Raw genomic sequence first — 144,179 nt, 5'->3', positions numbered from 1 at the left:
TGTAGATATTTCCATATTTATAGAGATAGCGGTGTAGATATATCAATGTTCATAGAGATAGCAGTGAGGATATTTCCATGTTTATACAGATAGCGTTGTAGATATTTCCATGTTTATACAGATAGCAGTGTAGATATTTCCACTTTTATAGAGATAGCGGTTTAGATATTTCATATTTATACAGAGAGCAGTGCAGATATTTCCATGTTTATACAGATTGCGGTGTAGATATTTCCATGTTTATACAGATAGCGGTGTAGATATTTCCACTTTTATACAGATGGCGGTGCAGATATTTCCATCTTTCTACAAATGGCAGTGTAGATATTTCCATGTTTATAGAGATGGCGGTGTAGATATTTCCATGTTTATATAGATGGCAGTGTAGATATTTTCTTCTTTATGTAGATGGCGTTGTAGATACCTCCATGTTTAAAGAGATGGCGGTGTGTATATTTCCATGTTGATGGAGATAGCGGTGTAGATATTTCCATGTTTATAGAGATAGCGGTGTAGTTATTTCCATGTTTATAGAGATAGCGGTGTAGATATTTCCATGTTTCTACAGATGACTGTGTAGATATTTCCATGTTTGTACAGATGGCAGTGTCGATATTTCCATGTTTATAGAGATAGAAGTGTAGATATTTTCATGTTTATACATATTGCGGTGGAGATTTGTCCATGTTTATACAGATAGCAATGGAGATATTTCCACGTTAATACACATAGTGGTGTAGATATTTCCATGTTTATACAGATAGCGTTGTAGATATTTCCATGTTTATACAGATGGCTGTGCCGATATTTCCATGTTTATACAGAGTTCTCTGTAGATATTTCCATTTTTATATAGATGACAGTGCAGATATTTCCAGGTTTATACAGATGGCTGTGTAGATATTTCCATGTTTATACAGATGGCTGTGTAGATATTTCCATGTTTATACAGATGACTTTGTAGGTATTTCCATGTTTATACAGATGGCGGTGTAGATATTTCCATGTTTATAGAGATAGCTGTGTAGATATTTCCATGTTTACACAGATAGCGGTTTAGATATTTCCATATTTATACAGATCGCGGTGTAGATATTTCCATGTTTATACAGATCGCGGTGTAGATATTTCCATGTCTTTACAGATAGCGGTGTAGATATTTCCATGTTTATACAGATGACGGTGTAGATATTTCCATGTTTATAGAGATGGCGGTGTAGATATTTCCATGTTTATAGAGATAGCGGTGTAGACATATCAATGTGCATAGAGATAGCAGTGAGGATATTTCCATGTTTATACAGATAGCAGTGTAGATATTTCCACTTTTATAGAGATAGCGGTTTAGATATTTCATATTTATACAGAGAGCGGTGTAGATATTTCCATGTTTATACAGATTGCGGTGTAGATATTTCCATGTTTATACAGATATCGGTGTAGGTATTTCCACGTTTATACAGATGGCGGTGTAGATATTTCCATCTTTCTACAAATGGCAGTGTAGATATTTCCATGTTTATAGAGATGGCGGTGTAGATATCTCCATGTTTATATAGATGGCAGTGTAGATATTTTCTTGTTTATGTAGATGGCGTTGTAGATACCTCCATGTTTAAAGAGATGGCGGTGTGTATATTTCCATGTTGATGGAGATAGCGGTGTAGATATTTCCAAGTTTTTAGAGATAGCGGTGTAGTTATTTCCATGTTTATAGAGATAGTGGTGTAGATATTTACATGTTTCTACAGATGACTGTGTAGATATTTCCATGTTTGTACAGATGGCAGTGTAGATATTTCCATGTTTATAGAGATAGCGGTGTAGTTATTTCCATGTTTATAGAGATAGCGGTGTAGATATTTCCATGTTTCTACAGATGACTGTGTAGATATTTCCATGTTTGTACAGATGGCAGTGTCAATATTTCCATGTTTATAGAGATAGAAGTGTAGATATTTTCATGTTTATACATATTGCGGTGGAGATTTGTCCATGTTTATACAGATAGCAATGGAGATATTTCCACGTTAATACACATAATGGTGTAGATATTTCCATGTTTATACAGATAGCGTTGTAGATATTTCCATGTTTATACAGATGGCTGTGCCGATATTTCCATGTTTATACAGAGTTCTCTGTAGATATTTCCATGTTTATATAGATGACAGTGCAGATATTTCCAGGTTTATACAGATGGCTGTGTAGATATTTCCATGTTTATACAGATGGCTGTGTAGATATTTCCATGTTTATACAGATGACTTTGTAGGTATTTCCATGTTTATACAGATGGCGGTGTAGATATTTCCATGTTTATAGAGATAGCTGTGTAGATATTTCCATGTTTACACAGATAGCGGTTTAGATATTTCCATGTTTATACAGATCGCGGTGTAGATATTTCCATGTTTATACAGATCGCGGTGTAGATATTTCCATGTCTTTACAGATAGCGGTGTAGATATTTCCATGTTTATACAGATGACGGTGTAGATATTTCCATGTTAAAAGAGATGGCGGTGTAGATAATTCCATGTTTATAGAGATAGCGGTGTAGATATATCAATGTGCATAGAGATAGCAGTTAGGATATTTCCATGTTTATAGAGATAGCAGTGTAGATATTTCCACTTTTATAGAGATAGCGGTTTAGATATTTCATATTTATACAGAGAGCGGTGTAGATATTTCCATGTTTATACAGATTGCGGTGTAGATATTTCCATGTTTATACAGATAGCGGTGTAGGTATTTCCACGTTTATACAGATGGCGGTGTAGATATTTCCATCTTTCTACAAATGGCAGTGTAGATATTTCCATGTTTATAGAGATGGCGGTGTAGATATTTCCATGTTTATAGAGATAGCGGTGTAGATATATCAATGTTCATAGAGATATCAGTGAGGATATTTCCATGTTTATACAGATAGCGTTGTAGATATTTCCATGTTTATACAGATAGCAGTGTAGATATTTCCACTTTTATAGAGATAGCGGTTTAGATATTTCATATTTATACAGAGAGCGGTGTAGATATTTCCATGTTTATACAGATTGCGGTGTAGATATTTCCATGTTTATACAGATAGCGGTGTAGGTATTTCCACGTTTATACAGATGGCGGTGTAGATATTTCCATCTTTCTACAAATGGCAGTGTAGATATTTCCATGTTTATAGAGATGGCGGTGTAGATATTTCCATGTTTATGTAGATGGCAGTGTAGATATTTTCTTGTTTATGTAGATGGCGTTGTAGATACCTCCATGTTTAAAGAGATGGCGGTGTGTATATTTCCATGTTGATGGAGATAGCTGTGTAGATATTTCCATGTTTATAGAGATAGCGGTGTAGTTATTTCCATGTTTATAGAGATAGCGGTGTAGATATTTCCATGTTTCTACAGATGACTGTGTAGATATTTCCATGTTTGTACAGATGGCAGTGTAGGTATTTCCATGTTTATAGAGATAGAAGTGTAGATATTTTCTTGTTTATACATATTGCGGTGGAGATTTGTCCATGTTTATACAGATAGCAATGGAGATATTTCCACGTTAATACACATAGCGGTGTAGTTATTTCCATGTTTATAGAGATAGCGGTGTAGATATTTCCATGTTTGTACAGATGGCAGTGTTGATATTTCCATCTATACACAGATGGCCGTGTAGATATTTCCAAGTTTATACAGATGGCAGCACAGATATTTCCATGGATATGCAGATGGTGGTGTAGATATTTCCATATATATACAGATGGCTGTGTGGATATTTCCATGTTTATACAGATGGCGGTGTAGATATTTCCATGTTTATACAGATAATTTTGAAAGTATTTCCATGTTTATAGAGATGGTGGTGTACATATTTCCATGTTTATAGAGATAGCGGTGTAGGTATTTCCATGTTTATGCATATAGCGGTGTAGATATTTCTTTGTTTACAGAGATAGCGGAGTAGATATTTCCATCTTTGCACAGATTGCGGTGTAGATATTGCGAACTTTACACAGATAGCGGTGTAGATATTTCCAAGTTTACACAGATAGCTGTGTAGATATTTCCATGTTTACAGAGATAGCATTGTGGATATTTCCATGTTTATACAGATAGCGGTGTAGTTATTTCCATGTTGATACAGATAGCGGTGTAGATATTTCCAGGTTTATAGAGATAGCGGTGAAGGTATTTCCACGTTTATACAGAAAGCGATGTAGATATTTCCACGTTTATACAGATAGCGTTGAAGATATTTCCACATTTATACAGATAGCGGTTTAGATATTTCCACGTTTATACAGATAGTTGTGTAGATATTTCCACGTTTTACAGACAGCTGTGTAGATATTTCCATGTTTACACAGATAGCGTTGTAGATATTTCATTGTTTATACAGATAGTGGTTTAGGTATTTCCATGTTGATACAGATACAGGTGTAGGTATTTCCATTTTTGTACAGATAGCGGTGGAGATATTTCCTTGTTCATACAGATAGCGGTGGAGATAATTCTATGTTTATACAGATAGCGGTGTAGATATTTCGTTGTTTACACAGATAGTGGTATAGATATTTCCATCTTTATAGAGACAGCAGTGAAGATATTTCCATGTTCATACAAATGTCTGTGTAGATATTTCCATGTATATACATATAGTGGTGCAGATATTTCCATGTTTATAGAGATGGTGGTGTAGATATTTCCATGTTTATGCAGATGACTGGGTAGGTATTTGCATGTTTATACAGATGGCGGCAAAGATATTTCCATGTTTATAGAGATAACGGTGTAGATATTTCCATGTTTATGAAGATAGTGGTTAAGATATTTCCAAGTTTATAAAGAATGCGGTGTAGATATTTCCGTATTTATACGGATAGCGGTGAAGATATTTCCATGTTTATACAAATGGCGTTGTTGATATTTCCATGTTTATACAGATGGCGGTGTAGATATTTCCTTGTTTATAAAGATAGCGGTGTACATATTTCCATGTTTATACAGATATCGGTGTAGATATTTCCACGTTTATACAGAGAGCTGTGTAGATATTTCCACGTTTTTCAGATAGTGGTGTAGATATTTCCATCTTTATACAGATAGCGGTGCAGATATTTCCATGTTTACACAGATAGCCGTGTAGGTATTTCGATGTTTACACAGCTAGAGTTGCAGATATTTCCATGTTTAAAAAGATAGCGGTGCAGATATTTCCATGTTTATACAGATAGCGGTGTCAGTATTTCCATGTTTATACAGATAGCGGTGTAGATATTTCCATGTTTATAGAGATGACTCTCTAGATATTTCCATGTTTATACAGATTTCCGTGTAGATATTTGCATGTTTATACAGATGGTGGTGTAGATAATTCCATGTTTATTCAGATAGCTTTGTTGGTATTTCCATGTTTATACAGATAGCGGTGTAGATATTTTCATGTTTATACAGCTTGCAGTGCAGATATTTCCATCTTTATACAGATGGCAGTGAAGATATTTCCATCTTTATACAGATAGTGGTGTATATATTTCCATGTTTAAGCAGATGCCGTTGTAGATACAGCCATGTTTCTGAAGATGGCGGTGTAGATATTTACATGTTTACAAAGATGGCGGTGTAGATATTTCCATGTTTACAGAGATTTCGGTGTAGATATTTCCAAGTTTATAGTGTAAGTGGTGTAGGTATTTCCATGTTTATAGAGATAGCGGTGTAGTCATTTCCATATTTATACATGAAGTGGTGTAGGTATTTCCATGTTTATACAGATGGCGCTGTAGATATTTCCATGTTTCTAAAAATGGCGGTGTACGTATTTCCTTGTTTATACAGTTAAAGGTGTAGATATTTCCATGTTTATATAGATAGCGGTGTAGATATTTCCATGTTTACAGAGATAGCGGTGTAGATATTTCCATATTTGCACAGATTGCCGTGTAGATATTTCCATTTTTAAACACATAGCTGTGTAGATTTTTCCAAGTTTACACAGATTGCTGTGTAGATATTTCCATGGTTACACAGATAGCGTTGTAGATATTTCCATGTTTATACAGATAGCGGTGTCGATCTTTCCATGTTTATACAGATAGCGGTGTAGATATTTCCATGTTTATACAGATAGCGGTGTAAAAATTTCCATGTTTATACAGATAGCGGTGTAGATATTTCCATGTTTATACAGACAGCGGTGTAGATATTTACATGTTTATAGAGACTGCGGTGTAGGTATTTCCATCTTTGCACAGATTGCTGTGTAGATATTTCCATTTTTACACAGAAATCTGTGTAGATATTTCCAAGTTTACACAGATAGCGGTGTAGATATTTCCATGTTTATAGAGATAGCAGTGTAGATATTTCCATGTTTATACAGATGGCTCGGTTGATATTTCCATGTGTATACACATGGCGGTGTAGATATTACCATGTTTATACAGATGGCGCTGTAGATATTTCCATGTTTATACAGATGGCAGTGTAGATATTCCCATGTTTATACAGATAGCGGTGTAGATATTTCCATGTTTACAGAGATAGCGGTGTAGATATTTCAATCTTTGCACAGATTGCGCTGTAGGTATTGCCAAAATACACAGATAGCGGTGTAGATATTTCCAAGTTTACACAGATAGCTGTGGAGATATTTCCATGTTTACAGAGATAGCATTGTAGATATTTCCATGTTTATACAGATTGCGGTGTAGTTATTTCCATGTTGATACAGATAGCTCTGTAGATATTTCCATGTGTACAGAGATAGCATTGTAGATATTTCCATGTTTATAAAGATAGCGGTGTAGTTATTTACATGTTGATACAGATAGCGGTGTAGATATTTTCAGGGTTATACAGAGAGTGGTGAAGGTATTTCCACGTTTATAAAGATAGAAATGTAGATATTTCCACGTTTATACAGATAGCGTTGTAGGTATTTCCACATTTATACAGATAGCGGTTTAGATATTTCATCGTTTATACAGATAGCGGTGTAGATATTTTCACGTTTTACAGATAGCTTTATAGATATTTCCCTGTTTACATAGATAGCGTTTTAAATATTTCCATGTTTACATAGATAGCGTTGTAGTTATTTCCATGCTTACACAGATTGCGGTGTAGATATTTCCAAGTTTACACAGATAGATGTGTAGATAGTTTCATCTTTATAGTGCAAGTTGTGTAGGTATTTCCATGTTTAAAGAGATAGCGGTGTAAATATTTCCATGTTTATAGAGATCGTGGTGTAACTATTTTCATGTTTATTGAGATAGCGTTGTAGATATTTCCATGTTGATACAGATAGCGGTGTTGCTATTTCCATGTTTATAGAGATAGCGCTGTAGATATTTCCATGGTTCTACAGCTTGCGGTGTAGATATTTCCATCTTTATACAGATGGCAGTGTAGATATTTCCATGTTTATACAGATAGCGGTGTAGATATTTCCATGTCTATAGAGATAGCGGTGTAGGTATTTCCATATTTATACAGATTGCGGTGTAGATATTTCGATCTTTATGCAGATGGTGGTGTAGGTATTTCCATGTTTATACAGATAGCAGTGAAGATATTTCCATGTTTATACAGATAGTTGTGTAGATATTTCCATGTTTATACAGACGGCGGTGTAGATACATCCATGTTTCTGAAGACGGCGGTGTAGATATTTTCATGTTTATACAGATGGCGGTGTAGATATTTCCATGTATTTAGAGATTGCAGTGTAGATATTTCCATGTTTATAGAGAAAGCGGTGTAGGTATTTCCATATTTAAACAGATAACGGTGTAGATGTTTCCATGTTTCTACAGATGGCGGTGGAGATATTTCCTTGTTTATACAGACAGTGGTGTAGATATTTCCATGTTTATACAGGTAGCGGTGTAGATATTTCCATTTTTACAGAGATAGCGGTGTAGTTCTTTCCATCTTTGCACAGTTTGCCGTGTAGATATTTCCATGTTTACGCAGATATCTGTGTAGATATTTCCAAGTTTACACAGATAGCTGTGTAGATATTTCCATGTTTACACACATAGCGTTGTGGATATTTCCATGTTTATACAGACTGCTGTGTAGATATGTCCATGTTTATACAGATAGCGGTGTAGGTATTTTAATGTTTATACAGATAGCGGTGGAGATATTTCCCTGTTTATAGAGACAGCGGTATATATATTTCCATGTTTATACAGATAGCGGTGTAGATATTTCCATGTTTACAGAGATATCAGTGTAGATATTTCAATCTTTGCACAGATTGCTGTGTAGATATTTCCAATTTTACAAAGATAGCTGTGTAGATATTTCCAAGTTTACACAGATAGCTGTGTAGATATTTCCATGTTTACACAGATAGCGTTGTAGTTATTTACAAGTTTATAGAGATAGCGGTGTAGATATTTCCATGTTTATACAGATAGCAGTGGAGATATTTCCCTGTTTATACAGATAGTGATGTAGACATTTCCATGTTTATAGAGATAGCGGTGTAGATATTTCCATGTTTATATAGATGGCTCTTTAGATATTTCCATGAGTGTACAGATGGCGGTGTAGATATTTCCATGTTTATACAGATGGCGATGTAGATATTTCCATGTTTATACAGATGGCAGTGTAGATATTTCCATGTTTATACAGATAGTGGAGTAGATATTTCCATGTTTACAGAGATAGCGGTGTAGATATTTCCAACTTTGCACAGATTGCGCTGTAGTTATTGACAAATTTACTCAGATAGCGGTTTAGATATTTTCAAGATTCCACAGATAGCTGTGTAGATATTTCCATCTTTACAGAGATACCATTGTAGATATTTCCAAGTTTATACAGATTGCGGTGTAGTGATTTCCATGTTGATACAGATAGCGGTGTAGATATTTCCACGTTTATGCAGGTAGCGGTGTAGAAATTCCCATGTTTATACAGATCGCTTTGTAGACATTTCCATCTTTCTACAGATGTCTGTTTAGATATTTCCATGTTTATGCAGATGGCTGTGTAGATATTTCCATGTTTATAGAGATGGCTCTGTAGTTATTTCTATGTTTATAGAGATAACGGTGTAAATATTTCCATGTTTACAGAGATGGTGGAGTAAATATTTTCATGTTTATACATATAGCGGTGTAGATATTTCCATGTTTACATAGCTCGCGGTGTAGATATTTCCATCTTTATACAGATGGCAGTGTAGATATTTCCATGTTTATAGAGATAGCGGTGTAGATATTTCCATGTTTATAGATATCGTGGTGTAAGTATTTTCATGTTTATAGAGATAGCGGTGTAGATATTTCCATGTTTATACAGATAGCGGTGTTGGTATTTCCATGTTTATACAGATAGCGTTGTAGATATTTCCATGTGTATACAGCTCGTGGTGTAGATATTTCCATCTTTATACAGATGGCAGTGTAGATATTTCCATGTTTATACAGATAGCGGTGTAGATATTTCCATGTCTATAGAGATATCGGTGTAGCTATTTCCATATTTATACAGATTGCGGTGTAGATATTTCCATCTTTATACAGATGGCGGTGTAGATATTTCCATGTTTATACAGATAGCAGTGAAGATATTTCCAAGTTTATACAGATAGTGGTGTAGATATTTCCATGTTTTTACAGATGGCGGTGTAGATTCATCCATGTTTCTGAAAATGGCGGTGTAGATGTTTTCATGTTTATAGAGATGGCGGTGTAGATATTTCCATGTTTATACAGATGACTGTGTATCTATTTCCATCTTTATACAGATGGCGGTGAAGTTATTTCCATGTTTATACTGATAGCGGTGTAGATATTTCCAACTTTATACAGATAGTGGTGTAGATATTTCCATGTTTCTACAGCTCGCGGTGTAGATATTTCCATCTTCATAGAGATGGCAGTGTAGATATTTCCTTGTTTATACACATAGCGGTTTAGTTATTTCCATGTGCATACAGATGGCAGTGTAGATATTTCCATGTTTAAGCAGATGGTGGTGTCGATATTTCCATGTTTATAGAGATGACTGTGTAGATATTTCCATGTATATAGAGATGGCTGTGTAGATATTTCCATGTTTATACAGATATCAGTGTAGATATTTCCATGTTTATACAGATAGCGGTGTAGATATTACCATGTTTACACAGATAGCGGTGTAGTTATTTCCATCTTTGAACTGATTGCGGTGTGGATATTTCCATGTTTATTCAGATAGCGTTGTAGATATTTCCATGTTTACACAGATAGCTCTGTAGGCATTTCCATGTTTACACAGATAGCATTATAGTTATTTCCATGTTTATAGAGAGAGTGGTTTAGGTATTTCCATGTTTATACAGATAGCTGTGTTGTTATTTCCATGTTTATGCAGATAGCGGTGTAGATTGTTCCATGTTTATGGAGATGGCGGTGTAGATATTTTCATGTATATAGAGATGGTGGTGTAGATATTTCCATTTTTATAGAGATGACTGTGTAGATATTTCCATGTTTATACAGATGGCGGTGTAGATATTTCCATGTTAATACAGATAGCGGTGGAGATATTTCCTTGTTTATAGAGATCGTGTTGTAGATGTTTCTATGTTTATACAGAGAGCCGTGTAGATATTTCCATGTTTATACAGGTAGCGGTGTTCATATTTCCATGTTTATACAGATCGTGGTGTACATATTTCCATTTTCCTCAGATGGCAGTTTAGATATTTCCATGTTTATACAGATGGCGCTGTAGATATTTCCATGTTCATTCGGAAGGCGATATAGATATTTCCATGTTTACAGAGATGGCGGTGTTGATATTTCTATGTTTAGAGAGATAGCGGTGTAAATATTTCCATGTGTATAGAGATGGAGGTGTAGGTATTTCCATGTTTATAATGACAGTTGTGTAGATATTTCCATGTTTCTTCAGATAGTGGTGTAGGTATTTCCATGTTTATACAGATGTCGGGGTAGATAGTTCCATGTATATGGAGATGGCCATGTAGATATTTCCATGTTTATACAGATAGCGGTGTAGACATTTCCATGTGTATAGAGATAGTGGTGTAGATATTCCCATGTTTATACAGATAGCGGAGTAGATATTTCCATGTTTATACAGAGAGTGGTGTAGATATTTCCATGTTTATACAGATAGCTGTGTAGGTATATCCATGTTTATACAGATTGTGGTGTAGATATTTCCATGTTTATACAGATAGCGGTGTAGGTATTTCCATGTTTATAAAGGGAGTGGTGTAGATATTTCCATGTTTGCAGAGATAGAGGTGTAGATATTTCCATATTTGCAAAGATTGCAGTGTAGATATTTCCATCTTCACACAGATTGCGGTGTACATATTTCCATGTTTAAACAGACAGCTGTGTACATATTTCCTTGTTTACACAGATAGTGTTGTAGATATTTGCATGTTTATACAGATGGTGGTGTAGATAATTCCATGTTTATTCAGATAGCTTTGTTGGTATTTCCATGTTTATACAGATAGCGGTGTAGATATTTTCATGTTTATACAGCTTGCAGTGCAGATATTTCCATCTTTATACAGATGGCAGTGAAGATATTTCCATCTTTATACAGATAGTGGTGTATATATTTCCATGTTTAAGCAGATGCCGTTGTAGATACAGCCATGTTTCTGAAGATGGCGGTGTAGATATTTACATGTTTACAAAGATGGCGGTGTAGATATTTCCATGTTTACAGAGATTTCGGTGTAGATATTTCCAAGTTTATAGTGTAAGTGGTGTAGGTATTTCCATGTTTATAGAGATAGCGGTGTAGTCATTTCCATATTTATACACGAAGTGGTGTAGGTATTTCCATGTTTATACAGATGGCGCTGTAGATATTTCCATGTTTCTAAAAATGGCGGTGTACGTATTTCCTTGTTTATACAGTTAAAGGTGTAGATATTTCCATGTTTATATAGATAGCGGTGTAGATATTTCCATGTTTACAGAGATAGCGGTGTAGATATTTCCATATTTGCACAGATTGCCGTGTAGATATTTCCATTTTTAAACACATAGCTGTGTAGATTTTTCCAAGTTTACACAGATTGCTGTGTAGATATTTCCATGGTTACACAGATAGCGTTGTAGATATTTCCATGTTTATACAGATAGCGGTGTCGATCTTTCCATGTTTATACAGATAGCGGTGTAGATATTTCCATGTTTATACAGATAGCGGTGTAAAAATTTCCATGTTTATACAGATAGCGGTGTAGATATTTCCATGTTTATACAGACAGCGGTGTAGATATTTACATGTTTATAGAGACTGCGGTGTAGGTATTTCCATCTTTGCACAGATTGCTGTGTAGATATTTCCATTTTTACACAGAAATCTGTGTAGATATTTCCAAGTTTACACAGATAGCGGTGTAGATATTTCCATGTTTATAGAGATAGCAGTGTAGATATTTCCATGTTTATACAGATGGCTCGGTTGATATTTCCATGTGTATACACATGGCGGTGTAGATATTACCATGTTTATACAGATGGCGCTGTAGATATTTCCATGTTTATACAGATGGCAGTGTAGATATTCCCATGTTTATACAGATAGCGGTGTAGATATTTCCATGTTTACAGAGATAGCGGTGTAGATATTTCAATCTTTGCACAGATTGCGCTGTAGGTATTGCCAAAATACACAGATAGCGGTGTAGATATTTCCAAGTTTACACAGATAGCTGTGGAGATATTTCCATGTTTACAGAGATAGCATTGTAGATATTTCCATGTTTATACAGATTGCGGTGTAGTTATTTCCATGTTGATACAGATAGCTCTGTAGATATTTCCATGTGTACAGAGATAGCATTGTAGATATTTCCATGTTTATAAAGATAGCGGTGTAGTTATTTACATGTTGATACAGATAGCGGTGTAGATATTTTCAGGGTTATACAGAGAGTGGTGAAGGTATTTCCACGTTTATAAAGATAGAAATGTAGATATTTCCACGTTTATACAGATAGCGTTGTAGGTATTTCCACATTTATACAGATAGCGGTTTAGATATTTCATCGTTTATACAGATAGCGGTGTAGATATTTTCACGTTTTACAGATAGCTTTATAGATATTTCCCTGTTTACATAGATAGCGTTTTAAATATTTCCATGTTTACATAGATAGCGTTGTAGTTATTTCCATGCTTACACAGATTGCGGTGTAGATATTTCCAAGTTTACACAGATAGATGTGTAGATAGTTTCATCTTTATAGTGCAAGTTGTGTAGGTATTTCCATGTTTAAAGAGATAGCGGTGTAAATATTTCCATGTTTATAGAGATCGTGGTGTAACTATTTTCATGTTTATTGAGATAGCGTTGTAGATATTTCCATGTTGATACAGATAGCGGTGTTGCTATTTCCATGTTTATAGAGATAGCGCTGTAGATATTTCCATGGTTCTACAGCTTGCGGTGTAGATATTTCCATCTTTATACAGATGGCAGTGTAGATATTTCCATGTTTATACAGATAGCGGTGTAGATATTTCCATGTCTATAGAGATAGCGGTGTAGGTATTTCCATATTTATACAGATTGCGGTGTAGATATTTCGATCTTTATGCAGATGGTGGTGTAGGTATTTCCATGTTTATACAGATAGCAGTGAAGATATTTCCATGTTTATACAGATAGTTGTGTAGATATTTCCATGTTTATACAGACGGCGGTGTAGATACATCCATGTTTCTGAAGACGGCGGTGTAGATATTTTCATGTTTATACAGATGGCGGTGTAGATATTTCCATGTATTTAGAGATTGCAGTGTAGATATTTCCATGTTTATAGAGAAAGCGGTGTAGGTATTTCCATATTTAAACAGATAACGGTGTAGATGTTTCCATGTTTCTACAGATGGCGGTGGAGATATTTCCTTGTTTATACAGACAGTGGTGTAGATATTTCCATGTTTATACAGGTAGCGGTGTAGATATTTCCATTTTTACAGAGATAGCGGTGTAGTTCTTTCCATCTTTGCACAGTTTGCCGTGTAGATATTTCCATGTTTACGCAGATATCTGTGTAGATATTTCCAAGTTTACACAGATAGCTGTGTAGATATTTCCATGTTTACACACATAGCATTGTGGATATTTCCATGTTTATACAGACTGCTGTGTAGATATGTCCATGTTTATACAGATAGCGTTGTAGGTATTTTAATGTTTATACAGATAGCGGTGGAGATATTTCCCTGTTTATAGAGACAGCGGTATATATATTTCCATGTTTATACAGATAGCGGTGTAGATATTTCCATGTTTACAGAGATATCAGTGTAGATATTTCAATCTTTGCACAGATTGCTGTGTAGATATTTCCAATTTTACAAAGATAGCTGTGTAGATATTTCCAAGTTTACACAGATAGCTGTGTAGATATTTCCATGTTTACACAGATAGCGTTGTAGTTATTTACAAGTTTATAGAGATAGCGGTGTAGATATTTCCATGTTTATACAGATAGCAGTGGAGATATTTCCCTGTTTATACAGATAGTGATGTAGACATTTCCATGTTTATAGAGATAGCGGTGTAGATATTTCCATGTTTATATAGATGGCTCTTTAGATATTTCCATGAGTGTACAGATGGCGGTGTAGATATTTCCATGTTTATACAGATGGCGATGTAGATATTTCCATGTTTATACAGATGGCAGTGTAGATATTTCCATGTTTATACAGATAGTGGAGTAGATATTTCCATGTTTACAGAGATAGCGGTGTAGATATTTCCAACTTTGCACAGATTGCGCTGTAGTTATTGACAAATTTACTCAGATAGCGGTTTAGATATTTTCAAGATTCCACAGATAGCTGTGTAGATATTTCCATCTTTACAGAGATACCATTGTAGATATTTCCAAGTTTATACAGATTGCGGTGTAGTGATTTCCATGTTGATACAGATAGCGGTGTAGATATTTCCACGTTTATGCAGGTAGCGGTGTAGAAATTCCCATGTTTATACAGATCGCTTTGTAGACATTTCCATCTTTCTACAGATGTCTGTTTAGATATTTCCATGTTTATGCAGATGGCTGTGTAGATATTTCCATGTTTATAGAGATGGCTCTGTAGTTATTTCTATGTTTATAGAGATAACGGTGTAAATATTTCCATGTTTACAGAGATGGTGGAGTAAATATTTTCATGTTTATACATATAGCGGTGTAGATATTTCCATGTTTACGTAGCTCGCGGTGTAGATATTTCCATCTTTATACAGATGGCAGTGTAGATATTTCCATGTTTATAGAGATAGCGGTGTAGATATTTCCATGTTTATAGATATCGTGGTGTAAGTATTTTCATGTTTATAGAGATAGCGGTGTAGATATTTCCATGTTTATACAGATAGCGGTGTTGGTATTTCCATGTTTATACAGATAGCGTTGTAGATATTTCCATGTGTATACAGCTCGTGGTGTAGATATTTCCATCTTTATACAGATGGCAGTGTAGATATTTCCATGTTTATACAGATAGCGGTGTAGATATTTCCATGTCTATAGAGATATCGGTGTAGCTATTTCCATATTTATACAGATTGCGGTGTAGATATTTCCATCTTTATACAGATGGCGGTGTAGATATTTCCATGTTTATACAGATAGCGGTGTAGATATTTCCATGTCTATAGAGATATCGGTGTAGCTATTTCCATATTTATACAGATTGCGGTGTAGATATTTCCATCTTTATACAGATGGCGGTGTAGATATTTCCATGTTTATACAGATAGCAGTGAAGATATTTCCAAGTTTATACAGATAGTGGTGTAGATATTTCCATGTTTTTACAGATGGCGGTGTAGATTCATCCATGTTTCTGAAAATGGCGGTGTAGATGTTTTCATGTTTATAGAGATGGCGGTGTAGATATTTCCATGTTTATACAGATGACTGTGTATCTATTTCCATCTTTATACAGATGGCGGTGAAGTTATTTCCATGTTTATACTGATAGCGGTGTAGATATTTCCAACTTTATACAGATAGTGGTGTAGATATTTCCATGTTTCTACAGCTCGCGGTGTAGATATTTCCATCTTCATAGAGATGGCAGTGTAGATATTTCCTTGTTTATACACATAGCGGTTTAGTTATTTCCATGTGCATACAGATGGCAGTGTAGATATTTCCATGTTTAAGCAGATGGTGGTGTCGATATTTCCATGTTTATAGAGATGACTGTGTAGATATTTCCATGTATATAGAGATGGCTGTGTAGATATTTCCATGTTTATACAGATATCAGTGTAGATATTTCCATGTTTATACAGATAGCGGTGTAGATATTACCATGTTTACACAGATAGCGGTGTAGTTATTTCCATCTTTGAACTGATTGCGGTGTGGATATTTCCATGTTTATTCAGATAGCGTTGTAGATATTTCCATGTTTACACAGATAGCTCTGTAGGCATTTCCATGTTTACACAGATAGCATTATAGTTATTTCCATGTTTATAGAGAGAGTGGTTTAGGTATTTCCATGTTTATACAGATAGCTGTGTTGTTATTTCCATGTTTATGCAGATAGCGGTGTAGATTGTTCCATGTTTATGGAGATGGCGGTGTAGATATTTTCATGTATATAGAGATGGTGGTGTAGATATTTCCATTTTTATAGAGATGACTGTGTAGATATTTCCATGTTTATACAGATGGCGGTGTAGATATTTCCATGTTAATACAGATAGCGGTGGAGATATTTCCTTGTTTATAGAGATCGTGTTGTAGATGTTTCTATGTTTATACAGAGAGCCGTGTAGATATTTCCATGTTTATACAGGTAGCGGTGTTCATATTTCCATGTTTATACAGATCGTGGTGTACATATTTCCATTTTCCTCAGATGGCAGTTTAGATATTTCCATGTTTATACAGATGGCGCTGTAGATATTTCCATGTTCATTCGGAAGGCGATATAGATATTTCCATGTTTACAGAGATGGCGGTGTTGATATTTCTATGTTTAGAGAGATAGCGGTGTAAATATTTCCATGTGTATAGAGATGGAGGTGTAGGTATTTCCATGTTTATAATGACAGTTGTGTAGATATTTCCATGTTTCTTCAGATAGTGGTGTAGGTATTTCCATGTTTATACAGATGTCGGGGTAGATAGTTCCATGTATATGGAGATGGCCATGTAGATATTTCCATGTTTATACAGATAGCGGTGTAGACATTTCCATGTGTATACAGATAGTGGTGTAGATATTCCCATGTTTATACAGATAGCGGAGTAGATATTTCCATGTTTATACAGAGAGTGGTGTAGATATTTCCATGTTTATACAGATAGCTGTGTAGGTATATCCATGTTTATACAGATTGTGGTGTAGATATTTCCATGTTTATACAGATAGCGGTGTAGGTATTTCCATGTTTATAAAGGGAGTGGTGTAGATATTTCCATGTTTGCAGAGATAGAGGTGTAGATATTTCCATATTTGCAAAGATTGCAGTGTAGATATTTCCATCTTCACACAGATTGCGGTGTACATATTTCCATGTTTAAACAGACAGCTGTGTACATATTTCCTTGTTTACACAGATAGTGTTGTAGATATTTGCATGTTTATACAGATTGTGGTGTAGATATTTACATGTATATAAAGATAACAGTGAAGATATTTCCATGTTTATACAGATAGCGGTGGAGATATTTCCATGTTTATACAGATAGAGCTGTAGATATTTGCATGTTTATACAGATAGCGGTGTAGATATTTCCATGTTTTTACAGATAGCGGTGTAGATATTACCATGTTTATACAGATAGCGGTGTAGATATTTCTATGTTTATAGAGAGAGCGGTGGAGATATTTCCATGTTTATACAGATAGCGGTGGAGATATTTCGATGTTTATAGAGATGGTGGTGTAGTTATTTTCAAGTATATGCAGATAGCGGTATATGCAGATAGCGGTGTAGATATTACCATGTTTATACAGATAGCGGTGTAGATATTTCTATGTTTACACAGATAGCGGTGGAGATATTTCCATTTGTGTACATATGGTGGTGCAGATATTTCCATGTTTCTACAGATGACTGTGTAGATATTTCCATATTTTTACAAATGGCGGTGTAGATATTTCCATGTTTACACAGATAGCGGTTTAGCTATTTTCATGTTTATTCAGATAGTCATGTAGATATTTCCATGTTTCTAGAGATGGCTGTGTACATATTTCCATGTTTATACAGATGGCAGTGTAGATATTTCCGTGTTTATACAGATAGTGGTGTGGATATTTCTATGTTTATACAGATGACTGTGAAGATATTTCCATGTTTATACAGATGGTGGGGCAGACATTTCCATATTTATAGAAATAGCCATGTAGATATTTCCATGTTTATACAGATAGCGGTGTAGGCATTTCCATGTTTATAGAAATAGCGGTGTAGATATTTCCACATTTATACAGATAGCGGTGTAGATATTTCCATGTTTATACAGATAGTGGTGTAGATGTTTCCATGTTTATACAGATAGCGGTGTAGATATATCCATGTTTATACAGATCATGGTGTAGATATTTCCATGTTTAGACAGACAGCGGTGTAGATATTCCCATGTTTATATAGATAGCGGAGTAGATATTTCCATATTTACAGAGATAGATGTGTAGATATTTCCATATTTCCACAGATTGCGGTGTAGATATTTCCGCCTTTATACAGATAGCGGTGAAGATATTTCCATGTTTATACAGATAACGTTGTAGATATTTCCATCTTTATACAGATGACTGTGAAGATATTTCCATGTGTATACAGATGGCAGTGTAGATATTTCCATGTTTATGCAGATAGTGGTGTGGTTATTTCCATGTTTATAGAGGTAGCGTTGTAGATATTTCCATGTTTATAGAGATGGCTGTGTAGATATTTCCATGTTTATACAGATGGCAGTGTAGATATTTCCACGTTTATACAGATAGTGGTGTACATGTTTCCACGTTTATACAGATGACTCTGTAGCTATTTCCATGTATATACAGACGGCAGTGTACATATTTCCATGTTTATAGAGATAGAGGTGTAGTTATTTCCGTGTTTATACAGATGGCAGTGTAGATATTTTCATGTTTATACAGAAGGCGGTGTACACATTTCCATGTTTATAGAGATAGCGGAGTAGATATTTCCATGTTTATACAGATAGTGGTGTAGATATTTCCCTGTTTATACAGATTGTATTGTAGATATTTCCATGTTTACAGAGATAGAGTTGTAGATATTTCCATGTTTGCAAAGATTGCGGTGTAGGTATTTCCATCCTCACACAGATTGCGGTGTTGGTATTTCCATGTTTACACAGACAGCTGTGTAGATATTTCCTTGTTTACAGAGTTACTGTTGTATGTATATCCATGTTTATAGAGATTGCAGTGTAGATATTTCCATGTTTATAAAGATAGCAGTGTAGATATTTCCATCTTTATACAGATAGTGGTGGAGATATTTCCATGTTTATACAGGTAGCGCTGTAGATATTTGCATGTTTATACAGATAGCGGTGTAAATATTTCCATGTTTTTACAGATAGCGGTGCAGATATTTCCATGTTTATACAGATAGCGGTGTAGATATTTCCAAGTTTATACAGAGAGCGGTGGAGATATTTCCATGTTTATACAGATAGCAGTGGGGATATTTCAATGTTTATAGAGATGGTGGTGTAGATATTTTCAAGTATATGCAGATAGCGGTGTAGATATTTCCATGTTTATAGAGATAATGGTGTAGATATTTCCAAGTTTACAGGTAGCGGTGTAGATATTTCCGTGTTTACAGAGATAGCTGTGTAGATACTTCCATATTTATAGAGATAGCGGTGTAGATATTTGTATGTTTATTGAGATGGCGTTGTAGCTATTTCCATGTTTATAAAGAGAGTGGTGTAGATATTTCCATGTTTATAGAGATAGCGGTGTAGATATTTCCATATTTATACAGATAACCGAGGAGTTATTTCCATGTTTATACCGATAGTGGTGTAGATATTTCCATGTTTATACAGATAGCGGTGTCGGTATTTCCATGCTTATACAGAGAGTGGTGTAGATATTTCCATGTTTACAGAGATAGAGGTGTAGATATTTCCATATTTGCACAGATTGCGATGTAGATATTTCCATCTTCACACAGATTTCGGTGTACATATTTCCATGTTTACACAGACAGCGGTGTAGATATTTCCATGTTTACACAGATAGTGTTGTAGATATTTCCATGTTTATAGAGATTGCGGTGTAGATATTTCCATGTTTATACAGATAGCGATGTAGATATTTCCATGTTTATACAGATAGCGGTAGAGATATTTCCATGTTTATACAGAGAGTGGAGGAGATATTTCCATGTTTATACAGATAGCGGTGGAGATATTTCCATGTTTCTAGATATGGTGGTGTAGATATTTCCAAGTTTATGCAGGTAGCGGTGTAGCTATTTCCATGTTCATAGAGATAGCGGTGTAGATATGTCCATGTTTATACAGGTAGCGGTGTAGATATTTCCATGTTTACAGAGATATCGGTGTAGATATTTCCATATTTATACAGATAGCGTTTTAGATATTTTCATGTTTATTCAGATGGTCGTGTAAATATTTTCATGTTTATACAGATAGCGATGTGGCTATTACCATGTTTATACAGATGGCAGTGTAGATATATCCATGTTTATACAGATAGTGGGGTAGATATTTCCATGTTTATAAAGATAGCGGTGAAGACATTTCCAAGTTTATACAGATAGCGGTTTAGATATTTCCATGTTCATAGAGATAGCGATGGAGATATTTCCATGTTTGTACAGATAACGATGTAGATATTTCCATGTCTATGCAGATAGCGGTGTAAATATTTCCGTGTTTATGCAGATAACGGTGTAGATATTTCCATGTTTATAGAGATAGCCATGTAGATATTTCCATGTTTATACAGATAACGGTGTAGACATTTCTATGTTTATAGGGATAGCGGTGTGGATATTTCCATATTTATACAGATAGCGGTGTAGATATTTCCATGTTTATACGGATAGCGGTGTAGATATTTCCATGTTTATACAGATAGCGGTGTAATAATTTCCATGTTTATACAGATGACTGTGTACATATTTCCATGTTTATACTGATGGCGGTGTAGATATTTCCATGTTTATAGAGATAGCGCTGTAGATATATCCATGTTTATACAGTTAGCTGTATAGATATTTCCATGTTTATAGAGGTAGCGGTGTAGATATTTCCATATTTATACAGATAGCCGTGTAGATATTTCCATGTTTATTCAGATGGCGGTGTAGATATTTCCATATTTATACAGATAGCGGTGTGGCTATTTCCATGTTTATACAGATGGCAGTGTAGATATTTCCACGTTTCTACAGATAGCGGTGTAGATATTTCCATGTTTATACAGATAGCAGTGTAGTTATTTCCATGTTTATACAGATTGCATTGTAGATATTTCCATGTCTATACGAACAGCGGTGTAGATATTTCCATCTTTATACACATAGCGGTGTAGATATTTCCATGTTTATACAGATAGCGGTGGAGATATTTCCATGTGTATACAGATGGCGATGTAGATATTTCCATGTTTCTACAGATGACTGTGTAGATATTTCCATATTTTTACAGATGGCGTTGTAGATATTTCCAGGTTTATACAGATAGCAGTTTAGAAATTTCCATGTGTATTCAGATAGCAATGTAGATATTTCCATGTTTATAGAGATGGCTGTGTAGATATTTCCATGTTTATACAGATGGCAGTGTAGATATTTCCGTGTTTATACAGATAATGGTGTGGATATTTCTATGTTTAAACAGATGACTGTGTAGGTATTTCCATGTTTATACAGATGGCGGTGTAGATATTTCAATCTTTATAGAAATAGCCATGTAGATATTTCCATGTTTATACAGATAGCGGTGTAGACATTTCCATGTTTATAGAGATAGCGGTATAAATATTTCCATATTTATACAGATAGCGGTGTAGATATCTCCATGTTTATACAGATAGCGGTGTGGATGTTTCCATGTTTATACAGATAGCGGTGTAGTTATTTCCATGTTTATACAGATGACTGTGTACATATTTCCATGTTTACACAGAAGGCGGTGTAGATATATCCATGTTTATAGAGATAGCGTTGTAGATATATCCATGTGTACACAGATAGCAGTGTAGATATTTCCATGTTTGCACAGATTGCAGTGTAGATGTTTCCATGTCTATTCAAATAGCGGTGTATATATTTCCATGTTTATCCAGATAGCTGTGTAGATAATTCCATGTTTATACAGATAGCGGTGGAGATATTTCCATGTGTATGCAGATGGCGGTGTAGATATTTCCATGTTTCTACAGATGACTGTGTAGATATTTCCACATTTTTACAGATGACGGTGTAGATATTTCCATGTTTATACAGATAGCGGTTTAGCTATTTCCATGTTAATTCAGATAGCCATGTAGATATTTCCATGTTTATAGAGAAGGCTGTGTAGATATTTCCATTTTTATACTGATGGCAGTGTAGATATTTCCGTGTTTATACAGATAGTGGTGTGGATATTTCTATGTTTATACAGATGACTGTGAAGGTATTTCCATGTTTATACAGATGGCGGTGTAGATATTTCCATATTTATAGAAATAGCCATGTAGATATTTCCATGTTTATACAGATAGCGGTGTAGACATTTCCATGTTTATAGAGATAGCGATGTAGATATTTCCATATTTATACAGATAGCGGTGTAGATATTTCCATGTTTATACAGATAGCGTTGTAGATGTTTCCATGTTTATACAGATAGCGGTGTAGATATATGCACGTTTATACAGATCATGGTGTAGATATTTCCACGTTTATACAGACAGCGGTGTAGATTTTTCCATGTTTATATAGATAGCGGAGTAGATTTTTCCATATTTACAGAGATAGATGTGTAGATATTGCCATATTTCCACAGATTGCAGTGTAGATATTTCCACCTTTATACAGATAGCAGTGTAGATATTTCCATGTTTATACAGATAACGGTGTAGATATTTCCATCTTTATACAGATGACTGTGTAGATATTACCGTGTATACAAATGGCAGTGTTGATTTTTCCATGTTTATGCAGATAGCGGTGTGGCTATTTCCATGTTTAAAGAGGTAGCGTTGTAGATATTTCCATGTTTATAGAGATTGCTGTGTAGATATTTCCATGTTTATACAGATGGCAGTGTAGATATTTCCACATTTATACAGATAGTGGTGTTGATATTTCCATGTTTATACAGATGACTGTGTAGCTATTTCTATGTATATACAGATGGCAGTGTAGATATTTCCATGTTTACAGAGATAGCGGTGTAGTTATTTCCGTGTTTATACAGATGGCAGTGTAGATATTTTCATGTTTATAGAAAAGGTGGTGTAGACATTTCCATGTTTATAGAGATAGTGGTGTAGATATTTCCATATTTATACAGATAGCGGAGTAGATATTTCCATGTTTGTACAGATTGTGGTGTAGATATTTCCATGTTTACAGAGATAGAGGTGTAGATATTTCCATATTTGCACAGATTGCGGTGTAGATATTTCCATTGTCACACAGATTGAGGTGTACATATTTCCATGTTTAAACAGACAGCTGTGTAGATATTTCCTTGTTTACAAAGATAGTGTTGTAGGTATTTCCATGTTTATAGAGATTGCGGTGTAGATATTTCCATGTTTATAAAGATAGCAGTGTAGATATTTCCATGTTTATACAGATAGCGGTGGAGATATTTCCATGTTTATACTGATAGCGCTGTAGATATTTGCATGTTTATACAGATAGCGGTGTAGATATTTCCATGTTTATACAGATAGCGGTGTAGATATTTCCATGTTTATACAGATAGCGGTGTAGATATTTCCATGTTTATACAGAGAGCGGTGGAGATATTTCCATGTTTATACAGATAGCGTTGGAGATATTTCAATGTTTATAGAGATGGTGGTGTAGATATCTTCAAGTATATGCAGATAGCGGTGTAGATATTTCCATGTTTATAGAGATAGTGGTGTAGATATTTCCATGTTTATATAGGTAGCGGTGCAGTTATTTCCGTGTTTACAGAGATAGCGGTGTAGATACTTCCAAACTTATAGAGATAGCGGTGTAGATATTTGTATGTTTATTCAGATGGCGGTGTAGATATTTCCATGTTTATAGAGAGAGCGGTGTAGACATTTCCATGTTTATAGAGATAGCGGTGTAGATATTTCCATATTTATACAGATAGCGGTTTAGATATTTGTATGTTTATTCAGATGGTGGTGTAGATATTTTCATGCTTATACAGATAGCGGTGTGGCTATTACCATGTTTATACAGATGGCAGTGTACATACATCCATGTTTATACAGATAGTGGAGTAGATATTTACATGTTTATAAAGATAGCGGTGAAGATATTTCCAAGTTCATACAGATAGCGGTGGAGATATTTCCATGTTCATAGAGAGAGCGATGGAGATATTTCCATGTTTGTACAGATAACGATGTAGAAATTTCCATGTGTATGCAGATAGCGGTGTAGATATTTCCGTGTTTATAGAGATAGCCATGTAGATATTTCCATGTTTATACAGATAGCGGTGTAGACATTTCCATGTTTATAGGGATAGCGGTGTGGATATTTCCATATTTATACAGATAGCGGTGTAGATATTTCCATGTTTATACGGATAGCGGTGTAGATATTTCCATGTTTATACAGATAGCGGTGTAGATATTTCCATGTTTATACAGATGACTGTGTACATATTTCCATGTTTATACAGATGGCGGTGTAGATATTTCCATGTTTATACAGATGGCGGTGTAGATATTTCCATGTTTATAGAGATAGCGGTGTAGATATATCCATGTTTATACAGATAGCTTTGTAGATATTTCCATGTTTAGAAAGGTAGCGGTGTAGATATTTCCATATTTATACAGATAGCCGTGCAGATATTTCCATGTTTATTCAGATGGCAGTGAAGATATTTCCATATTTATACAGATAGCAGTGTGGCTATTTCCATCTTTATACAGATGGCAGTGTAGATATTTCCATGTTTATACAGATAGCGGTGTAGATATTTCCATGTTTATACAGAGAGCAGTGTAGATATTTCCATGTTTATACAGATAGCGGTGGAGATATTTCCATGTGTATACAGATGGCGGTGTAGATATTTCCATGTTTCTACAGATGACTGTGTAGATATTTCCATATTTTTAGGGAAGGCGTTGTAGATATTTCCAGGTTTATACAGATAGCGGTTTAGCTCCTTCCATGTTTATTCAGATAGCAATGTAGATATTTCCATGTTTATAGAGATGGCTGTGTAGATATTTCCATGTTCATACAGATGGCAGTGTAGATATTTCCGTGTTTATATAGATAATTGTGTGGATATTTCTATGTTTAAACAGATGACTGTGTAGTTATTTCCATGTTTATACAGATGGCGGTGTAGATATTTCCATATTTATAGAAATAGCCATGTAGATATTTCCATGTTTATACAGATAGCGGTGTAGATATTTCCATGTTTATAGAGATAGCGGTGTAGATATTTCCATATTTATACAGATAGCAGTGTAGATATTTCCATGTTTATACAGATAGCAGTGTAGATGTTTCCATATTTATACAGATAGCGGTGTAGATATATCCATGTTTATACAGATCGTGGTGTAGATATTTCCATGTTTATACAGACAGAGGTGTAGATATTTCCATGTTTATATAGATATCAGAGTAGATATTTCCATATTTACAGAGATAGATGTGTAGTTGTTTCCATATTTCCACAGATTTCGGTGTAGATATTTCCACCTTTATACAGACAGTAGTGTAGATGTTTACATGTTTACACAAATAACGGTGTAGATATTTCCATCTTTATACAGATGACTTTGTAGATATTTCCATGTGTATACAGATGGCAGTGTAGATAATTCCATGTTTCTGCAGATAGCGGTGTGGCTATTTCCATGTTTATAGAGATAGCGTTGAAGATATTTCCATGTTTATAGAGATGGCTTTGTAGATATTTCCATGTTTATACACATGGCAGTGTAGATATTTCCACGTTTATACAGATAGAGGTGTAGATATTTCTATGTTTATACAGATGACTGTGTAGGTATTTCCATGTATATACAGATGGCAGTGTACATATTTCCATGTTTATAGAGATAGCAGTGTAGTTATTTCCATGTTTATACAGATGGCAGTGTAGGCATTTCAATGTTTATGCAGAAGATGGTGTAGATATTTCCATGTTTTTAGAGATAGCCATGTAGATATTTCCATGTTTATACAGATAACAGTGACGTCATTTCCATGTTTATAGAGATAGCGTTGAAGATATTTCCATATTTATACATATAGCGGTGCAGATATTTCCATGTTTATACAGATAGTGGTGTAGATATTTCCATGTTTATACAGATTGCGGTGCAGATATTTCCATGTTTATACGGATTGTGGTGTGGATATTTCCATGTTTATAGAGATAGCGGTGCAGTTATTTCCATGTTTATACAGATAGTGGTGTAGATATTTCCATGTTTACAGAGATAGAGGTGTAGATATTTCCATACTTGCACAGATTGCGGTGTAGATATTTCCATCCTCACACAGATCGCGGTGTACATATTTCCATGTTTACACAGACAGCTGTGTAGATATTTCCATGTTTGCACAGATAGTGTTGAAGATATTTCCATGTTATAGTGATTGCGGTGTAGATATTTCCATGTTTATAAAGATAGCGGTGTAGATATTTCCAAGTTTATACACATAGCGGTGGAGATATTTCCATTTTTATACAGATAGCGCTGTAGATATTTGGATGTATATACAGATAGCGTTGGAGATATTTCCAAGTTGATAAATATAGCGGTGTAGATATATCCATGTTTATACAGATAGCGGTGTAGATATTTCCATGTTTATACAGAGAGCGGTGGAGATATTTCCATGTTTATAGAGATGGTGGAGTAGATATTTCCAAGTTTATGCAGATAGCGGTGTAGATATTCCATGTTTATACAGATAGCGGTGTAGATGTTTCCATGTTTATACAGATAGCGTTGTAGATATATCCATGTTTATACAGATCGTGGTGTATATATTTCCATGTTTATACAGATAGCGTTGTAGATATTTCCATGTTTATACAGATAGCGGTGTAGATATTTCCATATTTACAGAGATAGAGGTGTAGATATTTCCATATTTGCACAGATTGCGGTGTACATATTTCCACGTTTATGCAGATAGCGTTGTAGATATTTCCATGTTTATACAGATAGCGGTGTAGATATTTCCATGTTTATACAGATAGCGGTGTAGATATTTCCATGTTTATTCAGATAGCGGTGTAGATATATCCATGTTTATACAGATTGGGGTGTAGATATTTCCATGTTTATAAAGATAGCGGTGTAGATATTTTTTTGTTTACACAGATAGTGGTGGAAATATTTCCATGTTTATACAGATAGTGATGTAAATATTTCCATGTTTATATAGATGACAGTGTAGATATTTCCAGATTTATACAGTTGACTGTGTAGATATTTCCATGTTAATACAGATGGCGGTGTAGGTATTTCCATGTTGTAGAGATGGCGGTGTAGATATTTCCATGTTTATAGAGATAGCGGTGTAAATATTTCCATATTTATACATATAGTGTTGTAGATATTTCCATGTTTTTACAGATAGCGGTGTAGGTATTTCCATCTTTATTCAGAGAGTGCTGTAAATATTTCCATGTTTATACACATCACTGTGTAGACATTTCCATGTTTATACAGATAACGTTGTAGATATTTCCATCTTTATACAAACGGTGGTGTAGATATTTCCATCTTCCTACACATGACTGTGTAGTTATTTCCATGTTTATACAGATGGCGGTGTAGGTATTTCCATATTTATACAGATAGCTGTGTAGATATTTCCAGGTTTATAGAGATGGCGGCGTAGATTTTTCCATGGATATGCACATGGCGGTGTAGATATTTCCATGTTTATGCAGATAGCGGTGTAGATATTTCCATGTTTACACAGATGGTGGTGTAGATATTTCCGCGTTTATACACATGGCAGAGTAGATACTTCCATCTTTATGGAGATGGCAGTGTAGATATTTTCATCTTTATAGAGATAGCAGTGTAGATATTTCCATCTTTCTACAGATGGCAGTGTAGATATTTCCATGTTTATACAGATGGAGTTGTAGATATTTCCATATTTATACAGATGTCTGTGTAGATATTTCCATGTGTATACAGATGGTATTGTAGGTATTTCCACGTTTATACATATGGTGGTGTAGATATTTCCATGTTTATTCAAATTACTGTGTAGATATTTCCATGTTTTTACAGATGGTAGTGTAGATATTTCAATGTTTATAGAGATGGCGCTGTAGATATTTCCATGTTTATACAGATAATGGTGGAGATATTTCCATGTTTATACAGACAGCAGTGGAGATATTTCCAAGTTTATACACATAGCGGTGTACATATTTCCATGTTTATAGAGACAGCGGTGTAGGTGTTTCCATGTTTATACAGATAGCGGTGCAGATATTTCTATGTTTATACAGATGCTTATGCAGATATTTTCATATATATATAGAGGGCTGTGTAGATATTTCCATGTTTATACAGATGGCAGTGTAGATATATCAATGTTCCTCCACATGACTGTGTAGGTATTTCCATGTTTATACAGATGGCTTTGTAGATATTTCCATGTTTGTAGAGATTGCGGTGCAGATATTTCCATGTTTATACAGATAGCGGTGTAAATATTTCCATGTTTGTACAGATCGTGGTGTAGATATTTCCATGTTTATACAGATACCGGTGTAGATATTTCCTTGTTAATACAGACTGCAGTGTAGATATTTCTATGTTTATACAGATAGCGGTGTAGATATTTCCATGTTTGTACAGATGGCAGTGTTGATATTTCCATCTATACACAGATTGCCGTGTAGATATTTCCCTCTTTATAGAGATGGCGTTGTAGGTGTTTTCATGGATATGCAGATGACGGTGTGGATATTTCCATCTTTATAGAGATAGCAGTGTAGGTATTTCCATGTTTATATACATAGCGGTGTAAATATTTCCGTGTTTATATAGATGACGTTGCAGATATTTCCATGTTTATACCGATAGCGGTGTTGGTATTTCCACGTTTATAAAGGTAGCGATGTAGATATTTCCATGTTTATAAAGCTCGCGGTGCAGATATTTATATCTTTATACAGATGGCATTGTAGATATTTCCTTATTCACACAGATGACGGTGTAGATGTTTCCATGTTTATACAGATGGCGGAGTAGATAGTTCCATGTTTATGGAGATGGCAGAGTAGATATTTCCATGTTTATAGAGATGGCGGTGTAGATATTTCCATGTTTATTGAGATAGCATTGTAGATATTTACAAGTTTATACTGATGGCTATGTAGATATTTCTATGTGTATACAGATGGCATTGTAGATATTTCCATGTTTATACAGATGACTGTATAGGTATTTCCATGTTTTTACAGAAGGCATTGCAAATATTTCCATGTTTATAGAGATAGCGATGTAGATATTTCCATGTTTGTACAGATGGTGGTGTTGATATATCCATCTATGCACAGAGGGCCGTGTAGATATTTCCATGTTTATACAGATGGCGGCATAGATATTTCCATGGATATGCAGATGGCGGTGTAGATATTTCCATGTTTGTACAGATACCGGTGTAGATATTTCCATGTTTATACAGACCGCAGTATACGTATTTCGATGTTTATAGAGATAGTAGTGTAGATATTTCCATGTTTGTATAGATGGCGTTGTTGATGTTTCCATCTATACACAGATTGCCGTGTAGATATTTCCATGTGTATACAGACGGCATTGTAGATATTTCCATGTTTATACAGATAGCAGTGTAGATATTTCCATGTGTATACAGATAGCGGTGGAGATATTTCCATGTTTATAGACACAACAGTATAGATATTTCCATGTTTATACAGATAGCGGTGTAGATATTTCCATGTTTACAGAGATAGCAGTGTAGATATTTCTATCTTTGCACAGATTGCTGTGTAGATATTTCCATTTTTACACAGATAGCTGTGTTGATATTTCCAAGTTTACACAGATAGCTGTGTAGATATTTCCATGTTTACACAGACAGCGTTGTAAATATTTCCATGTTTATATAGATAGCGGTGTAGAGATTCCCATGTTTATACAGATAGCGGTGTAGATATTTCCATGTTTATACAGATAGCGGTGGAGATATTTCCCTGTTTATACAGATAGCGATGTAGATATTTCCATGTTTTTACAGATAGCGTTGTAGATATTTTATTGTTTATAGAGATAGCGTTGTACATATTTCCATGTTCATACAGATGGCTGGGTAGATATTTCCATGTTTGTACAGATAGTAGTGAAGATATTTCCATGTTTATACAGATAGTGGTGTAGATATTTCCATGTTTATACAGATGGCAGTGAAGATATTCCCATGTTTATGCAGATAGTGGTGTAGATATTTCCATGTTTATACAGATGGCGGTGTAGATACATCCATGTTTCTGAAGATTGCGGTGTAGTTATTTTCATGTTTATACAGATGGCGGTGTAGATATTTCCATGTATATAGAGATTGCAGTTTAGATATTTCCATGTTTATAGAGAAAGCGGTGTAGGTATTTCCATGTTTATAGACATAGCGGTGTAGATATTTCCATATTTATACAGATAGCGGTGTAGGTACTTCCATGTTTATACAGATAGCGGTGTAGATATTTCCAAGTTTATACAGCTTGGGGTGTAGATATGTCTATGTTTATAGAGATAGCGGTGTAGATATTTTCATATTTATACTGATAGCGGTGGAGATATTTCCAAGTTTATAGAGACTGCGGTATAGATATTTCCATGTTTATACAGATAGCGTTGTAGATATTTCCATGTTTACAGAGATAGCGATGTAGATATTTCCATCTTTACACAGATTGCTGTGTAGATATTTCCACTTTTACACAGATAGCTGTGTAGATATTTCCAAGTTTACACAGATAGCTGTGTAGATATTTCGATGCTTACAGAGATAGGGATGTAGATATTTCCATGTTTATACAGATAGCGGTGTAGATATTTCCATGTTTATACCGATAGCAGTGTAGATATTTCCATGTTTATACAGAAGGCGGTGAAGATATTTCCATGTTTATACAGATCACGGTGTAGATATTTCCTTGTTTATACAAACAGCAGTGTAGTTATTTCCATGTTTATACAAATAGCGGTGTAGATATTTCCATGTATATACAGATGGCTTTGCAGATATTTCCATGTTTATACAGATGACTTTGTAGTTATTTCCATGTTTATACAGATGGCGGTGTAGATATTTCCATGTTTATAGAGATAGCTGTGTAGATATTTCCATGTTTATACAGATCGCGGTGTAGATATTTCCATGTTTACACAGATCGCGGTGTAGATATTTCCATGTTTATACACATCGCGGTGTATATATTACCATGTTTATAGAGATAGCGGTGTAGATATTTCCATGTTTATGCAGATCGTGGTGAAGATATTTCCATGTTAATATAGATGGCGTTGTAGATATTTCCATGTTTATACCGATAGTGGTGAAGATATTTCCATATTTTCACAGATGGTGGTGTATATATTTCCGTGTTTATACACATGGCGGAGAAGATACTTCCATCTTTATGGAGATGGCAGTGTAGATATTTTCATGTTTATAGAGATGGCGGTGTAGATATTTCCCTATTTATAGAGATAGCGGTGTTGATATTTCCATCTTTCTACAGAAGGCAGTGTAGATATTTCCATGTTTACACAGACGGCGATGTAGATATTTCCATATTTATACAGATGTCTGTGTAGATATTTAAATGTGTATACAGATGGTATTGTAGGTAATTCCATGTTTATACAGATGGTGGTGTAGATATTTCCATGTTTATTCAGATGACTGTGTAGATATTTCCATGTTTTTACAGATGGCAGTGAAGATATTTCAATGTTTATAGAGATGGCGCTGTAGATATTTCCATGTTTATACAGATCGCGGTGTAGATATTTCCATGTTTATACAGATAGCGGTGTAGACATTTCCATGTTTTTACAGATATCGGTGTAGATATTTCCATGTTTACACAGATTGCAGTGTAGATATTTACATCTTTCTACAGACGGCATTGTAGATATTTCGATGTTTATACAGATGGCGGTGTAGATATTTCCATGTTTACATAGATGGTGGTGTAGATATTTCCATGTTTATACAGATAGCGGTGAAGATATTTCCATGTTTATACAGATCGTGCTGAAGATATTTCCATGTTTATACAGATCGCTGTGTAGATATTTCCATGTTTATACAGATCGCGGTGTATATATTTCCATGTTCATACAGATAGCGGTGTAGTTATTTCCATGTTTATATAGATAGCGGTGTAGATATTTCCATGTATATACACATGGCTGTGTAGATATTTCCATGTTTATACAGATGGCGGTGTAGATATTTCCAAGTTTATACAGATAATTTTGTAAGTATTTCCATGTTTACACAGATGGCAGTGTAGCTATTTCGATGTTTATAGAGATAGCAGTGGAGATATTTCCATGTTGATTCAGATAGCAGTGTAGATATTTCCATGTTTATACTGATCGTGGTGTAGATATTTCCATGTTTATAGAGATGGCTGTGCAGATATTTCCATGTTCATAGACATCGCGGTGTTGATTTTTCCATGTTTATAGAGATGGCGGTGAAGATATTTGCATGTTTATACAGATCACGGTGTAGATATTTCCTTGTTTATACAAATAGCAGTGTAGTTATTTCCATGTTTATACAAATAGCGGTGTAGATAGTTCCATGTATATACAGATGCCTGTGTAGATATTTCCATGTTTATACAGATGGCTTTGTAGATATTTCCATGTTTATACAGATGACTTTGTAGGTTTTTCCATGTTTATACAGATGGCGGTGTAGATATTTCCATGTTTATAGAGATAGCTGTGTAGATATTTCCATGTTTTTACACATATCGGTGTAGATATTTCCATGTTTACACAGATTGCGGTGTAGATATTTCCATCTTTCTACAGATGGCATTGTAGATATTTCCATGTTTATACAGATGGCGGTGTGGATATTTCCATGTTTATATATATGGTGGTGTAGATATTACCATGTTTATACAGATAGCGGTGTAGTTATTTCCATGTTTATACAGATCGTGGTGAAGATATTTCCATGTTTATACAGACCGCGGTGTAGATATTTCCATGTTTATACAGATCATGGTGTAGATATTTCCATGTTTATACAGATACCGGTGTAGATATTTACATGTTTATACAGATGGCTGTGTACATATTTCCATGTGTATACAGACAGCATTGTAGATATTTCCATGTTTATACAGATGACTGTATAGGTATTTCCATGTTTTTACAGATGGCGGTGCAGATATTTCCATGTTTATAGAGATAGCGGTGTAGATATTTCCATGTTTGTACAGATGGCGGTGTTGATATTTCCATCTATACACAGATGGCCGTGTAGATATTTCCATGTTTATAGAGATGGCGGTGTAGATATTTCCATGGACATGCAGATGGCGGTGGAGATATTTCCATGTTTATACAGATAGCGGTGTAGATATTTCCATGTTTACACGGATGGTGGTGTAGATATTTCCGTGTTTATACACTTGGCGGAGTAGATACTTCCATCTTTATGGAGATGGCAGTGTAGATATTTTCATGTTTATAGAGATGGCGGTGTAGATATTTCCATATTTATAGAGATAGCGGTGTTGATATTTCCATCTTTCTACAGATGGCAGTGTAGATATTTCCATGTTTACACAGACGGCAGTGTAGATATTTCCATATTTATACAGATGTCTGTGTAGATATTTCCATGTGTATACAGATGGTTTTGTAGGTATTTCCATGTTTATACAGATGGTGGTGTAGATATTTCCATGTTTATTCAGATGACTGTGTAGATATTTCCATGTTTTTACAGATGGCAGTGTAGATATTTCAATGTTTATAGAGATGGCGCTGTAGATATTTCCATGTTTATACAGATAGCGGTGTAGATATTTCCATGTTTTTACAGATATCGGTGTAGATATTTCCATGTTTACACCGATTGCGGTGTAGGTATTTACATCTTTCTACAGATGGCGTTGTAGATATTTCCATGTTTATACAGATGGTTTTGTAGATATTTCCATGTTTATACAGATGACTTTGTAGGTTTTTCCATGTTTATACAGATGGCGGTGTAGATATTTCCATGTTTATAGAGATAGCTGTGTAGATATTTCCATGTTTTTACACATATCGGTGTAGATATTTCCATGTTTACACAGATTGCGGTGTAGATATTTCCATCTTTCTACAGATGGCATTGTAGATATTTCCATGTTTATACAGATGGCGGTGTGGATATTTCCATGTTTATATATATGGTGGTGTAGATATTACCATGTTTATACAGATAGCGGTGTAGTTATTTCCATGTTTATACAGATCGTGGTGAAGATATTTCCATGTTTATACAGACCGCGGTGTAGATATTTCCATGTTTATACAGATCATGGTGTAGATATTTCCATGTTTATACAGATACCGGTGTAGATATTTACATGTTTATACAGATGGCTGTGTACATATTTCCATGTGTATACAGACAGCATTGTAGATATTTCCATGTTTATACAGATGACTGTATAGGTATTTCCATGTTTTTACAGATGGCGGTGCAGATATTTCCATGTTTATAGAGATAGCGGTGTAGATATTTCCATGTTTGTACAGATGGCGGTGTTGATATTTCCATCTATACACAGATGGCCGTGTAGATATTTCCATGTTTATAGAGATGGCGGTGTAGATATTTCCATGGACATGCAGATGGCGGTGGAGATATTTCCATGTTTATACAGATAGCGGTGTAGATATTTCCATGTTTACACGGATGGTGGTGTAGATATTTCCGTGTTTATACACATGGCGGAGTAGATACTTCCATCTTTATGGAGATGGCAGTGTAGATATTTTCATGTTTATAGAGATGGCGGTGTAGATATTTCCATATTTATAGAGATAGCGGTGTTGATATTTCCATCTTTCTACAGATGGCAGTGTAGATATTTCCATGTTTACACAGACGGCAGTGTAGATATTTCCATATTTATACAGATGTCTGTGTAGATATTTCCATGTGTATACAGATGGTTTTGTAGGTATTTCCATGTTTATACAGATGGTGGTGTAGATATTTCCATGTTTATTCAGATGACTGTGTAGATATTTCCATGTTTTTACAGATGGCAGTGTAGATATTTCAATGTTTATAGAGATGGCGCTGTAGATATTTCCATGTTTATACAGATAGCGGTGTAGATATTTCCATGTTTTTACAGATATCGGTGTAGATATTTCCATGTTTACACCGATTGCGGTGTAGGTATTTACATCTTTCTACAGATGGCGTTGTAGATATTTCCATGTTTATACAGATGGCGGTGTAGATATTTCCATGTTCATATAGATGGTGGTGTAGAGATTACCATGTTTATACAGTTAGCGGTGTAGATATTTCCATGTTTATACAGATCGTGCTGAAGATATTTCCATCTTTATACAGATCGCTGTATAGATATTTCCATGTTTATACAGATCGCGGTGTAGATATTTCCATGTTTATACTGATAGCAGTGTAGATATTTCCATGTTTATAGAGATAGCGGTGTAGGTATTTCCATGTTTATAGACATAGCGGTGTAGATATTTCCATGTTTACACAGACGGCGGTGTAGATATTTCCATATTTATACAGATGTCTGTGTAGATATTTCCATGTGTATACAGATGGTATTGTAGGTATTTCCATGTTTATACAAATGGTGGTGTAGAAATTTCCATGTTTATTCAGATGACTTTGTAGATATTTCCATGTTTATACAGATCGCGGTGTAGATATTTCCATGTTTATACAGATATCGGTGTAGATATTTCCATGTTTATACAGAACCCGGTGTAGATATTTCCATGTTTATACAGATAGCGGTGCAGATATTTCCATGTTTGTACAGATGGCGGTGTTGATATTTCCATCTATACACAGATGACCGTGTTGATATTTCCATGTTTATACAGATGGCGGCACAGATATTTCCATGGATATGTAGATGGCGGTGTAGATATTTCCATGTTTATAAAGATGACGGTGTAGATATTTCCATGTTTATAGAGATGGCTGTGTAGATATTTCCATGTTTATACAGATGACTTTGTAGTTATTTCCATGTTTATACAGATGGCGGTGTAGATATTTCCATGTTTATAGAGATAGCTGTGTAGATATTTCCATGTTTATACAGATCGCGGTGTAGGTATTTCCATGTTTATACAGATGACGGTGTAGATATTTCCATGTTTATAGAGATGGCGGTGTAGATATATGAATGTTCATAGAGATAGCAGTGAGGATATTTCCATGTTTATACAGATAGCAGTGTAGATATTTCCACTTTTATAGAGATAGCGGTTTAGATATTTCATATTTATACAGAGAGCGGTGTAGATATTTCCATGTTTCTACAGATGACTGTGTAGATATTTCCATGTTTGTACAGATGGCAGTGTAGATATTTCCATGTTTATAGAGATAGAAGTGTAGATATTTTCATGTTCATACATATTGCGGTGGAGATTTGTCCATGTTTATACAGATAGCAATGGAGATATTTCCACGTTAATACACATAGCGGTGTAGATATTTCCATGTTTATACAGATAGCGTTGTAGATATTTCCATGTTTATACAGATGGCTGTGCCGATATTTCCATGTTTATACAGAGTTCTCTGTAGATATTTCCATGTTTATATAGATGACAGTGCAGATATTTCCAGGTTTATACAGATGGTTGTGTAGATATTTCCATGTTTATACAGATGGCTTTGTAGATATTTCCATGTTTATACAGATGACTTTGTAGGTATTTACATATTTATACAGATGGCGGTGTAGATATTTCCATGTTTATAGAGATAGCTGTGTAGATATTTCCATGTTTACACAGAGAGCGGTTTAGATATTTCCGTGTTTATACAGATCGCGGTGTAGATGTTTCCATGTTTTTACAGATAGCGGTGTAGATATTTCCATGTTTATACAGATGACGGTGTAGATATTTCCATGTTTATAGAGATGGAGGTGTAGATATTTCCATGTTTATAGAGATAGCGGTGTAGATATATCAATGTTCATAGAGATAGCAGTGAGGATATTTCCGTGTTTATACAGATAGCAGTGTAGATATTTCCACTTTTATAGACATAGCGGTTTAGATATTTCATATTTATACAGAGAGCGGTGTAGATATTTCCATGTTTATACAGATTGCGGTGTAGATATTTCCATGTTTATACAGATAGCGGTGTAGATATTTCCACGTTTATACACATGGCGATGTAGATATTTCCATCTTTCTACAAATGGCAGTGTAGATATTTCCATGTTTATAGAGATGGCGTTGTAGATATTTCCATGTTTATATAGATGGCAGTGTAGATATTTTCTTGTTTATGTACATGGCGTTGTAGATACCTCCATGTTTAAAGAGATGGCGGTGTGTATATTTCCATGTTGATGGAGATAGCGGTGTAGATATTTCCATGTTTATAGAGATAGCGGTGTAGTTATTTCCATGTTTATAGAGATAGCGGTGTAGATATTTCCATGTTTATACAGATGGCGGTGTAGATATTTCCATCTTTCTACAAATGGCAGTGTAGATATTTCCACGTTTATAGAGATGGCAGTGTAGATATTTCCATGTTTATAGAGATAGAAGTGTAGATATTTTCATGTTTATACAGATTGCGGTGGAGATTTGTCCATGTTTATACAGATAGCAATGGAGATATTTCCACGTTAATACACATAGCGGTGTAGATATTTCCATGTTTATACAGATAGCATTGTAGATATTTCCATGTTTATACAGATGGCTGTGCCGATATTTCCATGTTTATACAGAGTTCTCTGTAGATATTTCCATGTTTATATAGATGACAGTGCAGATATTTCCAGGTTTATACAGATGGCTGCGTAGATATATCCATGTTTATACAGATGGCTGTGTAGATATTTCCATGTTTATACAGATGACTTTGTAGGTATTTCCATGTTTATACAGATGGCGGTGTAGATATTTCCATGTTTATAGAGATAGCTGTGTAGATATTTCCATGTTTACAGAGATAGCGGTTTAGATATTTCCATGTTTATACAGATCGCGGTGTAGATATTTCCATGTTTATACAGATCGCGGTGTAGATATTTCCATGTTTATACCGATAGCGGTGTAGATATTTCCATGTTTATAAAGATGACGGTGTAGATATTTCCATGTTTATAGAGATGGCTGTGTAGATATTTCCATGTTTATACAGATGACTTTGTAGGTATTTCCATGTTTATACAGATGGCGGTGTAGATATTTCCATGTTTATAGAGATAGCTGTGTAGATATTTCCATGTTTATACAGATCGCGGTGTAGGTATTTCCATGTTTATACAGATGACGGTGTAGATATTTCCATGTTTATAGAGATGGCGGTGTAGATATATGAATGTTCATAGAGATAGCAGTGAGGATATTTCCATGTTTATACAGATAGCAGTGTAGATATTTCCACTTTTATAGAGATAGCGGTTTAGATATTTCATATTTATACAGAGAGCGGTGTAGATATTTCCATGTTTATACAGATTGCGGTGTAGATATTTCCATGTTTATACAGATAGCGGTGTAGATATTTCCACGTTTATACAGATGGCTGTGTAGATATTTCCATCTTTCTACAAATGGCAGTGTAGATATTTCCATGTTTATAGAGATGGCGGTGTAGATATTTCCATGTTTATATAGATGGCAGTGTAGATATTTTCTTGTTTATGTAGATGGCATTGTAGATACCTCCATGTTTAAAGATATGGCGGTGTGTATATTTCCATGTTGATGGAGATAGCGGTGTAGATATTTCCATGTTTATACAGATAGCGGTGTAGTTATTTCCATGTTTATAGAGATAGCGGTGTAGATATTTCCATGTTTCTACAGATGACTGTGTAGATATTTCCATGTTTGTACAGATGGCAGTGAAGATATTTCCATTTTTATAGATATAGAAGTGTAGATATTTTCGTGTTTATACATATTGCGCTGGAGATTTGTCCATGTTTATACAGATAGCAATGGAGATATTTCCACGTTAATACAAATAGCGGTGTAGATATTTCCATGTTTATACAGATAGCGTTGTAGATATTTCCATGTTTGTACAGATGGCTGTGCCGATATTTCCATGTTTATACAGAGTTCTCTGTAGATATTTCCATGTTTATATAGATGACAGTGCAGATATTTCCAGGTTTATACAGATGGCTGTGTAGATATTTCCATGTTTATACATATGGCTGTGCAGATATTTCCATGTTTATACAGATGACTTTGTAGGTATTTCCATGTTTATACAGATGGCGTTTTAGATATTTCCATGTTTATAGAGATAGCTGTGTAGATATTTCCATGTTTACATAGATAGCGGTTTAGATATTTCCATGTTTATACAGATCGCGGTGTAGATATTTCCATGTTTATACAGATTGCGGTGTAGCTATTTCCATGTTTATACAGATAGCGGTGTAGATATTTCCACGTTTATACAGATGGCGGTGTAGATATTTCCATCTTTCTACAAATGGCAGTGTAGATATTTCCATGTTTATAGAGATGGCGGTGTAGATATTTCCATGTTTATATAGATGGCAGTGTAGATATTTTCTTGTTTATGTAGATGGCGTTGTAGATACCTCCATGTTTAAAGAGATGGCGATGTGTATATTTCCATGTTGATGGAGATGGCGGTGTAGATATTTCCATGTTTATACAGATGGCTGTGTAGATATTTCCATGTGTGTACAGATGGCAGTGTAGATATTTCCATGTTTATACAGATAGCGGTGTAAAAATTTCCATGTTTATACAGATAGCGCTGTAGTTATTTCCATATTTATACAGATAGCTGTGTAGATATTTCCATGTTTATACAGGTAGCAGTGTAGAAATTCCCATGTTTACAGATCGCTTTGTAGATATTTTCATCTTTCTACAGATGTCTGTGTAGATATTTCCAAGTTTATACAGATGTCTGTATAGATATTTCCATGTTTATGCAGATGGCGGTGTAGATATTTCCATGTTTATAGAGATGGCGGTGTAGTTACTTCTATGTTTATAGAGATAGCGGTGTAAATATTTCCATGTTTATAGAGATGGTGGTGTAAGTATTTTCATGTTCATAGAGATTGCGGTGTAGATATTTCCATGTTTATACAGACAGCGGTGTTGCTACTTCCATGTTTATACAGATAGTGGTGTAGATATTTCCATGTTTATACAGCTCGCGGTGTAGATATTTCGATCTTTATACAGATGGGAGAGGAAGTATTTCCATGTTTATACAGATAGCGGTGTAGATATTTCCAGGTCTATAGAGATAGCGGTGTAGTTATTTCCATATTTATACAGATTGCGGTGTAGATATTTCCATCTTTATACAGATGGCGGTGTAGATATTTCCATGTTTATACAGATAGCGGTGTAGATATTTCCAGGTCTATAGAGATAGCGGTGTAGTTATTTCCATATTTATACAGATGGCGGTGTAGATTCATCCATGTTTCTGAAGATGGCGGTGTAGATATTTTCATGTTTATAGAGATGGTGGTGTAGATATTTCCATGTATATAGAGATTGCAGTGTAGATATTTCCATGTTTATAGAGAAAGTGGTGGAGGTATTTCCATGTTTATAGAGATAGTGGTGTAGATATTTCCATATTTATACAGATAGCGGTGTAGTTATTTCCATGTTTATACAGATTGTGGTGTAGATATTTCCATGTTTCTACAGATGGCGGTGTAGATATTTCCTAGATTATAGAGACAGCGGTATAGTTATTTCCATGTTTATACAGGTAGCGATGTAGATATTTCCATGTTTACAGAAATAGCGGTGTACTTATTTCCATCTTTGCTCAGATTACCGTGTATATATTTCAATGTTTACGAAGATTGCTGTGTAGATATTTCCAAGTTTACACAGATAGTTGTGTAGATATTTCCATGTTTACACACATAACGTTGTAGATATTTCCATGTTTATACAGATTGCGGTGTAGATATATCCATGTTTATACAGAAAGCAGTGTAGACATTTTCATGTTTATACAGATAGCGGTGGAGATATTTCCATGTTTATAGAGACTGCGGTATAGATATTTCCATGTTTATAGAGATAGCGGTGTATATATATCAATGTTCATAGAGATAGCAGTGAGGATATTTCCATGTTTATACAGATAGCGTTGTAGATATTTCCATGTTTATACAGATGGCTGTGCCGATATTTCCATGTTTATACAGAGTTCTCTGTAGATATTTCCATGTTTATATAGATGACAGTGCAGATATTTCCAGGTTTATACAGATGACATTGCAGATATTTCCAGGTTTATACAGATGGCTGTGTAGATATTTCCATGTTTATACAGATGGCTGTGTAGATATTTCCATGTTTATACAGATGACTTTGTAGGTATTTCCATGTTTATACAGATGGCGGTGTAGATATTTCCATGTTTATAGAGATAGCTGTGTAGATATTTCCATGTTTACACAGATAGCGGTTTAGATATTACCATGTATATACAGATCGCGGTGTAGATATTTCCATGTTTATACAGATCGCGGTGTAGATATTTCCATGTTTATACAGATAGCGGTGTAGATATTTCCATGTTTATACAGATGACGGTGTAGATATTACCATGTTTATAGAGATGGCGGTGTAGTTATCCCCATGTTTATAGAGATAGCGGTGTAGATATATCAATGTTCATAGAGATAGCAGTGAGGATATTTCCATGTTTATACAGATAGCAGTGTATATATTTCCACTTTTATAGAGATAGCGGTTTAGATATTTCATATTAGTACAGAGAGCGGTGTAGATATTTCCATGTTTATACAGATTGCGGTGTAGATATTTCCATGTTTATACAGATAGCGGTGTAGATATTTCCACGTTTATACAGATGGCGGTGTAGATATTTCCATCTTTCTACAAATGGCAGTGTAGATATTTCCATGTTTATAGAGATGGCGGTGTAGATATTTCCATGTTTATATAGATGGCAGTGTAGATATGTTCTTGTTTATGTAGATGGCGTTGTAGATACCTCCATGTTTAAGGAGATGGCGGTGTGTATATTTCCATGTTGATGGAGATAGCGGTGTAGATATTGCCATGTTTTCAGAGATAGCGGTGTAGTTATTTCCATGTTTATAGAGATAGCGGTGTAGATGTTCCCGTTTCTTCAGATGACTGTGTAGATATTTCCATGTTTGTACAGATGGCAGTGTAGATATTTCCATGTTTATAGAGATAGAAGTGTAGATATTTTCATGTTTATACATATTGCCGTGGAGATTTGTCCATGTTTATACAGATAGCAATGGAGATATTTCCACGTTAATACACATAGCGGTGTAGATATTTCCATGTTTATACAGATAGCGGTGTTGGTATTTCCATGTTTATACAGATAGCGTTGTAGATATTTCCATGTGTATACAGCTCGTGGTGTAGATATTTCCATCTTTATACAGATGGCAGTGTAGATATTTCCATGTTTATACAGATAGCGGTGTAGATATTTCCATGTCTATAGAGATATCGGTGTAGCTATTTCCATATTTATACAGATTGCGGTGTAGATATTTCCATCTTTATACAGATGGCGGTGTAGATATTTCCATGTTTATACAGATAGCAGTGAAGATATTTCCAAGTTTATACAGATAGTGGTGTAGATATTTCCATGTTTTTACAGATGGCGGTGTAGATTCATCCATGTTTCTGAAAATGGCGGTGTAGATGTTTTCATGTTTATAGAGATGGCGGTGTAGATATTTCCATGTTTATACAGATGACTGTGTATCTATTTCCATCTTTATACAGATGGCGGTGAAGTTATTTCCATGTTTATACTGATAGCGGTGTAGATATTTCCAACTTTATACAGATAGTGGTGTAGATATTTCCATGTTTCTACAGCTCGCGGTGTAGATATTTCCATCTTCATAGAGATGGCAGTGTAGATATTTCCTTGTTTATACACATAGCGGTTTAGTTATTTCCATGTGCATACAGATGGCAGTGTAGATATTTCCATGTTTAAGCAGATGGTGGTGTCGATATTTCCATGTTTATAGAGATGACTGTGTAGATATTTCCATGTATATAGAGATGGCTGTGTAGATATTTCCATGTTTATACAGATATCAGTGTAGATATTTCCATGTTTATACAGATAGCGGTGTAGATATTACCATGTTTACACAGATAGCGGTGTAGTTATTTCCATCTTTGAACTGATTGCGGTGTGGATATTTCCATGTTTATTCAGATAGCGTTGTAGATATTTCCATGTTTACACAGATAGCTCTGTAGGCATTTCCATGTTTACACAGATAGCATTATAGTTATTTCCATGTTTATAGAGAGAGTGGTTTAGGTATTTCCATGTTTATACAGATAGCTGTGTTGTTATTTCCATGTTTATGCAGATAGCGGTGTAGATTGTTCCATGTTTATGGAGATGGCGGTGTAGATATTTTCATGTATATAGAGATGGTGGTGTAGATATTTCCATTTTTATAGAGATGACTGTGTAGATATTTCCATGTTTATACAGATGGCGGTGTAGATATTTCCATGTTAATACAGATAGCGGTGGAGATATTTCCTTGTTTATAGAGATCGTGTTGTAGATGTTTCTATGTTTATACAGAGAGCCGTGTAGATATTTCCATGTTTATACAGGTAGCGGTGTTCATATTTCCATGTTTATACAGATCGTGGTGTACATATTTCCATTTTCCTCAGATGGCAGTTTAGATATTTCCATGTTTATACAGATGGCGCTGTAGATATTTCCATGTTCATTCGGAAGGCGATATAGATATTTCCATGTTTACAGAGATGGCGGTGTTGATATTTCTATGTTTAGAGAGATAGCGGTGTAAATATTTCCATGTGTATAGAGATGGAGGTGTAGGTATTTCCATGTTTATAATGACAGTTGTGTAGATATTTCCATGTTTCTTCAGATAGTGGTGTAGGTATTTCCATGTTTATACAGATGTCGGGGTAGATAGTTCCATGTATATGGAGATGGCCATGTAGATATTTCCATGTTTATACAGATAGCGGTGTAGACATTTCCATGTGTATAGAGATAGTGGTGTAGATATTCCCATGTTTATACAGATAGCGGAGTAGATATTTCCATGTTTATACAGAGAGTGGTGTAGATATTTCCATGTTTATACAGATAGCTGTGTAGGTATATCCATGTTTATACAGATTGTGGTGTAGATATTTCCATGTTTATACAGATAGCGGTGTAGGTATTTCCATGTTTATAAAGGGAGTGGTGTAGATATTTCCATGTTTGCAGAGATAGAGGTGTAGATATTTCCATATTTGCAAAGATTGCAGTGTAGATATTTCCATCTTCACACAGATTGCGGTGTACATATTTCCATGTTTAAACAGACAGCTGTGTACATATTTCCTTGTTTACACAGATAGTGTTGTAGATATTTGCATGTTTATACAGATGGTGGTGTAGATAATTCCATGTTTATTCAGATAGCTTTGTTGGTATTTCCATGTTTATACAGATAGCGGTGTAGATATTTTCATGTTTATACAGCTTGCAGTGCAGATATTTCCATCTTTATACAGATGGCAGTGAAGATATTTCCATCTTTATACAGATAGTGGTGTATATATTTCCATGTTTAAGCAGATGCCGTTGTAGATACAGCCATGTTTCTGAAGATGGCGGTGTAGATATTTACATGTTTACAAAGATGGCGGTGTAGATATTTCCATGTTTACAGAGATTTCGGTGTAGATATTTCCAAGTTTATAGTGTAAGTGGTGTAGGTATTTCCATGTTTATAGAGATAGCGGTGTAGTCATTTCCATATTTATACACGAAGTGGTGTAGGTATTTCCATGTTTATACAGATGGCGCTGTAGATATTTCCATGTTTCTAAAAATGGCGGTGTACGTATTTCCTTGTTTATACAGTTAAAGGTGTAGATATTTCCATGTTTATATAGATAGCGGTGTAGATATTTCCATGTTTACAGAGATAGCGGTGTAGATATTTCCATATTTGCACAGATTGCCGTGTAGATATTTCCATTTTTAAACACATAGCTGTGTAGATTTTTCCAAGTTTACACAGATTGCTGTGTAGATATTTCCATGGTTACACAGATAGCGTTGTAGATATTTCCATGTTTATACAGATAGCGGTGTCGATCTTTCCATGTTTATACAGATAGCGGTGTAGATATTTCCATGTTTATACAGATAGCGGTGTAAAAATTTCCATGTTTATACAGATAGCGGTGTAGATATTTCCATGTTTATACAGACAGCGGTGTAGATATTTACATGTTTATAGAGACTGCGGTGTAGGTATTTCCATCTTTGCACAGATTGCTGTGTAGATATTTCCATTTTTACACAGAAATCTGTGTAGATATTTCCAAGTTTACACAGATAGCGGTGTAGATATTTCCATGTTTATAGAGATAGCAGTGTAGATATTTCCATGTTTATACAGATGGCTCGGTTGATATTTCCATGTGTATACACATGGCGGTGTAGATATTACCATGTTTATACAGATGGCGCTGTAGATATTTCCATGTTTATACAGATGGCAGTGTAGATATTCCCATGTTTATACAGATAGCGGTGTAGATATTTCCATGTTTACAGAGATAGCGGTGTAGATATTTCAATCTTTGCACAGATTGCGCTGTAGGTATTGCCAAAATACACAGATAGCGGTGTAGATATTTCCAAGTTTACACAGATAGCTGTGGAGATATTTCCATGTTTACAGAGATAGCATTGTAGATATTTCCATGTTTATACAGATTGCGGTGTAGTTATTTCCATGTTGATACAGATAGCTCTGTAGATATTTCCATGTGTACAGAGATAGCATTGTAGATATTTCCATGTTTATAAAGATAGCGGTGTAGTTATTTACATGTTGATACAGATAGCGGTGTAGATATTTTCAGGGTTATACAGAGAGTGGTGAAGGTATTTCCACGTTTATAAAGATAGAAATGTAGATATTTCCACGTTTATACAGATAGCGTTGTAGGTATTTCCACATTTATACAGATAGCGGTTTAGATATTTCATCGTTTATACAGATAGCGGTGTAGATATTTTCACGTTTTACAGATAGCTTTATAGATATTTCCCTGTTTACATAGATAGCGTTTTAAATATTTCCATGTTTACATAGATAGCGTTGTAGTTATTTCCATGCTTACACAGATTGCGGTGTAGATATTTCCAAGTTTACACAGATAGATGTGTAGATAGTTTCATCTTTATAGTGCAAGTTGTGTAGGTATTTCCATGTTTAAAGAGATAGCGGTGTAAATATTTCCATGTTTATAGAGATCGTGGTGTAACTATTTTCATGTTTATTGAGATAGCGTTGTAGATATTTCCATGTTGATACAGATAGCGGTGTTGCTATTTCCATGTTTATAGAGATAGCGCTGTAGATATTTCCATGGTTCTACAGCTTGCGGTGTAGATATTTCCATCTTTATACAGATGGCAGTGTAGATATTTCCATGTTTATACAGATAGCGGTGTAGATATTTCCATGTCTATAGAGATAGCGGTGTAGGTATTTCCATATTTATACAGATTGCGGTGTAGATATTTCGATCTTTATGCAGATGGTGGTGTAGGTATTTCCATGTTTATACAGATAGCAGTGAAGATATTTCCATGTTTATACAGATAGTTGTGTAGATATTTCCATGTTTATACAGACGGCGGTGTAGATACATCCATGTTTCTGAAGACGGCGGTGTAGATATTTTCATGTTTATACAGATGGCGGTGTAGATATTTCCATGTATTTAGAGATTGCAGTGTAGATATTTCCATGTTTATAGAGAAAGCGGTGTAGGTATTTCCATATTTAAACAGATAACGGTGTAGATGTTTCCATGTTTCTACAGATGGCGGTGGAGATATTTCCTTGTTTATACAGACAGTGGTGTAGATATTTCCATGTTTATACAGGTAGCGGTGTAGATATTTCCATTTTTACAGAGATAGCGGTGTAGTTCTTTCCATCTTTGCACAGTTTGCCGTGTAGATATTTCCATGTTTACGCAGATATCTGTGTAGATATTTCCAAGTTTACACAGATAGCTGTGTAGATATTTCCATGTTTACACACATAGCATTGTGGATATTTCCATGTTTATACAGACTGCTGTGTAGATATGTCCATGTTTATACAGATAGCGTTGTAGGTATTTTAATGTTTATACAGATAGCGGTGGAGATATTTCCCTGTTTATAGAGACAGCGGTATATATATTTCCATGTTTATACAGATAGCGGTGTAGATATTTCCATGTTTACAGAGATATCAGTGTAGATATTTCAATCTTTGCACAGATTGCTGTGTAGATATTTCCAATTTTACAAAGATAGCTGTGTAGATATTTCCAAGTTTACACAGATAGCTGTGTAGATATTTCCATGTTTACACAGATAGCGTTGTAGTTATTTACAAGTTTATAGAGATAGCGGTGTAGATATTTCCATGTTTATACAGATAGCAGTGGAGATATTTCCCTGTTTATACAGATAGTGATGTAGACATTTCCATGTTTATAGAGATAGCGGTGTAGATATTTCCATGTTTATATAGATGGCTCTTTAGATATTTCCATGAGTGTACAGATGGCGGTGTAGATATTTCCATGTTTATACAGATGGCGATGTAGATATTTCCATGTTTATACAGATGGCAGTGTAGATATTTCCATGTTTATACAGATAGTGGAGTAGATATTTCCATGTTTACAGAGATAGCGGTGTAGATATTTCCAACTTTGCACAGATTGCGCTGTAGTTATTGACAAATTTACTCAGATAGCGGTTTAGATATTTTCAAGATTCCACAGATAGCTGTGTAGATATTTCCATCTTTACAGAGATACCATTGTAGATATTTCCAAGTTTATACAGATTGCGGTGTAGTGATTTCCATGTTGATACAGATAGCGGTGTAGATATTTCCACGTTTATGCAGGTAGCGGTGTAGAAATTCCCATGTTTATACAGATCGCTTTGTAGACATTTCCATCTTTCTACAGATGTCTGTTTAGATATTTCCATGTTTATGCAGATGGCTGTGTAGATATTTCCATGTTTATAGAGATGGCTCTGTAGTTATTTCTATGTTTATAGAGATAACGGTGTAAATATTTCCATGTTTACAGAGATGGTGGAGTAAATATTTTCATGTTTATACATATAGCGGTGTAGATATTTCCATGTTTACGTAGCTCGCGGTGTAGATATTTCCATCTTTATACAGATGGCAGTGTAGATATTTCCATGTTTATAGAGATAGCGGTGTAGATATTTCCATGTTTATAGATATCGTGGTGTAAGTATTTTCATGTTTATAGAGATAGCGGTGTAGATATTTCCATGTTTATACAGATAGCGGTGTTGGTATTTCCATGTTTATACAGATAGCGTTGTAGATATTTCCATGTGTATACAGCTCGTGGTGTAGATATTTCCATCTTTATACAGATGGCAGTGTAGATATTTCCATGTTTATACAGATAGCGGTGTAGATATTTCCATGTCTATAGAGATATCGGTGTAGCTATTTCCATATTTATACAGATTGCGGTGTAGATATTTCCATCTTTATACAGATGGCGGTGTAGATATTTCCATGTTTATACAGATAGCGGTGTAGATATTTCCATGTCTATAGAGATATCGGTGTAGCTATTTCCATATTTATACAGATTGCGGTGTAGATATTTCCATCTTTATACAGATGGCGGTGTAGATATTTCCATGTTTATACAGATAGCAGTGAAGATATTTCCAAGTTTATACAGATAGTGGTGTAGATATTTCCATGTTTTTACAGATGGCGGTGTAGATTCATCCATGTTTCTGAAAATGGCGGTGTAGATGTTTTCATGTTTATAGAGATGGCGGTGTAGATATTTCCATGTTTATACAGATGACTGTGTATCTATTTCCATCTTTATACAGATGGCGGTGAAGTTATTTCCATGTTTATACTGATAGCGGTGTAGATATTTCCAACTTTATACAGATAGTGGTGTAGATATTTCCATGTTTCTACAGCTCGCGGTGTAGATATTTCCATCTTCATAGAGATGGCAGTGTAGATATTTCCTTGTTTATACACATAGCGGTTTAGTTATTTCCATGTGCATACAGATGGCAGTGTAGATATTTCCATGTTTAAGCAGATGGTGGTGTCGATATTTCCATGTTTATAGAGATGACTGTGTAGATATTTCCATGTATATAGAGATGGCTGTGTAGATATTTCCATGTTTATACAGATATCAGTGTAGATATTTCCATGTTTATACAGATAGCGGTGTAGATATTACCATGTTTACACAGATAGCGGTGTAGTTATTTCCATCTTTGAACTGATTGCGGTGTGGATATTTCCATGTTTATTCAGATAGCGTTGTAGATATTTCCATGTTTACACAGATAGCTCTGTAGGCATTTCCATGTTTACACAGATAGCATTATAGTTATTTCCATGTTTATAGAGAGAGTGGTTTAGGTATTTCCATGTTTATACAGATAGCTGTGTTGTTATTTCCATGTTTATGCAGATAGCGGTGTAGATTGTTCCATGTTTATGGAGATGGCGGTGTAGATATTTTCATGTATATAGAGATGGTGGTGTAGATATTTCCATTTTTATAGAGATGACTGTGTAGATATTTCCATGTTTATACAGATGGCGGTGTAGATATTTCCATGTTAATACAGATAGCGGTGGAGATATTTCCTTGTTTATAGAGATCGTGTTGTAGATGTTTCTATGTTTATACAGAGAGCCGTGTAGATATTTCCATGTTTATACAGGTAGCGGTGTTCATATTTCCATGTTTATACAGATCGTGGTGTACATATTTCCATTTTCCTCAGATGGCAGTTTAGATATTTCCATGTTTATACAGATGGCGCTGTAGATATTTCCATGTTCATTCGGAAGGCGATATAGATATTTCCATGTTTACAGAGATGGCGGTGTTGATATTTCTATGTTTAGAGAGATAGCGGTGTAAATATTTCCATGTGTATAGAGATGGAGGTGTAGGTATTTCCATGTTTATAATGACAGTTGTGTAGATATTTCCATGTTTCTTCAGATAGTGGTGTAGGTATTTCCATGTTTATACAGATGTCGGGGTAGATAGTTCCATGTATATGGAGATGGCCATGTAGATATTTCCATGTTTATACAGATAGCGGTGTAGACATTTCCATGTGTATACAGATAGTGGTGTAGATATTCCCATGTTTATACAGATAGCGGAGTAGATATTTCCATGTTTATACAGAGAGTGGTGTAGATATTTCCATGTTTATACAGATAGCTGTGTAGGTATATCCATGTTTATACAGATTGTGGTGTAGATATTTCCATGTTTATACAGATAGCGGTGTAGGTATTTCCATGTTTATAAAGGGAGTGGTGTAGATATTTCCATGTTTGCAGAGATAGAGGTGTAGATATTTCCATATTTGCAAAGATTGCAGTGTAGATATTTCCATCTTCACACAGATTGCGGTGTACATATTTCCATGTTTAAACAGACAGCTGTGTACATATTTCCTTGTTTACACAGATAGTGTTGTAGATATTTGCATGTTTATACAGATTGTGGTGTAGATATTTACATGTATATAAAGATAACAGTGAAGATATTTCCATGTTTATACAGATAGCGGTGGAGATATTTCCATGTTTATACAGATAGAGCTGTAGATATTTGCATGTTTATACAGATAGCGGTGTAGATATTTCCATGTTTTTACAGATAGCGGTGTAGATATTACCATGTTTATACAGATAGCGGTGTAGATATTTCTATGTTTATAGAGAGAGCGGTGGAGATATTTCCATGTTTATACAGATAGCGGTGGAGATATTTCGATGTTTATAGAGATGGTGGTGTAGTTATTTTCAAGTATATGCAGATAGCGGTATATGCAGATAGCGGTGTAGATATTACCATGTTTATACAGATAGCGGTGTAGATATTTCTATGTTTACACAGATAGCGGTGGAGATATTTCCATTTGTGTACATATGGTGGTGCAGATATTTCCATGTTTCTACAGATGACTGTGTAGATATTTCCATATTTTTACAAATGGCGGTGTAGATATTTCCATGTTTACACAGATAGCGGTTTAGCTATTTTCATGTTTATTCAGATAGTCATGTAGATATTTCCATGTTTCTAGAGATGGCTGTGTACATATTTCCATGTTTATACAGATGGCAGTGTAGATATTTCCGTGTTTATACAGATAGTGGTGTGGATATTTCTATGTTTATACAGATGACTGTGAAGATATTTCCATGTTTATACAGATGGTGGGGCAGACATTTCCATATTTATAGAAATAGCCATGTAGATATTTCCATGTTTATACAGATAGCGGTGTAGGCATTTCCATGTTTATAGAAATAGCGGTGTAGATATTTCCACATTTATACAGATAGCGGTGTAGATATTTCCATGTTTATACAGATAGTGGTGTAGATGTTTCCATGTTTATACAGATAGCGGTGTAGATATATCCATGTTTATACAGATCATGGTGTAGATATTTCCATGTTTAGACAGACAGCGGTGTAGATATTCCCATGTTTATATAGATAGCGGAGTAGATATTTCCATATTTACAGAGATAGATGTGTAGATATTTCCATATTTCCACAGATTGCGGTGTAGATATTTCCGCCTTTATACAGATAGCGGTGAAGATATTTCCATGTTTATACAGATAACGTTGTAGATATTTCCATCTTTATACAGATGACTGTGAAGATATTTCCATGTGTATACAGATGGCAGTGTAGATATTTCCATGTTTATGCAGATAGTGGTGTGGTTATTTCCATGTTTATAGAGGTAGCGTTGTAGATATTTCCATGTTTATAGAGATGGCTGTGTAGATATTTCCATGTTTATACAGATGGCAGTGTAGATATTTCCACGTTTATACAGATAGTGGTGTACATGTTTCCACGTTTATACAGATGACTCTGTAGCTATTTCCATGTATATACAGACGGCAGTGTACATATTTCCATGTTTATAGAGATAGAGGTGTAGTTATTTCCGTGTTTATACAGATGGCAGTGTAGATATTTTCATGTTTATACAGAAGGCGGTGTACACATTTCCATGTTTATAGAGATAGCGGAGTAGATATTTCCATGTTTATACAGATAGTGGTGTAGATATTTCCCTGTTTATACAGATTGTATTGTAGATATTTCCATGTTTACAGAGATAGAGTTGTAGATATTTCCATGTTTGCAAAGATTGCGGTGTAGGTATTTCCATCCTCACACAGATTGCGGTGTTGGTATTTCCATGTTTACACAGACAGCTGTGTAGATATTTCCTTGTTTACAGAGTTACTGTTGTATGTATATCCATGTTTATAGAGATTGCAGTGTAGATATTTCCATGTTTATAAAGATAGCAGTGTAGATATTTCCATCTTTATACAGATAGTGGTGGAGATATTTCCATGTTTATACAGGTAGCGCTGTAGATATTTGCATGTTTATACAGATAGCGGTGTAAATATTTCCATGTTTTTACAGATAGCGGTGCAGATATTTCCATGTTTATACAGATAGCGGTGTAGATATTTCCAAGTTTATACAGAGAGCGGTGGAGATATTTCCATGTTTATACAGATAGCAGTGGGGATATTTCAATGTTTATAGAGATGGTGGTGTAGATATTTTCAAGTATATGCAGATAGCGGTGTAGATATTTCCATGTTTATAGAGATAATGGTGTAGATATTTCCAAGTTTACAGGTAGCGGTGTAGATATTTCCGTGTTTACAGAGATAGCTGTGTAGATACTTCCATATTTATAGAGATAGCGGTGTAGATATTTGTATGTTTATTGAGATGGCGTTGTAGCTATTTCCATGTTTATAAAGAGAGTGGTGTAGATATTTCCATGTTTATAGAGATAGCGGTGTAGATATTTCCATATTTATACAGATAACCGAGGAGTTATTTCCATGTTTATACCGATAGTGGTGTAGATATTTCCATGTTTATACAGATAGCGGTGTCGGTATTTCCATGCTTATACAGAGAGTGGTGTAGATATTTCCATGTTTACAGAGATAGAGGTGTAGATATTTCCATATTTGCACAGATTGCGATGTAGATATTTCCATCTTCACACAGATTTCGGTGTACATATTTCCATGTTTACACAGACAGCGGTGTAGATATTTCCATGTTTACACAGATAGTGTTGTAGATATTTCCATGTTTATAGAGATTGCGGTGTAGATATTTCCATGTTTATACAGATAGCGATGTAGATATTTCCATGTTTATACAGATAGCGGTAGAGATATTTCCATGTTTATACAGAGAGTGGAGGAGATATTTCCATGTTTATACAGATAGCGGTGGAGATATTTCCATGTTTCTAGATATGGTGGTGTAGATATTTCCAAGTTTATGCAGGTAGCGGTGTAGCTATTTCCATGTTCATAGAGATAGCGGTGTAGATATGTCCATGTTTATACAGGTAGCGGTGTAGATATTTCCATGTTTACAGAGATATCGGTGTAGATATTTCCATATTTATACAGATAGCGTTTTAGATATTTTCATGTTTATTCAGATGGTCGTGTAAATATTTTCATGTTTATACAGATAGCGATGTGGCTATTACCATGTTTATACAGATGGCAGTGTAGATATATCCATGTTTATACAGATAGTGGGGTAGATATTTCCATGTTTATAAAGATAGCGGTGAAGACATTTCCAAGTTTATACAGATAGCGGTTTAGATATTTCCATGTTCATAGAGATAGCGATGGAGATATTTCCATGTTTGTACAGATAACGATGTAGATATTTCCATGTCTATGCAGATAGCGGTGTAAATATTTCCGTGTTTATGCAGATAACGGTGTAGATATTTCCATGTTTATAGAGATAGCCATGTAGATATTTCCATGTTTATACAGATAACGGTGTAGACATTTCTATGTTTATAGGGATAGCGGTGTGGATATTTCCATATTTATACAGATAGCGGTGTAGATATTTCCATGTTTATACGGATAGCGGTGTAGATATTTCCATGTTTATACAGATAGCGGTGTAATAATTTCCATGTTTATACAGATGACTGTGTACATATTTCCATGTTTATACTGATGGCGGTGTAGATATTTCCATGTTTATAGAGATAGCGCTGTAGATATATCCATGTTTATACAGTTAGCTGTATAGATATTTCCATGTTTATAGAGGTAGCGGTGTAGATATTTCCATATTTATACAGATAGCCGTGTAGATATTTCCATGTTTATTCAGATGGCGGTGTAGATATTTCCATATTTATACAGATAGCGGTGTGGCTATTTCCATGTTTATACAGATGGCAGTGTAGATATTTCCACGTTTCTACAGATAGCGGTGTAGATATTTCCATGTTTATACAGATAGCAGTGTAGTTATTTCCATGTTTATACAGATTGCATTGTAGATATTTCCATGTCTATACGAACAGCGGTGTAGATATTTCCATCTTTATACACATAGCGGTGTAGATATTTCCATGTTTATACAGATAGCGGTGGAGATATTTCCATGTGTATACAGATGGCGATGTAGATATTTCCATGTTTCTACAGATGACTGTGTAGATATTTCCATATTTTTACAGATGGCGTTGTAGATATTTCCAGGTTTATACAGATAGCAGTTTAGAAATTTCCATGTGTATTCAGATAGCAATGTAGATATTTCCATGTTTATAGAGATGGCTGTGTAGATATTTCCATGTTTATACAGATGGCAGTGTAGATATTTCCGTGTTTATACAGATAATGGTGTGGATATTTCTATGTTTAAACAGATGACTGTGTAGGTATTTCCATGTTTATACAGATGGCGGTGTAGATATTTCAATCTTTATAGAAATAGCCATGTAGATATTTCCATGTTTATACAGATAGCGGTGTAGACATTTCCATGTTTATAGAGATAGCGGTATAAATATTTCCATATTTATACAGATAGCGGTGTAGATATCTCCATGTTTATACAGATAGCGGTGTGGATGTTTCCATGTTTATACAGATAGCGGTGTAGTTATTTCCATGTTTATACAGATGACTGTGTACATATTTCCATGTTTACACAGAAGGCGGTGTAGATATATCCATGTTTATAGAGATAGCGTTGTAGATATATCCATGTGTACACAGATAGCAGTGTAGATATTTCCATGTTTGCACAGATTGCAGTGTAGATGTTTCCATGTCTATTCAAATAGCGGTGTATATATTTCCATGTTTATCCAGATAGCTGTGTAGATAATTCCATGTTTATACAGATAGCGGTGGAGATATTTCCATGTGTATGCAGATGGCGGTGTAGATATTTCCATGTTTCTACAGATGACTGTGTAGATATTTCCACATTTTTACAGATGACGGTGTAGATATTTCCATGTTTATACAGATAGCGGTTTAGCTATTTCCATGTTAATTCAGATAGCCATGTAGATATTTCCATGTTTATAGAGAAGGCTGTGTAGATATTTCCATTTTTATACTGATGGCAGTGTAGATATTTCCGTGTTTATACAGATAGTGGTGTGGATATTTCTATGTTTATACAGATGACTGTGAAGGTATTTCCATGTTTATACAGATGGCGGTGTAGATATTTCCATATTTATAGAAATAGCCATGTAGATATTTCCATGTTTATACAGATAGCGGTGTAGACATTTCCATGTTTATAGAGATAGCGATGTAGATATTTCCATATTTATACAGATAGCGGTGTAGATATTTCCATGTTTATACAGATAGCGTTGTAGATGTTTCCATGTTTATACAGATAGCGGTGTAGATATATGCACGTTTATACAGATCATGGTGTAGATATTTCCACGTTTATACAGACAGCGGTGTAGATTTTTCCATGTTTATATAGATAGCGGAGTAGATTTTTCCATATTTACAGAGATAGATGTGTAGATATTGCCATATTTCCACAGATTGCAGTGTAGATATTTCCACCTTTATACAGATAGCAGTGTAGATATTTCCATGTTTATACAGATAACGGTGTAGATATTTCCATCTTTATACAGATGACTGTGTAGATATTACCGTGTATACAAATGGCAGTGTTGATTTTTCCATGTTTATGCAGATAGCGGTGTGGCTATTTCCATGTTTAAAGAGGTAGCGTTGTAGATATTTCCATGTTTATAGAGATTGCTGTGTAGATATTTCCATGTTTATACAGATGGCAGTGTAGATATTTCCACATTTATACAGATAGTGGTGTTGATATTTCCATGTTTATACAGATGACTGTGTAGCTATTTCTATGTATATACAGATGGCAGTGTAGATATTTCCATGTTTACAGAGATAGCGGTGTAGTTATTTCCGTGTTTATACAGATGGCAGTGTAGATATTTTCATGTTTATAGAAAAGGTGGTGTAGACATTTCCATGTTTATAGAGATAGTGGTGTAGATATTTCCATATTTATACAGATAGCGGAGTAGATATTTCCATGTTTGTACAGATTGTGGTGTAGATATTTCCATGTTTACAGAGATAGAGGTGTAGATATTTCCATATTTGCACAGATTGCGGTGTAGATATTTCCATTGTCACACAGATTGAGGTGTACATATTTCCATGTTTAAACAGACAGCTGTGTAGATATTTCCTTGTTTACAAAGATAGTGTTGTAGGTATTTCCATGTTTATAGAGATTGCGGTGTAGATATTTCCATGTTTATAAAGATAGCAGTGTAGATATTTCCATGTTTATACAGATAGCGGTGGAGATATTTCCATGTTTATACTGATAGCGCTGTAGATATTTGCATGTTTATACAGATAGCGGTGTAGATATTTCCATGTTTATACAGATAGCGGTGTAGATATTTCCATGTTTATACAGATAGCGGTGTAGATATTTCCATGTTTATACAGAGAGCGGTGGAGATATTTCCATGTTTATACAGATAGCGTTGGAGATATTTCAATGTTTATAGAGATGGTGGTGTAGATATCTTCAAGTATATGCAGATAGCGGTGTAGATATTTCCATGTTTATAGAGATAGTGGTGTAGATATTTCCATGTTTATATAGGTAGCGGTGCAGTTATTTCCGTGTTTACAGAGATAGCGGTGTAGATACTTCCAAACTTATAGAGATAGCGGTGTAGATATTTGTATGTTTATTCAGATGGCGGTGTAGATATTTCCATGTTTATAGAGAGAGCGGTGTAGACATTTCCATGTTTATAGAGATAGCGGTGTAGATATTTCCATATTTATACAGATAGCGGTTTAGATATTTGTATGTTTATTCAGATGGTGGTGTAGATATTTTCATGCTTATACAGATAGCGGTGTGGCTATTACCATGTTTATACAGATGGCAGTGTACATACATCCATGTTTATACAGATAGTGGAGTAGATATTTACATGTTTATAAAGATAGCGGTGAAGATATTTCCAAGTTCATACAGATAGCGGTGGAGATATTTCCATGTTCATAGAGAGAGCGATGGAGATATTTCCATGTTTGTACAGATAACGATGTAGAAATTTCCATGTGTATGCAGATAGCGGTGTAGATATTTCCGTGTTTATAGAGATAGCCATGTAGATATTTCCATGTTTATACAGATAGCGGTGTAGACATTTCCATGTTTATAGGGATAGCGGTGTGGATATTTCCATATTTATACAGATAGCGGTGTAGATATTTCCATGTTTATACGGATAGCGGTGTAGATATTTCCATGTTTATACAGATAGCGGTGTAGATATTTCCATGTTTATACAGATGACTGTGTACATATTTCCATGTTTATACAGATGGCGGTGTAGATATTTCCATGTTTATACAGATGGCGGTGTAGATATTTCCATGTTTATAGAGATAGCGGTGTAGATATATCCATGTTTATACAGATAGCTTTGTAGATATTTCCATGTTTAGAAAGGTAGCGGTGTAGATATTTCCATATTTATACAGATAGCCGTGCAGATATTTCCATGTTTATTCAGATGGCAGTGAAGATATTTCCATATTTATACAGATAGCAGTGTGGCTATTTCCATCTTTATACAGATGGCAGTGTAGATATTTCCATGTTTATACAGATAGCGGTGTAGATATTTCCATGTTTATACAGAGAGCAGTGTAGATATTTCCATGTTTATACAGATAGCGGTGGAGATATTTCCATGTGTATACAGATGGCGGTGTAGATATTTCCATGTTTCTACAGATGACTGTGTAGATATTTCCATATTTTTAGGGAAGGCGTTGTAGATATTTCCAGGTTTATACAGATAGCGGTTTAGCTCCTTCCATGTTTATTCAGATAGCAATGTAGATATTTCCATGTTTATAGAGATGGCTGTGTAGATATTTCCATGTTCATACAGATGGCAGTGTAGATATTTCCGTGTTTATATAGATAATTGTGTGGATATTTCTATGTTTAAACAGATGACTGTGTAGTTATTTCCATGTTTATACAGATGGCGGTGTAGATATTTCCATATTTATAGAAATAGCCATGTAGATATTTCCATGTTTATACAGATAGCGGTGTAGATATTTCCATGTTTATAGAGATAGCGGTGTAGATATTTCCATATTTATACAGATAGCAGTGTAGATATTTCCATGTTTATACAGATAGCAGTGTAGATGTTTCCATATTTATACAGATAGCGGTGTAGATATATCCATGTTTATACAGATCGTGGTGTAGATATTTCCATGTTTATACAGACAGAGGTGTAGATATTTCCATGTTTATATAGATATCAGAGTAGATATTTCCATATTTACAGAGATAGATGTGTAGTTGTTTCCATATTTCCACAGATTTCGGTGTAGATATTTCCACCTTTATACAGACAGTAGTGTAGATGTTTACATGTTTACACAAATAACGGTGTAGATATTTCCATCTTTATACAGATGACTTTGTAGATATTTCCATGTGTATACAGATGGCAGTGTAGATAATTCCATGTTTCTGCAGATAGCGGTGTGGCTATTTCCATGTTTATAGAGATAGCGTTGAAGATATTTCCATGTTTATAGAGATGGCTTTGTAGATATTTCCATGTTTATACACATGGCAGTGTAGATATTTCCACGTTTATACAGATAGAGGTGTAGATATTTCTATGTTTATACAGATGACTGTGTAGGTATTTCCATGTATATACAGATGGCAGTGTACATATTTCCATGTTTATAGAGATAGCAGTGTAGTTATTTCCATGTTTATACAGATGGCAGTGTAGGCATTTCAATGTTTATGCAGAAGATGGTGTAGATATTTCCATGTTTTTAGAGATAGCCATGTAGATATTTCCATGTTTATACAGATAACAGTGACGTCATTTCCATGTTTATAGAGATAGCGTTGAAGATATTTCCATATTTATACATATAGCGGTGCAGATATTTCCATGTTTATACAGATAGTGGTGTAGATATTTCCATGTTTATACAGATTGCGGTGCAGATATTTCCATGTTTATACGGATTGTGGTGTGGATATTTCCATGTTTATAGAGATAGCGGTGCAGTTATTTCCATGTTTATACAGATAGTGGTGTAGATATTTCCATGTTTACAGAGATAGAGGTGTAGATATTTCCATACTTGCACAGATTGCGGTGTAGATATTTCCATCCTCACACAGATCGCGGTGTACATATTTCCATGTTTACACAGACAGCTGTGTAGATATTTCCATGTTTGCACAGATAGTGTTGAAGATATTTCCATGTTATAGTGATTGCGGTGTAGATATTTCCATGTTTATAAAGATAGCGGTGTAGATATTTCCAAGTTTATACACATAGCGGTGGAGATATTTCCATTTTTATACAGATAGCGCTGTAGATATTTGGATGTATATACAGATAGCGTTGGAGATATTTCCAAGTTGATAAATATAGCGGTGTAGATATATCCATGTTTATACAGATAGCGGTGTAGATATTTCCATGTTTATACAGAGAGCGGTGGAGATATTTCCATGTTTATAGAGATGGTGGAGTAGATATTTCCAAGTTTATGCAGATAGCGGTGTAGATATTCCATGTTTATACAGATAGCGGTGTAGATGTTTCCATGTTTATACAGATAGCGTTGTAGATATATCCATGTTTATACAGATCGTGGTGTATATATTTCCATGTTTATACAGATAGCGTTGTAGATATTTCCATGTTTATACAGATAGCGGTGTAGATATTTCCATATTTACAGAGATAGAGGTGTAGATATTTCCATATTTGCACAGATTGCGGTGTACATATTTCCACGTTTATGCAGATAGCGTTGTAGATATTTCCATGTTTATACAGATAGCGGTGTAGATATTTCCATGTTTATACAGATAGCGGTGTAGATATTTCCATGTTTATTCAGATAGCGGTGTAGATATATCCATGTTTATACAGATTGGGGTGTAGATATTTCCATGTTTATAAAGATAGCGGTGTAGATATTTTTTTGTTTACACAGATAGTGGTGGAAATATTTCCATGTTTATACAGATAGTGATGTAAATATTTCCATGTTTATATAGATGACAGTGTAGATATTTCCAGATTTATACAGTTGACTGTGTAGATATTTCCATGTTAATACAGATGGCGGTGTAGGTATTTCCATGTTGTAGAGATGGCGGTGTAGATATTTCCATGTTTATAGAGATAGCGGTGTAAATATTTCCATATTTATACATATAGTGTTGTAGATATTTCCATGTTTTTACAGATAGCGGTGTAGGTATTTCCATCTTTATTCAGAGAGTGCTGTAAATATTTCCATGTTTATACACATCACTGTGTAGACATTTCCATGTTTATACAGATAACGTTGTAGATATTTCCATCTTTATACAAACGGTGGTGTAGATATTTCCATCTTCCTACACATGACTGTGTAGTTATTTCCATGTTTATACAGATGGCGGTGTAGGTATTTCCATATTTATACAGATAGCTGTGTAGATATTTCCAGGTTTATAGAGATGGCGGCGTAGATTTTTCCATGGATATGCACATGGCGGTGTAGATATTTCCATGTTTATGCAGATAGCGGTGTAGATATTTCCATGTTTACACAGATGGTGGTGTAGATATTTCCGCGTTTATACACATGGCAGAGTAGATACTTCCATCTTTATGGAGATGGCAGTGTAGATATTTTCATCTTTATAGAGATAGCAGTGTAGATATTTCCATCTTTCTACAGATGGCAGTGTAGATATTTCCATGTTTATACAGATGGAGTTGTAGATATTTCCATATTTATACAGATGTCTGTGTAGATATTTCCATGTGTATACAGATGGTATTGTAGGTATTTCCACGTTTATACATATGGTGGTGTAGATATTTCCATGTTTATTCAAATTACTGTGTAGATATTTCCATGTTTTTACAGATGGTAGTGTAGATATTTCAATGTTTATAGAGATGGCGCTGTAGATATTTCCATGTTTATACAGATAATGGTGGAGATATTTCCATGTTTATACAGACAGCAGTGGAGATATTTCCAAGTTTATACACATAGCGGTGTACATATTTCCATGTTTATAGAGACAGCGGTGTAGGTGTTTCCATGTTTATACAGATAGCGGTGCAGATATTTCTATGTTTATACAGATGCTTATGCAGATATTTTCATATATATATAGAGGGCTGTGTAGATATTTCCATGTTTATACAGATGGCAGTGTAGATATATCAATGTTCCTCCACATGACTGTGTAGGTATTTCCATGTTTATACAGATGGCTTTGTAGATATTTCCATGTTTGTAGAGATTGCGGTGCAGATATTTCCATGTTTATACAGATAGCGGTGTAAATATTTCCATGTTTGTACAGATCGTGGTGTAGATATTTCCATGTTTATACAGATACCGGTGTAGATATTTCCTTGTTAATACAGACTGCAGTGTAGATATTTCTATGTTTATACAGATAGCGGTGTAGATATTTCCATGTTTGTACAGATGGCAGTGTTGATATTTCCATCTATACACAGATTGCCGTGTAGATATTTCCCTCTTTATAGAGATGGCGTTGTAGGTGTTTTCATGGATATGCAGATGACGGTGTGGATATTTCCATCTTTATAGAGATAGCAGTGTAGGTATTTCCATGTTTATATACATAGCGGTGTAAATATTTCCGTGTTTATATAGATGACGTTGCAGATATTTCCATGTTTATACCGATAGCGGTGTTGGTATTTCCACGTTTATAAAGGTAGCGATGTAGATATTTCCATGTTTATAAAGCTCGCGGTGCAGATATTTATATCTTTATACAGATGGCATTGTAGATATTTCCTTATTCACACAGATGACGGTGTAGATGTTTCCATGTTTATACAGATGGCGGAGTAGATAGTTCCATGTTTATGGAGATGGCAGAGTAGATATTTCCATGTTTATAGAGATGGCGGTGTAGATATTTCCATGTTTATTGAGATAGCATTGTAGATATTTACAAGTTTATACTGATGGCTATGTAGATATTTCTATGTGTATACAGATGGCATTGTAGATATTTCCATGTTTATACAGATGACTGTATAGGTATTTCCATGTTTTTACAGAAGGCATTGCAAATATTTCCATGTTTATAGAGATAGCGATGTAGATATTTCCATGTTTGTACAGATGGTGGTGTTGATATATCCATCTATGCACAGAGGGCCGTGTAGATATTTCCATGTTTATACAGATGGCGGCATAGATATTTCCATGGATATGCAGATGGCGGTGTAGATATTTCCATGTTTGTACAGATACCGGTGTAGATATTTCCATGTTTATACAGACCGCAGTATACGTATTTCGATGTTTATAGAGATAGTAGTGTAGATATTTCCATGTTTGTATAGATGGCGTTGTTGATGTTTCCATCTATACACAGATTGCCGTGTAGATATTTCCATGTGTATACAGACGGCATTGTAGATATTTCCATGTTTATACAGATAGCAGTGTAGATATTTCCATGTGTATACAGATAGCGGTGGAGATATTTCCATGTTTATAGACACAACAGTATAGATATTTCCATGTTTATACAGATAGCGGTGTAGATATTTCCATGTTTACAGAGATAGCAGTGTAGATATTTCTATCTTTGCACAGATTGCTGTGTAGATATTTCCATTTTTACACAGATAGCTGTGTTGATATTTCCAAGTTTACACAGATAGCTGTGTAGATATTTCCATGTTTACACAGACAGCGTTGTAAATATTTCCATGTTTATATAGATAGCGGTGTAGAGATTCCCATGTTTATACAGATAGCGGTGTAGATATTTCCATGTTTATACAGATAGCGGTGGAGATATTTCCCTGTTTATACAGATAGCGATGTAGATATTTCCATGTTTTTACAGATAGCGTTGTAGATATTTTATTGTTTATAGAGATAGCGTTGTACATATTTCCATGTTCATACAGATGGCTGGGTAGATATTTCCATGTTTGTACAGATAGTAGTGAAGATATTTCCATGTTTATACAGATAGTGGTGTAGATATTTCCATGTTTATACAGATGGCAGTGAAGATATTCCCATGTTTATGCAGATAGTGGTGTAGATATTTCCATGTTTATACAGATGGCGGTGTAGATACATCCATGTTTCTGAAGATTGCGGTGTAGTTATTTTCATGTTTATACAGATGGCGGTGTAGATATTTCCATGTATATAGAGATTGCAGTTTAGATATTTCCATGTTTATAGAGAAAGCGGTGTAGGTATTTCCATGTTTATAGACATAGCGGTGTAGATATTTCCATATTTATACAGATAGCGGTGTAGGTACTTCCATGTTTATACAGATAGCGGTGTAGATATTTCCAAGTTTATACAGCTTGGGGTGTAGATATGTCTATGTTTATAGAGATAGCGGTGTAGATATTTTCATATTTATACTGATAGCGGTGGAGATATTTCCAAGTTTATAGAGACTGCGGTATAGATATTTCCATGTTTATACAGATAGCGTTGTAGATATTTCCATGTTTACAGAGATAGCGATGTAGATATTTCCATCTTTACACAGATTGCTGTGTAGATATTTCCACTTTTACACAGATAGCTGTGTAGATATTTCCAAGTTTACACAGATAGCTGTGTAGATATTTCGATGCTTACAGAGATAGGGATGTAGATATTTCCATGTTTATACAGATAGCGGTGTAGATATTTCCATGTTTATACCGATAGCAGTGTAGATATTTCCATGTTTATACAGAAGGCGGTGAAGATATTTCCATGTTTATACAGATCACGGTGTAGATATTTCCTTGTTTATACAAACAGCAGTGTAGTTATTTCCATGTTTATACAAATAGCGGTGTAGATATTTCCATGTATATACAGATGGCTTTGCAGATATTTCCATGTTTATACAGATGACTTTGTAGTTATTTCCATGTTTATACAGATGGCGGTGTAGATATTTCCATGTTTATAGAGATAGCTGTGTAGATATTTCCATGTTTATACAGATCGCGGTGTAGATATTTCCATGTTTACACAGATCGCGGTGTAGATATTTCCATGTTTATACACATCGCGGTGTATATATTACCATGTTTATAGAGATAGCGGTGTAGATATTTCCATGTTTATGCAGATCGTGGTGAAGATATTTCCATGTTAATATAGATGGCGTTGTAGATATTTCCATGTTTATACCGATAGTGGTGAAGATATTTCCATATTTTCACAGATGGTGGTGTATATATTTCCGTGTTTATACACATGGCGGAGAAGATACTTCCATCTTTATGGAGATGGCAGTGTAGATATTTTCATGTTTATAGAGATGGCGGTGTAGATATTTCCCTATTTATAGAGATAGCGGTGTTGATATTTCCATCTTTCTACAGAAGGCAGTGTAGATATTTCCATGTTTACACAGACGGCGATGTAGATATTTCCATATTTATACAGATGTCTGTGTAGATATTTAAATGTGTATACAGATGGTATTGTAGGTAATTCCATGTTTATACAGATGGTGGTGTAGATATTTCCATGTTTATTCAGATGACTGTGTAGATATTTCCATGTTTTTACAGATGGCAGTGAAGATATTTCAATGTTTATAGAGATGGCGCTGTAGATATTTCCATGTTTATACAGATCGCGGTGTAGATATTTCCATGTTTATACAGATAGCGGTGTAGACATTTCCATGTTTTTACAGATATCGGTGTAGATATTTCCATGTTTACACAGATTGCGGTGTAGATATTTACATCTTTCTACAGACGGCATTGTAGATATTTCGATGTTTATACAGATGGCGGTGTAGATATTTCCATGTTTACATAGATGGTGGTGTAGATATTTCCATGTTTATACAGATAGCGGTGAAGATATTTCCATGTTTATACAGATCGTGCTGAAGATATTTCCATGTTTATACAGATCGCTGTGTAGATATTTCCATGTTTATACAGATCGCGGTGTATATATTTCCATGTTCATACAGATAGCGGTGTAGTTATTTCCATGTTTATATAGATAGCGGTGTAGATATTTCCATGTATATACACATGGCTGTGTAGATATTTCCATGTTTATACAGATGGCGGTGTAGATATTTCCAAGTTTATACAGATAATTTTGTAAGTATTTCCATGTTTACACAGATGGCAGTGTAGCTATTTCGATGTTTATAGAGATAGCAGTGGAGATATTTCCATGTTGATTCAGATAGCAGTGTAGATATTTCCATGTTTATACTGATCGTGGTGTAGATATTTCCATGTTTATAGAGATGGCTGTGCAGATATTTCCATGTTCATAGACATCGCGGTGTTGATTTTTCCATGTTTATAGAGATGGCGGTGAAGATATTTGCATGTTTATACAGATCACGGTGTAGATATTTCCTTGTTTATACAAATAGCAGTGTAGTTATTTCCATGTTTATACAAATAGCGGTGTAGATAGTTCCATGTATATACAGATGCCTGTGTAGATATTTCCATGTTTATACAGATGGCTTTGTAGATATTTCCATGTTTATACAGATGACTTTGTAGGTTTTTCCATGTTTATACAGATGGCGGTGTAGATATTTCCATGTTTATAGAGATAGCTGTGTAGATATTTCCATGTTTTTACACATATCGGTGTAGATATTTCCATGTTTACACAGATTGCGGTGTAGATATTTCCATCTTTCTACAGATGGCATTGTAGATATTTCCATGTTTATACAGATGGCGGTGTGGATATTTCCATGTTTATATATATGGTGGTGTAGATATTACCATGTTTATACAGATAGCGGTGTAGTTATTTCCATGTTTATACAGATCGTGGTGAAGATATTTCCATGTTTATACAGACCGCGGTGTAGATATTTCCATGTTTATACAGATCATGGTGTAGATATTTCCATGTTTATACAGATACCGGTGTAGATATTTACATGTTTATACAGATGGCTGTGTACATATTTCCATGTGTATACAGACAGCATTGTAGATATTTCCATGTTTATACAGATGACTGTATAGGTATTTCCATGTTTTTACAGATGGCGGTGCAGATATTTCCATGTTTATAGAGATAGCGGTGTAGATATTTCCATGTTTGTACAGATGGCGGTGTTGATATTTCCATCTATACACAGATGGCCGTGTAGATATTTCCATGTTTATAGAGATGGCGGTGTAGATATTTCCATGGACATGCAGATGGCGGTGGAGATATTTCCATGTTTATACAGATAGCGGTGTAGATATTTCCATGTTTACACGGATGGTGGTGTAGATATTTCCGTGTTTATACACTTGGCGGAGTAGATACTTCCATCTTTATGGAGATGGCAGTGTAGATATTTTCATGTTTATAGAGATGGCGGTGTAGATATTTCCATATTTATAGAGATAGCGGTGTTGATATTTCCATCTTTCTACAGATGGCAGTGTAGATATTTCCATGTTTACACAGACGGCAGTGTAGATATTTCCATATTTATACAGATGTCTGTGTAGATATTTCCATGTGTATACAGATGGTTTTGTAGGTATTTCCATGTTTATACAGATGGTGGTGTAGATATTTCCATGTTTATTCAGATGACTGTGTAGATATTTCCATGTTTTTACAGATGGCAGTGTAGATATTTCAATGTTTATAGAGATGGCGCTGTAGATATTTCCATGTTTATACAGATAGCGGTGTAGATATTTCCATGTTTTTACAGATATCGGTGTAGATATTTCCATGTTTACACCGATTGCGGTGTAGGTATTTACATCTTTCTACAGATGGCGTTGTAGATATTTCCATGTTTATACAGATGGTTTTGTAGATATTTCCATGTTTATACAGATGACTTTGTAGGTTTTTCCATGTTTATACAGATGGCGGTGTAGATATTTCCATGTTTATAGAGATAGCTGTGTAGATATTTCCATGTTTTTACACATATCGGTGTAGATATTTCCATGTTTACACAGATTGCGGTGTAGATATTTCCATCTTTCTACAGATGGCATTGTAGATATTTCCATGTTTATACAGATGGCGGTGTGGATATTTCCATGTTTATATATATGGTGGTGTAGATATTACCATGTTTATACAGATAGCGGTGTAGTTATTTCCATGTTTATACAGATCGTGGTGAAGATATTTCCATGTTTATACAGACCGCGGTGTAGATATTTCCATGTTTATACAGATCATGGTGTAGATATTTCCATGTTTATACAGATACCGGTGTAGATATTTACATGTTTATACAGATGGCTGTGTACATATTTCCATGTGTATACAGACAGCATTGTAGATATTTCCATGTTTATACAGATGACTGTATAGGTATTTCCATGTTTTTACAGATGGCGGTGCAGATATTTCCATGTTTATAGAGATAGCGGTGTAGATATTTCCATGTTTGTACAGATGGCGGTGTTGATATTTCCATCTATACACAGATGGCCGTGTAGATATTTCCATGTTTATAGAGATGGCGGTGTAGATATTTCCATGGACATGCAGATGGCGGTGGAGATATTTCCATGTTTATACAGATAGCGGTGTAGATATTTCCATGTTTACACGGATGGTGGTGTAGATATTTCCGTGTTTATACACATGGCGGAGTAGATACTTCCATCTTTATGGAGATGGCAGTGTAGATATTTTCATGTTTATAGAGATGGCGGTGTAGATATTTCCATATTTATAGAGATAGCGGTGTTGATATTTCCATCTTTCTACAGATGGCAGTGTAGATATTTCCATGTTTACACAGACGGCAGTGTAGATATTTCCATATTTATACAGATGTCTGTGTAGATATTTCCATGTGTATACAGATGGTTTTGTAGGTATTTCCATGTTTATACAGATGGTGGTGTAGATATTTCCATGTTTATTCAGATGACTGTGTAGATATTTCCATGTTTTTACAGATGGCAGTGTAGATATTTCAATGTTTATAGAGATGGCGCTGTAGATATTTCCATGTTTATACAGATAGCGGTGTAGATATTTCCATGTTTTTACAGATATCGGTGTAGATATTTCCATGTTTACACCGATTGCGGTGTAGGTATTTACATCTTTCTACAGATGGCGTTGTAGATATTTCCATGTTTATACAGATGGCGGTGTAGATATTTCCATGTTCATATAGATGGTGGTGTAGAGATTACCATGTTTATACAGTTAGCGGTGTAGATATTTCCATGTTTATACAGATCGTGCTGAAGATATTTCCATCTTTATACAGATCGCTGTATAGATATTTCCATGTTTATACAGATCGCGGTGTAGATATTTCCATGTTTATACTGATAGCAGTGTAGATATTTCCATGTTTATAGAGATAGCGGTGTAGGTATTTCCATGTTTATAGACATAGCGGTGTAGATATTTCCATGTTTACACAGACGGCGGTGTAGATATTTCCATATTTATACAGATGTCTGTGTAGATATTTCCATGTGTATACAGATGGTATTGTAGGTATTTCCATGTTTATACAAATGGTGGTGTAGAAATTTCCATGTTTATTCAGATGACTTTGTAGATATTTCCATGTTTATACAGATCGCGGTGTAGATATTTCCATGTTTATACAGATATCGGTGTAGATATTTCCATGTTTATACAGAACCCGGTGTAGATATTTCCATGTTTATACAGATAGCGGTGCAGATATTTCCATGTTTGTACAGATGGCGGTGTTGATATTTCCATCTATACACAGATGACCGTGTTGATATTTCCATGTTTATACAGATGGCGGCACAGATATTTCCATGGATATGTAGATGGCGGTGTAGATATTTCCATGTTTATAAAGATGACGGTGTAGATATTTCCATGTTTATAGAGATGGCTGTGTAGATATTTCCATGTTTATACAGATGACTTTGTAGTTATTTCCATGTTTATACAGATGGCGGTGTAGATATTTCCATGTTTATAGAGATAGCTGTGTAGATATTTCCATGTTTATACAGATCGCGGTGTAGGTATTTCCATGTTTATACAGATGACGGTGTAGATATTTCCATGTTTATAGAGATGGCGGTGTAGATATATGAATGTTCATAGAGATAGCAGTGAGGATATTTCCATGTTTATACAGATAGCAGTGTAGATATTTCCACTTTTATAGAGATAGCGGTTTAGATATTTCATATTTATACAGAGAGCGGTGTAGATATTTCCATGTTTCTACAGATGACTGTGTAGATATTTCCATGTTTGTACAGATGGCAGTGTAGATATTTCCATGTTTATAGAGATAGAAGTGTAGATATTTTCATGTTCATACATATTGCGGTGGAGATTTGTCCATGTTTATACAGATAGCAATGGAGATATTTCCACGTTAATACACATAGCGGTGTAGATATTTCCATGTTTATACAGATAGCGTTGTAGATATTTCCATGTTTATACAGATGGCTGTGCCGATATTTCCATGTTTATACAGAGTTCTCTGTAGATATTTCCATGTTTATATAGATGACAGTGCAGATATTTCCAGGTTTATACAGATGGTTGTGTAGATATTTCCATGTTTATACAGATGGCTTTGTAGATATTTCCATGTTTATACAGATGACTTTGTAGGTATTTACATATTTATACAGATGGCGGTGTAGATATTTCCATGTTTATAGAGATAGCTGTGTAGATATTTCCATGTTTACACAGAGAGCGGTTTAGATATTTCCGTGTTTATACAGATCGCGGTGTAGATGTTTCCATGTTTTTACAGATAGCGGTGTAGATATTTCCATGTTTATACAGATGACGGTGTAGATATTTCCATGTTTATAGAGATGGAGGTGTAGATATTTCCATGTTTATAGAGATAGCGGTGTAGATATATCAATGTTCATAGAGATAGCAGTGAGGATATTTCCGTGTTTATACAGATAGCAGTGTAGATATTTCCACTTTTATAGACATAGCGGTTTAGATATTTCATATTTATACAGAGAGCGGTGTAGATATTTCCATGTTTATACAGATTGCGGTGTAGATATTTCCATGTTTATACAGATAGCGGTGTAGATATTTCCACGTTTATACACATGGCGATGTAGATATTTCCATCTTTCTACAAATGGCAGTGTAGATATTTCCATGTTTATAGAGATGGCGTTGTAGATATTTCCATGTTTATATAGATGGCAGTGTAGATATTTTCTTGTTTATGTACATGGCGTTGTAGATACCTCCATGTTTAAAGAGATGGCGGTGTGTATATTTCCATGTTGATGGAGATAGCGGTGTAGATATTTCCATGTTTATAGAGATAGCGGTGTAGTTATTTCCATGTTTATAGAGATAGCGGTGTAGATATTTCCATGTTTATACAGATGGCGGTGTAGATATTTCCATCTTTCTACAAATGGCAGTGTAGATATTTCCACGTTTATAGAGATGGCAGTGTAGATATTTCCATGTTTATAGAGATAGAAGTGTAGATATTTTCATGTTTATACAGATTGCGGTGGAGATTTGTCCATGTTTATACAGATAGCAATGGAGATATTTCCACGTTAATACACATAGCGGTGTAGATATTTCCATGTTTATACAGATAGCATTGTAGATATTTCCATGTTTATACAGATGGCTGTGCCGATATTTCCATGTTTATACAGAGTTCTCTGTAGATATTTCCATGTTTATATAGATGACAGTGCAGATATTTCCAGGTTTATACAGATGGCTGCGTAGATATATCCATGTTTATACAGATGGCTGTGTAGATATTTCCATGTTTATACAGATGACTTTGTAGGTATTTCCATGTTTATACAGATGGCGGTGTAGATATTTCCATGTTTATAGAGATAGCTGTGTAGATATTTCCATGTTTACAGAGATAGCGGTTTAGATATTTCCATGTTTATACAGATCGCGGTGTAGATATTTCCATGTTTATACAGATCGCGGTGTAGATATTTCCATGTTTATACCGATAGCGGTGTAGATATTTCCATGTTTATAAAGATGACGGTGTAGATATTTCCATGTTTATAGAGATGGCTGTGTAGATATTTCCATGTTTATACAGATGACTTTGTAGGTATTTCCATGTTTATACAGATGGCGGTGTAGATATTTCCATGTTTATAGAGATAGCTGTGTAGATATTTCCATGTTTATACAGATCGCGGTGTAGGTATTTCCATGTTTATACAGATGACGGTGTAGATATTTCCATGTTTATAGAGATGGCGGTGTAGATATATGAATGTTCATAGAGATAGCAGTGAGGATATTTCCATGTTTATACAGATAGCAGTGTAGATATTTCCACTTTTATAGAGATAGCGGTTTAGATATTTCATATTTATACAGAGAGCGGTGTAGATATTTCCATGTTTATACAGATTGCGGTGTAGATATTTCCATGTTTATACAGATAGCGGTGTAGATATTTCCACGTTTATACAGATGGCTGTGTAGATATTTCCATCTTTCTACAAATGGCAGTGTAGATATTTCCATGTTTATAGAGATGGCGGTGTAGATATTTCCATGTTTATATAGATGGCAGTGTAGATATTTTCTTGTTTATGTAGATGGCATTGTAGATACCTCCATGTTTAAAGATATGGCGGTGTGTATATTTCCATGTTGATGGAGATAGCGGTGTAGATATTTCCATGTTTATACAGATAGCGGTGTAGTTATTTCCATGTTTATAGAGATAGCGGTGTAGATATTTCCATGTTTCTACAGATGACTGTGTAGATATTTCCATGTTTGTACAGATGGCAGTGAAGATATTTCCATTTTTATAGATATAGAAGTGTAGATATTTTCGTGTTTATACATATTGCGCTGGAGATTTGTCCATGTTTATACAGATAGCAATGGAGATATTTCCACGTTAATACAAATAGCGGTGTAGATATTTCCATGTTTATACAGATAGCGTTGTAGATATTTCCATGTTTGTACAGATGGCTGTGCCGATATTTCCATGTTTATACAGAGTTCTCTGTAGATATTTCCATGTTTATATAGATGACAGTGCAGATATTTCCAGGTTTATACAGATGGCTGTGTAGATATTTCCATGTTTATACATATGGCTGTGCAGATATTTCCATGTTTATACAGATGACTTTGTAGGTATTTCCATGTTTATACAGATGGCGTTTTAGATATTTCCATGTTTATAGAGATAGCTGTGTAGATATTTCCATGTTTACATAGATAGCGGTTTAGATATTTCCATGTTTATACAGATCGCGGTGTAGATATTTCCATGTTTATACAGATTGCGGTGTAGCTATTTCCATGTTTATACAGATAGCGGTGTAGATATTTCCACGTTTATACAGATGGCGGTGTAGATATTTCCATCTTTCTACAAATGGCAGTGTAGATATTTCCATGTTTATAGAGATGGCGGTGTAGATATTTCCATGTTTATATAGATGGCAGTGTAGATATTTTCTTGTTTATGTAGATGGCGTTGTAGATACCTCCATGTTTAAAGAGATGGCGATGTGTATATTTCCATGTTGATGGAGATGGCGGTGTAGATATTTCCATGTTTATACAGATGGCTGTGTAGATATTTCCATGTGTGTACAGATGGCAGTGTAGATATTTCCATGTTTATACAGATAGCGGTGTAAAAATTTCCATGTTTATACAGATAGCGCTGTAGTTATTTCCATATTTATACAGATAGCTGTGTAGATATTTCCATGTTTATACAGGTAGCAGTGTAGAAATTCCCATGTTTACAGATCGCTTTGTAGATATTTTCATCTTTCTACAGATGTCTGTGTAGATATTTCCAAGTTTATACAGATGTCTGTATAGATATTTCCATGTTTATGCAGATGGCGGTGTAGATATTTCCATGTTTATAGAGATGGCGGTGTAGTTACTTCTATGTTTATAGAGATAGCGGTGTAAATATTTCCATGTTTATAGAGATGGTGGTGTAAGTATTTTCATGTTCATAGAGATTGCGGTGTAGATATTTCCATGTTTATACAGACAGCGGTGTTGCTACTTCCATGTTTATACAGATAGTGGTGTAGATATTTCCATGTTTATACAGCTCGCGGTGTAGATATTTCGATCTTTATACAGATGGGAGAGGAAGTATTTCCATGTTTATACAGATAGCGGTGTAGATATTTCCAGGTCTATAGAGATAGCGGTGTAGTTATTTCCATATTTATACAGATTGCGGTGTAGATATTTCCATCTTTATACAGATGGCGGTGTAGATATTTCCATGTTTATACAGATAGCGGTGTAGATATTTCCAGGTCTATAGAGATAGCGGTGTAGTTATTTCCATATTTATACAGATGGCGGTGTAGATTCATCCATGTTTCTGAAGATGGCGGTGTAGATATTTTCATGTTTATAGAGATGGTGGTGTAGATATTTCCATGTATATAGAGATTGCAGTGTAGATATTTCCATGTTTATAGAGAAAGTGGTGGAGGTATTTCCATGTTTATAGAGATAGTGGTGTAGATATTTCCATATTTATACAGATAGCGGTGTAGTTATTTCCATGTTTATACAGATTGTGGTGTAGATATTTCCATGTTTCTACAGATGGCGGTGTAGATATTTCCTAGATTATAGAGACAGCGGTATAGTTATTTCCATGTTTATACAGGTAGCGATGTAGATATTTCCATGTTTACAGAAATAGCGGTGTACTTATTTCCATCTTTGCTCAGATTACCGTGTATATATTTCAATGTTTACGAAGATTGCTGTGTAGATATTTCCAAGTTTACACAGATAGTTGTGTAGATATTTCCATGTTTACACACATAACGTTGTAGATATTTCCATGTTTATACAGATTGCGGTGTAGATATATCCATGTTTATACAGAAAGCAGTGTAGACATTTTCATGTTTATACAGATAGCGGTGGAGATATTTCCATGTTTATAGAGACTGCGGTATAGATATTTCCATGTTTATAGAGATAGCGGTGTATATATATCAATGTTCATAGAGATAGCAGTGAGGATATTTCCATGTTTATACAGATAGCGTTGTAGATATTTCCATGTTTATACAGATGGCTGTGCCGATATTTCCATGTTTATACAGAGTTCTCTGTAGATATTTCCATGTTTATATAGATGACAGTGCAGATATTTCCAGGTTTATACAGATGACATTGCAGATATTTCCAGGTTTATACAGATGGCTGTGTAGATATTTCCATGTTTATACAGATGGCTGTGTAGATATTTCCATGTTTATACAGATGACTTTGTAGGTATTTCCATGTTTATACAGATGGCGGTGTAGATATTTCCATGTTTATAGAGATAGCTGTGTAGATATTTCCATGTTTACACAGATAGCGGTTTAGATATTACCATGTATATACAGATCGCGGTGTAGATATTTCCATGTTTATACAGATCGCGGTGTAGATATTTCCATGTTTATACAGATAGCGGTGTAGATATTTCCATGTTTATACAGATGACGGTGTAGATATTACCATGTTTATAGAGATGGCGGTGTAGTTATCCCCATGTTTATAGAGATAGCGGTGTAGATATATCAATGTTCATAGAGATAGCAGTGAGGATATTTCCATGTTTATACAGATAGCAGTGTATATATTTCCACTTTTATAGAGATAGCGGTTTAGATATTTCATATTAGTACAGAGAGCGGTGTAGATATTTCCATGTTTATACAGATTGCGGTGTAGATATTTCCATGTTTATACAGATAGCGGTGTAGATATTTCCACGTTTATACAGATGGCGGTGTAGATATTTCCATCTTTCTACAAATGGCAGTGTAGATATTTCCATGTTTATAGAGATGGCGGTGTAGATATTTCCATGTTTATATAGATGGCAGTGTAGATATGTTCTTGTTTATGTAGATGGCGTTGTAGATACCTCCATGTTTAAGGAGATGGCGGTGTGTATATTTCCATGTTGATGGAGATAGCGGTGTAGATATTGCCATGTTTTCAGAGATAGCGGTGTAGTTATTTCCATGTTTATAGAGATAGCGGTGTAGATGTTCCCGTTTCTTCAGATGACTGTGTAGATATTTCCATGTTTGTACAGATGGCAGTGTAGATATTTCCATGTTTATAGAGATAGAAGTGTAGATATTTTCATGTTTATACATATTGCCGTGGAGATTTGTCCATGTTTATACAGATAGCAATGGAGATATTTCCACGTTAATACACATAGCGGTGTAGATATTTCCATGTTTATACAGATAGCGTTGTAGATATTTCCATGTTTATACAGATGGCTGTGCCGATATTTCCATGTTTATACAGAGTTCTCTGTAGATATTTCCATGTTTATATAGATGACAGTGCAGATATTTCCAGGTTTATACAGATGGCTGTGTAGATATTTCCATGTTTATACAGATGGCTGTGTAGATATTTCCATGTTTATACAGATGACTTTGTAGGTATTTCCATGTTTATAGAGATGGCGGTGTAGATATTTCCATGTTTATAGAGATAGCTGTGTAGATATTTCCATGTTTACACAGATAGCGGTTTAGATATTTCCATGTTTATACAGATCGCGGTGTAGATATTCCCATGTTTATACAGATCGCGGTGTAGATATTTCCATGTTTATACAGATAGCGGTGTAGATATTTCCATGTTTATACAGATGACGGTGTAGATATTTCCATGTTTATAGAGATGGCGGTGTAGATATTTCCATGTTTATAGAGATAGCGGTGTAGATCGATCAATGTTCATAGAGATAGCAGTGAGGATATTTCCATGTTTATACAGATAGCAGTGTAGATATTTCCACTTTTATAGAGATAGCGGTTTAGATGTTTCATATTTATACAGAGAGCGGTGTAGATATTTCCATCTTTATACAGATTGCGGTGTAGATATTTCCATGTTTATACAGATAGCGGTGTAGATATTTCCACGTTTATACAGATGGCGGTGTAGATATTTCCATCTTTCTACAAATGGCAGTGTAGATATTTCCATGTTTATAGAGATGGCGGTGTAGATATTTCCATGTTTATATAGATGGCAGTGTAGATATTTTCTTGTTTATGTAGATGGCGTTGTAGATACCTCCATGTTTAAAGAGATGGCGGTGTGTATATTTCCATGTTGATGGAGATAGCGGTGTAGATATTTCCATGTTTATAGAGATAGTGGTGTAGTTATTTCCATGTTTATAGAGATAGCGGTGTAGATATTTCCATGTTTCTACAGATGACTGTGTAGATATTTCCATGTTTGTACAGATGGCAGTGTAGAAATTTCCATGTTTATAGAGATAGAAGTGTAGATATTTTCATGTTTATACATATTGCGGTGGAGATTTGTCCATGTTTATACAGATAGGAATGGAGATATTTCCACGTTAATACACATAGCGGTGTAGATATTTCCATGTTTATACAGATAGCGTTGTAGATATTTCCATGTTTATACAGATGGCTGTGCCGATATTTCCATGTTTATACAGAGTTCTCTGTAGATATTTCCATGTTTATATAGATGACAGTGCAGATATTTCCAGGTTTATACAGATGGCTGTGTAGATATTTCCATGTTTATACAGATGGCTGTGTAGATATTTCCATGTTTATACAGATGACTTTGTAGGTATTTCCATGTTTATACAGATGGCGGTGTAGATATTTCCATGTTTATAGAGATAGCTGTGTAGATATTTCCATGTTTACACAGATAGCGGTTTAGATATTTCCATGTTTATACAGATCGCGGTGTAGATATTTCCATGTTTATACAGATTGCGGTGTAGATATTTCCATGTTTATACAGATAGCGGTGTAGATATTTCCACGTTTATACAGATGGCGGTGTAGATATTACCATCTCTCTACAAATGGCAGTGTAGATATTACCATGTTTATAGAGATGGCGGTGTGTGTATATTTCCATGTTTATATAGATGGCAGTGTAGATATTTTCTTGTTTATGTAGATGGCATTGTAGATACCTCCATGTTTAAAGAGATGGCGGTGTGTATATTTCCATGTTGATGGAGATAGCGGTGTAGATATTTCCATGTTTATAGAGATAGCGGTGTAGTTATTTCCATGTTTATAGAGATAGCGGTGTAGATATTTCCATGTTTCTACAGATGACTGTGTAGATATTTCCATGTTTGTACAGATGGCAGTGTAGATATTTCCATGTTTATAGAGATAGAAGTGTAGATGTTTTCATGTTTATACATATTGCGGTGGAGATTTGTCCATGTTTACACAGATATCAAAGGAGATATTTCCACGTTAATACACATAGCGGTGTAGATATTTCCAAGTTTATACAGATAGCGTTGTAGATATTTCCATGTTTATAGAGATGGCTGTGCCGGTATTTCCATGCTTATACAGAGTTCTCTGTAGATATTTCCATGTTTATATAGATGACAGTGCAGATATTTCCAGGTTTATACAGATGGCTGTGTAGATATTTCCATGTTTATACTGATGGCTGTGTAGATATTTCCATGTTTATACAGATGACTTTGTAGGTATTTCCATGTTTATACAGATGGCGGTGTAGATATTTCCATGTTTATAGAGATAGCTGTGTAGATATTTCCATGTTTATACAGATCGCGGTGTAGATATTTCCATGTTTATACAGATAGCGGTGTAGATATTTCCATGTTTATACAGATGACGGTGTAGATATTTCCATGTTTATAGAGATGGCGGTGTAGATATTTCCATGTTTATAGAGATAGCGGTGTAGATATATCAATGTGCATAGAGATAGCAGTGAGGATATTTCCATGTTTATACAGATAGCAGTGTAGATATTACCACATTTATAGAGATAGCGGTTTAGATAATTCATATTTATACAGAGAGCGGTGTAGATATTTCCATGTTTATACTGATTGCGGTGTAGATATTTCCATGTTTATACAGATAGCGGTGTAGATATTTCCACGTTTATATAGATGGCGGTGTAGATATTTCCATCTTTCTACAAATGGCAGTGTAGATATTTCCATGTTTATAGAGATGGCGGTGTAGATATTTCCATGTTTATATAGATGGCAGTGTAGATATTTTCTTGTTTATGTAGATGGCGTTGTAGATACCTCCATGTTTAAAGAGATGGCGGTGTGTATATTTCCATGTTGATGGAGATATCGGTGTAGATATTTCCATGTTTATAGAGATAGCGGTGTAGTTATTTCCATGTTTATAGAGATAGCGGTGTAGATATTTCCATGTTTCTACAGATGACTGTGTAGATATTTCCATGTTTGTACAGATGGCAGTGTAGATATTTCCATTTTTATAGAGATAGAAGTGTAGATATTTACATGTTTATACATATTGCGGTGGAGATTTGTCCATGTTTATACAGATAGCAATGGAGATATTTCCACGTTAATACACATAGCGGTGTAGATATTTCCATGTTTATACAGATAGCGGTGTAGATATTTCCATGTTTATACAGATGACGGTGTAGATATTTCCATGTTTATAGAGATGGCGGTGTAGATATTTCCATGTTTATAGAGATAGCGGTGTAGATATATCAATGTGCATAGAGATAGCAGTGAGGATATTTCCATGTTTATACAGATAGCAGTGTAGATATTACCACTTTTATAGAGATAGCGGTTTAGATAATTCATATTTATACAGAGAGCGGTGTAGATATTTCCATGTTTATACTGATTGCGGTGTAGATATTTCCATGTTTATACAGATAGCGGTGTAGATATTTCCACGTTTATATAGATGGCGGTGTAGATATTTCCATCTTTCTACAAATGGCAGTGTAGATATTTCCATGTTTATAGAGATGGCGGTGTAGATATTTCCATGTTTATATAGATGGCAGTGTAGATATTTTCTTGTTTATGTAGATGGCGTTGTAGATACCTCCATGTTTAAAGAGATGGCGGTGTGTATATTTCCATGTTGATGGAGATATCGGTGTAGATATTTCCATGTTTATAGAGATAGCGGTGTAGTTATTTCCATGTTTATAGAGATAGCGGTGTAGATATTTCCATGTTTCTACAGATGACTGTGTAGATATTTCCATGTTTGTACAGATGGCAGTGTAGATATTTCCATTTTTATAGAGATAGAAGTGTAGATATTTACATGTTTATACATATTGCGGTGGAGATTTGTCCATGTTTATACAGATAGCAATGGAGATATTTCCACGTTAATACACATAGCGGTGTAGATATTTCCATGTTTATACAGATAGCGTTGTAGATATTTCCATGTTTATACAGATGGCTGTGCCGATATTTCCATGTTTATACAGAGTTCTCTGTAGATATTTCCATGTTTATATAGATGACACTGCAGATATTTCCAGGTTTATACAGATGGCTGTGTAGCTATTTCCATGTTTATACAGATGGCTGTGTAGATATTTCCATGTTTATACAGATGACTTTGTAGGTATTTCCATGTTTATACAGATGGCGGTGTAGATATTTCCATGTTTATAGAGATAGCTGTGTAGATATTTCCATGTTTACACAGATAGCGGTTTAGATATTTCCATGTTTATACAGATCGCGGTGTAGATATTTGCATGTTTATACAGATGGCGGTGTAGATATTTCCATCTTTCTACAAATGGCAGTGTAGATATTTCCATGTTTACAGAGATGGCGGTGTAGATATTTCCATGTTTATAGAGATAGCGGTGTAGATATATGAATGTTCATAGAGATAGCAGTGAGGATATTTCCGTGTTTATACAGAAAGCAGTGTAGATATTTGCACTTTTATAGAGATAGCGGTTTAGATATTTCATATTTATACAGAGAGCGGTGTAGATATTTCCATGTTTATACAGATTGCGGTGTAGATATTTCCTTGTTTATACAGATAGCGGAGTAGATATTTCCATGTTTATACAGATGGCGGTGTAGATATTTCCATCTATCTACAAATGGCAGTGTAGATATTTCCATGTTTATAGAGATGGCGGTGTAGATATTTCCATGTTTATATAGATGGCAGTGTAGATATTTTCTTGTTTATGTAGATGGCGTTGTAGATACCTCCATGTTTAAAGAGATGGCGGTGTGTATATTTCCATGTTGATGGAGATATCGGTGTAGATATTTCCATGTTTATAGAGATAGCGGTGTAGTTATTTCCATGTTTATAGAGATAGCGGTGTAGATATTTCCATGTTTCTACAGATGACTGTGTAGATATTTCCATGTTTGTACAGATGGCAGTGTAGATATTTCCATTTTTATAGAGATAGAAGTGTAGATATTTACATGTTTATACATATTGCGGTGGAGATTTGTCCATGTTTATACAGATAGCAATGGAGATATTTCCACGTTAATACACATAGCGGTGTAGATATTTCCATGTTTATACAGATAGCGTTGTAGATATTTCCATGTTTATACAGATGGCTGTGCCGATATTTCCATGTTTATACAGAGTTCTCTGTAGATATTTCCATGTTTATATAGATGACACTGCAGATATTTCCAGGTTTATACAGATGGCTGTGTAGCTATTTCCATGTTTATACAGATAGCTGTGTAGATATTTCCATGTTTATACAGATGACTTTGTAGGTATTTCCATGTTTATACAGATGGCGGTGTAGATATTTCCATGTTTATAGAGATAGCTGTGTAGATATTTCCATGTTTACACAGATAGCGGTTTAGATATTTCCATGTTTATACAGATCGCGGTGTAGATATTTGCATGTTTATACAGATGGCGGTGTAGATATTTCCATCTTTCTACAAATGGCAGTGTAGATATTTCCATGTTTACAGAGATGGCGGTGTAGATATTTCCATGTTTATAGAGATAGCGGTGTAGATATATGAATGTTCATAGAGATAGCAGTGAGGATATTTCCGTGTTTATACAGAAAGCAGTGTAGATATTTCCACTTTTATAGAGATAGCGGTTTAGATATTTCATATTTATACAGAGAGCGGTGTAGATATTTCCATGTTTATACAGATTGCGGTGTAGATATTTCCTTGTTTATACAGATAGCGGAGTAGATATTTCCATGTTTATACAGATGGCGGTGTAGATATTTCCATCTATCTACAAATGGCAGTGTAGATATTTCCATGTTTATAGAGATGGCGGTGTAGATATTTCCATGTTTATATAGATGGCAGTGTAGATATTTTCTTGTTTATGTAGATGGCGTTGTAGATAACTCAATGTTTAAAGTGATGGCGGTGTGTATATTTCCATGTTGGTGGAGATAGCGGTGTAGATATTTCCATGTTTATAGAGATAGCGGTGTAGTTATTTCCATGTTTATAGAGATAGCGGTGTAGTTATTTCCATGTTTATACAGATGGCGGTGTAGATATTTCCATCTTTATACAAATGGCAGTGTAGATATTTCCATGTTTATAGAGATGGCGGTGTAGATATTTCCATGTTTATATAGATGGCAGTGTAGATATTTTCTTGTTTATGTAGATTGCGTTGTAGATACCTCCATGTTTAAAGAGATGGCGGTGTGTATATTTCCATGTTGATGGAGATAGCGGTGTAGATATTTCCATGTTTATAGAGATAGCGGTGTAGTTATTTCCATGTTTATAGAGATAGCGGTGTAGATATTTCCATGTTTCTACAGATGACTGTGTAGATATTTCCATGTTTGTACAGATGGCAGTGAAGATATTTCCATGTTTATAGAGATAGAAGTGTAGATATTTTCATGTTTATACATATTGCGGTGGAGATTTGTCCATGTTTATACAGATAGCAATGGAGATATTTCCACGTTAATACACATAGCGGTGTAGATATTTCCATGTTTATACAGATAGCGTTGTAGATATTTCCATGTTTATACAGATGGCTGTGCCGATATTTCCATGTTTATACAGAGTTCTCTGTAGATATTTCTACGTTTATATAGATGACAGTGCAGATATTTCCAGGTTTATACAGATGGCTGTGTAGATATTTCCATGTTTATACAGATGGCTGTGTAGATATTTCCATGTTTATACAGATGACTTTGTAGGTATTTCCATGTTTATACAGATGGCGGTGTAGATATTTCCATGTTTATAGAGATAGCTGTGTAGATATTTCCATGTTTACACAGATAGCGGTTTAGATATTTCCATGTTTATACAGATCGCGGTGTAGATATTTCCATGTTTATACAGATTGCGGTGTAGATATTTCCATGTTTATACAGATAGCGGTGTACATATTTCCACGTTTATACAGATGGCTGTGTAGATATTTCCATCTTTCTACAAATGGCAGTGTAGATATTTCCATGTTTATAGAGATGGCGGTGTAGATATTTCCATGTTTATATAGATGGCAGTGTAGATATTTTCTTGTTTATGTAGATGGCATTGTAGATACCTCCATGTTTAAAGATATGGCGGTGTGTATATTTCCATGTTGATGGAGATAGCGGTGTAGATATTTCCATGTTTATACAGATAGCGGTGTAGTTATTTCCATGTTTATAGAGATAGCGGTGTAGATATTTCCATGTTTCTACAGATGACTGTGTAGATATTTCCATGTTTGTACAGATGGCAGTGAAGATATTTCCATTTTTATAGATATAGAAGTGTAGATATTTTCGTGTTTATACATATTGCGCTGGAGATTTGTCCATGTTTATACAGATAGCAATGGAGATATTTCCACGTTAATACAAATAGCGGTGTAGATATTTCCATGTTTATACAGATAGCGTTGTAGATATTTCCATGTTTGTACAGATGGCTGTGCCGATATTTCCATGTTTATACAGAGTTCTCTGTAGATATTTCCATGTTTATATAGATGACAGTGCAGATATTTCCAGGTTTATACAGATGGCTGTGTAGATATTTCCATGTTTATACATATGGCTGTGCAGATATTTCCATGTTTATACAGATGACTTTGTAGGTATTTCCATGTTTATACAGATGGCGTTTTAGATATTTCCATGTTTATAGAGATAGCTGTGTAGATATTTCCATGTTTACATAGATAGCGGTTTAGATATTTCCATGTTTATACAGATCGCGGTGTAGATATTTCCATGTTTATACAGATTGCGGTGTAGCTATTTCCATGTTTATACAGATAGCGGTGTAGATATTTCCACGTTTATACAGATGGCGGTGTAGATATTTCCATCTTTCTACAAATGGCAGTGTAGATATTTCCATGTTTATAGAGATGGCGGTGTAGATATTTCCATGTTTATATAGATGGCAGTGTAGATATTTTCTTGTTTATGTAGATGGCGTTGTAGATACCTCCATGTTTAAAGAGATGGCGATGTGTATATTTCCATGTTGATGGAGATGGCGGTGTAGATATTTCCATGTTTATACAGATGGCTGTGTAGATATTTCCATGTGTGTACAGATGGCAGTGTAGATATTTCCATGTTTATACAGATAGCGGTGTAAAAATTTCCATGTTTATACAGATAGCGCTGTAGTTATTTCCATATTTATACAGATAGCTGTGTAGATATTTCCATGTTTATACAGGTAGCAGTGTAGAAATTCCCATGTTTACAGATCGCTTTGTAGATATTTTCATCTTTCTACAGATGTCTGTGTAGATATTTCCAAGTTTATACAGATGTCTGTATAGATATTTCCATGTTTATGCAGATGGCGGTGTAGATATTTCCATGTTTATAGAGATGGCGGTGTAGTTACTTCTATGTTTATAGAGATAGCGGTGTAAATATTTCCATGTTTATAGAGATGGTGGTGTAAGTATTTTCATGTTCATAGAGATTGCGGTGTAGATATTTCCATGTTTATACAGACAGCGGTGTTGCTACTTCCATGTTTATACAGATAGTGGTGTAGATATTTCCATGTTTATACAGCTCGCGGTGTAGATATTTCGATCTTTATACAGATGGGAGAGGAAGTATTTCCATGTTTATACAGATAGCGGTGTAGATATTTCCAGGTCTATAGAGATAGCGGTGTAGTTATTTCCATATTTATACAGATTGCGGTGTAGATATTTCCATCTTTATACAGATGGCGGTGTAGATATTTCCATGTTTATACAGATAGCGGTGTAGATATTTCCAGGTCTATAGAGATAGCGGTGTAGTTATTTCCATATTTATACAGATGGCGGTGTAGATTCATCCATGTTTCTGAAGATGGCGGTGTAGATATTTTCATGTTTATAGAGATGGCGGTGTAGATATTTCCATGTATATAGAGATTGCAGTGTAGATATTTCCATGTTTATAGAGAAAGTGGTGGAGGTATTTCCATGTTTATAGAGATAGTGGTGTAGATATTTCCATATTTATACAGATAGCGGTGTAGTTATTTCCATGTTTACACAGATTGTGGTGTAGATATTTCCATGTTTCTACAGATGGCGGTGTAGATATTTCCTAGTTTATAGAGACAGCGGTATAGTTATTTCCATGTTTATACAGGTAGCGATGTAGATATTTCCATGTTTACAGAAATAGCGGTGTACTTATTTCCATCTTTGCTCAGATTACCGTGTATATATTTCAATGTTTACGAAGATTGCTGTGTAGATATTTCCAAGTTTACACAGATAGTTGTGTAGATATTTCCATGTTTACACACATAACGTTGTAGATATTTCCATGTTTATACAGATTGCGGTGTAGATATATCCATGTTTATACAGAAAGCAGTGTAGACATTTTCATGTTTATACAGATAGCGGTGGAGATATTTCCATGTTTATAGAGACTGCGGTATAGATATTTCCATGTTTATAGAGATAGCGGTGTATATATATCAATGTTCATAGAGATAGCAGTGAGGATATTTCCATGTTTATACAGATAGCGTTGTAGATATTTCCATGTTTATACAGATGGCTGTGCCGATATTTCCATGTTTATACAGAGTTCTCTGTAGATATTTCCATGTTTATATAGATGACAGTGCAGATATTTCCAGGTTTATACAGATGACATTGCAGATATTTCCAGGTTTATACAGATGGCTGTGTAGATATTTCCATGTTTATACAGATGGCTGTGTAGATATTTCCATGTTTATACAGATGACTTTGTAGGTATTTCCATGTTTATACAGATGGCGGTGTAGATATTTCCATGTTTATAGAGATAGCTGTGTAGATATTTCCATGTTTACACAGATAGCGGTTTAGATATTACCATGTATATACAGATCGCGGTGTAGATATTTCCATGTTTATACAGATCGCGGTGTAGATATTTCCATGTTTATACAGATAGCGGTGTAGATATTTCCATGTTTATACAGATGACGGTGTAGATATTACCATGTTTATAGAGATGGCGGTGTAGTTATCCCCATGTTTATAGAGATAGCGGTGTAGATATATCAATGTTCATAGAGATAGCAGTGAGGATATTTCCATGTTTATACAGATAGCAGTGTATATATTTCCACTTTTATAGAGATAGCGGTTTAGATATTTCATATTAGTACAGAGAGCGGTGTAGATATTTCCATGTTTATACAGATTGCGGTGTAGATATTTCCATGTTTATACAGATAGCGGTGTAGATATTTCCACGTTTATACAGATGGCGGTGTAGATATTTCCATCTTTCTACAAATGGCAGTGTAGATATTTCCATGTTTATAGAGATGGCGGTGTAGATATTTCCATGTTTATATAGATGGCAGTGTAGATATTTTCTTGTTTATGTAGATGGCGTTGTAGATACCTCCATGTTTAAAGAGATGGCGGTGTGTATATTTCCATGTTGATGGAGATAGCGGTGTAGATATTTCCATGTTTATAGAGATAGTGGTGTAGTTATTTCCATGTTTATAGAGATAGCGGTGTAGATATTTCCATGTTTCTACAGATGACTGTGTAGATATTTCCATGTTTGTACAGATGGCAGTGTAGAAATTTCCATGTTTATAGAGATAGAAGTGTAGATATTTTCATGTTTATACATATTGCGGTGGAGATTTGTCCATGTTTATACAGATAGGAATGGAGATATTTCCACGTTAATACACATAGCGGTGTAGATATTTCCATGTTTATACAGATAGCGTTGTAGATATTTCCATGTTTATACAGATGGCTGTGCCGATATTTCCATGTTTATACAGAGTTCTCTGTAGATATTTCCATGTTTATATAGATGACAGTGCAGATATTTCCAGGTTTATACAGATGGCTGTGTAGATATTTCCATGTTTATACAGATGGCTGTGTAGATATTTCCATGTTTATACAGATGACTTTGTAGGTATTTCCATGTTTATACAGATGGCGGTGTAGATATTTCCATGTTTATAGAGATAGCTGTGTAGATATTTCCATGTTTACACAGATAGCGGTTTAGATATTTCCATGTTTATACAGATCGCGGTGTAGATATTTCCATGTTTATACAGATTGCGGTGTAGATATTTCCATGTTTATACAGATAGCGGTGTAGATATTTCCACGTTTATACAGATGGCGGTGTAGATATTACCATCTCTCTACAAATGGCAGTGTAGATATTACCATGTTTATAGAGATGGCGGTGTGTGTATATTTCCATGTTTATATAGATGGCAGTGTAGATATTTTCTTGTTTATGTAGATGGCATTGTAGATACCTCCATGTGTAAAGAGATGGCGGTGTGTATATTTCCATGTTGATGGAGATAGCGGTGTAGATATTTCCATGTTTATAGAGATAGCGGTGTAGTTATTTCCATGTTTATAGAGATAGCGGTGTAGATATTTCCATGTTTCTACAGATGACTGTGTAGATATTTCCATGTTTGTACAGATGGCAGTGTAGATATTTCCATGTTTATAGAGATAGAAGTGTAGATATTTTCATGTTTATACATATTGCGGTGGAGATTTGTCCATGTTTACACAGATATCAAAGGAGATATTTCCACGTTAATACACATAGCGGTGTAGATATTTCCAAGTTTATACAGATAGCGTTGTAGATATTTCCATGTTTATAGAGATGGCTGTGCCGGTATTTCCATGCTTATACAGAGTTCTCTGTAGATATTTCCATGTTTATATAGATGACAGTGCAGATATTTCCAGGTTTATATAGATGGCTGTGTAGATATTTCCATGTTTATACTGATGGCTGTGTAGATATTTCCATGTTTATACAGATGACTTTGTAGGTATTTCCATGTTTATACAGATGGCGGTGTAGATATTTCCATGTTTATAGAGATAGCTGTGTAGATATTTCCATGTTTATACAGATCGCGGTGTAGATATTTCCATGTTTATACAGATAGCGGTGTAGATATTTCCATGTTTATACAGATGACGGTGTAGATATTTCCATGTTTATAGAGATGGCGGTGTAGATATTTCCATGTTTATAGAGATAGCGGTGTAGATATATCAATGTGCATAGAGATAGCAGTGAGGATATTTCCATGTTTATACAGATAGCAGTGTAGATATTACCACATTTATAGAGATAGCGGTTTAGATAATTCATATTTATACAGAGAGCGGTGTAGATATTTCCATGTTTATACTGATTGCGGTGTTGATATTTCCATGTTTATACAGATAGCGGTGTAGATATTTCCACGTTTATATAGATGGCGGTGTAGATATTTCCATCTTTCTACAAATGGCAGTGTAGATATTTCCATGTTTATAGAGATGGCGGTGTAGATATTTCCATGTTTATATAGATGGCAGTGTAGATATTTTCTTGTTTATGTAGATGGCGTTGTAGATACCTCCATGTTTAAAGAGATGGCGGTGTGTATATTTCCATGTTGATGGAGATATCGGTGTAGATATTTCCATGTTTATAGAGATAGCGGTGTAGTTATTTCCATGTTTATAGAGATAGCGGTGTAGATATTTCCATGTTTCTACAGATAACTGTGTAGATATTTCCATGTTTGTACAGATGGCAGTGTAGATATTTCCATTTTTATAGAGATAGAAGTGTAGATATTTACATGTTTATACATATTGCGGTGGAGATTTGTCCATGTTTATACAGATAGCAATGGAGATATTTCCACGTTAATACACATAGCGGTGTAGATATTTCCATGTTTATACAGATAGCGGTGTAGATATTTCCATGTTTATACAGATGACGGTGTAGATATTTCCATGTTTATAGAGATGGCGGTGTAGATATTTCCATGTTTATAGAGATAGCGGTGTAGATATATCAATGTGCATAGAGATAGCAGTGAGGATATTTCCATGTTTATACAGATAGCAGTGTAGATATTACCACTTTTATAGAGATAGCGGTTTAGATAATTCATATTTATACAGAGAGCGGTGTAGATATTTCCATGTTTATACTGATTGCGGTGTAGATATTTCCATGTTTATACAGATAGCGGTGTAGATATTTCCACGTTTATATAGATGGCGGTGTAGATATTTCCATCTTTCTACAAATGGCAGTGTAGATATTTCCATGTTTATAGAGATGGCGGTGTAGATATTTCCATGTTTATATAGATGGCAGTGTAGATATTTTCTTGTTTATGTAGATGGCGTTGTAGATACCTCCATGTTTAAAGAGATGGCGGTGTGTATATTTCCATGTTGATGGAGATATCGGTGTAGATATTTCCATGTTTATAGAGATAGCGGTGTAGTTATTTCCATGTTTATAGAGATAGCGGTGTAGATATTTCCATGTTTCTACAGATGACTGTGTAGATATTTCCATGTTTGTACAGATGGCAGTGTAGATATTTCCATTTTTATAGAGATAGAAGTGTAGATATTTACATGTTTATACATATTGCGGTGGAGATTTGTCCATGTTTATACAGATAGCAATGGAGATATTTCCACGTTAATACACATAGCGGTGTAGATATTTCCATGTTTATACAGATAGCGTTGTAGATATTTCCATGTTTATACAGATGGCTGTGCCGATATTTCCATGTTTATACAGAGTTCTCTGTAGATATTTCCATGTTTATATAGATGACACTGCAGATATTTCCAGGTTTATACAGATGGCTGTGTAGCTATTTCCATGTTTATACAGATGGCTGTGTAGATATTTCCATGTTTATACAGATGACTTTGTAGGTATTTCCATGTTTATACAGATGGCGGTGTAGATATTTCCATGTTTATAGAGATAGCTGTGTAGATATTTCCATGTTTACACAGATAGCGGTTTAGATATTTCCATGTTTATACAGATCGCGGTGTAGATATTTGCATGTTTATACAGATGGCGGTGTAGATATTTCCATGTTTCTACAAATGGCAGTGTAGATATTTCCATGTTTACAGAGATGGCGGTGTAGATATTTCCATGTTTATAGAGATAGCGGTGTAGATATATGAATGTTCATAGAGATAGCAGTGAGGATATTTCCGTGTTTATACAGAAAGCAGTGTAGATATTTCCACTTTTATAGAGATAGCGGTTTAGAAATTTCATATTTATACAGAGAGCGGTGTAGATATTTCCATGTTTATACAGATTGCGGTGTAGATATTTCCTTGTTTATACAGATAGCGGAGTAGATATTTCCATGTTTATACAGATGGCGGTGTAGATATTTCCATCTATCTACAAATGGCAGTGTAGATATTTCCATGTTTATAGAGATGGCGGTGTAGATATTTCCATGTTTATATAGATGGCAGTGTAGATATTTTCTTGTTTATGTAGATGGCGTTGTAGATAACTCCATGTTTAAAGAGATGGCGGTGTGTATATTTCCAAGTTGGTGGAGATAGCGGTGTAGATATTTCCATGTTTATAGAGATAGCGGTGTAGTTATTTCCATGTTTATAGAGATAGCGGTGTAGTTATTTCCATGTTTATACAGATGGCGGTGTAGATATTTCCATCTTTATACAAATGGCAGTGTAGATATTTCCATGTTTATAGAGATGGCGGTGTAGATATTTCCATGTTTATATAGATGGCAGTGTAGATATTTTCTTGTTTATGTAGATTGCGTTGTAGATACCTCCATGTTTAAAGAGATGGCGGTGTGTATATTTCCATGTTGATGGAGATAGCGGTGTAGATATTTCCATGTTTATAGAGATAGCGGTGTAGTTATTTCCATGTTTATAGAGATAGCGGTGTAGATATTTCCATGTTTCTACAGATGACTGTGTAGATATTTCCATGTTTGTACAGATGGCAGTGAAGATATTTCCATGTTTATAGAGATAGAAGTGTAGATATTTTCATGTTTATACATATTGCGGTGGAGATTTGTCCATGTTTATACAGATAGCAATGGAGATATTTCCACGTTAATACACATAGCGGTGTAGATATTTCCATGTTTATACAGATAGCGTTGTAGTTATTTCCATGTTTATACAGATGGCTGTGCCGATATTTCCATGTTTATACAGAGTTCTCTGTAGATATTTCTACGTTTATATAGATGACAGTGCAGATATTTCCAGGTTTATACAGATGGCTGTGTAGATATTTCCATGTTTATACAGATGGCTGTGTAGATATTTCCATGTTTATACAGATGACTTTGTAGGTATTTCCATGTTTATACAGATGGCGGTGTAGATATTTCCACGTTTATAGAGATAGCTGTGTAGATATTTCCATGTTTACACAGATAGCGGTTTAGATATTTCCATGTTTATACAGATCGCGGTGTAGATATTTCCATGTTTATACAGATTGCGGTGTAGATATTTCCATGTTTATACAGATAGCGGTGTAGATATTTCCACATTTATACAGATGGCGGTGTAGATATTTCCATCTTTCTACAAATGGCAGTGTAGATATTTCCATGTTTACAGAGATGGCGGTGTAGATATTTCCATGTTTATATAGATGGCAGTGTAGATATTTTCTTGTTTATGTAGATGGCGTTGTAGATACCTCCATGTTTAAAGAGATGGCGGTGTGTATATTTCCATGTTGATGGAGATAGCGGTGTAGATATTTCCATGTTTATAGAGATAGCGGTGTAGTTATTTCCATGTTTATAAAGATAGTGGTGTAGATATTTCCATGTTTCTACAGATGACTGTGTAGATATTTCCATGTTTGTACAGATGGCAGTGTAGATATTTCCATGTCTATAGAGATAGAAGTGTAGATATTTTCATGTTTATACATATTGCGGTGGAGATTTGTCCATGTTTATACAGATAGCAATGGAGATATTTCCACGTTAATACACATAGCGGTGTAGATATTTCCATGTTTATACAGATAGCGTTGTAGTTATTTCCATGTTTATACAGATGGCTGTGCCGATATTTCCATGTTTATACAGAGTTCTCTGTAGATATTTCCATGTTTATATAGATGACAGTGCAGATATTTCCAGGTTTATACAGATGGCTGTGTAGATATTTCCATGTTTATACAGATGGCTGTGTAGATATTTCCATGTTTATACAGATGACTTTGTAGGTATTTCCATGTTTATACAGATGGCGGTGTAGATATTTCCATGTTTATAGAGATAGCTGTGTAGATATTTCCATGTTTACACAGATAGCGGTTTAGATATTTCCATATTTATACAGATCGCGGTGTAGATATTTCCATGTTTATACAGATCACGGTGTAGATATTTGCATGTTTATACAGATAGCGGTGTAGATATTTCCATGTTTAAACAGATGACGGTGTAGATATTTCCATGTTTATAGAGATGGCGGTGTAGATATTTCCATGCTTATAGAGATAGCGGTGTAGATATATCAATGTTCATAGAGATAGCAGTGAGGATATTTCCATGTTTATACAGATAGCAGTGTAGATATTTCCACTTTTATAGAGATAGCGGTTTAGATATTTCACATTTATATAGAGAGCGGTGTAGATATTTCCACGTTTATACAGATTGCGGTGTAGATATTTCCATGTTTATACAGATAGCGGTGTAGATATTTCCACGTTTATACAGATGGCGGTGTAGATATTTCCATCTTTCTACAAATGGCAGTGTAGATATTTCCATGTTTATAGAGATGGCGTTGTAAATATTTCCATGTTTATATAGATGGCAGTGTAGATATTTTCTTTTTTATGTAGATGGCGTTGTAGATACCTCCATGTTTAAAGAGATGGCGGTGTGTATATTTCCATGTTGATGGAGATAGCGGTGTAGATATTTCCATGTTTATAGAGATAGCGGTGTAGTTATTTCCATGTTTATAGAGATAGCGGTGTAGATATTTCATTGTTTCTACAGATGACTGTGTAGATATTTCCATGTTTGTACAGATGGCAGTGTAGATATTTCCATGTTTATAGAGATAGAAGTGTAGATATTTTCATGTTTATACATATTGCGGTGGGGATTTTTCCATGTTTATACAGATAGCAATGGAGATATTTCCACGTTAATACACATAGCGGTGTAGATATTTCCATGTTTATACAGATGGCTGTGCCGATATTTCCATGTTTATACAGAGTTCTCTGTAGATATTTCCATGTTTATATAGATGACAGTGCAGATATTTCCAGGTTTATACAGATGGCTGTGTAGATATTTCCATGTTTATAAAGATGGCTGTGTAGATATTTCCATGTTTATACAGATGACTTTGTGGGTATTTCCATGTTTATACAGATGGCGGTGTAGATATTTCCATGTTTATAGAGATAGCTGTGTAGATATTTCCATGTTTACACAGATAGCGGTTTAGATATTTCCATGTTTATACAGATCACTGTGTAGATATTTCCATGTTTATACAGATCGCGGTGTAGATATTTCCATGTTTATACCGATAGCGGTGTAGATATTTCCATGTTTATACAGATGACGGTGTAGATATTTCCATGTTTATAGAGATGGCGGTGTAGATATTTCCATGTTTATAGAGATAGCGGTGTAGATATATCAATGTTCATAGAGATAGCAGTGAGGATATTTCCGTGTTTATACAGATAGCAGTGTAGATATTTCCACTTTTATAGAGATAGCGGTTTAGATATTTCATATTTATACAGAGAGCGGTGTAGATATTTCCATGTTTATACAGATTGCGGTGTAGATATTTCCATGTTTATACAGATTGCGGTGTAGATATTTCCACGTTTATACAGATGGCGGTGTAGATATTTCCATCTTTCTACAAATGGCAGTGTAGATATTTCCATGTTTATAGAGATGGCGTTGTAGATATTTCCATGTTTATATAGATGGCAGTGTAGATATTTTCTTGTTTATGTACATGGCGTTGTAGATACCTCCATGTTTAAAGAGATGGCGGTGTGTATATTTCCATGTTGATGGAGATAGCGGTGTAGATATTTCCATGTTTATAGAGATAGCGGTGTAGTTATTTCCATGTTTATAAAGATAGCGGTGTAGATATTTCCATGTTTCTACACATGACTGTGTAGATATTTCCATGTTTGTACAGATGGCAGTGTAGATATTACCATGTCTATAGAGATAGAAGTGTAGATATTTTCATGTTTATACATATTGCGGTGGAGATTTGTCCACGTTTATACAGATAGCAATGGAGATATTTCCGCGTTAATACACATAGCGGTGTAGATATTTCCATGTTTATACAGATAGCGTTGTAGTTATTTCCATGTTTATACAGATGGCTGTGCCGATATTTCCATGTTTATACAGAGTTCTCTGTAGATATTTCCATGTTTATATAGATGACAGTGCAGATATTTCCAGGTTTATACAGATGGCTGTGTAGATATTTCCATGTTTATACAGATGGCTGTGTAGATATTTCCATGTTTATACAGATGAATTTGTAGGTATTTCCATGTTTATACAGATGGCGGTGTAGATATTTCCATGATTATAGAGATAGCTGTGTAGATATTTCCATGTTTACACAGATAGCGGTTTAGATATTTCCATGTTTATACAGATCGCGGTGTAGATATTTCCATGTTTATACAGATCGCGGTGTAGATATTTCCATGTTTATACCGATAGCGGTGTAGATATTTCCATGTTTATACAGATGACGGTGTAGATATTTCCATGTTTATAGAGATGGCGGTGTAGATATTTCCATGTTTAAAGTGATAGCGGTGTAGATATATCAATGTTCATAGAGATAGCAGTGAGGTTATTTCCGTGTTTATACAAATAGCAGTGTAGATATTTGCACTTTTATAGAGATAGCGGTTTAGATATTTCATATTTATACAGAGAGCGGTGTAGATATTTCCATGTTTATACAGATTGCGGTGTAGATATTTCCATGTTTATACAGATTGCGGTGTAGATATTTCCATGTTTCTACAGATGACTGTGTAGATATTTCCATGTTTGTACAGATGGCAGTGTGGATATTTCCATGTTTATAGAGATAGAAGTGTAGTTATTTTCATGTTTATACATATTGCGGTGGAGATTTGTCCATGTTTATACAGATAGCAATGGAGATATTTCCACGTTAATACACATAGCGGTGTAGATATTTCCATGTTTATACAGATAGCATTGTAGATATTTCCATGTTTATACAGATGGCTGTGCCGATATTTCCTTGTTTATACAGAGTTCTCTGTAGATATTTCCATGTTTATATAGATGACAGTGCAGATATTTCCAGGTTTATACAGATGGCTGTGTAGATATTTCCATGTTTATACAGATGGCTGTGTAGATATTTCCATGTTTATACAGATGACTTTGTAGGTATTTCCATGTTTATACAGATGGCGGTGTAGATATTTCCATGTTTATAGAGATAGCTGTGTAGATATTTCCATGTTTACACAGATAGCGGTTTAGATATTTCCATGTTTATACAGATCGCGGTGTAGATATTTCCATGTTTATACAGATCGCGGTGTAGTTATTTCCATGTTTATACAGATAGTGGTTTAGATATTTCCATGTTTATACAGATGACGTTGTAGATATTTCCATGTTTATAGAGATGGCGGTGTAGATATTTCCATGTTTATACAGATAGCGGTGTAGATATATCAATGTTCATAGAGATAGCAGTGAGGATATTTCCATGTTTATACAGATAGCAGTGTAGATATTTCCACTTTTATAGAGATAGCGGTTTGGATATTTCATATTTATACAGAGAGCGGTGAAGATATTTCCATGTTTATACAGATTGCGGTGTAGATATTTCCATGTTTATACAGATAGCGGTGTAGATATTTCCACGTTTATACAGATGGCGGTGTAGATATTTCCATCTTTCTACAAATGGCAGTGTAGATATTTCCATGCTTATAGAGATGGCGGTGTGGATATTTCCATGTTTATATAGATGGCAGTGTAGATATTTTCTTGTTTATGTAGATGGCGTTGTAGATACCTCCATGTTTAAAGAGATGGCGGTGTGTATATTTCCATGTTGATGGAGATAGCGGTGTAGATATTTCCATGTTTATAGAGATAGCGGTGTAGTTATTTCCATGTTTATAGAGATAGCGGTGTAGATATTTCCATGTTTCTACAGATGACTGTGTATAGATTTCCATGTTTGTACAGATGGCAGTGTAGATATTTCCATGTTTATAGAGATAGAAGTGTAGATATTTTCATGTTTATACATATTGCGGTGGAGATTTGTCCATGTTTATACAGATAGCAATGGAGATATTTCCACGTTAATACACATAGCGGTGTAGATATTTCCATGTTTATACAGATAGCGTTGTAGAAATTTCCATGTTTATACAGATGGCTGTGCCGGTATTTCCATGTTTATACAGAGTTCCCTGTAGATATTTCCATGTTTATATAGATGACAGTGCAGATATTTCCAGGTTTATACAGATGGCTGTGTAGATATTTCCATGTTTATACAGATGGCTGTGTAGATATTTCCATGTTTATACAGATGACTTTGTAGGTATTTCCATGTTTATACAGATGGCGGTGTAGATATTTCCAGGTTTATAGAGATAGCTCTGTAGATATTTCCATGTTTACACAGATAGCGGTTTAGATATTTCCATGTTTATACAGATCGCGGTGTAGATATTTCCATGTTTATACAGATCGCGGTGTAGATATTTCCATGTTTATACAGATAGCGGTGTAGATATTTCCATGTTTATACAGATGACGGTGTAGATATTTCCATGTTTATAGAGATGGCGGTGTAGATATTTCCATGTTTATAGAGATAGCGGTGTAGGTATATCAATGTGCATAGAGATAGCAGTGAGGATATTTCCATGTTTATACAGATAGCAGTGTAGATATTTCCACTTTTATAGAGATAGCGGTTTAGATATTTCATATTTATACAGAGAGCGGTGTAGATATTTCATATTTATACAGAGAGCGGTGTAGATATTTCCAAGTTTATACAGATTGCGGTGTAGATATTTCCATGTTTATACAGATAGCGGTGTAGATATTTCCCCGTTTATACAGATGGCGGTGTGGATATTTCCATCTTTCTACAAATGGCAGTGTAGATATTTCCATGTTTATAGAGATGGCGGTGTAGATATTTCCATGTTTATATAGATGGCAGTGTAGATATTTTCTTGTTTATGTAGATGGCGTTGTAGATACCTCCATGTTAAAAGAGATGGTGGTGTGTATATTTCCATGTTGATGGAGATAGCGGTGTAGATATTTCCATGTTTATAGAGATAGCGGTGTAGATATTTCCATGTTTCTACAGATGACTGTGTTGATATTTCCATGTTTGTGCAGATGGCAGTGTAGATATTTCCATGTTTATAGAGATAGAAGTGTAGATATTTTCATGTTTATACATATTGCGGTGGAGATTTGTCCATGTTTATACAGATAGCAATGGAGATATTTCCACGTTAATACACATAGCGGTGTAGATATTTCCATGTTTATACAGATAGCGTTGTAGATATTTCCATGTTTATACAGATGGCTGTGCCGATATTTCCATGTTTATACAGAGTTCTCTGTAGATATTTCCATGTTTATATAGATGACAGTGCAGATATTTCCAGGTGTATTCAGATGGCTGTGTAGATATTTCCATGTTTATACAGATGGCTGTGTAGATATTTCCATGTTTATACAGATGACTTTGTAGGTATTTCCATGTTTATACAGATGGCGGTGTAGATATTTCCATGTTTCTAGAGATAGCTGTGTAGATATTTCCATGTTTATACAGATAGCGGTGTAGATATTTGCCCGTTTAAACAGATGGCGGTGTAGATATTTCCATCTTTCTACAAATGGCAGTGTAGGTATTTCCATGTTTATAGAGATGGCGGTGTAGATATTTCCATGTTTATATAGATGGCAGTGTAGATATTTTCTTGTTTATGTAGATGGCGTTGTAGATAACTCCATGTTTAAAGAGATGGCGGTGTGTATATTTCCATGTTGATGGAGATAGCGGTGTAGATATGTCCATGTTTATAGAGATAGCGGTGTAGTTGTTTCCATGTTTATAGAGATAGCGGTGTAGATATTTCCATGTTTCTACAGATGACTGTGTAGATATTTCCATGTTTGTACAGATGACAGTGTAGATATTTCCATGTTAATAGAGATAGAAGTGTTGATATTTTCATGTTTATACATATTGCGGTGGAGATTTGTCCATGTTTATACAGATAGCAATGGAGATATTTCCACGTTAATACACATAGCGGTGTAGATATTTCCATGTTTATACAGATAGCATGGTAGATATTTCCATGTTTATAGAGATGGCTGTGCCGATATTTCCATGTTTATACAGAGTTCTCTGTAGATATTTCCATGTTTATATAGATGACAGTGCAGATATTTACAGGTTTATACAGATGGCTGTGTAGATGTTTCCATGTTTATACAGATGGCTGTGTAGATATTTCCATGTTTATACAGATGACTTTGTAGGTATTTCCATGTTTATACAGATGGCGGTGTAGATATTTCTTGTTTATAGAGATAGCTGTGCAGATATTTCCATGTTTACACAGATAGCAGTTTAGATATTTCCATGTTTATACAGATCGCGGTGTAGATATTTCCATGCTTATACAGATCGCGGTGTAGATATTTCCATGTTTATACAGATAGCGGTGTAGATATTTCCATGTTTATACAGATGACGGTGTAGATATTTCCATGTTTATAAAGATGGCGGTGTAGATATTTCCATGTTTATAGAGATAGCGGTGTAGATATATCAATGTGCATAGAGATAGCAGTGAGGATATTTCCATGTTTATACAGATAGCAGTGTAGATATTTCCACTTTTATAGAGATAGCGGTTTAGATATTTCATATTTATACAGAGAGTGGTGTAGATATTTCCATGTTTATACAGATTGCGGTGTAGATATTTCCATGTTTATACAGATGGCGGTGTAGATATTTCCATGTTTATACAGATGGCGGTGTAGATATTTCCATGTTTCTACAGATGACTGTGTAGATATTTCCATGTTTGTACAGATGGCAGTGTAGATATTTCCATGTTTATAGAGATAGAAGTGTAGATATTTTCATGTTTATACATATTGCGGTGGAGATTTGTCCATGTTTATACAGATAGCAATGGAGATAATTCCACGTTAATACACATGGCGGTGTAGATATTTCCATGTTTATACAGATAGCGTTGTAGATATTTCCATGTTTATACAGATGGCTGTGCCGATATTTCCATGTTTATACAGAGTTCTCTGTAGATATTTCCATGTTTATATAGATGACAGTGCAGATATTTCCAGGTTTATTCAGATGGCTGTGTAGATATTTCCATGTTTATACAGATGGCTGTGTAGATATTTCCATGTTTATACACATGACTTTGTAGGTATTTCCATGTTTATACAGATGGCGGTGTAGATATTTCCATGTTTATAGAGATAGCTGTGTAGATATTTCCATGTTTACACAGATAGCGGTTTAGATATTTCCATGTTTATACAGATCGCGGTGTAGATATTTCCATGTTTATACAGATAGCGGTGTAGATATTTCCATGTTTATACAGATGACGGTGTAGATATTTCCATGTTTATAGAGATGGCGGTATAGATATTTCCATGTTTATAGAGATAGCGGTGTAGATATATCAATGTTCATAGAGATAGCAGTGAGGATATTTCCATGTTTATACAGATAGCAGTGTAGATATTTCCACTTTTATAGAGATAGCGGTTTAGATATTTCATATTTATACAGAGAGTGGTGTAGATATTTCCAAGTTTATACAGATTGCGTTGTAGATATTTCCATGTTTATACAGATAGCAGTGTAGATATTTCCCCGTTTATACAGATGGCGGTGTGGATATTTCCATCTTTCTACAAATGGCAGTGTAGATATTTCCATGTTTATAGAGATGGCGGTGTAGATATTTCCATGTTTATATAGATGGCAGTGTAGATACTTTCTTGTTTATGTAGATGGCGTTGTAGATACCTCCATGTTAACAGAGATGGTGGTGTGTATATTTCCATGTCGATGGAGATAGCGGTGTAGATATTTCCATGTTTATAGAGATAGCGGTGTAGATATTTCCATGTTTCTACAGATGACTGTGTTGATATTTCCATGTTTGTGCAGATGGCAGTGTAGATATTTCCATGTTTATAGAGATAGAAGTGTAGATATTTTCATGTTTATACATATTGCGGTGGAGATTTGTCCATGTTTATACAGATAGCAATGGAGATATTTCCACGTTAATACACATAGCGGTGTAGATATTTCCATGTTTATACAGATAGCGTTGTAGATATTTCCATGTTTATACAGATGGCTGTGCCGATATTTCCATGTTTATACAGAGTTCTCTGTAGATATTTCCATGTTTATATAGATGACAGTGCAGATATTTCCAGGTTTATTCAGATGGCTGTGTAGATATTTCCATGTTTATACAGATGGCTGTGTAGATATTTCCATGTTTATACAGATGACTTTGTATGTATTTCCATGTTTATACAGATGGCGGTGTAGATATTTCCATGTTTATAGAGATAGCTGTGTAGATATTTCCATGTTTACACAGATAGCGGTTTAGATATTTCCATGTTTATACAGATCGCGGTGTAGATATTTCCATGTTTATACAGATAGCGGTGTAGATATTTCCATGTTTATACAGATGACGGTGTAGGTATTTCCATGTTTATAGAGATGGCGGTGTAGATATTTCCATGTTTATAGAGATAGCGGTGTAGATATATCAATGTTCATAGAGATAGCAGTGAGGATATTTCCATGTTTATACAGATAGCAGTGTAGATATTTCCACTTTTATAGAGATAGCGGTTTAGATATTTCATATTTATACAGAGAGCGGTGTAGATATTTCCATGTTTATACTGATTGCGGTGTAGATATTTCCATGTTTATACAGATAGCGGTGTAGATATTTCCCCGTTTATACAGATGGCGGTGTAGATATTTCCATCTTTCTACAAATGGCAGTGTAGGTATTTCCATGTTTATAGAGATGGCGGTGCAGATATTTCCATGTTTATATAGATGGCAGTGTAGATATTTTCTTGTTTATGTAGATGGCGTTGTAGATAACTCCATGTTTAAAGAGATGGCGGTGTGTATATTTCCATGTTGATGGAGATAGCGGTGTAGATATGTCCATGTTTATAGAGATAGCGGTGTAGTTATTTCCATGTTTATAGAGATAGCGGTGTAGATATTTCCATGTTTCTACAGATGACTGTGTAGATATTTCCATGTTTGTACAGATGACAGTGTAGATATTTCCATGTTAATAGAGATAGAAGTGTTGATATTTTCATGTTTATACATATTGCGGTGGAGATTTGTCCATGTTTAAACAGATAGCAATGGAGATATTTCCACGTTAATACACATAGCAGTGTAGATATTTCCATGTTTATACAGATAGCATTGTAGATATTTCCATGTTTATACAGATGGCTGTGCCGATATTTCCATGTTTATACAGAGTTCTCTGTAGATATTTCCATGTTTATATAGATGACAGTGCAGATATTTCCAGGTTTATACAGATGGCTGTGTAGATGTTTCCATGTTTATACAGATGGCTGTGTAGATATTTCCATGTTTATACAGATGACTTTGTAGGTATTTCCATGTTTATACAGATGGCGGTGTAGATATTTCTTGTTTATAGAGATTGCTGTGCAGATATTTCCATGTTTACACAGATAGCAGTTTAGATATTTCCATGTTTATACAGATCGCGGTGTAGATATTTCCATGCTTATACAGAGAGCGGTGTAGATATTTCCATGTTTATACAGATTGCGGTGTAGATATTTCCATGTTTATACAGATGGCGGTGTAGATATTTCCATGTTTATACAGATGGCGGTGTAGATATTTCCATGTTTCTACAGATGACTGTGTAGATATTTCCATGTTTGTACAGATGGCAGTGTAGATATTTCCATGTTTATAGAGATAGATGTGTAGATATTTTCATGTTTATACATATTGCGGTGGAGATTTGTCCATGTTTATACAGATAGCAATGGAGATAATTCCACGTTAATACACATAGCGGTGTAGATATTTCCATGTTTATACAGATAGCGTTGTAGATATTTCCATGTTTATACAGATGGCTGTGCCGATATTTCCATGTTTATACAGAGTTCTCTGTAGATATTTCCATGTTTATATAGATGACAGTGCAGATATTTCCAGGTTTATACAGATGACAGTGCAGGTATTTCCATGTTTATACAGATGGCTGTGTAGATTTTTCCATGTTTATACAGATGGCTGTGTAGATATTTCCATGTTTATACAGATGACTTTGTAGGTATTTCCATGTTTATACAGATGGCGGTGTAGATATTTCCATGTTTATAGAGATAGCTGTGTAGATATTTCCATGTTTACACAGATAGCGGTTTTGATATTTCCATGTTTATACAGATCGCGGTGTAGATATTTCCATGTTTATACAGATCGCGGTGTAGATATTTCCATGTTTATACAGATAGCGGTGTAGATATTTCCATGTTTATACAGATGACGGTGTAGATATTTCCATGTTTATAGAGATGGCGGTGTAGATATTTCCATGTTTATAGAGATAGCGGTGTAGATATATCAATGTGCATAGAGATAGCAGTGAGTATATTTCCATGTTTATACAGATAGCCGTGTAGATATTTCCACTTTTATAGAGATAGCGGTTTAGATATTTCATATTTATACAGAGAGCGGTGTAGATATTTCCATGTTTATACAGATTGCGGTGTAGATATTTCCATGTTTATACAGATGGCGGTGTAGATATTTCCACGTTTATACAGATGGCGGTGTAGATATTTCCATCTTTCTACAAATGGCAGTGTAGATTTTTCCATGTTTATAGGGATGGCGGTGTAGATATTTCCATGTTTATTTAGATGGCAGTGTAGATATTTTCTTGTTTATGTAGATGGCGTTGTAGATACCTCCATGTTTAAAGAGATTGCGGTGTGTATATTTCCATGTTGATGGAGATAGTGGTGTAGATATTTCCATGTTTAGAAAGATAGCGGTGTAGTTATTTCCATGTTTATAGAGATAGCGTTGTACATATTTCCATGTTTCTACAGATGACTGTGTAGATATTTCCATGTTTGTACAGATGGCAGTGTAGATATTTCCATGTTTATAGAGATAGAAGTGTAGATATTTTCATGTTTATACATATTGCGGTGGAGATTTGTCCATGTTTATACAGATAGCAATGGAGAAATTTCCACGTTAATACACATAGCGGTGTAGATATTTCCATGTTTATACAGATAGCGTTGTAGATATTTCCATGTTTATACAGATGTCTGTGCCGATATTTCCATGTTTATACAGAGTTCTCTGTAGATATTTCCATGTTTATATAGATGGCAGTGCAGATATTTCCAGGTTTATACAGATGACTGTGTAGATATTTCCATGTTTACACAGATGGCTGTGTAGATATTTCCATGTTTATACAGATGACTTTGTAGGTATTTCCATGTTTATACAGATGGCGGTGTAGATATTTCCATGTTTATAGAGATAGCTGTGTAGATATTTCCATGTTTACACAGATAGCGGTTTAGATATTTCCATGTTTATACAGATAGCGGTGTAGATATTTCCATGTTTATACAGATAGCGGTGTAGATATTTCCCCGTTTATACAGATGGCGGTGTAGATATTTCCATCTTTCTACAAATGGCAGTGTAGGTATTTCCATGTTGATAGAGATGGCGGTGTAGATATTTCCATGTTTATATAGATGGCAGTGTAGATATTTTCTTGTTTATGTAGATGGCGTTGTAGATACCTCCATGTTTAAAGAGATGGCGGTGTGTATATTTCCATGTTGATGGAGATAGCGGTGTAGATATGTCCATGTTTATAGAGATAGCGGTGTAGTTATTTCCATGTTTATAGAGATAGCGGTGTAGATATTTCCATGTTTCTACAGATGACTGTGTAGATATTTCCATGTTTGTACAGATGACAGTGTAGATATTTCCATGTTAATAGAGATAGAAGTGTAGATATTTTCATGTTTATACATATTGCGGTGGAGATTTGTCCATGTTTATACAGATAGCAATGGAGATATTTCCACGTTAATACACATAGCGTTGTAGATATTTCCATGTTTATACAGATAGCGTTGTAGATATTTCCATGTTTATACAGATGGCTGTGCCGATATTTCCATGTTTATACAGAGTTCTCTGTAGATATTTCCATGTTTATATAGATGACAGTGCAGATATTTCCAGGTTTATACAGATGACAGTGCAGATATTTCCATGTTTATACAGATGGCTGTGTAGATTTTTCCATGTTTACACAGATGGCTGTGTAGATATTTCCATGTTTATACAGATGACTTTGTAGGTATTTCCATGTTTATACAGATGGCGGTGTAGATATTTCCATGTTTATAGAGATAGCTGTGTAGATATTTCCATGTTTACACAGATAGCGGTTTAGATATTTCCATGTTTATACAGATCGCGGTGTAGATATTTCCATGTTTATACAGATCGCGTTGTAGATATTTCCATGTTTATACAGATAGCGGTGTAGATATTTCCATGTTTATACAGATGACGGTGTAGATATTTCCATGTTTATAGAGATGGCGGTGTAGATATTTCCATGTTTATAGAGATAGCGGTGTAGATATATCAATGTGCATAGAGATAGCAGTGAGTATATTTCCATGTTTATACAGATAGCCGTGTAGATATTTCCACTTTTATAGAGATAGCGGTTTAGATATTTCACATTTATACAGAGAGCGGTGTAGATATTTCCATGTTTATACAGATTGCGGTGTAGATATTTCCATGTTTATACAGATGGCGGTGTAGATATTTCCACGTTTATACAGATGGCGGTGTAGATATTTCCATCTTTCTACAAATGGCAGTGTAGATTTTTCCATGTTTATAGAGATGGTGGTGTAGATATTTCCATGTTTATATAGATGGCAGTGTAGATATTTTCTTGTTTATGTAGATGTCGTTGTAGATACCTCCATGTTTAAAGAGACGGCGGTGTGTATATTTCCATGTTGATGGAGATAGCGGTGTAGATATTTCCATGTTTATAGAGATAGCGGTGTAGTTATTTCCATGCTTATAGAGATAGCGGTGTAGATATTTCCATGTTTATACAGATAGCGTTGTAGATATTTCCATGTTTATACAGATGGCTGTGCCGATATTTCCATGTTTATACAGAGTTCTCTGTAGATATTTCCATGTTTATATAGATGGCAGTGTAGATATTTTCTTGTTTATGTAGATGGCGTTGTAGATACCTCCATGTTTAAAGAGATGGCGGTGTGTATATTTCCATGTTGATGGAGATAGCGGTGTAGATATTTCCATGTTTATAGAGATAGCGGTGTAGTTATTTCCATGTTTATAGAGATAGCGGTGTAGATATTTCCATGTTTCTACAGATGACTGTGTAGATATTTCCATGTTTGTACAGATGGCAGTGTAGATATTTCCATGTTTATAGAGATAGAAGTGTAGATATTTTCATGTTTATACATATTGCGGTGGAGATTTGTCCATGTTTATACAGATAGCAATGGAGATATTTCCACGTTAATACACATAGCGGTGTAGATATTTCCATGTTTATACAGATAGCGTTGTAGATATTTCCATGTTTATACAGATGGCTGTGCCGATATTTCCATGTTTATACAGAGTTCTCTGTAGATATTTCCATGTTTATATAGATGACAGTGCAGATATTTCCAGGTTTATACAGATGGCTGTGTAGATATTTCCATGTTTATACAGATGGCTGTGTAGATATTTCCATGTTTATACAGATGACTTTGTAGGTATTTCCATGTTTATACAGATGGCGGTGTAGATATTTCCATGTTTATAGAGATAGCTGTGTAGATATTTCCATGTTTACACAGATAGCGGTTTAGATATTTCCATGTTTATACAGATCGCGGTGTAGATATTTCCATGTTTATACAGATCGCGGTGTAGTTATTTCCATGTTTATACAGATAGCGGTGTAGATATTTCCATGTTTATACAGATGACGGTGTAGATATTTCCATGTTTATAGAGATGGCGTTGTAGATATTTCCATGTTTATACAGATAGCGGTGTAGATATATCAATGTTCATAGAGATAGCAGTGAGGATATTTCCATGTTTATACAGATAGCAGTGTAGATATTTCCACTTTTATAGAGATAGCGGTTTGGATATTTCATATTTATACAGAGAGCGGTGAAGATATTTCCATGTTTATACAGATTGCGGAGTAGATATTTCCATGTTTATACAGATAGCGGTGTAGATATTTCCACGTTTATACAGATGGCGGTGTAGATATTTCCATCTTTCTACAAATGGCAGTGTAGATATTTCCATGTTTATAGAGATGGCGGTGTAGATATTTCCATGTTTATATAGATGGCAGTGTAGATATTTTTTTGTTTATGTAGATGGCGTTGTAGATAACTCCATGTTAAAAGAGATGGTGGTGTGTATATTTCCACGTTGATGGAGATAGCGGTGTAGATATTTCCATGTTTATAGAGATAGCGGTGTAGATATTTCCATGTTTCTACAGATGACTGTGTAGATATTTCCATGTTTGTACAGATGGCAGTGTAGATATTTTCATGTTTATAGAGATAGAAGTGTAGATATTTTCATGTTTATACATATTGCGGTGGAGATTTGTCCATGTTTATACAGATAGCAATGGAGATATTTCCACGTTAATACACATAGCGGTGTAGATATTTCCATGTTTATACAGATAGCATTGTAGATATTTCCATGTTAATACAGATGGCTGTGCCGATATTTCCATGTTTATACAGAGTTCTCTGAAGATATTTACATGTTTATATAGATTACAGTGCAGATATTTCCAGGTTTATTCAGATGGCTGTGTAGATATTTCCATGTTTATACAGATGGCTGTGTAGATATTTCCATGTTTATACAGATGACTTTGTAGGTATGTCCATGTTTATACAGATGGCGGTGTAGATATTTCCATGTTTATAGAGATAGCTGTGTAGATATTTCCATGTTTACACAGATAGCGGTTTAGATATTTCCATGTTTATACAGATCACGGTGTAGATATTTCCATGTTTATACAGATAGCGGTGTAGATATTTCCATGTTTATACAGATGACGGTGTAGATATTTCCATGTTTATAGAGATGGCGGTGTAGATATATCAATGTTCATGGAGATAGCAGTGAGGATATTTCCATGTTTATACAGATAGCAGTGTAGATATTTCCACTTTTATAGAGATAGCGGTTTAGATATTTCATATTTATACAGAGAGCGTTGTAGATATTTCCATGTTTATACAGATTGCGGTGTAGATATTTCCATGTTTATACAGATAGCGGTGTAGATATTTCCCCGTTTATACAGATGGCGGTGTAGATATTTCCATCTTTCTACAAATGGTAGTGTAGGTATTTCCATGTTGATAGAGATGGCGGTGTAGATATTTCCATGTTTATATAGATGGCAGTGTAGATATTTTCTTGTTTATGTAGATGGCGTTGTAGATACCTCCATGTTTAAAGAGATGGCGGTGTGTATATTTCCATGTTGATGGAGATAGCGGTGTAGATATTTCCATGTTTATAGAGATAGCGGTGTAGTTATTTCCATGTTTATAGAGATAGCGGTGTAGATATTTCCATGTTTCTACAGATGACAGTGTAGATATTTCCATGTTAATAGAGATAGAAGTGTAGATATTTTCATGTTTATACATATTGCGGTGGAGATTTGTCCATGTTTATACAGATAGCAATGGAGATATTTCCACGTTAATACACATAGCGGTGTAGATATTTCCATGTTTATACAGATAGCGTTGTAGATATTTCCATGTTTATACAGATGGCTGTGCCGATATTTCCATGTTTATACAGAGTTCTCTGTAGATATTTCCATGTTTATATAGATGACAGTGCAGATATTTCCAGGTTTATACAGATGGCTGTGTAGTTGTTTTCATGTTTATACAGATGGCTGTGTAGATATTTCCATGTTTATACAGATGACTTTGTAGGTATTTCCATGTTTATACAGATGGCGGTGTAGTTATTTCTTGTTTATAGAGATAGCTGTGTAGATATTTCCATGTTTACACAGATAGCGGTTTAGATATTTCCATGTTTATACAGATCGCGGTGTAGATATTTCCATGCTTATACAGATCGCGGTGTAGATATTTCCATGTTTATACAGATAGCGGTGTAGATATTTGCATGTTTATTCAGATGACGGTGTAGATATTTCCATGTTTATAGAGATGGCGGTGTAGATATTTCCATGTTTATAGAGATAGCGTTGTAGATATATCAATGTGCATAGAGATAGCAGTGAGGATATTTCCATGTTTATACAGATAGCAGTGTAGATATTTCCACTTTTATAGAAATAGCGGTTTAGATATTTCATATTTATACAGAGAGCGGTGTAGATATTTCCATGTTTATACAGATTGCGGTGTAGATATTTCCATGTTTATACAGATGGCGGTGTAGATGTTTCCATGTTTATACAGATGGCGGTGTAGATATTTCCATGTTTATACAGATGGCGGTGTAGATATTTCCATGTTTCTACAGATGACTGTGTAGATATTTCCATGTTTGTACAGATGGCAGTGTAGATATTTCCATGTTTATAGAGATAGAAGTGTAGATATTTTCATGTTTATACATATTGCGGTGGAGATTTGTCCATGTTTATACAGATAGCAATGGAGATATTTCCACGTTAATACACATAGCGGTGTAGATATTTCCATGTTTATACAGATAGCGTTGTAGATATTTCCATGTTTATACAGATGGCTGTGCCGATATTTCCATGTTTATACAGAGTTCTCTGTAGATATTTCCATGTTTATATAGATGACAGTGCAGATATTTCCAGGTTTATTCAGATGGCTGTGTAGATATTTCCATGTTTATACAGATGGCTGTGTAGATATTTCCATGTTTATACAGATGACTTTGTAGGTATTTCCATGTTTATACAGATGGCGGTGTAGATATTTCCATGTTTATAGAGATAGCTGTGTAGATATTTCCATGTTTACACAGATAGCGGTTTAGATATTTCCATGTTTATACAGATCGCGGTGTAGATATTTCCATGTTTATACAGATAGCGGTGTAGATATTTCCATGTTTATACAGATGACGGTGTAGGTATTTCCATGTTTATAGAGATGGCGGTGTAGATAATTCCATGTTTATAGAGGTAGCGGTGTAGATATATCAATGTTCATAGAGATAGCAGTGAGGATATTTCCATGTTTATACAGATAGCAGTGTAGATATTTCCACTTTTATAGAGATAGCGGTTTAGATATTTCATATTTATACAGAGAGCGGTGTAGATATTTCCATGTTTATACAGATTGCGGTGTAGATATTTCCATGTTTATACAGATAGCGGTGTAGATATTTCCCCGTTTATACAGATGGCGGTGTAGGTATTTCCATCTTTCTACAAATGGCAGTGTAGGTATTTCCATGTTTATAGAGATGGCGGTGTAGATATTTCCATGTTTATATAGATGGCAGTGTAGATATTTTCTTGTTTATGTAGATGGCGTTGTAGATAACTCCATGTTTAAGAGATGGCGGTGTGTATATTTCCATGTTGATGGAGATAGCGGTGTAGATATGTCCATGTTTATAGAGATAGCGGTGTAGTTATTTCCATGTTTATAGAGATAGCGGTGTAGATATTTCCATGTTTCTACAGATGACTGTGTAGATATTTCCATGTTTGTACAGATGACAGTGTAGATATTTCCATGTTAATAGAGATAGAAGTGTAGATATTTTCATGTTTATACATATTGCGGTGTAGATTTGTCCATGTTTATACAGATAGCAATGGAGATATTTCCACGTTAATACACATAGCGGTGTAGATATTTCCATGTTTATATAGATGGCAGTGTAGATATTTTCTTGTTTATGTAGATGGCGTAGTAGATACCTCCATGTTTAAAGAGATGGCGGTGTGTATATTTCCATGTTGATGGAGATAGTGGTGTAGATATTTGCATGTTTAGAAAGATAGCGGTGTAGTTATTTCCATGTTTATAGAGATAGCGTTGTAGATATTTCCATGTTTCTACAGATGACTGTGTAGATATTTCCATGTTTATAGAGATAGAAGTGTAGATATTTTCATGTTTATACATATTGCGGTGGAGTTTTGTCCATGTTTATACAGATAGCAATGGAGATATTTCCACATTAATACACATAGCGGTGTAGATTTTTCCATGTTTATACAGATAGCGTTGTAGATATTTCCATGTTTATACAGATGGCTGTGCCGATATTTCCATGTTTATACAGAGTTCTCTGTAGATATTTCCATGTTTATATAGATGACAGTGCAGATATTTCCAGGTTTATACAGATGACAGTGCAGATATTTCCAGGTTTATACAGATGGCTGTGTAGATATTTCCATGTTTATACAGATGGCTGTGTAGATATTTCCATGTTTATACACATGACTTTGTAGGTATTTCCATGTTTATACAGATGGCGGTGTAGATATTTCCATGTTTATAGAGATAGCTGTGTAGATATTTCCATGTTTACACAGATAGCGGTTTAGATATTTCCATGTTTATACAGATAGCGGTGTAGATATTTCCATGTTTATACAGATAGCGGTGTAGATATTTCCAGGTTTATACAGATGACGGTGTAGATATTTCCATTTTTATAGAGATGGCGGTGTAGATATTTCCATGTTTATAGAGATAGCGGTGTAGATATATCAATGTTCATTGAGATAGCAGTGAGGATATTTCCATGTTTATACAGATAGCAGTGTAGATATTTCCACTTTTATAGAGATAGCGGTTTAGATATTTCATATTTATACAGAGAGCGGTGTAGATATTTCCTTGTTTATACAGATTGCAGTGTAGATATTTCCATGTTTATACAGATAGCGGTGTAGATATTTCCACGTGTATACAGATGGCGGTGTAGATATTTCCATCTTTCTACAAATGGCAGTGTTGATATTTCCATGTTTATATAGATGGCAGTGTAGATATTTTCTTGTTTATGTAGATCGCGTTGTAGATACCTCCATGTTTAAAGAGATGGCGGTGTGTATATTTCCTTGTTGATGGAGATAGAGGTGTAGATATTTCCATGTTTATAGAGATAGCGGTGTAGTTATTTCCATGTTTATAGAGATAGCGGTGTAGATATTTCCATGTTTCTACAGATGACTCTGTAGATTTTTCCATGTTTGTACAGATGGCAGTGTAGATATTTCCATGTTTGTAGAGATAGAAGTGTAGATATTTTCATGTTTATACATATTGCGGTGGAGATTTGTCCATGTTTATACAGATAGCAATGGAGATATTTCCACGTTAATACACATAGCGGTGTAGATATTTCCATGTTTATACAGATAGCGTTGTAGATATTTCCATGTTTATACAGATGGCTGTGCTGATATTTCCATGTTTATACAGAGTTCTCTGTAGATATTTCCACGTTTATATAGATGACAGTGCAGATATTTCCAGGTTTATACAGATGGCTGTGTAGATATTTCCATGTTTATACCGATGGCTGTGTAGATATTTGCATGTTTATACAGATGATTTTGTAGGTATTTCCATGTTTATACAGATGGCGGTGTAGATATTTCCATGTTTATAGAGATAGCTGTGTAAATATTTCCATGTTTACACAGATAGCGGTTTAGATATTTCCATGTTTATACAGATCGCGGTGTAGATATTTCCATGTTTATACACATCGCGGTATAGATATTTCCATGTTTATACAGATCGCGGTATAGATATTTCCATGTTTATACAGATGACGGTGTAGATATTTCCATGTTTATACACATGGCGGTGTAGATATTTCCATGTTTATAGAGATAGCGGTGTAGATATTTCCATGTTTACACAGATAGCGGTTTAGATATTTCCATGTTTATACAGATCGCGGTGTAGATATTTCCATGTTTATACAGATCGCGGTATAGATATTTCCATGTTTATACAGATGGCGGTATAGATATTTCCATGTTTATACAGATGACGGTGTACATATTTCCATGTTTATAGACATGGCGGTGTAGATATTTCCATGTTTATAGAGATAGCGGTGTAGATATTTCCATGTTTACACAGATAGCGGTTTAGATAATTCCATGTTTATACAGATCGCGGTGTAGATATTTCCATGTTTATACAGATCGCGGTGTAGATATTTCCATGTTTATACAGATAGCGGTGTAGATATTTCCATGTTTATTCAGACGACGGGGTAGATATTTCCATGTTTATAGAGATGGCGATGTAGATATTTCCATGTTTATAGAGATAGCGGTGTAGATATATCAATGTTCATAGAGATAGCAGTGAGGATATTTCCATGTTTATACAGATAGCAGCGTAGATATTTCCACTTTTATAGAGATAGCGGTTTAGATATTTCATATTTATACAGAGAGCGGTGTAGATATTTCCATGTTTACACAGATTGCGGTGTAGATATTTCCATGTTTATACAGATAGCGGTGTAGATATTTCCACGTTTATACAGATGGCGGTGTAGATATTTCCATCTTTCTACAAATGGCAGTGTAGATATTTCCATGTTTATAGAGATGGCGGTGTAGATATTTCCATGTTTATATAGATGGCAGTGTAGATATTTTCTTGTTTATGTAGATGGCGTTGTAGATACCTCCATGTTTAAAGAGATGGCGGTGTGTATATTTCCATGTTGATGGAGATAGCGGTGTAGATATTTCCATGTTTATAGAGATAGCGGTGTAGGTATTTCCATGCTTATAGAGATAGCGGTGTAGATATTTTCATGTTTATACATATTGCGGTGGAGATTTGTCCATGTTTATACAGATAGCAATGGAGATATTTCCACGTTAATACACATAGCGGTGTAGATATTTCCATGTTTATACAGATAGCATTGTAGATATTTCCATGTTTATACAGATGGCTGTGCCGATATTTCCATGTTTATGCAGAGTTCTCTGTAGATATTTCCATGTTTATATAGATGACAGTGCAGATATTTCCAGGTTTATACAGATGGCTGTGTAGATATTTCCATGTTTATACAGATGGCTGTGTAGATATTTCCATGTTTATACAGATGACTTTGTAGGTATTTCCATGTTTATACAGATGGCAGTGTAGATAATTCCATGTTTATAGAGATAGCTGTGTAGATATTTCCATGTTTATAGACATGGCGGTGTAGATATTTCCATGTTTACACAGATAGCGGTTTAGATATTTCCATGTTTATACAGATCGCGGTGTAGATATTTCCATGTTTATACAGATCGCGGTGTAGATATTTCCATGTTTATGCAGATCGCGGTGTATATATTTCCATGTTTATACAGATAGCGGTGTAGATATTTCCATGTTTATACAGATAGCGGTGTAGATATTTCCACGTTTATACAGATGGCGGTGTAGATATTTCCATCTTTCTACAAATGGCAGTGTAGATATTTCCATGTTTATAGAGATGGCGGTGTAGATATTTCCATGTTTATATAGATGGCAGTGTAGATATTTTCTTGTTTATGTAGATGGCGTTGTAGATACCTCCATGTTTAAATAGATGGCTGTGTGTATATTTCCATGTTGATGGAGATAGCGGTGTAGATATTTCCATGTTTATAGAGATAGCGGTGTAGTTATTTCCATGTTTATAGAGATAGCGGTGTAGATATTTCCATGTTTCTACAGAGGACTGTGTAGATATTTCCATGTTTGTACAGATGGCAGTGTAGATATTTCCATGTTTATAGAGATAGAAGTGTAGATATTTTCATGTTTATGCATATTGCGCTGGAGATTTGTCCATGTTTATACAGATAGCAATGGAGATATTTCCACGTTAATACACATAGCGGTGTAGATATTTCCATGTTTATACAGATAGCGTTGTAGATATTTATATGTTTATACATTTGGCAGGGCCGATATTTCCATGTTTATACAGAGTTCTCTGTAGATATTTCCATGTTTATATAGATGACAGTGCAGATATTTCCAGGTTTATACAGATGGCTGTGTAGATATTTCCATGTTTATACAGATGGCTGTGTAGATATTTCCATGTTTCTACAGATGACTTTGTAGGTATTTCCATGTTTATACAGATGGCGGTGTAGATATTTCCATGTTTATAGAGATAGCTGTGTAGATATTTCCATGTTTACACAGATAGCGGTTTAGATATTTCCATGTTTATACAGATCGCAGTGTAGATATTTCCATGTTCATACAGATCGCGGTATAGATATTTCCATGTTTATACAGATAGCGGTATAGATATTTCCATGTTTATACAGCTGACGGTGTAGATATTTCCATGTTTATAGACATGGCGGTGTAGATATTTCCATGTTTATAGAGATAGCGGTGTAGATATTTCCATGTTTACACAGATAGCGGTTTAGATATTTCCATTTCTATACAGACCGCGGTGTAGATATTTCCATGTTTATACAGATCGTGGTATAGATACTTCCATGTTTATACAGATAGCGGTATAGATATTTCCATGTTTATACAGATGACGGTGTACATATTTCCATGTTTATAGACATGGCGGTGTAGATATTTCCATGTTTATAGAGATAGCGGTGTAGACATATCAATGTTCATAGAGATAGCAGTGAGGATATTTCCATGTTTATACAGATAGCAGTGTAGATATTTCCACTTTTATAGAGATAGCGGTTTAGATATTTCATATTTATACAGAGAGCGGTGCAGATATTTCCATGTTTATACAGATTGCGGTGTAGATATTTCCATGTTTATACAGATAGCGGTGTAGATATTTCCACGTTTATACAGATGGCGGTGTAGATATTTCCATCTTTCTACAAATGGCAGTGTAGATATTTCCACGTTTATAGAGATGGCGGTGTAGATATTTCCATGTTTATATAGATGGCAGTGTAGATATTTTCTTGTTTATGTAGATGGCGTTGTAGATACCTCCATGTTTAAACAGATGGCGGTGTGTATATTTCCATGTTGATGGAGTTAGCGGTGTAGATATTTCCATGTTTATAGAGATAGCGGTGTAGTTATTTCCATGTTTATAGAGATAGCGGTGTAGATATTTCCATGTTTCTACAGATGACTGTGTAGTTATTTCCATGTTTGTACAGATGGCAGTGTAGATACTTCCATGTTTATAGAGATAGAAGTGTAGATATTTTCATGTTTATACATATTGCGGTGGAGATTTGTCCATGTTTATACAGATAGCAATGGAGATATTTCCACGTTAATACACATAGCGGTGTAGATATTTCCAAGTTTATACAGATAGCGTTGTAGATATTTCCATGTTTATACAGATGACTGTGCCGATATTTCCATGTTTATACAGAGTTCTCTGTAGATATTTCCATGTTTATATAGATGACAGTGCAGATATTTCCAGGTTTATACAGATGGCTGTGTAGATATTTCCATGTTTATACAGATGGCTGTGAAGATATTTCCATGTTTATACAGATGACTTTGTAGGTATTTCCATGTTTATACAGATGGCGGTGTAGATATTTCCATGTTTATAGAGATAGCTGTGTAGATATTTCCATGTTTACACAGATAGCGGTTTAGATATTTCCATGTTTATAGAGATCGCGGTGTAGATATTTCCATGTTTATACAGATCGCGGTGTAGATATTTCCATGTTTATACAGACAGCGGTGTAGATATTTCAATGTTTATACAGACGACGGTGTAGATATTTCCATGTTTATAGAGATGGCGGTGTAGATATTTCCATGTTTATAGAGATAGCGGTGTAGATATATCAATGTTCATAGAGATAGCAGTGAGGATATTTCCATGTTTATACAGATAGCAGTGTAGATATTTCCACTTTTATAGAGATAGCGGTTTAGATATTTCATATTTATACAGAGAGCGGTGTAGATATTTCCATGTTTATACAGATTGCGGTGTAGATATTTCCATGTTTATACAGATAGCGGTGTAGATATTTCCCCGTTTACACAGATGGCGGTGTAGATATTTCCATCTTTCTACAAATAGCAGTGTAGGTATTTCCATGTTTATAGAGATGGCGGTGTAGATATTTCCATGCTTGTATAGATGGCAGTGTAGATATTTTCTTGTTTATGTAGATGGCGTTGTAGATACCTCCATGTTTAAAGAGATGGCGGTGTGTATATTTCCATGTTGATGGAGATAACGGTGTAGATATTTCCATGTTTATAGAGATTGCGGTGTAGTTATTTCCATGTTTATAGAGATAGCGGTGTAGATATTTCCATGTTTCTACAGATGACTGTGTAGATATTTCCATGTTTGTACAGATGGCAGTGTAGATATTTCCATGTTTATAGAGATAGAAGTGTAGATATTTTCATGTTTATACATATTGCGGTGGAGATTTGTCCATGTTTATACAGATAGCAATGGAGATATTTCCACGTTAATACACATAGCGGTGTAGATATTTCCATGTTTATACAGATAGCGTTGTAGATATTTCCATGTTTATACAGATGGCTGTGCCGATATTTCCATGTTTATACAGAGGTCTCTGTAGATATTTCCATGTTTATATAGATGACAGTGCAGATATTTCCAGGTTTATATAGATGGCTGTGTAGATATTTCCATGTTTATACAGATGGCTGTGTAGATATTTCCATGTTTATACAGATGACTTTGTAGGTATTTCCATGTTTATACAGATGGCAGTGTAGATAATTGCATGTTTATAGAGATAGCTGTGTAGATATTTCCATGTTTACACAGATAGTGGTTTAGATATTTCCATGTTTATACAGATCGCGGTGTAGATATTTCCATGTTTATACAGATCGCGGTGTAGATATTTCCATGTTTATACAGAGAGCTGTGTAGATATTTCCATGTTTATACAGATGACGGTGTAGATATTTCCATGTTTATAGAGATGGCGGTGTAGATATTAACATGTTTATAGAGATAGCGGTGTAGATATATCAATGTTCATAGAGATAGCAGTGAGGATATTTCCATGTTTATACAGATAGCAGTGTAGATATTTCCACTTTTATAGAGATAGCGGTTTAGATATTTCATATTTATACAGAGAGCGGTGTAGATATTTCCACGTTTATACAGATTGCGGTGTAGGTATTTCCATGTTTATACAGATAGCGGTGTAGATATTTCCACGTTTATACAGATGGCGGTGTAGATATTTCCATCTTTCTACAAATGGCAGTGTAGGTATTTCCATGTTTATAGAGATGGCGGTGTAGATATTTCCATGTTTAAATAGATGGCAGTGTAGATATTTTCTTCTTTATGTAGATGGCGTTGTAGATACCTCCATGTTTAAAGAGATGGCGGTGTGTATATTTCCATGTTGATGGAGATAGCGGTGTAGATATTTCCATGTTTATAGAGATAGCGGTGTAGTTATTTCCATGTTTATAGAGATAGCGGTGTAGATATTTCCATGTTTGTACAGAGGACAGTGTAGATATTTCCATGTTTGTACAGATGGCAGTGTAGATATTTCCATGTTTATAGAGATAGAAGTGTAGATATTTTCATGTTTATACATATTGCGGTGGAGATTTGTCCATGTTTATACAGATAGCAATGGAGATATTTCCACGTTAATACACATAGCGGTGTAGATATTTCCATGTATATACAGATAGCGTTGTAGATATTTATATGTTTATACAGATGGCTGGGCCGATACTTCCATGTTTATACAGAGTTCTCTGTAGATATTTCCATGTTTATATAGATGACAGTCAGATATTTCCAGGTTTATACAGATGGCTGTGTAGATATTTCCATGTTTATACAGATGGCTGTGTAGATATTTCCATGTTTATACAGATGACTTTGTAGGTATTTCCATGTTTATACAGATGGCGGTGTAGATATTTCCGTTTTTATAGAGATAGCTGTGTAGATATTTCCATGTTTACACAGATAGCGGTTTAGATATTTCCATGTTTATACAGATCGCGGTGTAGATATTTCCATGTTTATACAGATAGCGGTGTAGATATTTCCATGTTTATACAGATCGCGGTGTAGATATTTCCAGGTTTATACAGATGACGGTGTAGATATTTCCATGTTTATAGAGATGGCGGTGTAGATATTTCCATGTTTATAGAGATAGCGGTGTAGATATATCAATGTTCATAGAGATAGCAGTGAGGATATTTCCATGTTTATACAGATAGCAGTGTAGATATTTCCGCTTTTATAGAGATAGCGGTTTAGATATTTCATATTTATACAGAGAGCGGTGTAGATATTTCCTTGTTTATACAGATGGCCCTGTAGATATTTCCATGTTTATACAGATAGCGGTGTAGATATTTCCACGTTTATACAGATGGCGGTGTAGATATTTCCATCTTTCTACAAATGGCAGTGTAGATATTTCCATGTTTATATAGATGGCAGTGTAGATATTTTCTTGTTTATGTAGATTGCTTTGTAGATACCTCCATGTTTAAAGAGATGGCGGTGTGTATATTTCCTTGTTGATGGAGATAGAGGTGTAGATATTTCCATGTTTATAGAGATAGCGGTGTAGTTATTTCCATGTTTATAGAGATAGCGGTGTAGATATTTCCATATTTCTACAGATGACTCTGTAGATTTTTCCATGTTTGTACAGATGGCAGTGTAGATATTTCCATGTTTGTAGAGATGGAAGTGTAGATATTTTCATGTTTATACATATTGCGGTGGAGATTTGTCCATGTTTATACAGATAGCAATGGAGATATTTCCACGTTAATACACATAGCGGTGTAGATATTTCCATGTTTATACAGATAGCTCTGTAGATATTTCCATGTTTATACAGATGACTGTGTAGATATTTCCATGTTTATACAGATGACTTTGTAGGTATTTCCATGTTTATACAGATGGCAGTGTAGATAATTCCATGTTTATAGAGATAGCTGTGTAGATATTTCCATGTTTATAGACATGGCGGTGTAGATATTTCCATGTTTACACAGATAGCGGTTTAGATATTTACATGTTTATACAGATCGCGGTGTAGATATTTCCATGTTTATACAGATCGCGGTGTAGATATTTCCATGTTTATACAGATCGCGGTGTAGATATTTCCATGTTTATACAGATAGCGGTGTAGATATTTCCATGTTTATACAGATAGCGGTGTAGATATTTCCACGTTTATACAGATGGCGGTGTAGATATTTCCATCTTTCTACAAATGGCAGTGTAGATATTTCCATGTTTATAGAGATGGCGGTGTAGATATTTCCATGTTTATATAGATGGCAGTGTAGATATTTTCTTGTTTATGTAGATGGCGTTGTAGATACCTCCATGTTTAAAGAGATGGCTGTGTGTATATTTCCATGTTGATGGAGATAGCGGTGTAGATATTTCCATGTTTATAGAGATAGCGGTGTAGTTATTTCCATGTTTATAGAGATAGCGGTGTAGATATTTCCATGTTTCTACAGAGGACTTTGTAGATATTTCCATGTTTGTACAGATGGCAGTGTAGATATTTCCATGTTTATAGAGATAGAAGTGTAGATATTTTCATGTTTATACATATTGCGCTGGAGATTTGTCCATGTTTATACAGATAGCAATGGAGATATTTCCACGTTAATACACATAGCGGTGTAGATATTTCCATGTTTATACAGATAGCGTTGTAGATATTTATATGTTTATACATTTGGCAGGGCCGATATTTCCATGTTTATACAGAGTTCTCTGTAGATATTTCCATGTTTATATAGATGACAGTGCAGATATTTCCAGGTTTATACAGATGGCTGCGTAGATATTTCCATGTTTATACAGATGGCTGTGTAGATATTTCCATGTTTCTACAGATGACTTTGTAGGTATTTCCATGTTTATACAGATGGCGGTGTAGATATTTCCATGTTTATAGAGATAGCTGTGTAGATATTTCCATGTTTACACAGATAGCGGTTTAGATATTTCCATGTTTATACAGATCGCAGTGTAGATATTTCCATGTTCATACAGATCGCGGTATAGATATTTCCATGTTTATACAGATAGCGGTATAGATATTTCCATGTTTATACAGCTGACGGTGTAGATATTTCCATGTTTATAGACATGGCGGTGTAGATATTTCCATGTTTATAGAGATAGCGGTGTAGATATTTCCATGTTTACACAGATAGCGGTTTAGATATTTCCATTTTTATACAGACCGCGGTGTATATATTTCCATGTTTATACAGATCGCGGTATAGATACTTCCATGTTTATACAGATAGCGGTATACATATTTCCATGTTTATACAGATGACGGTGTACATATTTCCATGTTTATAGACATGGCGGTGTAGATATTTCCATGTTTATAGAGATAGCGGTGTAGATATATCAATGTTCATAGAGATAGCAGTGAGGATATTTCCATGTTTATACAGATAGCAGTGTAGATATTTCCACTTTTATAGAGATAGCGGTTTAGATATTTCATATTTATACAGAGAGCGGTGCAGATATTTCCATGTTTATACAGATTGCGGTGTAGATATTTCCATGTTTATACAGATAGCGGTGTAGATATTTCCACGTTTATACAGATGGCGGTGTAGATATTTCCATCTTTCTACAAATGGCAGTGTAGATATTTCCACGTTTATAGAGATGGCGGTGTAGATATTTCCATGTTTATATAGATGGCAGTGTAGATATTTTCTTGTTTATGTAGATGGCGTTGTAGATACCTCCATGTTTAAAGAGATGGCGGTGTGTATATTTCCATGTTGATGGAGTTAGCGGTGTAGATATTTCCATGTTTATAGAGATAGCGGTGTAGTTATTTCCATGTTTATAGAGATAGCGGTGTAGATATTTCCATGTTTCTACAGATGACTGTGTAGTTATTTCCATGTTTGTACAGATGGCAGTGTAGATACTTCCATGTTTATAGAGATAGAAGTGTAGATATTTTCATGTTTATACATATTGCGGTGGAGATTTGTCCATATTTATACAGATAGCAATGGAGATATTTCCACGTTAATACACATAGCGGTGTAGATATTTCCATGTTTATACAGATAGCGTTGTAGATATTTCCATGTTTATACAGATGGCTGTGCCGATATTTCCATGTTTATACAGAGCTCTCTGTAGATATTTCCATGTTTATATAGATGACAGTGCAGATATTTCCAGGTTTATACAGATGGCTGTGTAGATATTTCCATGTTTATACAGATGGCTGTGAAGATATTTCCATGTTTATACAGATGACTTTGTAGGTATTTCCATGTTTATACAGATGGCGGTGTAGATATTTCCATGTTTATAGAGATAGCTGTGTAGATATTTCCATGTTTACACAGATAGCGGTTTAGATATTTCCATGTTTATAGAGATCGCGGTGTAGATATTTCCATGTTTATACAGATCACGGTGTAGATATTTCCATGTTTATACAGACAGAGGTGTAGATATTTCAATGTTTATACAGATGACGGTGTAGATATTTCCATGTTTATAGAGATGGCGGTGTAGATATTTCCATGTTTATAGAGATAGCGGTGTAGATATATCAATGTTCATAGAGATAGCAGTGAGGATATTTCCATGTTTATACAGATAGCAGTGTAGATATTTCCACTTTTATAGAGATAGCGGTTTAGATATTTCATATTTATACAGAGAGCGGTGTAGATATTTCCATGTTTATACAGATTGCGGTGTAGATATTTCCATGTTTATACAGATAGCGGTGTAGATATTTCCCCGTTTACACAGATGGCGGTGTAGATATTTCCATCTTTCTACAAATGGCAGTGTAGGTATTTCCATGTTTATAGAGATGGCGGTGTAGATATTTCCATGCTTGTATAGATGGCAGTGTAGATATTTTCTTGTTTATGTAGATGGCATTGTAGATACCTCCATGTTTAAAGAGATGGCGGTGTGTATATTTCCATGTTGATGGAGATAGCGGTGTAGATATTTCCATGTTTATAGAGATAGCGGTGTAGTTATTTCCATGTTTATAGAGATAGCGGTGTAGATATTTCCATGTTTCTACAGATGACTGTGTAGATATTTCCATGTTTGTACAGATGGCAGTGTAGATATTTCCATGTTTATAGAGATAGAAGTGTAGATATTTTCATGTTTATACATATTGCGGTGGAGATTTGTCCATGTTTATACAGATAGCAATGGAGATATTTCCACGTTAATACACATAGCGGTGTAGATATTTCCATGTTTATACAGATAGCGTTGTAGATATTTCCATGTTTATACAGATGGCTGTGCCGATATTTCCATGTTTATACAGAGTTCTCTGTAGATATTTCCATGTTTATATAGATGACAGTGCAGATATTTCCAGGTTTATACAGATGGCTGTGTAGATATTTCCATGTTTATACAGATGGCTGTGTAGATATTTCCATGTTTATACAGATGACTTTGTAGGTATTTCCATGTTTATACAGATGGCAGTGTAGATAATTGCATGTTTATAGAGATAGCTGTGTAGATATTTCCATGTTTACACAGATAGCGGTTTAGATATTTCCATGTTTATACAGATCGCGGTGTAGATATTTCCATGTTTATACAGATCGCGGTGTAGATATTTCCATGTTTATACAGAGAGCGGTGTAGATATTTCCAGGTTTATACAGATGACGGTGTAGATATTTCCATGTTTATAGAGATGGCGGTGTAGATATTAACATGTTTATAGAGATAGCGGTGTAGATATATCAATGTTCATAGAGATAGCAGTGAGGATATTTCCATGTTTATACAGATAGCAGTGTAGATATTTCCACTTTTATAGAGATAGCGGTTTAGATATTTCATATTCATACAGAGAGCGGTGTAGATATTTCCACGTTTATACAGATTGCGGTGTAGATATTTCCATGTTTTTACAGATAGCGGTGTAGATATTTCCACGTTTATACAGATGGCGGTGTAGATATTTCCATCTTTCTACAAATGGCAGTGTAGGTATTTCCATGTTTATAGAGATGGCGGTGTAGATATTTCCATGTTTATATAGATGGCAGTGTAGATATTTTCTTGTTTATGTAGATGGCGTTGTAGATACCTCCATGTTTAAAGAGATGGCGGTGTGTATATTTCCATGTTGATGGAGATAGCGGTGTAGATATTTCCATGTTTATAGAGATAGCGGTGTAGTTATTTCCATGTTTATAGAGATAGCGGTGTAGATATTTCCATGTTTGTACAGAGGACAGTGTAGATATTTCCATGTTTGTACAGATGGCAGTGTAGATATTTCCATGTTTATAGAGATAGAAGTGTAGATATTTTCATGTTTATACATATTGCGGTGGAGATTTGTCCATGTTTATACAGATAGCAATGGAGATATTTCCACGTTAATACACATAGCGGTGTAGATATTTCCATGTATATACAGATAGCGTTGTAGATATTTATATGTTTATACAGATGGCTGGGCCGATACTTCCATATTGATACAGAGTTCTCTGTAGATATTTCCATGTTTATATAGATGACAGTCAGATATTTCCAGGTTTATACAGATGGCTGTGTAGATATTAACATGTTTATACAGATGGCTGTGTAGATATTTCCAGGTTTATACAGATGACTTTGTAGGTATTTCCATGTTTATACAGATGGCGGTGTAGATATTTCCGTTTTTATAGAGATAGCTGTGTAGATATTTCCATGTTTACACAGATAGCGGTTTAGATATTTCCATGTTTATACAGATCGCGGTGTAGATATTTCCATGTTTATACAGATAGCGGTGTAGATATTTCCATGTTTATACAGATCGCGGTGTAGATATTTCCAGGTTTATACAGATGACGGTGTAGATATTTCCATGTTTATAGAGATGGCGGTGTAGATATTTCCATGTTTATAGAGATAGCGGTGTAGATATATCAATGTTCATAGAGATAGCAGTGAGGATATTTCCATGTTTATACAGATAGCAGTGTAGTTATTTCCGCTTTTATAGAGATAGCGGTTTAGATATTTCATATTTATACAGAGAGCGGTGTAGATATTTCCTTGTTTATACAGATTGCAGTGTAGATATTTCCATGTTTATACAGATAGCGGTGTAGATATTTCCACGTTTATACAGATGGCGGTGTAGATATTTCCATCTTTCTACAAATGGCAGTGTAGATATTTCCATGTTTATATAGATGGCAGTGTAGATATTTTCTTGTTTATGTAGATCGCTTTGTAGATACCTCCATGTTTAAAGAGATGGCGGTGTGTATATTTCCTTGTTGATGGAGATAGAGGTGTAGATATTTCCATGTTTATAGAGATAGCGGTGTAGTTATTTCCATGTTTATAGAGATAGCGGTGTAGATATTTCCATATTTCTACAGATGACTCTGTAGATTTTTCCATGTTTGTACAGATGGCAGTGTAGATATTTCCATGGTTATAGAGATAGAAGTGTAGATATTTTCATGTTTATACATATTGCGGTGGAGATTTGTCCATGTTTATACAGATAGCAATGGAGATATTTCCACGTTAATACACATAGCGGTGTAGATATTTCCATGTTTATACAGATAGCATTGTAGATACTTCCATGTTTATACAGATGGCTGTGCCGATATTTCCATGTTTATACAGAGTTCTCTGTAGATATTTCCATGTTTATATAGATGACAGTGCAGATATTTCCAGGTTTATACAGATGGCTGTGTAGATATTTCCATGTTTATACCGAGGGCTGTGTAGATATTTCCATGTTTATACAGATGACTTTGTAGGTATTTCCATGTTTATACAGATGGCGGTGTAGATATTTCCATGTTTATAGAGATAGCTGTGTAAATATTTCCATGTTTACACAGATAGCGGTTTAGATATTTCCATGTTTATACAGATCGCGGTGTAGATATTTCCATGTTTATACAGATCGCGGTATAGATATTTCCATGTTTATACAGATAGCGGTATAGATATTTCCGTGTTTATACAGATGACGGTGTAGATATTTCCATGTTTATAGACATGGCGGTGTAGATATTTCCATGTTTATAGAGATAGCGGTGTAGATATTTCCATGTTTACACAGATAGCGGTTTAGATATTTCCATGTTTATACAGATCGCGGTGTAGATATTTCCATGTTTATACAGATCGCGGTATAGATATTTCCATGTTTATACAGATGGCGGTATAGATATTTCCATGTTTATACAGATGACGGTGTACATATTTCCATGTTTATAGACATGGCGGTGTAGATATTTCCATGTTTATAGAGATAGCGGTGTAGATATTTCCATATTTACACAGATAGCGGTTTAGATAATTCCATGTTTATACAGATCGCGGTGTAGATATTTCCATGTTTATACAGATCGCGGTGTAGATATTTCCATGTTTATACAGATAGCGGTGTAGATATTTCCATGTTTATACAGACGACCGGGTAGATATTTCCATGTTTACAGAGATGGCGATGTAGATATTTCCATGTTTATAGAGATAGCGGTGTAGATATATCAATGTTCATAGAGATAGCAGTGAGGATATTTCCATGTTTATACAGATAGCAGCGTAGATATTTCCACTTTTATAGAGATAGCGGTTTAGATATTTCATATTTATACAGAGAGCGGTGTAGATATTTCCATGTTTATACAGATTGCGATGTAGATATTTCCATGTTTATACAGATAGCGGTGTAGATATTTCCACGTTTCTACAGATGGCGGTGTAGATATTTCCATCTTTCTACAAATGGCAGTGTAGATATTTCCATGTTTATAGAGATGGCGGTGTAGATATTTCCATGTTTATATAGATGGCAGTGTAGATATTTTCTTGTTTATGTAGATGGCGTTGTAGATACCTCCATGTTTAAAGAGATGGCGGTGTGTATATTTCCATGTTGATGGAGATAGCGGTGTAGATATTTCCATGTTTATAGAGATAGCGGTGTAGGTATTTCCATGTTTATAGAGATAGCGGTGTAGATATTTTCATGTTTATACATATTGCGGTGGAGATTTGTCCATGTTTATACAGATAGCAATGGAGATATTTCCACGTTAATACACATAGCGGTGTAGATATTTCCATGTTTATACAGATAGCGTTGTAGATATTTCCATGTTTATACAGATGGCTGTGCCGATATTTCCATGTTTATACAGAGTTTTCTGTAGATATTTCCATGTTTATATAGATGACAGTGCAGATATTTCCAGGTTTATACAGATGGCTGTGTAGATATTTCCATGTTTATACAGATGGCTGTGTAGATATTTCCATGTTTATACAGATGACTTTGTAGGTATTTCCATGTTTATACAGATGGCAGTGTAGATAATTCCATGTTTATAGAGATAGCTGTGTAGATATTTCCATGTTTACACAGATAGCGGTTTAGATATTTCCATGTTTATACAGATCGCGGTGTAGATATTTCCATGTTTATAAAGATCGCGGTGTAGATATTTCCATGTTTATACAGATCGCGGTGTAGATATTTCCATGTTTATACAGATCGCGGTGTAGATATTTCCATGTTTATACAGATAGCGGTGTAGATATTTCCACGTTTATACAGATGGCGGTGTAGATATTTCCATCTTTCTACAAATGGCAGTGTAGATATTTCCATGTTTATAGAGATGGCGGTGTAGATATTTCCATGTTTATATAGATGGCAGTGTAGATATTTTCTTGTTTATGTAGATGGCGTTGTAGATACCTCCATGTTTAAAGAGATGGCGGTGTGTATATTTCCATGTTGATGGAGATAGCGGTGTAGATATTTCCATGTTTATAGAGATAGCGGTGTAGTTATTTCCATGTTTATAGAGATAGCGGTGTAGATATTTCCATGTTTCTACAGAGGACTCTGTAGATATTTCCATGTTTGTACAGATGGCAGTGTAGATATTTCCATGTTTATAGAGATAGAAGTGTAGATATTTTCATGTTTATACATATTGCGCTGGAGATTTGTCCATGTTTATACAGATAGCAATGGAGATATTTCCACGTTAATACACATAGCGGTGTAGATATTTCCATGTTTATACAGATAGCGTTGTAGATATTTATATGTTTATACATTTGGCTGGGCCGATATTTCCATGTTTATACAGAGTTCTCTGTAGATATTTCCATGTTTATATAGATGACAGTGCAGATATTTCCAGGTTTATACAGATGGCTGTGTAGATATTTCCATGTTTATACAGATGGCTGTGTAGATATTTCCATGTTTCTACAGATGACTTTGTAGGTATTTCCATGTTTATACAGACGGCGGTGTAGATATTTCCATGTTTATAGAGATAGCTGTGTAGATATTTCCATGTTTACACAGATAGCGGTTTAGATATTTCCATGTTTATACAGATCGCGGTGTAGATATTTCCATGTTTATACAGATCGCGGTATAGATATTTCCATGTTTATACAGATAGCGGTATAGATATTTCCATGTTTATACAGCTGACGGTGTAGATATTTCCATGTTTATAGACATGGCGGTGTAGATATTTCCATGTTTATAGAGATAGCGGTGTAGATATTTCCATGTTTACACAGATAGCGGTTTAGATATTTCCATTTTTATACAGATCGCGGTGTAGATATTTCCATGTTTATACAGATCGCGGTATAGATACTTCCATGTTTATACAGATAGCGGTATAGATATTTCCATGTTTATACAGATGACGGTGAACATATTTCCATGTTTATAGACATGGCGGTGTAGATATTTCCATGTTTATAGAGATAGCGGTGTAGATATATCAATGTTCATAGAGATAGCAGTGAGGATATTTCCATGTTTATACAGATAGCAATGTAGATATTTCCACTTTTATAGAGATAGCGGTTTAGATATTTCATATTTATACAGAGAGCGGTGCAGATATTTCCATGTTTATACAGATTGCGGTGTAGATATTTCCATGTTTATACAGATAGCGGTGTAGATATTTCCACGTTTATACAGATGGCGGTGTAGATATTTCCATCTTTCTACAAATGGCAGTGTAGATATTTCCACGTTTATAGAGATGGCGGTGTAGATATTTCCATGTTTATATAGATGGCAGTGTAGATATTTTCTTGTTTATGTAGATCGCGTTGTAGATACCTCCATGTTTAAAGAGATGGCGGTGTGTATATTTCCATGTTGATGGAGATAGCGGTGTAGATATTTCCATGTTTATAGACATAGCGGTGTAGTTACTTCCATGTTTATAGAGATAGCGGTGTAGATATTTCCATGTTTCTACAGATGACTGTGTAGTTATTTCCATGTTTGTACAGATGGCAGTGTAGATACTTCCATGTTTATAGAGATAGAAGTGTAGATATTTTCATGTTTATACATATTGCGGTGGAGATTTGTCCATGTTTATACAGATAGCAATGGAGATATTTCCACGTTAATACACATAGCGGTGTAGATATTTCCATGTTTATACAGATAGCGTTGTAGATATTTCCATGTTTGTACAGATGGCTGTGCCGATATTTCCATGTTTATACAGAGTTCTCTGTAGATATTTCCATGTTTATATAGATGACAGTGCAGATATTTCCAGGTTTATACAGATGGCTGTGTAGATATTTCCATGTTTATACAGATGGCTGTGAAGATATTTCCATGTTTATACAGATGACTTTGTAGGTATTTCCATGTTTATACAGACGGCGGTGTAGATATTTCCATGTTTATAGAGATAGCTGTGTAGATATTTCCATGTTTACACAGATAGCGGTTTAGATATTTCCATGTTTATAGAGATCGCGGTGTAGATATTTCCATGTTTATGCAGATCGCGGTGTAGATATTTCCATGTTTATACAGACAGCGGTGTAGATATTTCAATGTTTATACAGACGACGGTGTAGATATTACCATGTTTATAGAGATGGCGGTGTAGATATTTCCATGTTTATAGAGATAGCGGTGTAGATATATCAATGTGCATAGAGATAGCAGTGAGGATATTTCCATGTTTATACAGATAGCAGTGTAGATATTTCCACTTTTATAGAGATAGCGGTTTAGATATTTCATATTTATACAGAGAGCGGTGTAGATATTTCCATGTTTATACAGATTGCGGTGTAGATATTTCCATGTTTATACAGATAGCGGTGTAGATATTTCCACGTTTATACAGATGGCGGTGTAGATATTTCCATCTTTCTACAAATGGCAGTGTAGATATTTCCATGTTTATAGAGATGGCGGTGTAGATATTTCCATGTTTATATAGATGGCAGTGTAGATATTTTCTTGTTTATGTAGATGGCGTTGTAGATACCTCCATGTTTAAAGAGATGGCGGTGTGTATATTTCCATGTTGATGGAGATAGCGGTGTAGATATTTCCATGTTTATAGAGATAGCGGTGTAGTTATTTCCATGTTTATAGAGATAGCGGTGTAGATATTTCCATGTTTCTACAGATGACTGTGTAGATATTTCCATGTTTGTACAGATGGCAGTGTAGATATTTCCATGTTTATAGAGATAGAAGTGTAGATATTTTCAAGTTTATACATATTGCGGTGGAGATTTGTCCATGTTTACACAGATAGCAATGGAGATATTTCCACGTTAATACACATAGCGGTGTAGATATTTCCATGTTTATACAGATAGCGTTGTAGATATTTCTATGTTTATACAGATGGCTGTGCCGATATTTCCATGTTTATACAGAGTTCTCTGTAGATATTTCCATGTTTATATAGATGACAGTGCAGATATTTCCAGGTTTATACAGATGGCTGTGTAGATATTTCCATGTTTACACAGATGGCTGTGTAGATATTTCCATGTTTATACAGATGACTTTGTAGGTTTTTCCATGTTTATACAGATGGAGGTGTAGATATTTCCATGTATATAGAGATAGCTGTGTAGATATTTCCATGTTTACACAGATAGCGGTTTAGATATTTCCATGTTTATACAGATCGCGGTGTAGATATTTCCATGTTTATACAGATCGCGGTGTAGATATTTCCATGCTTATACAGATAGCGGTGTAGATATTTCCATGTTTATACAGATGACGGTGTAGATATTTCCATGTTTATAGAGATGGCGGTGTAGATATTTCCATGTTTATAGAGATAGCGGTGTAGATATATCAATGTGCATAGAGATAGCAGTGAGGATATTTCCATGTTTATACAGATAGCAGTGTAGATATTTCCACTTTTATAGAGATAGCGGTTTAGATATTTCATATTTATACAGAGAGCGGTGTAGATATTTCCATGTTTATACAGATTGCGGTGTAGATATTTCCATGTTTATACAGATAGCGGTGTAGATATTTCCCCGTTTACACAGATGGCGGTGTAGATATTTCCATCTTTCTACAAATGGCAGTGTAGTTATTTCCATGTTTATAGAGATGGCGTTGTAGATATTTCCATGCTTGTATAGATGGCAGTGCAGATATTTTCCTGTTTATGTAGATGGCGTTGTAGATACCTCCATGTTTAAAGAGATGGCGGTGTGTATATTTCCATGTTGATGGAGATAGCGGTGTAGATATTTCCATGTTTATAGAGATAGCGGTGTAGTTATTTCCATGTTTATAGAGATAGCGGTGTAGATATTTCCATGTTTCTACAGATGACTGTGTAGATATTTCCATGTTTGTACAGATGGCAGTGTAGATATTTCCATGTTTATAGAGATAGAAGTGTAGATATTTTCATGTTTATACATATTGCGGTGGAGATTTGTCCATGTTTATACAGATAGCAATGGAGATATTTCCACGTTAATACACATAGCGGTGTAGATATTTCCATGTTTATACAGATAGCGTTGTAGATATTTCCATGTTTATACAGATGTCTGTGCCGATATTTCCATGTTTATACAGAGTTCTCTGTAGATATTTCCATGTTTCTACAGATGACTGTGTAGATATTTCCATGTTTGTACAGATGGCAGTGTAGATATTTCCATGTTTATAGAGATAGAAGTGTAGATATTTTCATGTTTATACATATTGCGGTGGAGATTTGTCGATGTTTATACAGATAGCAATGGAGATATTTCCACGTTAATACACATAGCGGTGTAGATATTTCCATGTTTATACAGATAGCGTTGTAGATATTTCCATGTTTATACAGATGGCTGTGCCGATATTTCCATGTTTATACAGAGTTCTCTGTAGATATTTCCATGTTTATATAGATGACAGTGCAGATACTTCCAGGTTTATACAGATGGCTGTGTAGATATTTCCATGTTTATACAGATGGCTGTGTAGATATTTCCATGTTTATACAGATGACTTTGTAGGTATTTCCATGTTTATACAGATGGCGGTGTAGATATTTCCATGTTTATAGAGATAGCTGTGTAGATATTTCCATGTTTACACAGATACTGGTTTAGATATTTCCATGTTTATACAGATCGCGGTGTAGATATTTCTATGTTTATACAGATCGTGGTGTAGATATTTCCATGTTTATACAGATAGCGGTGTAGATATTTCCATGTTTATATAGATGACGGTGTAGATATTTCCATGTTTATAGAGATGGCGGTGTAGATATTGCCATGTTTATAGAGATAGCGGTGTAGATATAGCAATGTTCATAGAGATAGCAGTGAGGATATTTCCATGTTTATACAGATAGCAGTGTAGATATTTCCACTTTTATAGAGATAGCGGTTTAGATATTTCATATTTATACAGAGAGCGGTGTAGATATTTCCATGTTTATACAGATTGCGGTGTAGATATTTCCATGTTTATACAGATAGCGGTATAGATATTTCCACGTTTATACAGATGGCGGTTGTTGATATTTCCATCTTTCTACAAATGGCAGTGTAGATATTTCCATGTTTATAGAGATGGCGGTGTAGATACTTCCATGTTTATATAGATGGCAGTGTAGATATTTTCTTGTTTATGTAGATGGCGTTGTAGATACCTCCATGTTTAAAGAGATGGCGGTGAGTATATTTCCATGTTGATGGAGATAGCGGTGTAGATATTTCCATGTTTATAGAGATAGCGGTGTAGTTATTTCCATGTTCATAGGGATAGCGGTGTAGATATTTCCATGTTTCTACAGATGACTGTGTAGATATTTCCATGTTTGTACAGACGGCAGTGTAGATATTTCCATGTTTATAGAGATAGAAGTGTAGATATTTTCATGTTTATACATATTGCGGTGGAGGTTTGTCCATGTTTATACAGATAGCAATGGAGATATTTCCACGTTAATACACATAGCGGTGTAGATATTTCCATGTTTATACAGATAGCGTTGTAGATATTTCCATGTTTATACAGATGGCTGTGCCGATATTTCCATGTTTATACAGAGTTCTCTGTAGATATATCCATGTTTATATAGATGACAGTGCAGATATTTCCAGGTTTATACAGATGGCTGTGTAGATATTTCCATGTTTATACAGATGGCTGTGTAGATATTTCCATGTTTATAGAGATGACTTTGTAGGTATTTCTATGTTTATACAGATGGCGCTGTAGATATTTCCATGTTTATAGAGATAGCTGTGTAGATATTTCCATGTTTACACAGATAGCGGTTTAGATATTTCCATGTTTATACAGATCGCGGTGTATATATTTCCATGTTTATACAGATCGCGGTGTAGTTATTTCCATGTTTATACTGATAGCGGTGTAGATATTTCCATGTTTATAGAGATAGCGGTGTAGTTATTTCCATGTTTATAGAGATAGCGGTGTAGATATTTCCATGTTTCTACAGAGGACTTTGTAGATATTTCCATGTTTGTACAGATGGCAGTGTAGATATTTCCATGTTTATAGAGATAGAAGTGTAGATATTTTCATGTTTATACATATTGCGCTGGAGATTTGTCCATGTTTATACAGATAGCAATGGAGATATTTCCACGTTAATACACATAGCGGTGTAGATATTTCCATGTTTATACAGATAGCGTTGTAGATATTTATATGTTTATACATTTGGCAGGGCCGATATTTCCATGTTTATACAGAGTTCTCTGTAGATATTTCCATGTTTATATAGATGACAGTGCAGATATTTCCAGGTTTATACAGATGGCTGCGTAGATATTTCCATGTTTATACAGATGGCTGTGTAGATATTTCCATGTTTCTACAGATGACTTTGTAGGTATTTCCATGTTTATACAGATGGCGGTGTAGATATTTCCATGTTTATAGAGATAGCTGTGTAGATATTTCCATGTTTACACAGATAGCGGTTTAGATATTTCCATGTTTATACAGATCGCAGTGTAGATATTTCCATGTTCATACAGATCGCGGTATAGATATTTCCATGTTTATACAGATAGCGGTATAGATATTTCCATGTTTATACAGCTGACGGTGTAGATATTTCCATGTTTATAGACATGGCGGTGTAGATATTTCCATGTTTATAGAGATAGCGGTGTAGATATTTCCATGTTTACACAGATAGCGGTTTAGATATTTCCATTTTTATACAGACCGCGGTGTAGATATTTCCATGTTTATACAGATCGCGGTATAGATACTTCCATGTTTATACAGATAGCGGTATACATATTTCCATGTTTATACAGATGACGGTGTACATATTTCCATGTTTATAGACATGGCGGTGTAGATATATCCATGTTTATAGAGATAGCGGTGTAGATATATCAATGTTCATAGAGATAGCAGTGAGGATATTTCCATGTTTATACAAATAGCAGTGTAGATATTTCCACTTTTATAGAGATAGCGGTTTAGATATTTCATATTTATACAGAGAGCGGTGCAGATATTTCCATGTTTATACAGATTGCGGTGTAGATATTTCCATGTTTATACAGATAGCGGTGTAGATATTTCCACGTTTATACAGATGGCGGTGTAGATATTTCCATCTTTCTACAAATGGCAGTGTAGATATTTCCACGTTTATAGAGATGGCGGTGTAGATATTTCCATGTTTATATAGATGGCAGTGTAGATATTTTCTTGTTTATGTAGATGGCGTTGTAGATACCTCCATGTTTAAAGAGATGGCGGTGTGTATATTTCCATGTTGATGGAGTTAGCGGTGTAGATATTTCCATGTTTATAGAGATAGCGGTGTAGTTATTTCCATGTTTATAGAGATAGCGGTGTAGATATTTCCATGTTTCTACAGATGACTGTGTAGTTATTTCCATGTTTGTACAGATGGCAGTGTAGATACTTCCATGTTTATAGAGATAGAAGTGTAGATATTTTCATGTTTATACATATTGCGGTGGAGATTTGTCCATATTTATACAGATAGCAATGGAGATATTTCCACGTTAATACACATAGCGGTGTAGATATTTCCATGTTTATACAGATAGCGTTGTAGATATTTCCATGTTTATACAGATGGCTGTGCCGATATTTCCATGTTTATACAGAGCTCTCTGTAGATATTTCCATGTTTATATAGATGACAGTGCAGATATTTCCAGGTTTATACAGATGGCTGTGTAGATATTTCCATGTTTATACAGATGGCTGTGAAGATATTTCCATGTTTATACAGATGACTTTGTAGGTATTTCCATGTTTATACAGATGGCGGTGTAGATATTTCCATGTTTATAGAGATAGCTGTGTAGATATTTCCATGTTTACACAGATAGCGGTTTAGATATTTCCATGTTTATAGAGATCGCGGTGTAGATATTTCCATGTTTATACAGATCACGGTGTAGATATTTCCATGTTTATACAGACAGAGGTGTAGATATTTCAATGTTTATACAGATGACGGTGTAGATATTTCCATGTTTATAGAGATGGCGGTGTAGATATTTCCATGTTTATAGAGATAGCGGTGTAGATATATCAATGTTCATAGAGATAGCAGTGAGGATATTTCCATGTTTATACAGATAGCAGTGTAGATATTTCCACTTTTATAGAGATAGCGGTTTAGATATTTCATATTTATACAGAGAGCGGTGTAGATATTTCCATGTTTATACAGATTGCGGTGTAGATATTTCCATGTTTATACAGATAGCGGTGTAGATATTTCCCCGTTTACACAGATGGCGGTGTAGATATTTCCATCTTTCTACAAATGGCAGTGTAGGTATTTCCATGTTTATAGAGATGGCGGTGTAGATATTTCCATGCTTGTATAGATGGCAGTGTAGATATTTTCTTGTTTATGTAGATGGCATTGTAGATACCTCCATGTTTAAAGAGATGGCGGTGTGTATATTTCCATGTTGATGGAGATAGCGGTGTAGATATTTCCATGTTTATAGAGATAGCGGTGTAGTTATTTCCATGTTTATAGAGATAGCGGTGTAGATATTTCCATGTTTCTACAGATGACTGTGTAGATATTTCCATGTTTGTACAGATGGCAGTGTAGATATTTCCATGTTTATAGAGATAGAAGTGTAGATATTTTCATGTTTATACATATTGCGGTGGAGATTTGTCCATGTTTATACAGATAGCAATGGAGATATTTCCACGTTAATACACATAGCGGTGTAGATATTTCCATGTTTATACAGATAGCGTTGTAGATATTTCCATGTTTATACAGATGGCTGTGCCGATATTTCCATGTTTATACAGAGTTCTCTGTAGATATTTCCATGTTTATATAGATGACAGTGCAGATATTTCCAGGTTTATACAGATGGCTGTGTAGATATTTCCATGTTTATACAGATGGCTGTGTAGATATTTCCATGTTTATACAGATGACTTTGTAGGTATTTCCATGTTTATAAAGATGGCAGTGTAGATAATTGCATGTTTATAGAGATAGCTGTGTAGATATTTCCATGTTTACACAGATAGCGGTTTAGATATTTCCATGTTTATACAGATCGCGGTGTAGATATTTCCATGTTTATACAGATCGCGGTGTAGATATTTCCATGTTTATACAGAGAGCGGTGTAGATATTTCCAGGTTTATACAGATGACGGTGTAGATATTTCCATGTTTATAGAGATGGCGGTGTAGATATTAACATGTTTATAGAGATAGCGGTGTAGATATATCAATGTTCATAGAGATAGCAGTGAGGATATTTCCATGTTTATACAGATAGCAGTGTAGATATTTCCACTTTTATAGAGATAGCGGTTTAGATATTTCATATTCATACAGAGAGCGGTGTAGATATTTCCACGTTTATACAGATTGCGGTGTAGATATTTCCATGTTTTTACAGATAGCGGTGTAGATATTTCCACGTTTATACAGATGGCGGTGTAGATATTTCCATCTTTCTACAAATGGCAGTGTAGGTATTTCCATGTTTATAGAGATGGCGGTGTAGATATTTCCATGTTTATATAGATGGCAGTGTAGATATTTTCTTGTTTATGTAGATGGCGTTGTAGATACCTCCATGTTTAAAGAGATGGCGGTGTGTATATTTCCATGTTGATGGAGATAGCGGTGTAGATATTTCCATGTTTATAGAGATAGCGGTGTAGTTATTTCCATGTTTATAGAGATAGCGGTGTAGATATTTCCATGTTTGTACAGAGGACAGTGTAGATATTTCCATGTTTGTACAGATGGCAGTGTAGATATTTCCATGTTTATAGAGATAGAAGTGTAGATATTTTCATGTTTATACATATTGCGGTGGAGATTTGTCCATGTTTATACAGATAGCAATGGAGATATTTCCACGTTAATACACATAGCGGTGTAGATATTTCCATGTATATACAGATAGCGTTGTAGATATTTATATGTTTATACAGATGGCTGGGCCGATACTTCCATATTGATACAGAGTTCTCTGTAGATATTTCCATGTTTATATAGATGACAGTCAGATATTTCCAGGTTTATACAGATGGCTGTGTAGATATTAACATGTTTATACAGATGGCTGTGTAGATATTTCCAGGTTTATACAGATGACTTTGTAGGTATTTCCATGTTTATACAGATGGCGGTGTAGATATTTCCGTTTTTATAGAGATAGCTGTGTAGATATTTCCATGTTTACACAGATAGCGGTTTAGATATTTCCATGTTTATACAGATCGCGGTGTAGATATTTCCATGTTTATACAGATAGCGGTGTAGATATTTCCATGTTTATACAGATCGCGGTGTAGATATTTCCAGGTTTATACAGATGACGGTGTAGATATTTCCATGTTTATAGAGATGGCGGTGTAGATATTTCCATGTTTATAGAGATAGCGGTGTAGATATATCAATGTTCATAGAGATAGCAGTGAGGATATTTCCATGTTTATACAGATAGCAGTGTAGTTATTTCCGCTTTTATAGAGATAGCGGTTTAGATATTTCATATTTATACAGAGAGCGGTGTAGATATTTCCTTGTTTATACAGATTGCAGTGTAGATATTTCCATGTTTATACAGATAGCGGTGTAGATATTTCCACGTTTATACAGATGGCGGTGTAGATATTTCCATCTTTCTACAAATGGCAGTGTAGATATTTCCATGTTTATATAGATGGCAGTGTAGATATTTTCTTGTTTATGTAGATCGCTTTGTAGATACCTCCATGTTTAAAGAGATGGCGGTGTGTATATTTCCTTGTTGATGGAGATAGAGGTGTAGATATTTCCATGTTTATAGAGATAGCGGTGTAGTTATTTCCATGTTTATAGAGATAGCGGTGTAGATATTTCCATATTTCTACAGATGACTCTGTAGATTTTTCCATGTTTGTACAGATGGCAGTGTAGATATTTCCATGGTTATAGAGATAGAAGTGTAGATATTTTCATGTTTATACATATTGCGGTGGAGATTTGTCCATGTTTATACAGATAGCAATGGAGATATTTCCACGTTAATACACATAGCGGTGTAGATATTTCCATGTTTATACAGATAGCATTGTAGATACTTCCATGTTTATACAGATGGCTGTGCCGATATTTCCATGTTTATACAGAGTTCTCTGTAGATATTTCCATGTTTATATAGATGACAGTGCAGATATTTCCAGGTTTATACAGATGGCTGTGTAGATATTTCCATGTTTATACCGATGGCTGTGTAGATATTTCCATGTTTATACAGATGACTTTGTAGGTATTTCCATGTTTATACAGATGGCGGTGTAGATATTTCCATGTTTATAGAGATAGCTGTGTAAATATTTCCATGTTTACACAGATAGCGGTTTAGATATTTCCATGTTTATACAGATCGCGGTGTAGATATTTCCATGTTTATACAGATCGCGGTATAGATATTTCCATGTTTATACAGATAGCGGTATAGATATTTCCGTGTTTATACAGATGACGGTGTAGATATTTCCATGTTTATAGACATGGCGGTGTAGATATTTCCATGTTTATAGAGATAGCGGTGTAGATATTTCCATGTTTACACAGATAGCGGTTTAGATATTTCCATGTTTATACAGATCGCGGTGTAGATATTTCCATGTTTATACAGATCGCGGTATAGATATTTCCATGTTTATACAGATGGCGGTATAGATATTTCCATGTTTATACAGATGACGGTGTACATATTTCCATGTTTATAGACATGGCGGTGTAGATATTTCCATGTTTATAGAGATAGCGGTGTAGATATTTCCATGTTTACACAGATAGCGGTTTAGATAATTCCATGTTTATACAGATCGCGGTGTAGATATTTCCATGTTTATACAGATCGCGGTGTAGATATTTCCATGTTTATACAGATAGCGGTGTAGATATTTCCATGTTTATACAGACGACCGGGTAGATATTTCCATGTTTACAGAGATGGCGATGTAGATATTTCCATGTTTATAGAGATAGCGGTGTAGATATATCAATGTTCATAGAGATAGCAGTGAGGATATTTCCATGTTTATACAGATAGCAGCGTAGATATTTCCACTTTTATAGAGATAGCGGTTTAGATATTTCATATTTATACAGAGAGCGGTGTAGATATTTCCATGTTTATACAGATTGCGATGTAGATATTTCCATGTTTATACAGATAGCGGTGTAGATATTTCCACGTTTCTACAGATGGCGGTGTAGATATTTCCATCTTTCTACAAATGGCAGTGTAGATATTTCCATGTTTATAGAGATGGCGGTGTAGATATTTCCATGTTTATATAGATGGCAGTGTAGATATTTTCTTGTTTATGTAGATGGCGTTGTAGATACCTCCATGTTTAAAGAGATGGCGGTGTGTATATTTCCATGTTGATGGAGATAGCGGTGTAGATATTTCCATGTTTATAGAGATAGCGGTGTAGGTATTTCCATGTTTATAGAGATAGCGGTGTAGATATTTTCATGTTTATACATATTGCGGTGGAGATTTGTCCATGTTTATACAGATAGCAATGGAGATATTTCCACGTTAATACACATAGCGGTGTAGATATTTCCATGTTTATACAGATAGCGTTGTAGATATTTCCATGTTTATACAGATGGCTGTGCCGATATTTCCATGTTTATACAGAGTTTTCTGTAGATATTTCCATGTTTATATAGATGACAGTGCAGATATTTCCAGGTTTATACAGATGGCTGTGTAGATATTTCCATGTTTATACAGATGGCTGTGTAGATATTTCCATGTTTATACAGATGACTTTGTAGGTATTTCCATGTTTATACAGATGGCAGTGTAGATAATTCCATGTTTATAGAGATAGCTGTGTAGATATTTCCATGTTTACACAGATAGCGGTTTAGATATTTCCATGTTTATACAGATCGCGGTGTAGATATTTCCATGTTTATAAAGATCGCGGTGTAGATATTTCCATGTTTATACAGATCGCGGTGTAGATATTTCCATGTTTATACAGATCGCGGTGTAGATATTTCCATGTTTATACAGATAGCGGTGTAGATATTTCCACGTTTATACAGATGGCGGTGTAGATATTTCCATCTTTCTACAAATGGCAGTGTAGATATTTCCATGTTTATAGAGATGGCGGTGTAGATATTTCCATGTTTATATAGATGGCAGTGTAGATATTTTCTTGTTTATGTAGATGGCGTTGTAGATACCTCCATGTTTAAAGAGATGGCGGTGTGTATATTTCCATGTTGATGGAGATAGCGGTGTAGATATTTCCATGTTTATAGAGATAGCGGTGTAGTTATTTCCATGTTTATAGAGATAGCGGTGTAGATATTTCCATGTTTCTACAGAGGACTCTGTAGATATTTCCATGTTTGTACAGATGGCAGTGTAGATATTTCCATGTTTATAGAGATAGAAGTGTAGATATTTTCATGTTTATACATATTGCGCTGGAGATTTGTCCATGTTTATACAGATAGCAATGGAGATATTTCCACGTTAATACACATAGCGGTGTAGATATTTCCATGTTTATACAGATAGCGTTGTAGATATTTATATGTTTATACATTTGGCTGGGCCGATATTTCCATGTTTATACAGAGTTCTCTGTAGATATTTCCATGTTTATATAGATGACAGTGCAGATATTTCCAGGTTTATACAGATGGCTGTGTAGATATTTCCATGTTTATACAGATGGCTGTGTAGATATTTCCATGTTTCTACAGATGACTTTGTAGGTATTTCCATGTTTATACAGACGGCGGTGTAGATATTTCCATGTTTATAGAGATAGCTGTGTAGATATTTCCATGTTTACACAGATAGCGGTTTAGATATTTCCATGTTTATACAGATCGCGGTGTAGATATTTCCATGTTTATACAGATCGCGGTATAGATATTTCCATGTTTATACAGATAGCGGTATAGATATTTCCATGTTTATACAGCTGACGGTGTAGATATTTCCATGTTTATAGACATGGCGGTGTAGATATTTCCATGTTTATAGAGATAGCGGTGTAGATATTTCCATGTTTACACAGATAGCGGTTTAGATATTTCCATTTTTATACAGATCGCGGTGTAGATATTTCCATGTTTATACAGATCGCGGTATAGATACTTCCATGTTTATACAGATAGCGGTATAGATATTTCCATGTTTATACAGATGACGGTGAACATATTTCCATGTTTATAGACATGGCGGTGTAGATATTTCCATGTTTATAGAGATAGCGGTGTAGATATATCAATGTTCATAGAGATAGCAGTGAGGATATTTCCATGTTTATACAGATAGCAATGTAGATATTTCCACTTTTATAGAGATAGCGGTTTAGATATTTCATATTTATACAGAGAGCGGTGCAGATATTTCCATGTTTATACAGATTGCGGTGTAGATATTTCCATGTTTATACAGATAGCGGTGTAGATATTTCCACGTTTATACAGATGGCGGTGTAGATATTTCCATCTTTCTACAAATGGCAGTGTAGATATTTCCACGTTTATAGAGATGGCGGTGTAGATATTTCCATGTTTATATAGATGGCAGTGTAGATATTTTCTTGTTTATGTAGATGGCGTTGTAGATACCTCCATGTTTAAAGAGATGGCGGTGTGTATATTTCCATGTTGATGGAGATAGCGGTGTAGATATTTCCATGTTTATAGACATAGCGGTGTAGTTACTTCCATGTTTATAGAGATAGCGGTGTAGATATTTCCATGTTTCTACAGATGACTGTGTAGTTATTTCCATGTTTGTACAGATGGCAGTGTAGATACTTCCATGTTTATAGAGATAGAAGTGTAGATATTTTCATGTTTATACATATTGCGGTGGAGATTTGTCCATGTTTATACAGATAGCAATGGAGATATTTCCACGTTAATACACATAGCGGTGTAGATATTTCCATGTTTATACAGATAGCGTTGTAGATATTTCCATGTTTGTACAGATGGCTGTGCCGATATTTCCATGTTTATACAGAGTTCTCTGTAGATATTTCCATGTTTATATAGATGACAGTGCAGATATTTCCAGGTTTATACAGATGGCTGTGTAGATATTTCCATGTTTATACAGATGGCTGTGAAGATATTTCCATGTTTATACAGATGACTTTGTAGGTATTTCCATGTTTATACAGACGGCGGTGTAGATATTTCCATGTTTATAGAGATAGCTGTGTAGATATTTCCATGTTTACACAGATAGCGGTTTAGATATTTCCATGTTTATAGAGATCGCGGTGTAGATATTTCCATGTTTATGCAGATCGCGGTGTAGATATTTCCATGTTTATACAGACAGCGGTGTAGATATTTCAATGTTTATACAGACGACGGTGTAGATATTACCATGTTTATAGAGATGGCGGTGTAGATATTTCCATGTTTATAGAGATAGCGGTGTAGATATATCAATGTGCATAGAGATAGCAGTGAGGATATTTCCATGTTTATACAGATAGCAGTGTAGATATTTCCACTTTTATAGAGATAGCGGTTTAGATATTTCATATTTATACAGAGAGCGGTGTAGATATTTCCATGTTTATACAGATTGCGGTGTAGATATTTCCATGTTTATACAGATAGCGGTGTAGATATTTCCACGTTTATACAGATGGCGGTGTAGATATTTCCATCTTTCTACAAATGGCAGTGTAGATATTTCCATGTTTATAGAGATGGCGGTGTAGATATTTCCATGTTTATATAGATGGCAGTGTAGATATTTTCTTGTTTATGTAGATGGCGTTGTAGATACCTCCATGTTTAAAGAGATGGCGGTGTGTATATTTCCATGTTGATGGAGATAGCGGTGTAGATATTTCCATGTTTATAGAGATAGCGGTGTAGTTATTTCCATGTTTATAGAGATAGCGGTGTAGATATTTCCATGTTTCTACAGATGACTGTGTAGATATTTCCATGTTTGTACAGATGGCAGTGTAGATATTTCCATGTTTATAGAGATAGAAGTGTAGATATTTTCAAGTTTATACATATTGCGGTGGAGATTTGTCCATGTTTACACAGATAGCAATGGAGATATTTCCACGTTAATACACATAGCGGTGTAGATATTTCCATGTTTATACAGATAGCGTTGTAGATATTTCTATGTTTATACAGATGGCTGTGCCGATATTTCCATGTTTATACAGAGTTCTCTGTAGATATTTCCATGTTTATATAGATGACAGTGCAGATATTTCCAGGTTTATACAGATGGCTGTGTAGATATTTCCATGTTTACACAGATGGCTGTGTAGATATTTCCATGTTTATACAGATGACTTTGTAGGTTTTTCCATGTTTATACAGATGGAGGTGTAGATATTTCCATGTATATAGAGATAGCTGTGTAGATATTTCCATGTTTACACAGATAGCGGTTTAGATATTTCCATGTTTATACAGATCGCGGTGTAGATATTTCCATGTTTATACAGATCGCGGTGTAGATATTTCCATGCTTATACAGATAGCGGTGTAGATATTTCCATGTTT

Source organism: Pan troglodytes, chromosome 19 (genome assembly GCF_028858775.2).
Source record: "Pan troglodytes isolate AG18354 chromosome 19, NHGRI_mPanTro3-v2.0_pri, whole genome shotgun sequence".
Classification (NCBI taxonomy): Eukaryota; Metazoa; Chordata; class Mammalia; order Primates; family Hominidae; genus Pan; species Pan troglodytes.
The sequence above is the reverse complement of the archived record's forward strand: the minus strand, read 5'-3'. Positions refer to the sequence as shown.